Source organism: Mustela erminea, chromosome 19 (assembly GCF_009829155.1).
Source record: "Mustela erminea isolate mMusErm1 chromosome 19, mMusErm1.Pri, whole genome shotgun sequence".
NCBI classification, from domain to species: Eukaryota; Metazoa; Chordata; class Mammalia; order Carnivora; family Mustelidae; genus Mustela; species Mustela erminea.
This window is the reverse complement of record NC_045632.1, coordinates 39,822,188-39,966,366: the sequence shown is the minus strand read 5'-3', so window position 1 is coordinate 39,966,366 and position 144,179 is coordinate 39,822,188. Positions and strand designations below refer to the sequence as shown.

The 144,179-nt window shown below is 36.1% G+C and overlaps 1 long non-coding RNA gene across 1 annotated transcript; it reads left to right on the top strand.

The window, feature by feature from the left end:
- The first annotated feature begins 33,980 nt into the window (after window positions 1-33,980).
- Window positions 33,981-83,337, top strand: LOC116578772. The gene is made up of 3 exons (XR_004281046.1): window positions 33,981-34,480; window positions 35,124-35,172; window positions 83,237-83,337. It is a non-coding gene; the product is annotated as an uncharacterized LOC116578772 (long non-coding RNA).
- The last annotated feature ends 60,842 nt before the right edge of the window (window positions 83,338-144,179 follow it).

The following is a 144,179-nucleotide window of genomic DNA, read 5'->3' as shown; positions in this document are numbered from 1 at the left end:
GAATGTTGGCCATCATAGGTACTAAAGCAACAGAAGGCAAGGAGGGAAAAAGCATATGTTGGAAAACCTGAAAAGTGAAGTAAAATGACAAAAGTGAATGGAATAAGGGTGAAGGAAGCCAATTTTTTTTTTTTGGAAAGCCTAATTAATTCAAGAGAATCAAGTGAAAAAAGAAAATAGTAAGAATTTAAAGGAATTAACTCAGATGACTAGTTACAAAATTAGCATGCAAAAAAAATCAGTTTCTGAAATAGAAAAACTGAGGATAAAGACATCCTATGTAATCTCCCATGAAAATATAATACAGCTACAAGTAATCTTTAAAAAATGTGCAAGATTTATGTGATGACGAAAGGAATACTCAGATATATAAAAAGACAATCATTATTTGGGGGTAAAACTCTGTTTTAAAGAAACCAATTCTCCTTAAATCAATCTAAACCTTTAACACAATGGTAGAATAGGTTATCAGCGGGACTTAGTAATCAGAAATGAATGAGCTGATTCTAAATAATAAGCATATAGGAATAGTGAGATAAACTTAGAAATAATAACAGGGGAAAAACATAGGTACTAAAAGAGATTTAAAGGGTGCATGGGTGGCTCAGTGGGTTAATCCTCTGCCTTCGGCTCAGGTCATGATTGCAGGGTCCTGGGATTGAGTCCCGCAACGGCTCTTTGCTCAGCAGGCAGCCTGCTTCCCTCTCTCTCTCTGCCTGCCTCTCTGTCTACTATGATCTCTCTCTGTCAAATAAATAAACAAAATCTTTAAAAAAAAAGAGAGAGAGATTTATAATATACTATATGTGTATAGATACATATGCCAATGGCCATTGTGTTACATTTAATTAATCAGTAATTAACATTTAATCATTGACACTTAAAAGTAATTATCAGACTGTAAGATGATCAATTAATAATATATATTAAATATACTAACCCAGCCAATTTATATATTCAGCTTTATACCTAATAAATTCCAGATTCATCACAGATTTATTTTTAATTAAAATCAAAATATTAGGGGTGCCTGGGTGTCAGTTAAGTGTCTGCCTTTGGCTCAAGTCATGAACACAGGGTCCTGGGATCAAGTAGAGAGTGAGGCTCACTGCTCAGTGTGAGTCTGTTTCTCCCTTTTCTCCTCCTCTACATTGTGCACACAGTCTCTCTCTCAAATAAATAAAATCATTAAAAAAAAAATCAGAATATTAGTAAAGTAACTGCAAATTATGCTCTGCACTATAATTAAAGAATATTTTCCTAAATAAGAAACAAATCTCTAAAATCACTTGATAAAGATTGATATTGGCTAACAAAAAAATTCAGTATTTGTTTTGAAAGACAAACATACCAACAGAAAAATAAAGTTGAAAACAACTAATAGAAAGTTAGTAAAGTATCCTGTGCTTTTTTGTTGGTTATATGGAAAGACATATACACCAACTCAAAAATAAAGGGATATAATCTAAACCAAGAAAGAAGAAGCCATTTTCCATATATTTATAAAGATGATCCTTTTGGTACAGGCTTTAATAAGCATCAACATTAATTTGCATGGAATCAGTAGTTCCTATATACCTAAAGTAAAGAGATATATATTGATACCTTATACAGATGGTTGATTTCTATATTTTTGTAAAGGCAAAAGACTGTAGTATTTTGCTAGGGCTGCCATAAGAAAATATCACAGAGTAGCTTGAACAATATAAATTCATTGTCTCAGTTCTGAAGGCCAGGGTCCAAGATAAAGATGCCACAGTTTGGGTTCTTATGAGGGCTCTCTCCTTGGCTAGCAGATGGCAACCTTTTCACTGTGTCCCCACATGGGGACACATGTGTCCTCTATGTGTGTCCTTTGTGTATCCCAAATCCCTCTTCTTATAAAAACAATAGTTGAATGGATAGGGGTCCACACTGCTGGCTTCATTTTAATTTAATTTCCTCTCTAAAGTCCCTTTCTCTAAATACAGTAACATTCTGAGGTCCTGGGTGTTAGGGCTTCAACACGTAAATTTGAGGAAGACAGAATTCAGCTCATAACAGACCATAAGTAACCTAACTGGCCATGAATAGGGTACTATTTAAATAAATCATGGTGAATCTGTACAGTACATACTATACAGCCATAGATAATCTATAGTTGAAGCACTTCCCAAGATGCAAAAGGAAATAAGAAAAGTAAATAATAAATAAGGAAAGTAAGGCACAGAAGAGTAAAATATCACAATGTACTGCAAAGCACAGAACTTGACAGACCAACAGTTTCTCTCTTCCCACCCAACCCTTCTCTCTCTCTCTCTCTCTCTCTCTCACACACACACACACACACACACACTCATGCACACACACACAATTTATACCCTTAGCTAATTGCAGGAAGGATAAAGGCCTGACTCAGTTGGAGAGAGGAAACATCCTGCAGCTTAGGTGTGGCGAGGAGACTACTGTGTACTGACTATTTTTTTAAAGTGCACACACTCTTCTAAAAAGAGAGAACAGGAAAAAAGTGTCTAAGAGATGGAATGATTTTATGACATAGGCTGTGCAAAAATTGATGGCGATGCTCTTAGCTCAGAAAATTAATGCAGACTTAAAAAAAATAAAATAAAATAAAATGAATGTGTGGAAGTCAGCAGCCATGACACTCAAGCTCTTCTTTCTAAAGACCTTTGCAATGATATTGTTATGGTGTCATCCTTCTGGTATTTCAAGTAATTAAATCTTCTTCAGTAAGGTCATACCCATGTAATATTGAACTCCATAGTAACGTCAGTCCTATTATACTGAGCCGCCAATGTGTTACTCTACTTGTGAGACCATATTCCGCTAGACTACACTACAGACACATTAAAATATGAGTGGAATATTAAATTGACCATCATTCTACTACAGAATATGTCATCTGTATCTATTATAATGCACTGGGGCTTTCTTTAGGGGCCTAGAAAACTTTTTGGTATTGTTAGTAAGTTTCTGCTGTCTCTTTGATATCAGTAGATATTTAATTTAATTATCAGGGTTGAATGGATTTGGTGCAGCTGAGTGATAGCTAACTACTCTGTGGAACTGGAGCAGTCCACAAACAAATTAGTTCTCCAGATGTGGAGGCTTATAAATAACCACACCAGTGCTGTCTAAGGATAAAGGAAGACAGGCACTGCGAGCAATAACTGAATATTTTCTGAAATGGTGGGAAGAGCATTGGGAGGCAGAGAACAATTTAAGTTTTGCATTTAGAGGAACATTCCTCAAATGACTGTCTATTTTAGCCTTGTGTCTAATCAGTCATTAACTTGATAATGTATCTGCCTTTAACTCTTAAATGCATTTTGTGTGCATTCTCCAACCCATGGCAAACACTTGCTCAGTTTCTTAACCATTTTCCCTCTTCCAGACTCATCCATTGAAATGCTGCTACTAGATTAAAATTTTATAATAAAATACAGCTAATCTTGTACTTCCTTTGCCCAAAATTACTTCAAGATTTCCTGTTGGCTAAAGAAAGAATCTCAACTCCTCTGATCACTTTACCAGACACTTCACAATCCGGTTCATGTTTTTCTATTATCATTCCCATGCATTTCCTCCTTTATATTTTATTCTTCTGCAATCCTAAAATATTCTCAGGGTCCTGTCTGCACCAAATATATTTTTAGTCTACCAAGATCTTGAAAAAACTGTTTCAATCTACATACCTAACAAACTCTCTTCCACACAGACTAGATATATATTCATTTATTTTTTTCTCTTAAAGTTTTGTTGTTAAAATTCTCAGCTATTAATAACTTAAATAAGAAAACATTTGTAACATTTTACCAAAAGGATATCTTCTACAGAAGGAAAGGCACATATAATAGTAGACTAGGTCTAGTTTGGGTTAGCATCATCATACTGTTAGCAGCCTACCTAATGTCACCCTCTTGTCATACTGTCATACTGTCATAGTTGCTGACAGGGCTGACATTCAAGCCTTGGAATACAGGAAAACAAAGTGCGAAGACTGTTGCATTAATTTTGAGCACAGTGACTCTAGTTGTTTATTTGCTAGGATCTGAATAAATTTTCTGCAGATACAGAAAGTTGTTTTGTTTGGTTTTCCTTAAACTAAAAATGGCATTTATTTCCCATTTATTGACAATCCAAACATAGGATACCACAGTGATTCAGTTATTATTAAGCCCAGGTGGAGTGGAAGAGTCCACTATTGCCTAGAGGCAAGAGGAATTTCCTGCATGCAAATAGCTGTTGCTATTTGCTCCATCGTTTGGCATTACAAGTGGCCATGGGAATAAGCAAGGGAATAAGACCACTAAAAGTTAGGTGATGAATATATATATTTCTGTTCTCTAGGGTTTGCTGAAAAGGGTCCCAAATTGTATTTGGACAAAGAAAAGAGTTTCTCTGGTTACAAGGCTAGGGTGTCTAAGTGTCATAGAGACATTTAGAGTGACAGATGTCAAGCACATTTGCACACTCTTTAGTGAGACAGATTTGAAACAGGAATTTATAAAATACCAGGTGGGCTTCAGAACTCCCCATTTCTTCTTGATTATCTGTCTGCTCTCTCACTTAATCTGGAGTAGCTACTCCTATTTTGATCCCTGGCACATTCCTAGTATGCGTGTGAACATGGGCTGAACATTATAACCTTCCATTTACTCCCCTACAAAGACACTGTTTTATCCTCTACTATGTCATTACTGTGTTAAGAGATCAATCATTTATTGCTCATCTTTATATGTGGAGGGCCTTACATATTTCCTAGCATGTAGCAGCTTCTCAATCCACACACTGAACAAATTCTAGAAATAATCACTAAGGGCACACTAAGTGAGTTAATGAATGAATTAGTGAAGATGAGTGAAAACAATTTCTCCCGCTCTAGTGCAGTGAGGAAGAGAAGGCCATTAGCATAAATACATAAAAATATTGAATAAGTTTCTCAGAGGTAACTAGGGATCTCACTAATCAATTGTTAACCATTCAGAAATAAATAACTGAAAGCTTAAAATAAATAAAAGAAGCAGAAGAGAAGCACACAGAGACTAATCAATACAATCTGCCATTGTCAGTCTTTGAGCAGTCCTGAAAAAAAGTTTCTGAGCCTACCTCAGGTTATGTTGTAGGCTATCGGCTGTGTGCAAGGATAGTATGTGAGCAAAACACAGAGTGTGTAGGGTTTCTGTACTGAAGACATAGGTGTTAAGGTTTAGATCTAATTAAGAAAAAGAGGAAAGAATTTAGGTGTTAAGTCAAGGTTCACTCATGTAGGTCTTTCTGGAATGTTGCCACCAACCAAGAAGTGCAGACCCTTGAATTAAAGTAGTAAGATTAGAGAGAGATGAAAAGAAGGTACCTGGAAATGAGAGCCTGACAATTAACCTAGGAGCCAAGCAGCTTATTTCTGGCATATAGAGTTTTGTTAACTTCTTATTTAAGGCACTCAATAAGCACCTCTCTCCTTTCTCTGTAGGGTATCCCACAGAAGCTCCTGTGTTTAAAAATAATGGATTTGTTAACAGTTTTAGTTTCAAAATCAGGCAAAGCAGATGGACTCAATGGCAGAAGAGTTTTAATATTGATTATACCACTTACAAAATTTTCTCTTTTGAAAAAGTAATTTCATCCACTAAAACCCATTAACCTCATCTGAAAAAAAACAGGGCACACGTGATCAGATAAGGTTATAGCAATAATTACTGACAGTAATAACAGCTAGTATTTCTCTGGTATTTTCTAGGTGACAAGGACTAAACTAAGAGTCCCACAATAATTACTTCAAGTACTCCTTAGCATAACTCTTTGAATCTGGAGCTGTTTTAGTATGCTCATTTTACAGATGAAGAAATTGATGTTATGGGTAATAACAAATAGCTAAGGAATTTTAACTTCAGAGCCCTTATCCTCAGGATCTACTTTGAGAATACTAACCATATATTTTGTGTTCATTTATTCTGTTCAATTATTATGATTCATTATCCATATCAATATACTTTTCATTCCTTATCTTGATTTTTAACTTATTGTTTCATTTTTTTCTCAATTTTTTTTTTTTGAAAAAGAGGAAGGGCTGAGACAGAGGGACAAGTAGACTCCCCACTGAAAGGGGAGCTCAATGCAGGGCTCTATCCCAGGACCCTCACATCATGACCTAAGCCAAAATAAGATGCTTAACCAAGTGATCCACCCAGGCGCCCCTGTTGTTTTAAAAGGAGGGCCTCAGGGCACCTAGTGGATCACTTGGTTAAGCAGCTGCCTTCCACTCAGGTCATGATTCTAGGGTCCTGGCATCGAGTCCTGCACTGGGCTTCCTGCTCAGCAGAGAGCCTGCTTCTCTCTTTCCCTCTGCCTGCCGCTCTGCTTACTTGTGCTCTCTCTCTAAAAAATAAATAAAATCTTAAATAAATAAAAATAAAATAAGGGCCTCTTTATATATGTTTCTATATGTATACAAGTTATTAACTTCTCAGAAATAGCATTGAAAAATGCCTACTTGTGTAGGCACTATACAATACACTACTTGTGTAGTGTATTAATGACAAAGATATCACATTCTTGGTGTGTTTATAAATTTTGTTAATGTCTGTTTTTAGCTAAACAAACAAATTATTGATAAATACATTACTTACATAGTCTAATAAGTAGAAACATTTTAATTCAGGTATATTTTTGCCAATACAATGTAAAGATGTTTTTAAAGTCCTCAAAGATTATACATTATGCAAAAAAAGAATAATTTGCCATCAGTGGAGTACAGACTACTAAGTTTATTGTATTTAACACCAAAGCAAACAGGCAGCAGAAATTAGAGTCTTTATCAAAAGTCTTCCAAAAGGATGGTCCTAATCCAGACTCCTTCTGGTTCAGAAGCCTCAAATGTAGGTTTCCAGGAATGAATTAGAAAGAAAACTATTTTTTTTTAAGATTTTATTTATTTATTTGACAGACAGAGATCACAAGTAGGCAGAGAAACAGGCAGAGGGAGAGGAGGAAGCAGGCTCCCTGCTGAGCAGAGAACCCGATGCGGGGCTCGATCCCAGGACCCTGAGATCATGACCTGAGCCGAAGGCAGAGGCTTTAACCCACTGAGCCACCCAGGCGCCCCAGAAAGAAAACTATTTTAATGAGATGAATTTGGTCCATTCTCGATATCTGAACCAAACTCCCCTGGCATTCAGAAGACATGGGACTAGATAGTGATAGAGTTTAGAAAAACATGTCTTATGAGGAATTATTAGAGGAAGTAAAAGTTTTTACCTCCCAGGAGGAGTTAGATGTGTTGAAGCAGACACTAGAAAACCAGAGACAGAAAATAGTAAGGAAATCTGTGCACTGAATGTGAAGTATAACTGATTGTTGTTGTTTTGTTTGTTTGTTTGTTTTTTCAAACTCGGCATTAGTGATCTCTGGGGCATGAGACTTCTTTGCTGTGGGTGCTGTCCTATTAAGCAGTAATGTGACTTCTACCCACTAGATGCCAATAGTACTCTGTGCCCAGTTGTGGCAACATTGCCAAATTTCACTACAGAGCAAAATTTTTCACGGCGCCTGCCAATTTAGATGTTGAGTTTGTGACTCCTATCTAATTCCAAAGTAACATGTACCAATATGTTAAATTTGGTATGAAAAACAGGATTTGTTTCAAACTAATAAGTGCTTCCTGTGCTATCCTCTGTCCTTTTGTGTTTTTAAAAAACATCCCATAATAAAAACTGGCATTCATTTTAATCCGTTTATAAAACTGTCTCGACAACTGCAAAATAATCAATTCAGAACAGAATGTACTTTGTGTAATCCTTAACAAAGTAACACTAATATAATTAGCAATAAAAAAAGGGGATGTGGGTAAAAAGTTTCAGAGTGCTAATTATCTTATTTGCATAAAGGGGAGTCAATACATACTTCCTTAAACATGTAGGGAAAATAATTGAGTCTAACCTCTTAATGATTTTAATAATGTATTTTCTTAATTTCTTAGGGATTTTTTAATAAATTAGACCCCTTAATGTGAAAACAAAATCTTAAGTGTAGCAACCCTTTTCGCTTTTCATCAGATTTGTTGCTCTTAAATTTAAGTAGAACAAATGAAGTTCATTTATTTAAAATCCAAATAAGGGTAAATATCAGTTCAGTTATCTTTGTGTCCATCCATTCAACTATTTTTGTCTTCCTTTTTTCCTTCCAATCACCTATCCATCATTAATTCTTTTTATGCATGCATCCATCCATCCACCCATTCACCTTTCTATCTACAGAGGTCTAACTAATCACCCCCCTCTCCGCTATCATTCAATGTGAATACTAATAATTTCAGATTTACAGTGTTTAGTGCTATTGTTTTCCTCTTTCTGCTTTGTATAATATTTGAAATGTTAAATGAATATGTTTCATAGTATTAAAATGATTATGTTTTACATGGAAAAAGTTCTTGAAATGAGAGATACAGATGTTGCTCCTAAGTAGAATAGAAATTTCTAAAGAAAATAGGAATTTTAAACATTTAGAGGATATCCCAAAACATCCAACATAGTCCTGGATTTTGCATGGTGCCGACACAAATACATGAAAAACAACTTTATATACAATTTTAATTCTTCTCTTCTAGCCTATGCACTGAAATCCCATATTCCATATCATACCAAAAACCAGAAACACACTTAAATGCCTATGTCCTCCTTTACAGTTCCTCCCTCTATACAATTTTGGTTTTGCAACTTGACACACTCATCTTGCCCCATTTAAGTTTGGCTTTCTAGATGTATTTTATTTCTTGATTTTGAAGAAGTTTAGAAAATCCAAATAATCTTGAGATTATTTAAGTGCCAGACCATGACATTCCAGACCTAGCCTTTTAAATATAACAAGCTGGTGCCAATCCCTTGAGAGTGAACACTTTGCACTTAGGAGGTACAAATCTGAGTAAGAGAGTGTAAGAGTACATAAATGTGTGTGTGTGTGTGTGTGTGTGTGTGTGTGTATAATATGCATTTTTTATGTAGGTTCTGTCTCACAGCCAAAGTGATCTGATGCTGCCTCTATATCTGGTTGATAGGCATGGAATAAATAAACACTAATTTTAGACATTTCTTTTTTTAGGGATTACATCTAACATTGACCTGTATCAATTAAACTCTGGATGTGTAGGAAATTGTGAGAGAGAGTCCCTTAAGAAATTAATCACTCAGACAAAAAAAAAAAACTAGGGGGATTTTTTTAACGGGCATCAACATTGATAGTTAATTCATATTATTTTTCCAGATGGCAATACCATCTGAGGCATATTTAACAGGGAGACCTCAAGGTGTGTGGCATCTGATGGCATCTAAGAAACACAAGTTCCTTTCTTCATTTTAGTGTGTAACCAAGTTTACTCCTATTTCCATTTCCTTGGGCATTTCAGTTGGCTTTTATTGTGTGGGAACAATGTATGCCAGCTCTCCTGCTTCCTTATTTTACAAAGTTCATTCTCCTTGGGTATGAACAACAAAAGAAAAATAAACAAGGAATTTAGGTTTTATAGAAGTTAGGTCAACCTGATGTAAGCAAACCCTTCTTAAAAATCCATGTCCTGTCCAAAAGGAGAATTACTTCACTCAAAGCTTGATGGGTATGTCATCCACAGGGAATCACTGTGGTATTACAGTAGCAAATATGGCATTAGGATTCCTGCTTTAATCCAAACTCCCTTGTTAGAGCAATTTACACTTGATGATGGAGTATTCTGGGCATAGGCTAAAACAACAACAACAATAACACAAAAGTAAAAAGCAAAAACACAAAACAAAGAAACAAAAAAATCTGCCTACATAAGAAAAGAGTTGAATTAGTTTCTTCTACATACAGGAGAAAAAAAGAATGAGAGGCATCTGAGAAGAGAGGAAGCAAGTGAGTATTTTGGAAGTCTGGAGCCAACAGACATAGACGACCAGTAAAAATTTTCCAAGGCTAGGTGGTCTCAAAATATTTGAAACAGGAATGTCTATTTTTTTTATTATTATTATTTTAGTCTTGTGATATAACTTGACTCTAAAGTTCCCAAAACTTCAAGAAAAGATCCTTACATACAAAGCACTCAATGGCAGAAGTATTTGGTGTGAAGAACAGTCACTATCCTGAAGGTCAAAGCAGTGCTAAAAATGGGATAGTTATATACAGAAAAATGAGAATTTCTCTCATTCAGTTAAAGAAAGAAATGAGAAGCAGGAATGTGAAGGAAAAATTCAATCAAATCCATAAATGGTCAGAGAGGGACAGAGACTTAAATTCCCCCCTAAACAGGAGGTAACACCTTAATCCTATTATGGTTCAATATCAAAGGACTGCTTGGTCTAATTGACCTCTGGATTATTCACTGAGTATTATACAGACATTTTACAAATGTAAATAAGAGAAAAACTATTCCAACACACTGAATCAGAAGCATCACTGGACAAGATTTAGAAAGCACAGATTTTAACGGAGTCCCTGCTATCAATTTTCTCATTGGTTTTGACAAAGTTATGTATCTTCCATGATCTCCAACTATAAAATGGGGCCATCTGCCTGGGTGTTCCTTCAAGACTTTTGAATTCCTAAAGCTGTTCTGGAAGGTGTCAAGTGTAGTTAACTTTTCATAAGACACAGTTTATCATTCACAGTTACTCCTTCTCTCAACATAATCTTCATAAATATTTTGTTTTATTTATAGTATTAATATTGATGATAACAGAGCAGTACATGAAACATGTATTGTGTAGAAATCATTTTTTTTTTCTCTTATGGTAGCAATGGGTCAGGCTACGAAAATGATCTCTAAATGAGTAAATCTGGCAAAACGGAATATAATTCTGTATGCTGCATTACCTCCTAGGCATCATATCTATGTGGGGGTGAGTAAGCTTCTTGGACAGTGGCCAAACTCAGAGTCTGTGAGCTGAACAGCTTGCCTCTCCTTTAAAGACATCTCACTAGGACACATGTCTGGATAATACCCTTTCCTCCTTTACAGTACAACTGTCTAATAATGTGGCACTTTTTGTAGGCTAGCTCAGCAAATTCTGCTCATTTAAAAAACATCAATCTCCTGGCTGGATTTACCTTTCTTTCAAAGACTGTAATTTGATTGTTTTCATGCTGTGAACTGATAGATGGAGCATTCAGAGGGGCACTGTGATTCTGAGTACAAGTGGAAGACTCTAATGGTCCTGTCTTTGCTGATGGGAGAAAACTATTAATTAGCTTGCTTTCTTTTCCACTGTGGTTTCTTTTCCTGTATTCAGGAGAAGCTTAAAAATGGTAAACAGATACAATGTCTGTATCTTGGCTATGTCTTAGAGCTCCATTGCTTGGTAGAAAGTGGTATTGTGGGATGGTCAAAGCAAAGGACCAAAAATTTCATATAAAATAACTATAGGTTACATCTGGTTCTGCTACCAGCTGTGTGATCTTCTGCAAAACACTTAGCCTCTTAAACCCAGTTTACGTAGCATCAAATCAGACACAATTATGGCACTTGCTTCACATTATAGTTTAGAAGATCAGATTAGATAATATACATACAGTGTTCAGAACAGTGCCTGCCACAGAATAATCCTCAATTAACACTAGTGAACTATCCCCCCTCCACCCCGGCTTTATGTAAATGACACCATCCTACCCAGTGAATTATGGGAGGGAATCAAAATGTTTGATATATAGACACCCTTCAATATATTCTACTTTCCCTTAGCATAACTTTCTTACTTCTTGTCCCCTGGTCAGCTAGCTGCCCCAAGGTGAGTCAGGAATTTACCACTTAGAGTCACTTACATGCTTGATGTTAAATCCTAGGTTGTCTGGTTTTCCAATATGCAGGTCTTACAGAAGCATTTTTTCACGTACATGAACTCTAGTCATATAATTTCATACAACATGATCCCTCCAAATACTTTTCTGATCTATACAAATCCAACTGATATCCACTGTATTATCATCTGAATGTCTCCCCTTAAATAAAATACTTCATATGCCTAAATACTGTATTAAAACTTCTCAGTTCCCAAAACAAACTAATTAGTCCTCTCAGGTAATGTTTCTCTATTGCATTAATTATACTTAATGCATTTTAATGCAATTATATCTCTACAAGGCTGTCTGACCTTGATGTTCTTCATATCATGAGTTAATGCCCTATTATCCTTGAATCACCTACGCTAGTGTCTGGTTTATCAGAGGTAATAAATAAATGGCCGCTTAATGTAGGTTTCCCCAGCTATCTGAAAGTAGAACATTCCTATGAAAACTTTTGTAAACTGAAATGCTATCAAGGGAAGAAGGAGTTACCATTAATTTATAGGGAAACTTTTTGAGTGTTCCCAGACCCAAAAAACAACCTCTCTTAGGTTTTTCTGAGACTTTTGGACACATCTTGCTAATGGATGCACAAAATAAGTTGAGATAAAGCACAGATGCTCACAGACACAGTTAAAAGCTATGGCAGCTTGATGCAGAGATGCTGAGCATAGTTCTCAGGGAAGGGGCTTGGCAGTGCAGCTCTCCCTGCTCACAGGGCCTCTGTAACAGCTTGTTGCAAAACCAGACACTGAACACTACTTTTGCTTTTTGCAAAAAATAAAAGTAAACATCCTCTTCAGATTTTTTTTAACAAAAACATATATTAATACAGGTCTTTCATAAAAGTGAAGTGGTATAACAAAAACTTTTGAAAAGCAGATACCTGTATACCAGAGTAGAAATAAACCTAGCTATAAAAATCTTAACTCAGAAATCACGAGTCTTAAGGTTCTCATTCAGTTCACTACTTACACGACTTACTTCTAGAACTTTTATATTTTTCATAGTGTGACTGGAGATAAAACAATGTCAATGTATTTTGCTTGAAGAAGAAATCAATGTGACTATGTGTGTGATTGGTCATGTCTGAAAAATTCTGTGTATGTGATTCATCATGGCCGGTAAAGATACTCTTGCCATGGGAAGCAAAATAAGCTTATTGACCCATAGAATGCTTGAGGTCCTCTAGGAAGGTACCTTAAACCTTAAACATTGTCTTTTCAATATTTCTCATGCTAGTATTTTCAGGATCAAGTACTACCGGGTCAGAGTTTATTTGTCTGGGGCCCAAGAATTTGCATTTTAACACCTTCCCTCAGTGATTCCTTATGCAAAATAAATTAGAGAACTACTTATCTTCAATATACTCATGACAGAAAGACATGAGTGAGACCCAAGAATGAGAAGATATTTAGCTAAGATTACCTTCCCTAATCTCTTTATTCCAAGCAGTATTTGTTTTTCTTCCCTTTTTAAAATTTGAATTACAGTTGGCATACAATGTTCTATTCATTTCATGTGTACAACACAGTGATTTGACAATTCTGTACGTTATATAATGCTCACCACATAAGTGGAGTCACCATCTGTCACCATACAACAGTATACTACTACTTACTGACTATATTCTCTATGTTGTACTTTGCAACCCCATGACTTATTTTATAACTGGATGTTTGTTTCTACCTCTTAATCCTCTTCACCTAATTCAACCATCCCCTCATTGCCCTATTTCTGGCAACCACCAGTTTATTCTCAGTATTATATAGGCTGTGTGTATTGGGGAGGGTGCACTTTAGATCCCACAAATAAGTGAAACCATACGGCATTTGTCTTTCTCTGACTTAATTCACTCAGCATAATATCCTCTAGGTCTATCCATTTTGTCACAGATGGCAAGATCTCATTCTTGTTTTTGCTTGAATAAAATTCCTGTGTGTGTGTGTGTGTGTGTGAGTGTGTGTGTGCAAGTACACAAACCACATCTTTTTCCAACTGACTACAGATGGATACTTGGGTTGTTTCAATATCTTGGCTATTGTAAATAATGTTGCAATAAACATAGGAGTGCATATGTCTTTTTGAATATAGTGTTTTCATATTTAGGGTCAATACCCAGCTGTGGAACTACTGGACCATATAGTATTTTTATTTTTTGCTTTTTGAGGAAACTCCATGCTGTTTATCATAATGGCTGCACCACTTTATATTCCTGGCACTATTTGGACAGGACTTGGCCAATAGGAATCACAAAACCATTCCAACCTGTCACGTCAATCGCTTAGTGTGAGCTGATCTATCAGATCATATGGCCTGTACCCCAAACATCAGGAAAGACTTTTCATTTATTCTTTCCTAAGATGACAAGTCAGTCACAGAATTCAGCATTTTATAATTACTTGGTTAGGCATGCGCTCACATGTGCACACACGCAAAAACACACTTTAACGTTTGGGAATCAAAATCAAAATTTTGTTATTGGACTATGTCCTGTCTTTATCAGTCAGACCAATTTGTTCATAAATCTTTGGATAATTGGCTCTGCTGTGTCCTAACTCTGTGAAGCCCAGCTCTCTGCAGAGATGTTTTATACAATGTGACCTCCCTGAGGATATTTCTCTGAGTTTGCTCTTAGATTTTCTCTAAAACTTTTCGGCCTAAAAATAATTATAAGACCTGATGGCTAGTTAGAAAATGTGGACTTGAAATGCTCATCCCAAAATCATCTTTAAAGGAACAGCTCTTTTGATTACAAGGTTTAAACAGTGCACCCAAATACACTTTTCAGATTTAGACTTCTTCCCAGACCTGTCTCCAGGAAATCTCAACCTCGATGCACAAAAGACATTGCCTCCCCTCCAGGGATTTATTCTTTTTATTTATTTACTTATTTATTTTTTGGCAGAGTCATCTTTCAGAAACACACGTGTGATCTGCCATGTGTTTCTTCTTTCTTTCCTCTTTCCTCACTCACCTCCTTCCTCTCTTCTTCACCATCCATTTTTTTAAATTCTTTCTCCCTTTCAGTGCTCCCTATAACTTTAATCATGAAGCTTAAACTTCTCAGGTTTATTGTTATTGAGCGGAAATTTACAAAATATAAAATTAATCACTTAAAGTGAACAACTTAGTGGCATTTAGTACATTCACAATATTGTGCAAACGCTACCTCTATCTAGTTCCAAAATCTTTGTCACTCAAAAAGGAAACCCTATTTTTGGCCATTAAACAATTATTCCCTATTTTTCCTCTCACTCCAGCCCTTGGCAAATAGCAATCTCTTTTCTCTTTCTATGGATTTACCTATTCTGTATCTTTCATATAAATGGAATCATATTCTATATGACCTTAAGTGTCTGGCTTCTAACTCAGCACAATACTTTTGAGGTTTTATCTATATTGTAGCAAGTATATGTACTATGTTCCCTTTTTATGGATGAATAATATTCCTCCATAAGTACAGGCTTCAATTTGTTTACTTATTCAACTGTTGATGGACATGGAGTTGTTCCCATATTTTGACTATTATGAATAGCATGTGCATGCAATTATTTGTTTGAATATCTGTTTTCAATTATGTTGAGTATACATCTAGGACTGAAATTGCTGGATTATGTGGTAATTTTATGTTCATCTTTCTGACGGCCTGCCAAACTGTTTTCCAGAGCAGATGAACCATTTTCTATTCCCACAGCAAAGTAGAAATGTTCTCATTTCTCCACATCCTTCCCAACACTTGTTATTTTGTTTTCCCTCTTCTTCCTTCCTTTCTTTCTTTTTCTTTCTCTCTCTCCCTCTCCCTCTTCCTCCCTTTTCCCCTTCTTCCTTCCTTACCATCCTAAATTGTTTCCTCTGCCTGGGACATATTTAATTTTTTTTTCCCTCTGACAGCTACTAATTCTTTACACTCATCTCAGATATCAATTCATGTTCCATCTTCCCCTTTAGGTTTAGACTGGTTCTCTTTTTATAAATCATGAGGGCCCCTTTTACTTACTCATATCATGTTGCTTATGCCATTCTGCAATATTTTTGTGATAGCTTGTTCCACTTTTTCCTCTCTCCATTAGATTTTAAACTCTTTTTAAGGACTTTATTTATTTATGTATTTTAGAGAGTGAGGGAGAGAGTGTACAAGCAGGGAGCCCATTGAGGGACTCAATCTCAGAACTCTGAGACCATGACCTGAGCTGAAACCAAGAGTCAAATGTTCAGTAGACTGAGCCAACCAGGCGCCTCTAGATTTTAAACTTCTAAAAGGAAAAATCATCCTCTTTCCTTTATGAAACCATAGGTTCCAAATTTGATCATGGCATGGTCATCTTGAGCACTCCAAATTCTTTCTCAATGTAGGATGTCCGCAATTTGAGTGTGGCTTAAAATGCTCTGACTGTTCTAGCCCCAAGTCCTTAGCCCTTTCCTACATACCCAATCCTCATTTTCTTTCCTTGCCTTCTTTCTTTTTCTTTCTCATAATTTTCCATGCTTCCCCTTTCCTCTCATCTCTTATCTCTCAGCCTGCCATTTCTCACTCTTCCCATCTCACTCAGTGGTTCTCTTTGTCCTTATGTCTCTCTCTCTCTCTCTCTCATGATTTCCTCAACATACACTACCGTTCTTTGAGTTCCACTACTGACCCTGGTTCCTCTAGTCTCCGCTGCTGCTATTTCCTAAACCAAGAAAGGCTTCCTCATCCCACTTCCTACACAGCTGACTGTTTAGCATCCTGCACATTTCACTATGTGCTACCTTAGGGATGCCTCTCCTGAAACCTTAGACTAAATTAATTCCCTTCCAATATTCTCTTTCATAGTTCTGCATCAATTCAATTTATTTTTAAGATCCTCTCTTGAGAAAACTCTGCAAGTTAGGCTGCAGCCAAATTATAAAGAACTACAGTTTTCTCCCCTATAACGCAAATGGGTTGTGGGATCCAGAGCACAACACTTGACATATCAAAATAAAACAATAACCAAATGATAAAAGGTGCCTCAAATGTGCTTTGCAAAGGAGTGAGGCAAAGTACAAATGCCAGGTTTTACAATCATTATCTCCTGACTCTGTTCATCCAATTACTCTTCCCAAGTACATAATAAAGGTAGTGTCTCTCCAATGGCAGTATTGGGGATACACCATTAATTCAATAATAAGGTTAAAATCCTAATTTCTATTCATTTGACCTCTATTAAACCTATCACCAACTATTTACAGAGGCTTCTAAAGAGAAATGAGAAGAAATGTGTAGTTATTGAAAATAGAGTTAAAGGTTTAGTGTATCAGTGATACTGTTCAAATAGCTTTTGAAAAACACTTAGTTTTGTCTAAGAAGTCATTCATTTAGCTTATGGGATCCTTACAATACATACAATAAGAAACACAGAAACTATAAAGCAAATAATAAAAGCCTTATACCAAGGGCCTGGGAAACAATCTGAAAACAGACAAAGACAACCCAAGTGGTACATTCAGTTCACCATCCCTCCCTTCCTTACGTGCTGCCTTAAGTCTCCATCAGCAGCAACAGGGAATGGGGTCAAAGTCACTCTCAGACAGAAAACTGCATCAAGCTGTTCTACAGACCTGGTGGCATTTCAAAAATCATTTGCCTCTGTATTGGCTATTCCTGTCCCAGCTATCACACAGTGCATTAGAAGGTTACAGAAAAGAAACTAAATTCATGTGTTTTTGCCCTTTATGCAGCTTATTCCAGGTTTATTGTTATTTTTTTAATGATCATTTATTTCTAGTCTATTTGTTTACCCCCAAACAAACAGTGCTACCCCTCAGTGACAATGAATGAAGAAAATTACAGGAACTCATGCAGGCCAAACCCTTCTCCTGGGTTATGCTAAAACTGTCTAAAGAAGGAAGCAGCTTTGAATTTTTCACTTGCTGTATGCAGATATCAACGTTCCCTTCAAACTTCACAATAAGCATCTATGGTACAAATCACGTGATTTTTTTATTATTTATATTATCCTCCATATTATTTATGGACTCACCATTAGGTATGTCTCTTTGGAATAAATTCCAGACAATTTTTACTTTCCCATAACACTCAGAGGCACCACTGAGAAGAGGGACTTGTTTTTGAATTTAATGTTTAGGGACATTTTCTAAGGTTTAGTTTTACTTCAGAAAGATAACTTGCCAACAATTCACCAAAATACTTGAGTCACTGCCTTTTGTATGTGGGCATGCAATGCTCATTTGTGTGGGGGAACCCAACTTCATGGCAGTGTATTTGGATCCATTATAAAGTAAACAGATATAAAACTGGGTGTCTGTGGATACCTTTTTATTGGATTAAAACAATGCAAACTGCACACTGTGTCTAAATGTTTAATATAAACATTTACACTGAATATATTTGCAGATCAACAGCTGCTCAAACAAAAGCAGCAAATCTAATGGATTTCATAGTTGAAACCCCCAGTCAGAATGGAGTTCACATTCACCACTCATGGCTTATTCAGTTGTGCTTTTGTACTGGCCTTTGTGACAAAATGATTATCTACTTTTAATCATCTTCCAAGGAGCAATCAAAACAAAGTTACTTGCTCATGTTTCCAGACCAAATGAAGTGCAGGGCAATTAATTTTATTCCCTAAACAAAATCCAGTTATTACCCTTGCTATGAAATAATGCTTTACTATCATAATGCAATTTATGCCACATGTTCCCATATCAACTGAACATATACAAAAACATTTCAATTGCATCTGAATTCTCTATTCATGTTCTATAGACAATTTAAAGCATTTCAATTAAGGATACTTGCAAACCCTTGGGGATCATGAATTGAACATCTTCCTTTGTGAGCAACCAAGAACTCCATGAACTAAATTGACTTATAATTTTACAGGAATTCTAATCTCAGACAAGGAAGCTGGTGTGTGGAGTCAGTCACTTGGTAAGTATAGATAGCATATGTATCCCAGCTCAGTTGTACTATGTTTTACTATTCACTGTGTATGTAATAACTTTGGGGAAGTCGTGGCGCTCAAGTTTCTTTGTAACAAAGTGACTGCCAACTTTTAATGCCAGTAATAAATGTCAAGAGAAAATAGAATCATCTCCATAAGTAATGATACTCCACTAAGAAACAGTAAGACCTTTCCCCTCATCAACCCACCCCACCCCACTACAACAGGGGCAATTATAAACTATTGTGGTAATAGTTAGGTTAGTGATTTGTAAAGGCAGCAGAGAATATTCCTCACAAAAGATGAGGTCATAATAAGTGTGATTAAATGAAGGTAAGATTATTTAGTTTCATATAACATCCCTTTGGTGATGACTTTTGGATCTGGCTATTCTTATGGCATAGTCAAAGGAAAAGGGTATTAAGTTGGACTCTTATAGAAGGTACAGTGCATTAACTCTTTTGGGTCTTCTTAATATTTTTAAGTTGTAAGACTTAGCATGTTAGAAGTGACTAACTTTATTCACTTGGGTTTACCCCGCATTCTATCTATTCTGAATGTAGTTGGTGCATGTACCCCAAAATAAAATATTTTGTCTCCTTCTCCTTTATTTGATCTAAGGACAAAGTACTTTCTTTCTTGGAATAAATACTAATGGAAACAGTCGAAGTAATAAACATGTACAACTTTATGATGCCTTTCTTCTTATCCTGGAAATTAAGAAATTCCAAATTTTATAACCTTGTATTTTTTTTATATTCTTACAAATACTTCTACAACTGCTATATCTTCATGTCCAATTCCCTTGTCCAATTCCAATCAACCTTTTAATGCTGACCTTACTGCTGACAAAATATTTCTCCCAGAGTATAATTTTTTATCATGGAATTTCCCAGCTCACAAATTTTAATGGCCCTATAATGTTGACTCTCAAAGATTCAAGCAGTTTATTGTTGTTATTTGCTTTGTTTTAAATAAAAATCAATTTCTTTAAATTATTTAAGCTAAATGTCATCAACTCTAAGAGGGAGGGTCAGAAACTATAACCCTTTATATACTTCCCTGCTCCTTGGAATTGTGCTAGATGCTTCTTGGAGACCACATCACCTAATCTCAGTAACCCTGGGATATGGGCAAAGGGAAATAAGATATAGCTAATTTACCTGGGCCAACATTTAGGTTTGAACTAGTCCCTCAGACTCTCAAAGTGGAGTGTTTATGTGAATGATAATAAAGGGGAAAATGTGGTATGGAGATCATGGATAAGGTAAGTTGCTAGGGATGTAAGGCCTAAATGTTTTACTCTTCCATACTAATACAGTGGAGGCCTTGTGGTTGCCACTGTTTGAAGACAACTGACATAGTACTATGCCTACACATGCAAACGATTTTGAATATTATTTTCAGCTTAAGCCAAGCCCAGTTCTACCTTGTCTCTTGGAGCGTGGGTTTCAGGTTGCTGGCTATCTCTCAGTTGACAATATCTAGAGACTTGGGCTCTGCACAATCACATGCTATTGAGAGCAACTAATATTACTTCAGAGGTCATTGCATATTGGTATTTTAAACAAATATCTGCTATCAACTTTTTTATTATGTTTACCCAGATTCTTGTCTAGACATAGCAACCAGAAAAAAAGCAATTTTATAGTATGTATTTATAGATATTAGTCATTCATTATTTTATTTTTTCACAACTATTTGAGTTGATACCACTTAGCAGAAATTTTTCAACAGCCTGGAGCTTTAAAGGTGAGACACAACACAATCCCTATACCCAAATAATCCATCACCATAATTGAAATCAGTGATTTTGGAGCTATTCTCCTTGGAGGATTAGAGGATCAATAAAATGCCTCAACATTTGTCCATTTTTTAAAATTTATAAATATTAAACAATTTTAAAATATACCAAATAGAAATATGGGATGGAAAATTATGCAGTCATGAATAACACTCAAAGAATTCTAATATGAGAATTTGTAAGCGTCAAGTTAATATTATGAAAAATATAGAATTACATTTATAGATAATGTTGTATTATCACAAATGAGCATATGCATAAAAAGGAATTAAATTATAAAAAATTATTTACAATGGTTCTCTCTGGCAGACTGTGAATGAATTACTTGTGGTTATTTTTTTGAATTTTTAAAATTCCAGAAAAAATTATATATTTTATAAAAACCAATTATATAAATAAAAAAACATTAATAAAAGTAGACTGTATTCTGTCTTCTGTATATGCCACTTCTCACTATTCTTGATAGGTACCATATATATCACTATGTATGTTTTTATTTTACTGAGATATTAACAAATATAGTTCCATATATTTAAGGCATGCAACACTATATGTGTGTGTGTGTGTATGTAATTACCATAATCAAGTTAGCTAACACATCCATCACCTCACATAGATAAGTGTGTGGTGAGAACACTTACAATCTTCTTTCTTATCACATTTCAAGTACAGAAGAGAGTAAAATTACCTAAATTCACAGTACTATACATTAGATCCACAGAACTTACCCATATTCTAAATGAAACTCTGTATCTTTTGACCAATAGCTCTTCGTTTCTCTTATCCTTCAGCCCCTGGTAACCACCATTCTAACTATTTCAACTTTTTTTTAGATCTCAAATACAGCTGAGATCATACAGTGTTTTTCTTTCTCTGTCTTATTTCACTTAGTACAATGCCTTCAAGATCCATCCATGCTATTGCAAACTTTTTCTCATGGCTAAATAATACGCCATTGCTTATAAACATCACGTCTTTATCCATTCATCCATCAATGGGCAGTTGTTTCTGTACCTCCACTATCGTGAATAACACCATAATAAACATGAGAGTGCACATATGTCTTTGAGATTCTATTTCCAATTCCTAGGTCATATTGTGACTCATTGATGGTTTCCTTTATAGTACTGAAGCTTTTTACTTTGATATAGTCCCACTTGTTTTTGCTTTTGTTGCCTGTGCTTTTGGTGTCATAACCTAAAAATAATATCCAAGACAAATGCCAAGCTTTCTCCCAATGTTTCTTCAAGGAGTTTTATGGTTTCACATCTTACATTTAAGGATTTAATTTATTTTGAGATAGTTTTTGTGAGTTGTGTAAGAAAACATTCATCTTCATTCTGTTCCTTGTGGTTATAGTTTTCCCAACACCATCTATTGAAAAGACTATCCTTTCCCCATTGGAGATTCTTGATACCTGTTGAAGATCAGTTGATCATATTTTAGAGGGTTTATTTCTGAGTTCTCTATTCTGTTCCACCTAATCTTTGAATCTATTTTATGCCAGTACCAGGAAGTGTGATGCCTCCAGGTTTGTTCCTTTTTCTCAAGATTGCTTTGGCTATTTAGGGTGTTTATGGTTCCATACCCACGCCCCCCCCCCCTTTTTTTTTTAAAGACTTGTTTATTTGAGTGAGACAGAGATAGAGAAAATGAGTGCAGGGTGGGGAACAGAAGAAGAAAAAGAGACAGAATCCCAAGCAGACTCGCCACTGAGCATGGAACCCAAAATGGGGCTCAATCTCACAACGCAGAGGTCATGACTCCAGCCAAACTCAAGAGTCGGGCACTTAACTGCTTAACTGACTGAATCACCCAGGTGGTCCCAAACTTTTGAATTTTTTTTTCCTAGTTCTTTGAAAACTGCCATTGGGATTTTGATGGGAGATAGCATGAAATGTGTAGATCACTTTGGATAGTATGGGCATCTTCATAATATGAATTCTTCAAATCCATAAATACAGTGTATCTTTAAATTTTTTGTGTTTTCTTCAATTTGTTTCATCAATGTTTTACATATTATTATATATTTTTTTCACTTCCTTGGTTAAGTGTATTCCTTAGTATTTTATTCCTTTCAATGCCCTTGTAATTAGGGCTGTTTCCACAATTTCTTTTTCAATATTTTCTTGTCAATGTATACAAATAAAACTTACTTCTGTATGTTGATCTTCTAGCCTGTAACTTTACTGAATTCATTGTTTAGTTCCCCTAGTAGGTTAATAGCACTGATTGGACTCTGCAATTGAGTGGCCCCATAATATTGGATTCCACAATCACTCCTGGTCAAGTGGGGCCCCAGATTACACTTTGCAGCTTTGCTGCTACAGGCTGGACTCTGCCTTCAGGCAAGGCTGCAGGTGGTGGTCTCTGCAACTGATCAGGGCCACAGGCTGTAGGGTGGTCTCTGCAATTGATCAGGGCCACAGGCTGTGCGCTAAGTTAAGAAGTATCACTGGCTGGGGTTTCCTCCCAGCAGTGTTGCTGACTGTTCTCCCTGCTAGGCTGGGGTTGCTACCACGTTGTCCATTCTGGCAGGCCAGTTGGGCAGGGCTGTTGATAGATTCCCCAACCGACTAAGGTCAGAAGCTGTATCTTTCAGCTGGGTGGCAGTGGGAGCTGGGCTTCATGCTCAATCACTGTGACTGGGGTCACTGTCTGAGCTCTCTGGTCCCTCAATGCTTCAGAATTTGCTCCTCAGTTTTGTGGGATCACTAGCTTAGCTCTTTGCCTTGGTGAAGTTTCAGGCTGAACTCTGTAGTAGGGCAGGGTTGCTGTCTGGACAGGCAGAGTCACAGGCTATGTGTTCTGCAGCTGGGCAGGGTCTATACCTTGGCTCCCTATCTGGGTGGGCCAACAGCTGTGCTCTGTTGCTGGGCTAGACTGCCAGCTGGAAACCTGAGCCTGGCAGAACTGCTAACTGTGCTCTTTAGCAAAAGAGGGATACCAGCTCTGCTCCATGGGTGGGCCAAATGGCTGCTTGTGCTACTGGTCAGATGATATTGCCAGCAGGGATGCAGTGCCATCGCTGGTCACTGTGAGCCTTGACCCTTTCTTTGTTCCTAGCTCATTTCTGTTCCTAGCTCACACCAAGTAATCTAGCCTTGCTACTTTCCCCCATGAAAAAGAATTGGACAGACATCTTAGGATGTAGTTTGGAATGCTATGGAAGCTGGATATCTACTTAGGGCTCTCTGTTCTCCCCTGGAGAAAGTGTCAGTGCAGGGACTCCCTCTCAGTGTGGAATTGTGTGAGCCTGGGGGAAGGCTGCTGAGGTCAAAGTGAAACTACTTCTTGCAACCTTCCTATGTGGCTTTTCTTGCATTTGTGGCCCAAGCAGGTCCTTTACCCTTACTCTGGGTTCTGGGATTTTCACAAAATCATTATCTGTGGATAACTGATTGTTGCACTTTCTGTGACTGGGAGCTATAGTCAGGGACCTCTTATTCTTATTCGCTAACATTCCAGTCAATATTTATAATTTATTTGGACACATAGCCAATTAGACATTATCATTATACTGGAAATGCAGAAATGTACTTCTAGTCAAACAAGAGAAGGCAGCATTGCCAGAAACATTATAGATAAGCATCTCTTTTGGGGGGAAATATATAAAATTCATTATTTTCAAGTGACTTAGAGGTCCTCAAGGAAGAGACAACGAACATTTAGGCCAGTTCTTCAAAAACAGGTCAGAAATAATGAAGCTTACCAACCTATTAAGAAAGCTGGAGGAAGATACTTTCTTGCATGGTGAACTTGGCAGAACTCATCAACTCATGACATATTCAACAATAAATTAGATACAACCAGAGGATGCCAGATTTGTAGAAAGCCCTTACTCATGCACAGGTTTCATAGCAGTTACTAAGAGTAAGTTATTGGGAGCAGGAGACCATTCCCTTCTGCTTCTCAGCCCTAATAGTTTAACAGTGAATTGACATGATTTTAAAGATTTCTTTAAGACAGTGAAAGAATGACCTTGTGCTAAGTAGTAAAGAAGATGGTCATGGGCCAAATGAGAAAATATGCTGAAGCAAACTTAAAGAGGACTTACAGTTCTGGCAAAGGTGAAGCTCCTCTTTCTTGTAGTTTAGAAACATAGGTCCTGAGACAGGAGACAAAGCACCAGCCACTATTTATTTCTTCAGGCTCTGCTCTTACTGTATACACCGAGGGATAGAACAGTGATTTTCTACTGCATCACAGATGATAGCCATTTGGAAGTACTGCAAGGAGAAGAAAGGGGTATGACTGATAAAGTATTTCAAATGTCCTCAGAGTTTTATGCTTGTAAGACATTGCTCTAGGTAAACTATGCAAAGTCATTATTTCTCATTCTTTTTCTAGCAATTTTAGATGTGATTTAATCACTCTAGATTTGAGGAAATATTCCATTATAACATCTTGAAATAATTCTTTTCTTCCTTCCTGTCAAAAGTAATGGTAATAACATTGATTGAAAATGTGTCAGAGTTTTATATGAGTTTGCTCTTTCAAGCTCCACAGCCTTTCTTTGGGATTCACATTATTTTAAACAAAAATGGTATCTAGGGAGAGGATCTGAGAATCAGAAACATCAAGAACTTGTAGGTCTTAGAGGTGAGGGAGGTATGAAACCAGTTGCCTCTAACACTAAATTGAATAGACTTTCAACCATATCATACTGTCAGACTCAGGTTTAAATGTGTGCTGCAAGAATAATTAATTGATTTAAAAATAAACTCTCACATTAATTATATGACTTTTCACAATCAAAACATGCTTTTTATATTGGCATTTTAATGTGAACTTTCTAAATTCATCAAATAATTAACACTTTATAGACACAAGCCAATTGTAGACCAAAATTAAGCCAATCTTTTCTGTTGAGGTAATTTATGGGATTTATCTTAAACATCATACACCATAAAACTGTATTTAAATTCAAGTGCTCCGTGACTACAGAAATCCATATCCAACGAAAAGTATGTTATTGCTTTATTTCTAAAGTAACCAAAATGGAGTAAATGTGATCAGAGGAGATGATGTAGGAGACATTAGGTTATCATAGTAATGTTCTGAACTTAGAACCAGTCACACAATTTGAAATTCATCTTTACTACTTACTGGGTATCCTCACAAGACTTGATGAAACTTGCTAAGCTTCAGTTTCCTTACATCAAAAGTGGGAGTAATGATGGCTAATTTGCAAGGTTGTTATAGTCGAGGGGAAAAAGCAGAATAAATGATTCACAGCAGGTGCAGAACTTGCGTAAATAAAATAATCAAAGCAAAGTTCAAGTAAAAATCCATGAAAATCTTCCTTGACTATGCCTTTTTGTGTTTCACTCATTTAACACATTTTGTTGACTGTCTACATTTAACAAGTGTATTAGTCTACTAGAGCTGCCAGCACAAAATACCACAGACTGAGTGGCTTAAATAACCCAAACTTATATAGTTCTAGAGGCTAGAATATCAAAATTAAGATTTTTGCTGATTTGGTTTCTCCTGGGACCTCTTTCCTTGGTTTGCAAATGTCCACTTTCTTGTTGTATCCTCCCATGGTTTTTCTCTGTGCACACATATCTGGCATCTCCTCCTCTTCTTATAAGGATACCAGTTGATTGGATTAAGGCTCATTTATATAAACTTACTTAATCTTAATTACCAGTTTATAGTCCCTATCTCCACATGCTGTCAGATTTTGAGATATTGAAGGTTAGGACTTCAGCCTACAAGTTTTGCAGGGACACAATTCAATCCATAACAACAAGCGTTAGGGTAGAAAAGTGACTAAAATTATGTACAAAGTGGATGCATTATTTTCCCTCATGGAATTTTAGTCTGATGGAAGTACAGTTGAATTAAAACAACATTATAACACGATGTGATAAATTTCTGTAGACTTGACTCACAAGTCTAGTGAAAGCAGTGAGCTGGACCAGTTTACTGAGATTTGTGGGTCAGGAGAAGATAGCTATGGAATTTCTTCTACAGTAACAACTGATATAGAAATAAAAGTCAGCTTTGCAAAGGTAAAACAGGTAAAGGGTAATTCAGGCATAGATAACAATGAGGACAAAGCCCCAGAATTGAGAATATGCATTCAAGGAAGTGTAGAGAGGCAGAAGGTTAAGGGAAGTGGGTGCAGAGATAAAAAAGCACGGCACAGTCATAATAGCCCTTTTAAGCTAAATCAGGGCTTTGACTTCATCCAAAGGGCACTGAGAACCTTTATAAATATATTACATGAGAGGGACACGTTAGCAGGTTTATATTTTAGAAAAGGTTTCTGATGTATAAAAAAAATGGACAGAGAGACAAAAATGAAATCCAGAGGCCAGTTATGGAATTATTCCAGGACACCAACCACAATGACCTAGCAGATGGGAATATCAAAAGGTATGAAAAAAACTGATAAATTTTGAGTTACTTGTGAGAATTCATACTTGGGTTGGGTTGGTGGTAGTGGTGAGAGAGAGACTGAGTAAGAATCGAAGATATGTTAAGCTTGGGATCTGAGCACATCAGTGGGTAGTAGTAATATCACCTGGAAGGGAGAACTAAACTGAATGTCAGGTTTTGGAGGGGAGTAAAACATTGTTTTAGATGCACCACTTTTCGAATGATATCTAATTGGAGATGACAAAGACATATTGGGTTCTCTGGGGTCTGGTTGCTGCTGCTTGCAGTTTACTAGGCCACTTTCAACCAAATTCAGCTCTTCTATTTTGCAGGTAGAATTCACTCATACCAACTCTTAATTTTTATAAGACACAGCTAGTAACTACTAGCTTTCTTTTACCTTCTTTAGAGAAATTTTAAATTTTAAGATGCAACCAGTTTGGCCTTTTTGACCATTAGTTCATTGTTTTATGAATTAATCTTCAGATAATCTTCAGTTCAGCTTAAAATATGCCACAGGCCAAAGCAGTTTGTAAAATGTATACATTCATGATGAAAGAGACAAAGAGACAATCCATGAAAATTTACACAGGGAAACGTCATTTGTTGTTGTTAGAACACATGAATAAAGTCCAAAGCCATGAATTTAAAAACATTAAAATGGGTGAAAAGTTCATTTAAGAACATTACTTACTCAGCAAGAATAAAACCTGATTAGAAATTGGGCAAATAATTTGAATAGACATTTTCTTATATATAGGAAATATCTAGACATAGAAGATAGACAAATGGCCAATAGCATTACCAATTAGTGATGCCAATCACTAATAGATACTATTATCTAGATATCTAGATACTATTGGTATCTAGAAGATACCAATATCTTCTAGACATAGAAGATAGACAAATGGCCAATAACATTACCAATTAGTGATGCTCCACATCACTAATCATTAGGGAAATGCAAATTAAAACCTCAGTGAGGAACACTTCACATTAAGACAGTTACTATTTAAAACATAGTCTACTTGTGATTTCTGTCTATCAAATAAAAAAAAAAAATCTTAAAAAAAAAAACAAAAAAAAACATAGACACAAAGAAAAAAACCAGTGTTGGTGAGGATGTGAAGAAATTGGAATACTTGTACATTGTTAGTAGGAAGGAGTAGCAGTTGCACAAAATTGGTAGTTCCTCAAAAAAATTAAACACTGGATTACCATATGTTCTTTTTCTGAATATATAACCAAAAGAACTGAAAGCGGGAACTTGAAAAGATCTTTGTACACCCATATTCATAGAAGCATTATTCTCTTAGTCAAAAGATGGAAATAATCTAAGTATTTATCAGAGGATGAATGGATAAACAAAATGTGTCATATACCTATCATGGAATAGTATTCAGCCTTAAAAAGGAATGCAATTTTGATACATGCTATAATTGGGATGAACTTTGAAGACATTGTACTAGTTGAAATAATCTAGTCACAGAAGGACCAATACTGCCTAACATTCCACTAAAAGAGGTATCTGGTTCATTCGAATTCATAGATATTGAAACTACAATGACTGTTGTGAAAAGCAGAGGAGAGAGCGAATAATGGAGCATTATTCTTTAATGGTTATAGGATTTCCTATAGGATTTCTCATTTGTAAGATGAGAAAAATTCAGGAGATGGAATAGCAGTAAGAGTATGTTTAAAAAGTCAGTGAACTATATACTTAAACAGGGTTAAAATGATCAATTTTAAGTTATGTATATTTTTCCACAATTAAAAACTGTAAAAAATAATTACATAGTATTTCCTTTACTTATGGATTAAGTTAAAAAGCAAAATTCTCAGTTAGGAATAGGTGAAGTATATGGTATCAACACTCCACAATACAGTCAGCAATAGTGAATGCTATCAGTATATAAAAAGGTCACACTATCCTGCATACACACTTTGCAGTTTTTCATTTTTTGACAAAAACAATATTATGCAACAAATGTCAACTTTCCAGCACAGATGGAGAGTTACAAACTCAGATCTTCTCCCTGTCCCCACTAACAGAAGCACAATTATGTGCTGAGATTAGAGCTTACTAAGGCTTGGGTGGAGGAAAAAAAAAAAAAAAAGAATAAAATAAAGTCAATTTATAAACAATATTGTTATGTCTGTAATTTATATAAATATTTCAGAGGATATTTAGAAAAAGCCCTTTGGTAATGAGTTTCAATACATCAAAGCAGAAATAAACACATATGTTCACAGTGTCTCAGAGAATAATACAAATAAATTATTACAAAATGAGAAAAAGATTGATTGGGCTGATACTCTTTGGAGCTGCTGTTTCTTTTTGGTTAATTCCATTTATTACATGAAGTTGCTTGAAACTTCTTAAAAGTCTGCTTAATATTAGCTCGTTAAATATTGTCATAAATGTTTTAGAGTTTGGTTATTGCTTTCTTCAGATCCATAACCTTGCTTTAATAACCCACATATATTCACATCCACTTAGCAGACACATTACATTGTGTCATTAACTTACACAATGAGTATAATTGCTTTACTTCCTACTGATTCTCTCCTAGGTCTAAGTCATCAGAAAAGAACACTCTCTCACTCAGCCTTACAGTCTGAAAGCCCCTGGCATCTGAAGGGATCAAGCAGGTGAGAGCCACCATATCTCTCCTAACACCTTAATTATTTATCACCTAGCTCTAGGCAGGTCAGGGTTTTTCTGGAGACACTCTGTCAATCTAACTTGAATTAGAAAAAAAAACTTCAGCGCTCACTCTCAGTTAGAGGCCAAAGCCCAATGGCAGATGAGAACTCCTAGGAGCTTCACACCCTCATTAGGGTATAAATGGGATTTCCTGATCCAAATTTGCATATAAAAAGTCAATTCAACGCTCTTAAAAAAATATTCATCTCCTGATTAGATGCTTCAAATCCTTTAAATTCTTCCCTGTTCTCTATTTCGTGCTCCTTCTGGACATCTGGCTGTGCCCATTTTCTCAAATTCTTAGTATGTCGTTGAGAGACCAAAGGGAAAAGATAATGTGTAACTCAAATGATTGTTTTGGTCTTCAGTGGCAGTCAAAGATTAAATGTAAGCAAAACTTGAAACTGGTGGCAAAATGATAATTTCTGAGTATTAGTAATTTCAGTTGCTCTGACATCACCCATACACTCTACCCCTGAGTGTTTTTCCAGAACAGCCAATTGAATTGAAACATCTGCATTCACTATTTGTTACTTGTTAAAAGTGATCTTTTCTTTGAGATATAAATCATCTCCATGAGAGACAGGAAATGTCCACTTGGGAATGCAGGCAGGGGCTGTGTTGAAGGCAGGGGATGGGGTGTGATAAAAATATTAGTGAACCCCCTTGGTTATTGCATCAAGTAACTTAGTTTAATTCTCAGAAGACCTGTAAAAGACTACATGGCTTTGGACAAGCTTTATAAACTCTCTCATCTCATTTCTCCGACCTCTATCATTTAAAGCTTCAAGAATTTCCCCATTTTTTTCCTCCATTCAGTGCTGTAAGAGATGTGCCCAGAGTTCGAATGTGTAAGACTGAGTGGGAGCTCTTATGCAGCCTAGATGCAGAGATCATCAAACATTTATACGCATAAATATCCCTGGGGAACTTGCTCTACACCGATATTCTTGCAGAACACTGTAATAGAACCTCTGATCTAGGGATATTTGAAATAACTGATTTCTTGCCTAATAAAAAATTTGAAGTTTTTCATTCATTAAATAACTTGTTTTGGTCAATGTCTACTGCTAAAGTACATGGCTGACAATGGCTTTAGGGCAGCCCTGCGTTGTACAGCTATGATAAAAGCAGTAGGAAAACTTCCCCTAAACATTTCATACCTGACCTAAAAATGAAAGATGGCTTGATTTGCCATAGCCACATGCCCACCACATTTGGCAATGGTATATAGTGTGATTACTTGAATCAAAGACAGCGCTTTTGATTTTTACCTTCTTCAGAGATTTCCTTTTCTGTGAATACAGACTGGAGAGAAGAACGTTTATCTCTCCAAATTTTAAATGTCTTACAATGTCTTTTTGGAAAGCCCCTTAGTCTGATCTTTGTCTTTTCCTCCCTTCCACTAACTCTGTGCTTAGTTTATTCTTCTTTTTCTAGTTCCTTGAGGTGTAAAGTAGGACTGCTTATTTAATTTATGTTTCTTGACATAGATATTTATTACTATAATCTTCCCTCTTAGATTTGATTTGCTCCATCACATGAGTTTTGGTGTGTTGCATTTCCATCTTTATTCGTCTCAAGTTACATTAAACAACAAAAGAAAAAGATTTTATTTATTTATTTGTCAGAGAGAGCAAGTGAAAGAGAGAGAAAGAGAGAGAGAGAGAGTGGGAGAGCACACGCACAAGGAGGGGGAGACACAAGAAGAGGGAGAAGCAGGCTTCCTGCTGAGCAAGAAACCTGATTCTGGGCTCTATCCCAGGACCTTGGGCCCTGACCTGAGCCCAAAGCAGAAGTTTAGCCCACTTGAGCCACTAAGGCATCCCTCAAATTACTTTTTGATTTACATTTTCCTTTTGACCTATTAGTTAAGAGCAAGCTGTTCAATCCTCAAATATTTGTGAATTTCCCAAATCTCTTCCTATTCCTATTTCTAGATTCATACCATTTTGGAGGGGAAAATACATGATATGATTTCAATCTTCTTAAATTTGTTAAGACTTATTTTTTTGCCTAACATATGATCTTTGCTGGAGGATGTTCCATGATGACTTGAGAAGAATATTATTCTGCTGCTATTGGATGTAATATTCCATATATGTCTATTATGTCCATTTGGTCACAAGTGTATTTTTTATTTTCATGGTAAAATAATTATTTGCAAAGTTCAATAAGCTTTTGTTCTCTTTTTAAAAGGAAACAATTAGAAACATTGATTCTATTACCAAAGATTTGACTGGAATGTCATATTTAAAACTGTGCATAGAATGAGATGTGACCAGACAGTGTAAGGAACAACATATTGTCATAAGAACATCATTTTGAGGAATGGATGATCCTGAATAAGACCTTGTGGATCAGGATTAAGTGGAAGGATATCTGTGTTCTCTTGCAAGAGCTTGAGGCAGTTCTCACTTTTTTCCATGTCCTGTCTCACAGGGCGCTGACACCACTTGAGCATCAGGAAGCTGGTGTCCTTGACCAAATATGAACCCTTGCAACCAACCTTTCAGTAGATATAACAGATTGGATACATGGGGAGAATGGCCACCAGAGCACCTAGATGGGATAGCATATTGCTAAGGATGCTAAATTGACCTGGAAATACAGTGACTTGGTTAATGCAACAATAACATGTCGTATGTATTCTAAACAACACCTGAGGCAACTGCCAAAGGAATCTGGGATCATCCACCAGAATTCCCAGCAAATAAAGAATTGGTAAATTGATTACATTTAACTTTTCCCTCTGAATGAGGGTTCTGAGTATGCCTTGGTATGTTTGAACAGAGTCTGCCCTAACTCAAGATTTACTCTTTGCTCTGCAAACAAGGTTACCACCACTACAAAATTAGGGAAGTTAAGTACCATGTACAGATACCCTTGTGAAATGACAGTGATCAGGAGTCCTATTTTAAATGTCACGGTACACAAGACAGAGCAAAAGAATATGACATTTAATATTGGTTCCATCTCCCTAACAAGCTGTAAGCAACAGGGTTCATAGAAAGAAAGGAATATTAAAGCAGCAGATTAAATTACTATAAGTAAAACCACCTTGGCCAGGTGGACTAAAGTACTATCCCAGGCTTTAATATATTTAAATAATCAACCAATAAGGCTTGTTACCCATATGCCAGACTGGGAACCCCTGCCAAGACACCCAACATTGTAAAGGTAAGGAAATCACAGGAGAGAGTCATTGCCCCAAGTTTCGCCATGGATCAATGTACTATACTGGAATTTGTAATGGGATGTGCCATCAGCGTGGTGCAGCCAGACTGTTACAAACACACCACCTCCATGCTAGTGAACTCCTTGCTGACCTCTCAGGATATACTGTGGAAAATGAGGCGGTGGGCAATATGAAATTTTAAGAGCCAACCATAAGGGATAAAGTGTTAGAAGAGGTCATCAAGAGGATGTAACCAGGTAAGGAGCCTCCTTACCCACTCCCCAGCCCTATACCTTCAGCCTACTCCCCACAGCTGGGGCCATCCCATGGCAAGAGCCCTTAAAGGGTAATGGGTTGGGCGCCTGGGTGGCTCAGTGTGCTAAGCTTCTGCCTTTGGCTCGGGTCATGATCTCAGGGTCCTGGGATGGAGGCCCGCATCGGGCTCTCTGCTCATTGAGGAGCCTGCTTCCCTTCTTCTCTCTCTGCCTGCCTCTCTGCCTACTTGGGATCTCTCTCTGTCCAATAAATAAATAAAATCTTAAAAAAAAAAAAAAAGAGAGAGAGAGAGAGAGAGAATTGGGCTTTTTAGATCACCTGCACTGAATACACAACTGAACCCCATTAAAACTTCTATATAAACTTTTAAGATTCTGGCCGACGGTGTACAGATTTACTTGCTTGCGGGTGCCCAAGACAAGCACCCACTCTTGAATACGTTCCCTTATTAAAATTGCCACCTACCCGTCTGAAGTGCTCTCTTTCTTCTGTCTATCCTTGTCCTCCACGTACAGGGACCAGCTAGGAGCCAACAAGGACTGGTGACCAGATCCAGGCACACCAGTAGCAGCTTGGCTTTGGCTGTTGCTGTGCACTCCTGAGGCTGCAGGCCTTTACGGTGTGTGCACAGCGGCCCGAGGCCAGTTAACCGAGGGGAGGCCCTGTCGTACGCAGATGCAGAGCTACAGGTGCTATCTGTGGGCACCCACGAGAGCGCAGGCCAGTGACAGGACTCAGGGCCAAATCCGGGCGCAGGGACACCCGTGGGGATGTTAGCTGTTGGCACGCGCTTGTATGACCGCACTCGTTAGTTGTGCGCATGCTCCTGGCGAGGGGCACCAGGAAGTGGGGGAGGAAATCCTGCCACATCCGGGTACTGAGCGCTGAGGGAGCTTAAGCAGCTCGTGCGACAGCGCCCAATCTAGCTGTGAGGATCGCTGATGAGGTGGATCGTGGCCCCTGGGCGTCCGTGATGGCTTTGGCTGGGACAGCTGGAGAGAAGAGGAGACGGAGGGGAAGGACAGGAGTAGGTAGAGACTCAGGCAGCTAATATCTGTAAACAAGTGAAAACCTGTGGAGCCCTCAGCCGCCGAATCCACCAGCCTCTGTGGTGGTGTCTGAGGGGGTTGTGCTGGGCATTGACTTCCTCAGTGGCACCCTCCGCTGCGGTTCTCTGCGGAGAAATCCCCGCCTTCCAGGGCGAGGTCCTTAAGGATGAAAGCTGCCTCAGGTGTCCGAGCACGCGTCAGGGCTGTTGAGGTCTTCAGCGGAAACAGCTGAAGTCCTTGGCAGAGCCGAGCCCTGGGACCTGGGGTGGCTCCCGCTCTGTGGCTGGCACCGGAGCGGCCCCTTTCTTCCTCATTCCTCGCTGTCCCGGAGCAGCTCAGGTATGCCGGTCTCTCTCTGGGGTGGGGGGAAACCGAAGCGGGTTCTGACGCTGTACCCTGTAGCCGGCGTTCTCCTTCTGCCCAGAGAAGGGAACTCTCTGGGGTCTGGGCATTCGTGCCCCTTGTTCCCCTTGTGGCCAAGCATTGCCACCCAAATGAAACTGTGCTTCTCAATTTTCTGTGAAGATTTTTTTTTTTAAGATTTTATTTATTTATTTGACAGACAAGAGATCACAAGTAGGCAGAGAGGCAGGCAGAGAGAGAGAGAGCCCGATGCGGGCCTCGATCCCAGGACCCTGGGATCATGACCTGAGCCGAAGGCAGAGGCTTTAACCCACGGAGCCACCCAGGTGCCCCAACATCTTCATTTTTTTAAGGTTGTCTTTATTTATCACTGTGTTTAAGTTTTGAGAATTCAGTTCCTTTATGTCTTACGTATTTGTACACCAGTATTTCATTTTGAAACTTTTAAACATTGTAGTGTTGAAATATTTACAATGTTTCTTTTGAATTTCAGAGTACAATTGTATATTACTTTGCTGGTACATAGAACATAATAGATTTTTGTGTGTTGATCTTGTATCTTACAGTTTTGCTAAATTCACTTATTCTGGGAGGTTTTATTCTTTTGTTTTCTTTTTAGTCTCTTTGGGATTTTCTACTTATGCCCTGGCTGATCAAGTCATCTACAAGTAAGGACAGTTTTATTTTATTCTCTTACCATCTTGAGCCAGCTCGAGTTGCCTATTTTATAGGAATAGTATGTATAATAAGATTGGTGTGAATTGTCACCCTTGCTTTGTTCATGAACTTGGGGGAAAAGCATTTAGTCTTTCACCATTTGAGATTGGCAGTAGTTTTTTTTTTTTTTTCTTTTTCTTTGTTGTTGCTGATGCCCTTTAGCCAGCTGGATTAAGTGGTCTTCATTTGCAATTTGCTGAGATTTTATATATATTTTATAGAATATATGATAAGTTTAATTTTTCAAATGCTTTTTTGCCATAAATTGATATGAGTATGTGGACTTTCTTCTTTAGACTATGCCTTTCCTAGGATATGTTTGTTTTTAAATATTAAATAAGACTTGCATTCTTATGATAAACCACACATGGTTGTGGTGTACTATTCTTTATACATATGGGGAATCATATTTGGTAATATTTTGTGGAGGGCTTTTGAGTCTATGTATATTACAAAGGGAAATGTGTTTTTTATGAATGAAACTTTGAAGGCAAGATTTGATGCAAAGTCTCCAACCAGGTAAGTGACTATTGCTGGTTTCCAGTTGAATTTTATTGAGATCAGAGATTAAAACTTCTATAACTTCTGGTATTTTAAATGTATTAAGATTTTATGTTCCATGTACACGTGAATGCATATTCTGTTCAGAGGAGTGCTCTATGAATCAGTCAGATCCAATTTATTGATGGTGGTCAGTTTTTTACGTCCTTGTTGATTTTAAGAGTATTGATTCATCTTAATCCTGGTTTTTACTGGATAAGGATGTTGAAGTCTGCAGTATTATTGTGGTTTGCCCGTTTCTCCTTTCATTTCTGTCAGTTTTGCTGAGTATATTCCAAAGCTCTGTAGTAAGTTACATGCACATTTGAGATTGTTTTCTGGGCGACTTGACCCTTATATCATTTTGTAATGCCCGTATCTCTAGTAGCTTTGTTTAACTGGAGATCTTCTTTATTTGATATTAAGATTTCCACTCTTTCTTTTGTTTAGTATTTGTGTGGTGTGTCTTTTTTCCAGGCTTTTACTTTTAGCCTATTTGTGGCCTTTCATTTGAAGTGAATTTCTTAATGGCAACATATGTTTGGGTCACATTTTTTAATGCATTCTCATAATCTCTGTCTTTTAATTGACATAGTTAAGTACTTTACATTGAATGCAATCATTGGTATGTTTGCATTAAGTCTATAATTTCTTTTCTGTTTTGACCCTTTTCTTGTTTTTACTTTTTGGCACATGTTAACATTTTAGTATTCCTATTTAACTATTGTATATTTGACTATAACATTTTATTGTTATTTTTATGGATTACTCTAGAGATCACAATATAATTCTTAATGCTTTTGCAGTACAATTTGTAGCAACATTTTATTATTTCAAGTGGGATATTGAAATCTCACTACCATATAGTTCCTTTAGTTTCTTTGCTTTATGTTATAGTTTCTTATAAATTAAGGCTTATATACATTAAAAACACTGTCAGATAATATCATCATTTCTATTTTTGCTTTCAACTGCAAACATTTTAAGATCTTAAAGAAGAATTATCATAATTACCCAAAGATTAACTATTCCTGTTGCTTTTATTTTACTCATAGTATCTCAGTTTTCTTTTGGTCAGAAGAATTTCCTTTAGTGATTATTTTAAAACAAAATGACAACAAATTATATGCTTTTATTCAGCTGAGAATACCTTTATTCAGTTTCATGCTTGAAGTATAATTTTGCTGGATATAGAATTCTGAGTTGATTTCCTTTTTTTTTTTTTTTTCCTTTTAGTACTCTAAAAGTGTTGCACCACTTTATTCCATCCTTTAAATTTTTTGATGAGAAAGCATTAGTTAGGGCTTTGGTTCTCTGGTAGTGTTATTTTTATGTTTTTAGGATTTTTTTTTTCATTGTCTCTAGTTTTCAGCTGTTTGAATATTATTTAAAAGCATAACTGGGTGAGAGGGAAGACTCATCCTGTTTAAATCTCACTAACTTCCATGAATCTATAGGTTTATTTCTCTTTATTTTTTTTACACCAAACTCTTCTTCTCTGCCCCCCACCCTGCCCCCAACCACAAGGACTTGGATCACACAAATATTTTGTTGTTTGGTACTAATCTAATCGTTTCTGAGGAGCTGTTTGGGGATATAAAGGGGATATATTTATAGATATGGGTATAGATATAGATAGATAGATAGATAGATAGATGTTTTGTTTTCTGAATATGTTAACATGGTGAGGTTACTGGATTGAAAAAATCAAATAACATTAAGTAGAAACCAGAGAAGAAATATTGACATGTGGAATTAAAGAACAGTGTGTATGTTTCTTGGAATAAGGATAGAAATACATAAAAAATAAGCAATAGCCATCTGATGATTTAATCTTCCTTGTAGCTGTTGCCACGTAATAGTAAATGTTCATGATGTTATTTGTTTCTGCCAAAGGTGAGTCATTCATGCAGAAATACTAAATATTAATAAGTTGAGACATATGGCACATTTTAAACAAATCCTTTGGGTGGTGTTCCAAGAAATAGCAACTTTTTGGAGGCAAATAAGTGTTTAAATGGATAATTACAGTGCATAATTATGTGAAGGGCTGTTAGTTTTGCTAGATGTTCTGCATGTTACATTATTTAAAAACAACTCAATAATGTTCACTGGGGCTTTCCAGTGAACATTTCACTATATACTATTGATCTTGGAAAGAAGAAATGCAAAGAGAACATATGAATGTTCATGTGGAATACTCTAACATGAAATCAGAAACTGATCTAACGTGAAGTAAAAAAAGAAATGCAGCATTTACTAGCAAAATAAGAATTAGGACAAGTAGACAAAATATGTTTGTTATTAAAAAAGGAAATGAAGAGCTTATGTGAAATCTAATACAACATCAACTTGTGAATTTTGGATGAGCTCATAATAGTACACCCAACATCATTGAAAAATAAAAGAAATTTTTCAATATCTGGGAAAATTGTGAAACAATAAGACTACAGAATAGAACAATTAACCTTTTTGTTTTTTAAACTTTCATTTTTAAGGATGCTAACTTTTAAATATTAAATGCCTCTGCTATTATAATTTTAAATTATTTTAATTGGCATTCATTACTCATTGTGTTCCCTTATATATAATATTTCTATTAGCAAATATATCCTTATCAGGCAGATATTTATTTTGTATGCTATTTATAGGTGCAATTTTGTCATAACATTTGTTTACAACAATAGCATTTACATGTTTTTTATCATTTTTTTTATAAAATCTTCCCTGAAATATTTAACATAATCCTGTCACAAAAAAGATTCACTGTTTATTTTGTAACTTTTCAGTATGTTTAAAACACTTTAAAAATGCTATAAAAATATGGAATAATTTTATAATAATAATTTATAATTCCAGAAACCTCCAAGAATTCTTGGGAATCCTAGTTTCTCATTATCCAATTCCAAAGTTTAGTATCTCTTAGCAATTTGGAATAATTAGGTAGCTCTTAGGGTTCGCTAGATTCCTAAGGACTTCAAGGAATATAAAAACGTCTGAGCCAGGTGTTCCTAAAGACTTCGCATATTTCAGATTTGTAGTGTTTTTTTGTTTTGTGTGTGTGTGGATTTTTTTGTTTGTTTGTGTTTGATTTGTAGTCTTAATTATAATTTCATCTGCATGATATATGAGGAAGTACTCCTCATCTAAACATGATTTTATTTGTATGTTGGAAGACCTCATCATTAATTCAAGGCAGCTTTTCTTTTTGTGGCTTTTAAAGTTTGTTTCTGCTGAGTGTTAGAATTTCAAAGGTGAAAGTCTATTTATTTACATTATAACCAATTTGTTTAATGGGAGTCTGACAGTTGTAATGTCTGTTGAGCCTTTAGAAATTTTAAAAAGGAAAAAAAAAAAAAGAGACTCATTCTTATAGGTGAGCAGTGGGAAATCTTACCTTAATTTCTGCTTTTCTGAACATACTTTCTTATTCTTTGAGTTTTTATGTACTATAAAGAAAACTTACTTTCTGTGAAAAGAGATTTAAGAGCATGAGTTCATACAGAAGTTTCAAGGTAGGCATGAGAATCAAGGAAACAGAAGTGAAGTAAAGTGTGCTTATGATTTTGGCAAAACATTTGGTTCTATTTAATAGCTTAATGAATGGATCTCCTCTCCTAATTTGGTCTGGCATCTGGTATGGTTTCTGAGTGTGAACTCCCTGAAGAGAAACACTACCTACAGTGCAGTAAATTGGGAGAGAAGTGGAATCTGATTTTTGTCTTTAACAGTTCAACTTCTTCCTTTTTCTGCACACTCAATTTCTTGTTTCCCAACCTCTAAGAAGAAGGACATCATACAAAGAGAGAGCAATTCGAAAGAGAAAGAAAGCAGCCAATTCTCTGCTCATTTGTGTATGAAAAATCTCTAAAGAGAGATGATATCTATCTAATGATAAGGTAGTAAGAAAGAAGGGAACTTGTGTATTTGAGATCCTGATTTCAGTTCTTTCAGATGAATATCCAGAAGTGGGATTGCTGCCCCATATGGTAGTTTTTAATCTTTTGGGGATGCTTCATACTGATTTCCGTAGCAGCTACATCATTTTACATTACTGTCAACAGTATACAAGGGTTCTAATTTTTTCACATCCTTGGCAGCTCTGTTGTCTTTATTTTTTTTCTTAAAGCTATCCTAACAGTTATGAGATGATAGCTCTTTGTGCGTTTGCTTTGCATTCCCCTAAAGATTCGTGATCTTGAGTATCTTTTTATATTCCTTTTGATCATTTATATATAGTTTTTAGACTCCCATATTCATTGAAGTATTATTCAAAATAGCCAAGAAATAGAAACAATGTCAATATCCATCTACAGATGACTGGAGAAAGGAAATGTGAGATACATATCTGTATCTATATATATGCATATATACATACATACCCAATGGAATATTATTCAGCCTTAAAACATAAGAAATTATATAATATGCAACAACAGTATTGCATACAATATACGATATGCAACTTGAGGACATAATGTTAAGTGAAATAAGCCAGTCAAAGAAGGACAAGTACTGTATGATCCCATGCATATGATGCATCTGAAATGGGCAAATTCACAGAAGTGAAGAGTAGAACGGTAATTGTAATAGGCTTTGGGGAGAGGAGACATAGAGTTGTTCAGTTTTAGTTACCCAAGACGGATAATCTATAGGCACTTGAAGTACAACACTGTATCTATAGTTAACGGTATTTTATTTCACACTTCAACTTTTGTCCAGGGTAGATTTCATGTTAAATATTCTTATCACAATAAAAAAAAAAAAGGAGGAGACTTAAAAGAGACCTCCTTGCATGTCAAGATGCACTATTTGAATATCTTGCAAGTAGGAGTACCTGAAGTATTTGGAGGGAATAATGAAAGAAGAAAGAATAAATACAATTTTACCAAATAACATTGTGGCATGTCAAATAGTTAATACTTTAATACACTTTGAGATACTTAATAACATTTAAGTGAAAAACTTCTGATTATTATTTAGTGCAATTGCATTAGACTGGTATAGACTAGGACACAGAAAATCTGCCTGCTTTTATAAGGATTACCTGAATTTGATATCACACCCGAATGCCTCCTCTTCTCCAGAAAAATACAAATTGATCTAAATTCCCTTTTTTGGTATTTTCACCAATGCAGTCTCCACTAATGCTTTGAGACTTACGTTATTATCACTTCTAGGAAGGCATTTTCTCCTGTCATCCTCATGTACCCTTTTATTTAAGTTTTTATTTAAGTCTTAACCTTTATCAAAACATTCACTGTACAATTTCAAAATCAGTGATTTCTGTTGTTTCATACTTTCTTCTGATTCTCAGAGTTAGATCCTGACAGGGCCAGAATGTATAAAATCCACCTCCCAGCCCAAGAATATTTTTAAAAAATAGAGTAATAGATAAACTATGTAAGGTAGTTTAGAGACCTGGCATGGAAAGCTATAGCTCAGTATCCATTTTTAGGAAGAAGAGTGTAATGTGGAAGAAATAATACCATATTGAGACTTGAAGTGGAGAAGATACTGAGGCAAGTGAGGAAATTGTGTCTTCCAATTTGACTTTCAGCCTCAATGAATTTAAGAGTCTCAAGAAATACTTGAGAACTGGTCCACTGAGTTAAAGTTTAGAAACTGGTTTGGGATAAGAGAAGTCCTTAGCAATAAAGGGTCTTAAGCAGCAGATTATTTAGTAGAGGCCTGGCCATGATTATATGCTCTTGAAGGCACAACTGGCCATATTTTTTCATACAGTTGTAGTGTGACCTATATCCATCAAGACCTTTTTTTTTTTTTTAAGATTTTATTTATTTGTTTGACAGACAGAGATCACAAGTAGGCAGAGAGGCAGGCAGAGAGAGAGATGGGGGAAACAGACTCCCTGCTGAACAGAGAGCTTGTTTCGGGACTCAATCCCAGGATCCTGAGATCATGACCTGAGCTGAAGGCAGAGGCTTAACCCACTGAGCTACCCAGGTGCCCCAAGACCTTTTTTTACATTCTTGAGCATCCACGCTCTTTCTCCTGCTGTGAATATTATCTCACACTTCACAAACACCCTTTTTAAATAATGTGTAGTAAGCATTTCTTCTCCCCTCCCTATTGGTATATTCACTGTTAAATACTACATTTTACATTTATTCTTTTTACTTGTCCTTCATACCTTACCTCAATTATTTTTCACACACAGAGCTAAAGCACCATTTACTAAAATAGAACTTCACTGTTGTACATATAATTTCCTACCTTGATCATAATTGCCAATACACTTAAGTAATTTCTATAAAAACTTACTTTTGAAAGTATCAAATTAGATAAAAATTTATTTTAAATCTACTGATTACAGGTAAACCTATATATTTTTTAAAGATTTTATTTATTTGACAGGGATCACAAGTAGGCAGAGAGGCAGGCAGAGAGAGAGGAGGAAGCAGGCTCCCTGCAGAGCGGAGAGGCTGATGTGGGGCTTGACCCTGGGACCATGACCTGAGCTGAAGGCAGAGGCTTTAACCCACTGAGCCACCCAGGCACCCCTAAACCTATATTTTAAGTGGTAAAGTATGGATATAATAAAATCTGTTTACTTACTGGTTTATATAAAACAAACTGTTTTCTCTTAAAAAGAAAAAGTGAGGAAAAGAAAGTGTGTGTTCTTGTTTCTCACTGGTTTTATTTACTTACTTTCATGCACTTAATATATTTCATCCTCGGTGATTACTATAACTGAACAAGATACTTGAAATAATGCATTTTAATAAAACAATTGTATAAGACAACTTCCTAAAATTAATTGACAGCCTATTGTAACTTTTCTCAAACTATGTGGTTGGATATTTTAATAAAAATACCTTATGATTTAAAACACTTAACATTTGGAAAATATTGATTATACAAAATTAAATGGACATTCAGTGGTGATTTTTTTCTGAAAATATTGGCATACAAGAATCCTAAATAAAGATAGACTAGGTACTATTTATGAAACCATTTTTACTATGTATGCTCTCTCTCTATTTTGTTTTTAATTTCTAATGTTATATATTTATAGGTACCACGTATAAGTTATTTAATTTTTCTCAAGTTAATTTAAAAGTGAGAAATACTATGTAAATTATATGTTCCAATTAAATGACAACAAGCTGACATCTTTGTATTCTCTCAGAGTGAAGACTTCTCTGTAGTTTGAACATAAAACAATAGCATAAAGCCTGACTATTACATGATATACATAGCTTAATCATACAAAATTCAAAAGAAACTGTCCACTCTCATATTCTCTCTGAAACGATAGATCACCTGCTGCACACAGCCTCATCTCTCATATTAGTGTTTTTTTCTTTTATCATTGTATTTTTAATGTGTAATTCTATTTCGGTTTTAACATTTTATAGTGAGTATAAGGGGTTTATATCTGAAATAATGTTTGCATGTACTTAAGTAATTTTACAGTGTTTTAAATCAATTTACAATATGTGTGATTTTTTTTCCCTTCATAAAGAATAGTCTTATTATTCAAGTCTTAGAAAACTTGCCATGTGATGGACATCATCTAACACTGCATTTGTTCAGTGATGTTTAGGTTTCATAACTATTGGCTTGGTGTTAAAAAATCACTTGTATTATTTATTGAAACTCATGTCAGGAATAAACATAAAAGTTAATAACTACAATCCCCAAGTGAACTAGCCCCTTGGAAACTTTTATACATCAGAAGAAAAGTCTCCCTTGATATCATGGAGTTTCTTAGGAAGAGAAGTGTGATTTTACCATGGAACAAGTATAGATTTTAACACTTTCTGGTTGAGTATTACTGTTGCTTGAAATTAATGCTCTGTGAATTTCTAAACTGTAATAGCATATATTTCATATATTCTTTTAAAATATTGTTATGGACTTTTGTACGTCCAGAGACCTGCAAGCTGCATTCGAGTGGGAATATATTATATACACTTTAAGAACAGATGAAGTAAAAATATCTACCTTGTCACTTATTTATTTTGTGGTACTGGGCAGTCAGTATGTCAGAATGTCTTCAAAAGACTTCTGAGATTTAATAAAATTATATAGTTACTAAATGTTATTTTACTTCTTTCAGTACTCCCTATACAAATTTAATGGTTGAAAGAAGAAAATAGACCATCTTGTATATTCATTTTAGGGACTTCAATCCCAAATTTCTGAGAAGAACATTTACTAATACACATCAGGGAAGAAATGTACAAGGTATAAGTTTTACCTAAGGATAATAAGAGGAAAAAAAAATTGTATGAGACTCTATCCCCTTGTACTTTCATGACATAAATACAGTTTTCCAGTCCAAATGTCTTATTGATGAATTGGGTATTCAAATAAATATTAACATAATTCACATACAATGCCATTGAGCAGGTTGTAGGTGAAAATTCAAGAGAAAACTTCTTTCAGGGTAGTGCTAAAGTGAATTCATTGTCATAGAATATATTTGCCTTCTTGTTTGGATCCTACTTTTCCCAAAACTAAGAACAATCTTCATGTAACTTTTCTAAGATTTCTTATTCATTGTAACATAGTGTTTGTAAAAGTTACAAAATAGGGGAAAAAATGAGAACTACCAATCAGCTCTTTAGTCTCTTACACATTTTATGTTTCTACACCTTTTTCTTTGTTTTCATTAGAATTAATTCATGCATTCATCTAGCATTCCAACCAACATTCTAGAGATGAAAGAATATAAACTTTTGTATGTGTTCACTTTTTTGATGTGTTTGCCTGGCTATTGAAGCAAATCAATATATTTTCAGTTGTTTATGAAAGTTTTACCATTCTTGATTTTTTTTTTTTTTAAGAGAGAGAGACAGAGAACAAGGAAGGGGGAGGGGCAAAGGAAGAGGGAGAAGAGGGCTCCAGTGCAGAGTCTGATGTAGGGTTCAATTTCCGGACCCTAAGACCTTGATCTGAGCCAAAATAAAGAGTCTGATGCTTGACCAACTGAACCACCCAGATGCTTCCTTGATTTCTTTCTTCTAGGTAAGGGAGAAGAGATAGCATGAGCATGTGCTAGTAGCTTGTCATTTTAAGTCCAATATTATTTTGTCACCAGAAGAAATACAAGAGAAAGGTATTGTCATGCTCATTTTACAGTTGTGATAACAGATGCTTAGAAAATTTAAGGGAAAATTACTGATTCTTCAGTAATTAAGTTGTGGCTTCAGATATATTTGCCACCCACAGCCTTGGTCCTTTTAAAAGCCAGGCTGCTGTCTACTATGACCTTAATACAAAGGCCATCTCTCTCAGTTTCTTCTCTGTTCTGGAAATTCAAATGTAAAACCACTTTATTGACAGTCATCTTGCTTTGTGTTAAAAAAAAAAAAACTTTTAATTGATACTTATTATAATTCTTTTCTCTTTTTGATTTAACACAAAGCCTTCCAATTGCAGGCAAACCTTGTAAATGTGACCGTGTCCTTGTTGGTTGATACTTGCTTGTGAATGATATTGTCAATGATTCAGAAATTTAGGACCTAAATAAATGTCACCCTTTCAAACTTGTTCTCCTAAGGACACAAGTTTCTTTGTAGAGCTTCTGAGCTCCTGAGGAGACTCTGCCAGAGGCTGGGCTGTACAGAAAGGTAGCATGCAGTGAGTGGCACATCTGAAGGCAGAGAGAGAACAGACATAAACTAGGAGGAATATAGGTAATGGTGGTAGCAAGGAAACATTTCAAGCACACAGTTAGAAATTTGCAAACTTGGGAGATTTGCCATTCTATTCACTATTCTATTCACTAAACATGCCTTGAACTTTCAACACATGTAAAGCAATGTATAAGAGAAAGAAAGATTAGAAATCAGGGAATGAAACTACCAATTCTGGGGTGCCTCGGTGTCTCAGTTAGGTGTTTGCCTTTGGCTCAGGATGATCCCAGGCTCCTGGGACTGAGACCTGCATCAGGCTCCCACTCAGCAGACAGTCTTTTTCTCCCCCTCCCTCTGCCTGCTGCTTCCCCTATTTGTGCGCGCTCTCTCTGTCAAATAAATAAATGAAATCTAAAAAAAAAAAAAAAAAAAAGGAAACTACCAATTCTTAGGTACTAAGCCTGTGATAAGCATTGTAGGGGATAGAACCTATAATTTACATTCTATCAGTATATTGAATGAATATTTATTGTGATGGTTAATTTTTTTATATCAGCTTGACTGGGTCATGTAGTGCCCAGACATGTGGTCAGTTATCTGTTAGCCAAGGTTGTTGTAAGGGTATTTCTGGATTGGATTACCATTTGAATTGGTAAACTGAATAAAGCAGGATATTGTCTCTGAAGTAGGTGGGCCTTATCCAACTAGTTGAAGGCCTGAACAGAATAAACAGGCTGACCTTCACAGATGCATATAGAGAACTCTCTTAGCCTTGTCTTCAAGATGGGAAATTTTTTCCTGCTTTCAAGTCAGACTGAAACATCAGCTCTTTGTGGGTCTGGAGTCTGCTGGTCTTTGGACTTGACCTTACATCATCAGCTCTCCCTGGGTCTGCAACTTGATGATTGCAAATCTGAGACTTGTCAGATTTCCTAATCACATAAGCCAATTCCTTAAACTGAATGAATGAATGAATGAATGCATATTCTGTTAGTTCTGATTCTCTGGGTAATACTAATATGTTGCTGTGCTACAGACAGGGATTTCACTGGGTCTAAGATAACCCATTTTCTCATTCATTCTTCCCTAATTTTCTCCATCAACTTGCCCCAACAGTTCTGAAATAAATCTCAAACAGATATTTTTCTCAAGAAATATGATACTGCTTAAATTTTTTTCACTTGCCTATTTTCCCTCCACTCCTAATCAATCAGAAATGTATTTCTAGAATTGATAGAATTAATATGTTCTATAATATATTAATATATTTCATTCACGTGCCATACTAAAGATGTTTGAATATATTGGTATTTACATGGAACTAGTAGTATCATTTGCCATAAATACAAGTGAAAATAAACCTGAGGAAATAGAAGAACACTATTAAATTCTAATAAGACCTCATTGGTCCCAAGGCTGTGAACCTGAGACAGTTTTGTTTTCATTGTTTCAAGTGGAAATTAGCAAATATTAGAGAATTGAAACTTTCTCCTTGATGCAAGGACAGTTCAAAAAGAAGAAAGTTTTCTTACTTGAATCAATATTTAAAAAGTACAGTTTTTACTACCCCTACATTACCTCTAGTAATACTAGGATATGTGCAATACATTTTGAGTAATGTTATTGAACATTTCCATCTTTTCTGGTATATTATAACTTCTGACCATTATATTCCTGGGCTCATGCCTCCCTTGCTCATATCAGCATTTCTGCATAGAGGTGTTTCCTGGCTATGAATCAATGCCTCCTGCTGCTCAAGAAGTTAACTAAACTATTGAAACATTATCACTTGGAAAAATTTTGAAATGTCACTACTTGAACTCTTTCCTAATATAATGGAATCATCTCCAAAGTTAGAATCTACAAAATTGTATTTTTAAAAGCAGGTTTCATCCTCAAGTCAGGAACAGATCTGGACTGAAGTAAGCAACTTAAATTCGATAACCTAGGATTTGTTGCTCCCAGAATCTATCAGTGAGAAAGCAGTGTTGACCAAGTGGAACTAATCGTAAGAAGAGGAGTTCAAAGAGATCATGAAAATGTGCCATTAAAGAACCACAAGGAGTATCAGAAGCCAAACAGAATTCTTGACAGCTGCAGTCAGTAATCTAAAGAGAGAGCAACCTATTGCTTTGTGTTTTCAGAGTAAGACATGATTCTGAGTGAAGTAGGTAGAATGGAATATTACACATACAATATAGGCAGAATAAAACTTTTGGTTTATTAGAATGCTTCAATATTGTATTCACTCATTCTACCATTTCTTGATTTTCACTATTTCCCGAGGTAGGGCTTTAGGTCATAGAGATAAAATAGACATAGGGCTTCCCTAGAGAAACTTGTAGTCAGGTAGGAATGACCTAATACTGAACACTCATAGTAATATAGCAGTAGCTGAAAGATCACATGATCTGGTGGGACTGAGCCTAATGCACAGGTAGAAGTTCAGACCTGATGACGTCTCTGCTTTTTTGTCTCTATAATCTCATGTCCTACTACCAAGTTGTCGCACAGATGTACTACAGAAAAGGGAGAATGTGTGTACACGTAGATATACCTTTGTATTTATTTGGAAGAAATCACATGTATTCTTCACATAGCTTTCAACAAGGCCTCATTTACACCTCCTTTTACAGCAAAGAGAAGAATGCATTCGGACATGGAAAAGGAAATGCCTTTTCCCTGATATTCTGTTTCTGTTACTATCATAACTATTGGTTACTTTATTTCTAGGAAAAGGAAGTAACTTAACTTTGGTTTGGCTCTGGCAGTTCTTTCTTATTATTTGCAGTGAATGGAGTAATTTTCAGTTAGTGTATTAGAGATCGATAGCAATTTCAGGGTCCTGTCTCTACCATTCATGTTAGGGTTGAGCCTAAGGTAAAATTGTGAAGACGGTAAAAGTGTTAGTGCCCTCTCTCCTTTTCTTTCTGGGTCTCTGCATCCCCATTTTCTTGAGTCAGACACTTATTCTTGCTCCCTGGCACATTTCCAAAGGACCACATTTCAATTATGAAACTTGATTGTACCTTTTTAAATGAATATTCATTGATACTGTATTACCAGCTATGTGCAAAACAGAAAACACAGAGAAAGCTAGCCTTTTGCCCTCCAAAAGTTTTTTGTTACACAGCGGTCCAGTGGACCATAGATAAGTAGGTAGGAGAACATGAAAGCCATCCAAAATCCATTCCTCAGATACAGTAATTATATAACTCATACATTTCCTCCCAGTTAAATTAATGTATAATTGAAAAAAGTTAGCTTGGTAAAGTGTCCTAGGATGCCACAAGAGGGTGGTGATCTCTAACTGATGAGAACCTCTGAATTACTGCTTTCCACAAGTGCTTTCAGATGGAGAGAACAAGTGAAACCAAGGTAGAAGAAAATCACAGGGGATATGTAGAAGTCTTATGGTTAATGGATCACATGGTCTGGAATATATGATGGAGAGAAGGAGTTTATGTGCAGACATTGACAGATAAAAAGAAATCACTAGATTATTCTAAGATAAGCTTTTCCCTTATATGAAGCAAAAAATTAAACCTTTTGATAAGGAGATGGGCAGACCAAGTCATATAGAGAAAAAGAGAGTCTCTCTGAGGCAATACTGAATATAAGTTGTCTGACTATAAAAACAATGTAAAGTTGCTTTTCTTTTTTTGTGTGTGTGTAAGTTTACAGTGCCCTGGCTAAAGGCTTTTGACTAAAACGAGAACTTGGTTTGGCATGTTTTTAAAAGAATAATGAAGATAAGATTGAAATGACAATTAGAATAAAAATATGGAAAGCCTTGCAAGTTGAATAGAAATAGAACATTTAGAAGTAGCCCATGAGGAACTTTCTACATGGTACTCTATTTTATCTATTTATTTTTAAATCTTTATTACATTTTATTACAAAGAAAAAATGTGGCAACTGTGGGAAATTTAAAACCATAGATAAGTAGGTAAGAGAACATGAAAGCCATCAAAATCCATTCCTCAGATACAGTAATTATATAACTCATACATTTCCTCCCAGTTAAATATGAATATATACCTCCCTTACACACATACACATTTTGACATGGATAGAGTCAGAATCCTACTGAATATATTACTGTGTACTTATTTTTCCTGTGACTTAGTTCTATTTATTTATTTATTTATTAAAGATTTTATTTATTTCTTTGACAGAGAGAGATCACAAGTAGGCAGAGAGGCAGGCAGAGAGAGAGAGAGGAGGAAGCAGGCTCCCTGCCAAGCAGAGAGCCCGATGCAGGACTCGATCCCAGGACCCTGAGATCATGACCTGAGCCAAATGCAGAGACTTAACCCATTGAGCCACCCAGGCACCCTGTGACTTAGTGTTAAATCCTACTGAATGTATTATTGTTTACCTGTTTTTACTGTGACTTCATATCTTGTTGTATTAACTGCTCCATAAAAAAACTTCCTGAGCAACGTTAAGTTATAAGGCGACTAGCAGTTATCCCTCCGTGTCTAAATGATACACCTTTCCATTACTCTACAATGTGTTTGTATTGAAATGTAAAGATAGACAGATAGATTTATTTTACTTTCATTTTGCTTTTATACCTGAGTAAGGGAGGCCGACTAGCTGGAGTTTGCCAACCATCCTGTTACATGGAATGCCCACGGATTTCTGTAGCTGATAATAGGTAGTAGAGAGCTATGAGCCCAATTCCTGTACAGCTCCTGTTTAAATCTACTTTAGACCTGTTAACCTTACTCTGAATGTCAGGTTTTCAGACAGTCTGATAGGTGGAATGTCTGACAACAACAGTCCTCGTGCATGTATGCCTACCAGAAGCCTTCTTGTCTTCTCTCTATACACTCTCTTGTGGCTTCTGCTTAATAGCCATTGGTTTTCTGCATCTTCTAGTCTGAGGGTAGAAATGACAATTGCAATCCTGATATGGATGAGAAAGGAAGAACCTTCAGGCTGTCTTGGCTGAAAAATCATACACAGTGGCAGAAGGTGATTGAAGAGTTGATAAATATGGCATCCCTAAACTGAGATAAGAAACATCAGTAAAAAGATAGAGGGATCCCCTAACTTATCAGGTTGGCAGATTTCTGTGATTTGTTTCATAGCAAATATGAGCTCCAATTTCTCAGTCTGGTTCCACTTCTTGTCATTTTCAGTCCTAATATTTTCTGGCAACAAGTAAACCTAATGTTCAATATAGTAAGGGTTTTTTTCCTTGCAGAATTGGTTTAGCATCTATAATATGTAACCATGACCCTCTTTAATGAGGTCGGCTTTTGCATATGGGTATTTTAGGACTCTTTCTGATCTGAACATCTCTCTCTCCTTTTTTTTTTTTTTTTTTTCCTCTGTCCCATCACCTCTACCATGAAACCTGTCCTATATTTCTAGGCTGAAGACTATTTCCTTGTATCTGGTGCTCCTGCTGATTTAAATCACTTTGACACTGATGTTTTATAAGAGAATCTCTTTGGTTTTCTTATATTAAACCGTGTACACTGTGAGGCCTAGTTTACATCTACATTTACTCAGTTTCCAGAACCATTTATCAGAGTTCTTTGGTTGTCTTAAAGAGAGCTTTAGGTTTCTAATTATTTCAGTGGGAAATCGGGAGAGGCTGAACCAGCAACTCTTGGTTGCTCAGATGACGTTTAAAAGCTGGAGGTAATTCCAATGAAGTTTTCTTAGGAGAAGAATGAGTTATTGGTACTGTACTTAAAGATAATAAAAATTTACCTTCAGTGTATGGAAGGCTTTAATAAGGAACCGAGTTTGAGAAAATCATTTAAAAAATAACTATAAAACTTTAAGCCAGATGAATAAAAGCCTGAAATAAGGTAGTGTTTGTGAAAACAGAAAAAACTGACATTATTTGGCTCTTGACTCAAAGTTAGGCCAAAAAGAAAAAAAAAATTCTGTGGTGTTTGGATGACTGAAAAAGACAAGGGTGGGCAATTTAGTTAAATATGCTGAACTTCACTTTATTTTTAACTTTGTTTTTGGAAAAGAAAGATTGAAAATAATATTGCCTACACCAAGAAAATTATGATTATTAAATCAAATAATATATTGGAAGATTCTGACACACCGTGAGTATGAGATAAATATTAGCCCTCTTGTCATTATTTTAGAATTATTAATCTATATTCCACTGGTTCTTTTTGGCTGTTTTTTGGTTTATCTACCCACTGAGTTAAAACAAATCTTTCTGTTGTCTTAATTTTATGATACTGGATAAATAGTATTATAATTTTGCTTTGTTACCTTGTCCCTGCATTCAAAATAAATGATGAACATCACTATCTCTGGGACCCCTGGGCATTATCTCTGGTTTTCAGAATTGTACACCTTCCTCATGTATGTTTTCAAGCTGATATGTTTCACTAAGATAACTCAATGTGAGCAGCAGAATTTGTATCATTGTATCACTGAGGCTTCCTATCATTTGCCATGGCTGAAACAACCTGACATGAAATATAACACTATAACATGTCAGGTGGAAAATTTAAACATTGCTTTTTCCCAAAGAAGAATAGAATCTTTATATTTTAAACCACACTATTTCAACAGGGGGGGAAAGTTATGATACAGTATTGATTCTTCCGGGAGCTGAGTTAGCGAAAATCCCTTTCTACTTAAGAATTGTTCACTTCCCTCTTTTGACACCAGTACAATTCTAAACAAGCTGTTTCATGGCTAACTAAAATCCTTTTTAAAATGTCCCAGGAAAAAATTCCAATAAGTAGTGAGCCAATAAGACTATTGTTTACAAGTGTCTGGTTAATTTCTGCTCACATTTTTCCAGTGAAGTCTAAGTTATCAAGGGGATGCAGTCATTTACAACTTACAAGTCTCTCTCCTTCCTATTTGAATTAGAGAAAAGCAGAGTTAAAAGTAGAGCGTTATAAAGCAAGTAAGAGCTAATTATGCAAGAAAGCTGAGTTGTAGAAGGTATATCAATTTCCCTGAAGTGATCAGTCTCCAGTAATTAGCATGAGCACAATCTAAAGAAGGGATGTAGTAGAAACTACCATCTTTTCTGTCTTTATTTCTTTCTCCTTTTTTCTCTTTGTTTCTTTATTACTTCTTTTTCTCTCTCTCCCTCTCTCTCTCTCTCTTTCAATAACATCCTGAAAGTATCTTATTAGCTAAATAATCTTCTAAACTTAACCAGATAACAGACTTTGGTTCCTTTTAATAAAAGTAATTTATAAATGCATACTTAAGGTTTCTGAGAGCTTTTTTTTTTTTTTAAGATTTTACTTATTTATTTGACAGACAGAAATCACAAGTCGGCAGAGGCATGCAGAGAGAGGGGGGAAGCAGGCTCCCTGCTGAGCGGAGAGCCAGAGGCAAAGAGGCAGAGCCTGATTGGGATCTAGATCGCAGGACTGGATGCTGAGCTCAATCCCAGGACCCTGGGATCATGACCTGAGCCAAAGACAGGCTTCAACCCACTAAGCCACCCAGGTGCCCCATGAGAGCTGACTTTTCTTGTACATGTTATCCCTCTTTTTTTTTTTTTTTTTAATATTGATGATCTTTTCTTGATCACAGGAGACACTGGAGGTGAATAAATCAAGAGATAATCATAAAACGATGAGGATAATGATGGCAAATGCAATGATGTACAAACAGTTACCATATAATTATTTATTATGGAATACATTAGAAACTAAAATTGTTTCTGAACTGTGAGTGGTAGGCGGATGGGAAACACAATAATTCTATGTGATAGGTACATTTAGTATTCCTATTTCCTCATAAGGGGATTGAGGATAATACAAATAAAATCATTCCCCTGAATTACTCAGTTTATTAGTAACAGAACTAAAATGCAGACCTTTTTTAAATTTTGGTTTGTGCCTATTCCACATACTGTACTGGCTAGAAAATGGATTTACACTAATAACATAAGATTTGGAGTATTAGCCAAATTCCGATTTTTAGGGATAGATCCAGGGGGTTTCTAAACATACGTACCACTGTTTCCTAGTGATCCTGCTTTTATAAAGGAATGCATAGTCTAATAACTATTTGGATTATTGAATGTTTGGATTTTGGGAAGCTTGAATTCAAAAGGCAGAGCCTGCCAAACTAAAATGCCAATTAATTGGCATAGGTAAGTTAATATGTAACTTAGAACAATTATAATAGCATCATAGAAGAGTGGACAAAGAGATGAATTTTCAGTAGTATGCAATTAACACCCTTTATGTGACTTTGACCAGTTTGTTTTTCCTTATTTTCTTTCCTTACATGTTTGTACTATCATTCTCACAGAACTGTTGTGAAGCTATAAGATAATGCCTATAAAGTGATCTCTGTGGTACTTATTTAAAAAATAAACATTCCACAGATGTTATTTACCTGTTTTCCTTTATCTGTGGAGAATTGGTCTTAGTCACTCTGGGGAAAGTGACAAACAGTACATCATCAACAACAAAAAGTAGCACAATCCATGCTACTACTGATACTTCATCCTAGATTCAGAGATTTCTTCTTCTAAATTTAAGGATATCAAAGGCATATCCAAGGTGACAGAAATTGTTATCCTTCCTGCTATCTCTTAGGAACTTGGAACAAGATCACATTGGAGGGCTCTTCTTGAGAATCCGCTTTGCACTTAAGACTGTACATGTTTGTGTATAATGCCTTATTTGGAGTGATTAGATTTTTACACCCTAGTAGGATGTTCTAAAAGCATCTTCTGGGTTCTAATTATTGCTTTGAAATTTCCTAATTCATGAAATTATAGAATGTAGTTTTGGGTGGTGCCCAACAGTAAGTCAATCACAGAAGAGATAAGATTTAAACATAGCTTTGTGCTGATGCTTTTCCTACTCCCTGGAGTGTCTTATCAACTTGGGACATATTACATTATCCTCCAAAAGGCAGTTCAAAATGCACACCCTCCCAGGACACTCCATGACCCTTTCCATCAATATAAAACTATGTGGTACCTTGTCTCTGTAACTGGAAATAACACTAGATATTGATAAATATTTTTGAACACTTTATGTTTAAGACATTTTGCCATCTCTTTAATATACTTCATTCCATTAATCCTTATATGAATCTAATATTAAAGTCATTACTGCTATCTCTGTTTCACTGATGAGGAAATGAAGGCTTAAAGATGTCATATGGCTTCCCCAAGGTTATAGAGCTAGTCTTGGGTTCTCTGCAGAGAAGATGAATGTGCTCGGCCCAGTTGATGCATAAACTAGGCTCATTCGGAATATTAATGGAGTCAATTAATCGTTTTATTATAACCTCCCCAATTCTCTGGAAGTGTTTGTCAAAGACAGAATATTAATAAATAATTAAAATGCAATATACTGAATAATTAAACCCACAAAACCCTGATTTATCTTTAATGCTTTTAATGATATTTTTAAAAAGGGAAAGTTTTGATAACATATGTTTAGGGCAGCATATGAAGAGATGAACAAGCTGTTCCTTCTTATTGTTTATTCTTAGAGGCTGCTGGTGGGGAAGCAAAATGCCAAGGACAGTGATACTGCTGGTATGATTGCTGAGTGCATGTGTTTTGTAGTATATTATTTTTTCTTTCTCTGCTAAGTTTCATTTTTGTCCCCTGTTCAAAAGTCATTTTCTTAGTTGTACATTTTTTAAAGAAAACATTTTTAATTTTGAGGGGTTTTTTGTGTGTGTGTGTATCCATCAAAGTACTAGATTAGTACTTTCAAAGTCCTCCGTCACCAGTTTCAAAGAAAGTGAATTCATGGCACCCTTACTGTATAGCATGAATCCCTCCTTAAAGAATTACCATGTAAAACTAACAAGAACATAAAACTAAAAGAAATGAGCTATCAAGCCATGAAAAGACATGAGGGAAACTTAAAGGCAAGAAGCCAATCTGTATGATTCTAACTATATGATATGCTGGAAAAGACAAAATTTGGGGAAGAGTAAGATCAGGGTTTGCCAGGGATAGGAAGGTGAGGAGAGACAAATAGGCAGAGCACATAGTATTTTTAAGGTAGTGGAACTACTCTCTACACTATAATGGTGGTTTTTCTCATTACATATTTGTCCAAAGTAGAGAACATATGAAATAAAGAGTGGGCTCTAATGTAAACTATGGACCTGAGATGATTGTGATGTGTTGAGGTAGGTTGATCACTTGTAACAAACTTACTACTTTGATGGAAGATGTTGACAATGAGGGAAGGTTTGCATGAGGGAGGGTAGGAATAATATGGAAAATCTCTGTACCTTCCTCTCACTTTTGTTGTGAATCTAAAAGTGCTCTTAAAAAATAAAACACTGGGGGATGCCTGGGTGGCTCAGTCATTTAATTGTCTGCCTTTGGCTCAGGTCATGATTCCAGGGTCCTGGAATCAAGTCCCATATCTGGCTCTTTTCTCAGCGGGGAGCTTGCTTCTCCCTCTGTCTGCTACTCCTGCTTGTGCACTCTCTCTCTCTGATAAATAAATAAATGAAGAATAAATAAAATCTTAAAAAAAAATATTGGGACACCTGGATGTCTAGGTTAGTTAAGCATCTACCTCTGGCTTAAGTCCTGGGATTGAACCCTACATCAGGCTCCCTGCTCAATGGGGAGTCTGCTTTTTCCTTTTCCTCTGCCCTTCACCATACTCATGCTTGCTCTATCTCTCTCAAATAAAAAAAGAACTTAAAAAAAAGAAAAATCTTAATAGTAAAAGTGTATTAGTCACTTAGTGACAAAGCCAAGGAGGAAGGTAGGAGCTGGGTTGAGAAGAGTATGGTATATTATGGTTAGAAGGTTGGGCTTTTTCCTGTCAGGACCCAGATAAGGAAACTGAGAAGGATAATGACAGATAGGGTTTTCATTTTCTTTTAAAATCTATTTATGTGGTGTTTTAAAAGGAAAAATCACTCCAGGGGCCTGGGTGACTTGGTTAAGCATTTGCCTTCGGTGTAGGTCATGATCCCAGGGCCCTGGATTGAGTCCTGTGGTGGGCTCCCTGCTCAGCAGGGAGTCTCCTTCACCCTCTCCCTCTGCTCTTTCCCATGCTCATGCTCATTCTTTCTAACTCTCACAAATAAATAAATAATATCTAAAAAAGAAAAGAAAAGGAAAGGAAAATCACTGAAATAGCGACATAATGAAATACATAGGAAATGAGGATCCTCAAGTGACCTGGAAAGCAGTCTATTAAGATAGAAAGTAATTGAAGAGTAATACAGTATGGACTAGAACTAAGACATAGACAGTAAACATGGGATAAAAATTGTGTATTTAGAGATTTTTATGAAAGAATCAGTTGGACATGGTCAGAGGGGGTGACTCCATGTCTGTAATATGACTTATAGACTGGAAATAGAAGAATTTAGAAGGAAATGAGGTGCTTTGTGGTAGGAGATGAGTGGAGGTTTAGAAACACAGAGTTGAGGGTACTATCAGGCAGCTAGGTGAATAGGAAACAGGGAGAAATTGTAATTATCATTAGACAATTAGCTTTTACTTTCAAATCTAAAGATTTATGCTTAGGGAGGAAAAAAGATTTATTGAATTAAAAAGCTAGTAACTCTCAGAGGTGAATGAACCTGGCTGTGTTTAATTCCTAAGTTTTTCTGCACCACTTTGCTTTCAAGGTATTACATCTAAGAACAAACCTGATTATGAATTGGCTAATTGCATTTGGGTGAAGGTGGATTGTTTAAGGGCCTGTCCCCTAACTAGAGTCTTATATAGTGAGAATCATGCAAATGTCAGATTTTTAATGTTTTCTCATCAGGCATACACATATTATACAAGATATGTGGATGGTACAATGACAGACATTAGGGAAGTACATCCTTGGAAATATATTGCCATTTGAGACTTAACATAGTGGTAAAGCTGTTTCCTGGAAGGTGGAGAAAAGAATTAGAATATCCCAGGGCAGATACAACCAGAAATACAGGCTAGTTCTTGACATCAATGATATTTTCAAGAGGGAGGAGTACTCATGTCATTTCTGTCATGCTACTAGGCAGTTCTCTTTGTTTGCATAGGGCTTGAGTGTCAATCATGGGGATAGACGTGGTTAGAGGTAGTTCAAAGCTCTTGTCTTACTCCTTTCCTATCTCCCTCCCTTCCTGCCTCGGTTTCCTCCTTCCTTACCTTCCTTACTTTCTTTGCTTCCTATTTTCATTTTTCCTTCTACAAATACCATAATCTACAAATACTGTAATTCTTCTACAAATACCATAATTTAGTGTGTGATGCCCTTGGAATATGATAAAGAACAAGGGGGTCATGGCGTTGCTACCTTGGAGCTTACAATTTTATGCAGAAAGTTTAAAAATTAATTCACTTAGTGGTAAATGCTATAAAAATCAAAAGTATAGGATCAAGTCAGATTTCTTTTTCATAGGAGTTCAAGGCAAAGGTTTTTGAGGATTGATATTTAAACCCTCTTAAAGAGTGAAAATTAGCAATTGCACACTCACGCAAGATTTCAAATTTTTTTAAGAGGAACCTCAAGGCACCTACTTGTTCAGGCCTGAAATGATGGCTCCCCTATCCCTCTCTTCTTTCACAAAACCCATAGGGAGTTGCTATCAGTCTAGGATCTAAGCAGGAAAATAATAACCATTATGTTTACCTAGAGGAAAGGGAGTTTCACCAGGAATTGATGACATTGCTGGTAGATAAACAGAAAGCCAAAGAAAACACTCCATTGGCAACCTGGGAAAACAGAAAGCTACTACCATACTTAGGGTGGTAGGAGAAAGCTGGGATCATTCTGCAGGGGTGAAGCCCTGGAAGAGATACACAGCAGCCTCTGAGGATGGAGCTGGGAGGCTGAGAGGTATCACATAAAACACCACCTGCCCTGTTTCATTCCTTTCAGATCTCTCACTTGTGCCTCTCATTGGTTGAGAATCCAGATGACAATGAAGTTTGCTGAGATAACCTCTCAATATAAAGCAGAACAGTGCAAGTTTGAGGAGTGACTCTGAGGACAAAGTTCTTGTCTCTCACAGTTTTATCTCAAAATAATACGCCAAGCTATTCCACTTCTCTCCCATTTCTAAACCCTGATCATCATCATCATCATCACAACAGCTTCCTAACTCCTCTCCTTCATTGAGTCTGATGCTCTGATAATGAAGTCTCCACAGAGCAATAAGGATGGATGGTTGGATGAATGGATGGATGGATGAATGGATGGTTGGACAGATAGATGACATCATTGAAAGGTGAGGGAGGGTGGTAAAATTCAATATTCTGTATGGTCCGCCTACTTACCAGCTTTCCTCTGACAAAATCACAGATTTCTCTGGACCTCTACTTTGTATTGATAAAATTCCCGCAGCAACTATCTCACAGGAATGATAGAATTACAATCTTAGGTAGATAAAAGTGTTTCCAAACTGAACACACAAGGAGGCACTTTGAAAAACTCACAACTATTGGCCCTGGGAGAATCTATGGGTTTGAATCCTCATTTTGGATAATTGTTACCCTGAATTCCCTTTCTGACATACTGTTTATGTCCATATCCAATAGCTCTGATGGAGAGGGCACAGTCTCTCAATTTTTCCTCTGTTGGGCATTCTTCCTCCTAGTCATTTTGGTGGGAGGCGGTAGCTGAATATAACAACTGTGGTCCAGGCCTCATTCTGACATTTACTATTTACTTTCTTAACCTTTCTGAGCCTCAGCTTTTTCATGTTTACTATGTATCATTCACTACCTTTTGAATACAGCTTGACTTCAGAACTTGCTCTGAGAAATAGAAAATGATGGAGGAGAAATTAGGTTTGCCTCTGAGGCTGAGCCTTAAGAAGATGTAGAACTTCTGTACCCTCCTGGAGCCCTGCCCTGAGCTTGCCATGTGAGAAAGCTGGTCTAGCCAACTGGAGGGTGAGAGACCACATGGAGGAGAATGGAAATGCCTCAGCAGCACCACCATCCCTTACTAGACATGAGAAAGAAGATCTAGAATCTTCTAGAATAGCCAGTCATTCAGATACACACAATATAAGAATGAATCCAGGTGAAACCAGTGGAAGACCTAGCCATCCTACATAGTCAGGGTAAATAAGAAATTGCTATTTGTAGCCACTAAGTCTTGGGAGTGATTCATTATAAACAATAGTTAAAACAGTGTGCATATGTATCAAATGGTTGAAGTTATTATTAAAAAAGCACTATTAAAAACGCTGTTATTATTACTGCTACTATTGACATAATAATAGCATTATCGTATCATAAACTTCAAAGTAAAGGTATCATTATGTCTTAAGATCTATTTCAAATGCATATGGCTTCAATTATGACTTTAACATTATGTTGAAGGCATGGTGCCATTGCAGTTCTTAGCCTCTCTTCCCTTCCAGTCTGTAGCATGTTATCTCATTCATAGTGGGTACACACACATATTATTTGACTTAAAGGAATATAAAAAAAGCGTACTTCTCAGCAACTAAAATCTATTTTCTTTCCAACATTGGCAAACATTTCATGGACCATCCTTTGATTTAAGCTATTAAGAAAGAATTCAGGTGGTATAAGCCCCCTTGCTTATGTTTAGACCAAAGAATGGAATAGTCAATTGAATGCTATTTTAAAGGACAAAGTTTGACCCTGCTTGCTCTGTGACCATCTCTTGCTCTTCTATGGTGGAACGCTTTTTGAAAGTCTTCTGTAGAGCCAAACTTAGAGCACTCTTATCTGAAAGGAGCTGCTTGTCTCCATCTATGACTCAGATTATTTCTTTGCATATTAAATTACAAGAGACAGTTCCAGCTGGATCCATCAATGTATTTATAACTCAGCCACACAATTTTCCTCCAGGCGGAAAACTTGGCAAACACACTCCCAGCCTGGCTGCGACTTTCAAAGATGAGAACAGGAAAATAATCGTGGCAGTTTTTATATCAAACTTCTTGTCTAAATTCTGAATATAAAGGGAGAATTTCAATCCCTCAGCACACTACAAGTCACCATTTCCACCAAAGGAATCAGTGAGTAGGGCAGCTGAGGAATTCATGAAGAGTCAATATAATTTCTTCTGCCTGTTTATGATCTTGTTCTCAAGAAATGATCTTAGGGTAACAATAGTGAGAATGCCCCCTGAATTTTGTGAAAGAAAGGAGCATTGTCATTCACTGATGATCTGACACAGTATCTCCTACATCATCTAGACTCTGGTGCTCAGTGCTTTGGATACTCTCTTATTAATCAGTAATCTATCTATCAGTAATCTATCTATCAATTTGATTTTCCTCATAAAAGAAAACTTAGGGTGTGCCTGCATGGCTCAGTCTGTTAAGCGTCTGCCTTCAGCTTCAGATCTCAGGGTCCTGGGACTGAGCCCCACATCAGGCTCCCTGCCCATCTAGGAGCCTGCTTCTCCCTCTCCCTCTGCTCCCTCCTACCCACTTATGCTCTCTTATTCTCTCTCTCTCTCTCTCTCTCTCTCTTCTCTCAAACAAATAGTTGCCTTTAAGAAAAGAAGGGGGCACCTGGGTGGGTCAGTTAGATTAAACATCTGCCTTCCTCTCAAGCCATGATCCCAGGGTCCTGGGATCAAGCCCCACTTCGGACTTCTTGCTTAATAGGGAGTCTGCTTTTCCCTCTCTCTGCCTGTCAGTCCCACTGCTCGTGCTCTCCCCCGAACTCTATTTCCCTGTCAAATAAAGAAATAAAATCTTTAAAAAAGAGAAAGAGAACGAGAAAACTTAGGTTGTGGCAAGTTATCATACTCAGGATCCAGATTCATCTCCTATAATTTATGTAGAGCTTTGTTTCCAAGGGCAACATATGTACATATGACTTAATGTACTCTTATCTGAAATAAGTCATTTGTACATATTTATCAGTCACATATATCTGTATTTTTTTATTTAGCAAGTGGCAGAAAATCAAATTCTTAGTAGTCTAAGTAAAAAGGTGATTTGTTTAGTCCTATAACTAAGAATTCAGGGATAGATCTTTGTCGGTCACTGCTGTAATATGCTAATATCATTGAGTCTCTCTATATTGGCCACCTAAGTCACTCAGCTGGTTAAGTGACTGCCTTCTGCTCAGGTAATGATCCTGGAGTCCCAGGATTGAGTCCTGCATCAGGCTCCCTGCTCACTCCCCGCTCGCATACTCTCCCTCTCTCATTTTCTCTCTTAAATAAATATGGTATTTTTAAAAAAAATAATCTTCCTATATTTCTTGAGCCATCTTCTTCTCTAGTAGTTCCAATTGTCATTCTATATCTAGAAATTCTAGCACAAAAGAATCTATTTCCCAATAAATTTTGTCAAAACACCTGATTAGAGGAGGGATTAGACTGAGAAGATGAACACGGATCATGTGTCCTATGGCAAAATAGTAAGATCTATATATTCATATAACTGTATCAACGCTCACCTTCTGATTTTGATAATTATGCTATGACTAATTAAGATGTTTATTATTAGGGTGAACTAGATGAGGATAATGTGGGAACCTACATTTTTAAAAATTCGTTTAGAATTATTTCAAAAATTTAGAAATATGAGTTGAACATAGTGGATTATATGACAGTAAAGACTTTTAAAGTATAAATATTTGTGAAAGACTTCATTTAGCAATGTCTTTCCATCATTAGAATTAGAACTGATTCGGGGTTCCTGGGTGGCTCAGTGGGTTAAAGCCTCTGCCTTCGGCTCAGGTCATGATCTGAGGGTCTTGGGATTGAGTCCTGCATCGGGCTCTCTGCTCAGCATGGAACCTGCTTCCCTTCCTCTCTCTCTGCCTGCCTCTGTGCCTACTTGTAATCTTTGTCTGTCAAATAAATAAATAAAATCTTAAAAAAAAAAAAGAATTAGAACTGATACATCAGTTGAATTGAAATTGGTCTCTATGCATGGCCTTTCCAGTATCCTATTGCTTTTTTTTTTTTTTTGAAACTATTTTTTTTCTTCAGATTCACAGACCACATCTTTGTTATAGATACTACTGATTACATAAATATGTATTATAATTCATATGTTTAAATATTTATCTTCCAAGCTAAATTATAAGCATCTTGTGGGCCAGGTCTGTAAGTTGTTTTTAAAATCTGAGAGTCAAGCAGAGAGCCCAGTACAGAACAGAAGTTCATTATATGTTACTGGAATACATGAGCAGGTATACTAATTTGTTCATTCATATCAGCAGCTAGGATCACACACTATTATTTTAACTAGCTAATGGTTTGGCTTTTAAATATTTATTTTTTTAAGGTTTTATTTATTTATTTGAGAGAGAGAGAGAATGCACACCCAAGAGCAGGGGGAGGGGCAGAGAGAGAGAGAAGATGACTCCCCTGCTAAGTAGGGAGCCCTGACATAGACTGAATCCTAGGAACCTATGATCATGACCTGAGCTAAAGACATGCTTAACTGACTGAGCCACCCCGGCAACCCTTAAATAAATATTTAAATAGAATTTTAGTTTATAGTGTTCATTTAACTCTTCCCTTTCTTAGACACCAATGCCCAATACCATGTTATAGCTCAAGAAAATATATCCTGTATCTGTTTCTGAGGAAAAAAAAAAAATTGAAAAAATGCTAATAGTACTGCTATTGTTACTTCTTTTTACATGTGGGGTAGGGGTTAAGGGGAAGGCACTGAGATTTCATTTATGCATTTATTCTACCAACATTTATTAAGTATATTGATACATCCATTTATTCTACTGCTATTTATTAAGTGTATCAATGCTGTTTTAGGTTATGGTCTACACCAGCCTATTTTAAAAGATTAGTGAATTCATTTGAAGAAGCAGGCAATTCAGTGAGGAAGAAAATCACCTTAAAGTGTAGCATATCGAAAGTGAACTCATAGTTCCTACACCTCACCTCCTGCTATTGTCCCCTGCTGTCTTTGGAATGAGCCAGTTTTCAATCAGCTCTGGTGTTGTCATATGATATACATCCATCAGCAAACATGCACTGAGCTCCTGCTGAGGACAAGTGTCATGGGATAAAATGATCTTGAAAATGCTCACCTATCTGAATATGTTTAGTGCTGATATTTCTTATACCTTATATTTCATATTTTTTTTTACTAATTATAGTTAAGATGGAATAAATGTAAGTATTAGGCAATGGAAATGTACCTTTTAGCAAATAATATATAATCAATTCTATTTCAGTGAAATGTGTTTACATGTCTTACTATAGTAAGTATAATTGAAGCCCAGAGGTCTTGTATCTGGTGAAATTCAGGAAGAAGGAATCAGATATCCATTTATTGACCAAATATTACAGGCTGGAGATTCTTGTTCACCAAATGTTACAGGCTAGAGATATGGTATACTGACAATTTTCAGTACATCAACATAAAGGAAGTCCAAAGTAGTTTCTGAAAACACATGATAACATTATAGGAATAAAGTTCCAAGGAGTTTTTCTAGTAATAAAGTAGTTCCCCAAAGATTATAATTATTCAATTTACTGAAAATGGGAACTGACCTAATCCCTACCTGTGATGGACTGAATTGCATCCCGCAAAATCCTGCGTTGAAGTCCTAACTCCCCACGTAATGGTATTTGGATATCAGGCCTTGGGGAAAGACAACAATGGACTTGCTCCCCTCCTCTTTCCCTGCCATTTAAGGATCCAGCAAGAAGATTGCTATCTACAGGCTAGATAGTTCTCTTCTAGAGAGAGCTCTCACTAGAAACTGACAATGCTGACACCTTAATCTTTGCCTTCTACCCTTCCTAACTGTGAGAAAATACATTTCTGCTGCTTAAGCTGCCTAGTCTATGGCATTTTGTTATGGCAGCCTGAGCTATGATTCTACCTTTCCTTCTCACCATATTTAATGATAGTTAGCAGTGTTGTGAACACATATTTAAGTGTGCTCACAAATATTTTTACCCTGAATATCCTTTGACTCTGAAGGATGCAAAATTGGGCTTGGTGGGGCTTCAATAAGATATTGAGAGAATTGAAAGTAATCAGGATTACTTCAGAGAAAGCTTCTGCTAATACCGAAATAGGTTATACTTCAGAAAACACATAATCCAAGAATAGTGTCACCTGTTAGAAATATCCTGATCTATGTCTAAAACATGGAGAAAGAAATGGAGTATTATACCTTCTTTTCTGATTTGTTCACCGAAGTCCAAATATAAGTAGATTCTGCCTAAGCTTCTGCATGTAAAAATTACTTTGTTAAAATAGTCCATGTGGTTGGTTTAAGATGATGGAATGAGTAGTGTCTGTAAGTGGTATGTTTATTCCCCTCCCATGAAATCTCTCAAAGCCTATGTTGAATCTCTTGTTCAGTGCTCTAGGAAGCACTGCATCTTGACCAAGCACAACCAAGAACTAAAGCTTATATGGCTAGGAAAGCTTATAATCCTCAGAGATTATGATTTTTTTAAAGATTTTATTTATTTATTTGACAGACAGAGAACACAGGTAGGCAGAGAGGCAGGCTCCCCACTGAGCAGAGAGCCTTATGTGGGGCTCCATCCCGGGACCCTGAGATCATAACCTGAGCCAAAGGCAGAAGCTTAACCCACTGAGCCACCCAGGTATCCCAAAGATTATGATTTTTAATGTATTAGTATTAATAACTGAGTTGGGAATAGATTTCTGAAAACATATCATATGGAGAATTTTAAGTGTCTCATTTACCAGGTCCATAATCTCTTAGTGATGTATACTTGATCAATTTTCATGTCTTAGGGAAGGGACCTCTTTAATTCCCCCAGTTTTAGCTATCTTGCTCATTTCCAAACAGCAAAAAATGTGAGACAAGGTACTGTGGCCAATTAAAAAAAAAAAAAAAAAAAGAAATATATGACCCTTGTATTTGAAAAACTTGTATTTAATGGGAACAAAATAGTATGAATATAAAATGAAATACTTAAGCCATTTGGAAGAATGACCAATGACTTTTTGCTATTATTCCTGAAGGGGTAGGGATTGTGTTGTGCCATAGTAACCTAGAAACTGAAATGAGAATTAAGAATACATACAGGGTTGTGAGCTAAGATCCATGGGTCAGAAGCAAATGGAATATTTTAGGGAAAGGAAGGCAGCTATTTCAAGCAAAGTTCCCCTATCCCTACCTAACAAGAGAATAATGAAGGTCAGTTGGGACCAAACTGGAAATAATTTAGCATCACTATAAGAATATAAGCAGCATTCATTCATCCAGAAAACAGAAAAAAATGTTTTAGGAATACTGAGCCAGCAGCAATTTATTGTAGAGTGGAGGTACTGGGTGGGGGAGAGAATTAGAGAGACAGAGGTAAATAATATAGGAAGATTTGTGTGATCTTAGGAAATACCCTCTTCTCCCATCAACATTCTCTTGCTTACAGAATTTAACATCATAAACTGATAACCTAATAGGAAGTAAAGTGTCATTTTTGCTAGCCTAGATTAGAGAAGGCAAGTCAGGCTCCTTGCTTCAACCTTGACCTCTGTGATGGTAAATTCCATAGATGCAATTTTGGTTCTCTTTCACTGACATTTTACATCCTAAAACAGACCATGCTCCTTCCAGCAACTGTGCCTTTACGCATTTATACATCCATCTCTTCTCCCTGGAGTACTTTCTCTTTCTTGTTGTGAATTTATACTCAGTTTTCAGATTTCTATGCAAATATAACTTCTTTAGAGGTATCTTTCTTATGATCCTTATACTTGGTCAAACTTCGTTACTGCATTCATAGTTCATCTTCTTTCTGTCCCTTAGCTTATCTAATTTTATACTCACACAGTTGTTTGTGACCATATTGATTCGTGTTTATCCCCATTGAAATGTAGGCTCTTTAAAAGAATGGGAAATATCTGTAAGTGCTGGGGATGCAGTGATGCTCAGAAACAAAGTATTTGACCCATATTTAGCATTGAGTAAATATTTTTGAATTTATAAATCAGTAAGTCCTAAAATAACCAGTTCATAGCCAGAACTGCATAGTCTAGACCTACAAGTGTGTCTCTCTGAAGAGATGAAAAATGCTAAGATATTTCTCAAACAGAGTGTAAATACTGATGAGTCTTGCCAAAACAGAGAAACAAACAAACAAACAAAAACACACCAGGATTAAACCTACTTTGGTATCACTGAGAGGAAATACCCTGTGCCAAGATTTGAAATATTTTACCCTTAAAGAAACATGACACACCAAAAGTAACATTTTACTCTTTGTGCAGACAATGTCAACTTTCTGACATACAAATTTGAAATAGAGATGCACAAAGACACCAGGGAAATGCTTGGAAGCCCTGAAGTGCTGAGAATTCTTTGGGCAGACTCCTCTATGCACAGATGAACACCATGAGCTTGCTGGAAGGGGTTCAAAGAACAGCCCACAGCAGCACTCAAGTTTGCTAAAGTGACTGACGTTGGCTTCAGTCTGCATTCCAAAGGCGACAGCTGACAAGGAAAAGAGGAAGGGAAAGCAGAGGCAAGATTTGAATTGTTGCAAAAGCCTGAGGCAGCAGAAGGCAAACATCTTCTGGGGTTATCATGTGTTCCTAGTCAGTTGCACCAGAGATCTTTCTAACAGAGTAACAGCTGGTTGATTGGAGCAGCCAGCTCTAAAGAAATGCCCCTCTCCCCCTGCATTGTAGGATCTGAAACAATAGCAGTGACAAGAAGGGGTTGTTTGTCTTTTGATATCTCATTTATTCAACTCTGATGGGAGGATTGTTATATGGACAGGCATTAAATAACAATGTTTACTATCTGTCAGATATTATTCTAAGTGCTTTACTTACGTTAACTAATCTAATAAGCTCAGCAATCCTGTCAAATAGGTACTATTATCAATCCCTCTTTTCAGATGGGGAATGGAGATAGAAGCATTAAAATAATTTGTACAAAGTTACACAGCTAGTATCAACAGTATAGCTCCTAAGAACATGTGCTTGCTTAACTCTGGTGCTACACTGCCCCTATATTACAGTATTGCACATAGTGGTCAACATTTATTGAATTTTTGCCATGAGTGCTTCACACACCTGAGAGATAACCATATGAAATCTGAAGTTCAAGCTCAGGAAGAATGTTTTCCATCATGACTTGACAAATGAGAGAACTGAGGCAGAGAAAATGTTATGTTGAGAGGCAGCATATTACAATGTAAATGATAAGGTGTAAAGTGATGAGCTCACACATAGAGGTGAATGCCCTGCCCATAAGAAGCTCATAGTTTAAGGGACCAAGGGTAGAAGAGTAATTCTAAATGATGGGAGGAAACATGTATTAGCCATCTACCCTGTTCCAGGTACTGTGCAGGACAATTTACATATATTGTGCCATATGATGCTTTTATCATATAATGCTTTTATCATGTGAAAAGTCCAATTCTAACCCAGTCTTTAATAACTATTCAGTTTTTACTATGTACATGGTTATAAACATCAGTGAAGGAGCTACAGAGTCTGCCTTAGCAAAGGTGTGTTTAGCTGAGAAGGCTTTGCATCTGTTATAGCCTACGTTCTCAGGTCAATTCCATGCCACCTGGCTAGAGTTTCTGCAGGTCTCAGACTCTAGCCAGATCCACTTCTTTAATGCTTATCTTTTCATAGTAAGCATGCATGAGGAGCACAGTATTGATAAACAGTATAACTGTGAACTCTTTAGAAAACAATCCATTCTGAGTATTATTCTGAATGTTACTGATTAATTGATATAAATGACCACATGCTTCTTCCTCCTCCCTCCCCTTTTATTTTATTTTATTTTTGCAGAGTATTCTTAAAAAGGACAGATGGGAACAGATTGAGAAAAGAAAGAAAAATACATTTGCATAAAATACCAAAAAATCCCACAGACTTTTGCACTGTTTCAGATGCCTTTGTAGGCAGAAATAGTTATTTTTAAGGATAATTATGCATATTGTAGCAATGCATGGTATGGATTTAACCTTGGCAATGAAATCATTAACTCATTGCATGGCCTTGAGTATATTCCATTACCTCTTTTGACCACAGTCTCCTTGATTTCCATTTCTTTATATAGGCCACAATGGCAAGATTCGAAAGAAATCCAATTGACCTGAGCTGAAAGAAAGTAACTCCCAGGGTTCTAGAGGTTCCCCTTGCCTTGTAGGATAGATTCAAACTCTGCCACCTGAATTCCAGAACTCTGTATTGGCCCCCACTTTCTGTTTACCTGGCTCACTTCTTTCCTTATCACCACCACCACTGCTGCCACACAGCCCTAACTTTAGGCATTATGACCTATCTGGTTTTATTTTAGAAAATGTCATTTTTTTTTTCAAAATTCAGTCCCTTTTCCAGATGCTGTTTCCTCTCTGTGGTATATATTTACATACCTTTACCTCTTAAGAGGTAGCTACTGATCCTTAAGAGCTGGAATTCCTGCTTGTGAGAACAATGGCTTCTAGAAGGCACAATTACGGTCTTTAAAATGTATGTATTTGCCCATGTGCTAGGTGTAAAATATCTTATTTTGCAATTTGCTAATTTCTAATGAAGTTCAACTTTTTATTGTTTGGCAAATTACTGTTTTTTAAGTTAAGTCTCTCTTTGTAAGTAGAACATTGTTTCTGTGTGTTTAACTTGAACAGTTGTTTGTTCACTGAGTTAAGGGTATGTTTCTCCCTCTTATGTCTCACTTTTAAACATCTGGGTCTTTAGAATGTGTTTGTCAGATGTTCAGTTATAGGGTATCTTGTGTTAGATTTCCATGGCAAAGACATGTGAAGTTCTGTTGGGCTTCAGGGCAGCAAGAATTTGTTCTGGTCCTTGTAACTAGTGATGTGTGGGGAGCAATAGCCTTGTGAGTCTCTTGACATCTCTACCTGTTAGAATTTATGAATGAATGGAGGACTTTAGGTTTTGTTTTTCCTTTATAAGTGAAAATCATTCATGGCTCTTTTCTATCTAGAAGAATGTATAAGGAAAGAAAATACCCACATCTCCTCCACTACCTGTTTCTCCCTATTTGCAAAATCTATCAGATGTCAGTAGCACCGAACCTTTACTCCTCTTCCACCCCCAGAGCTTAGTTTAGTAATTTCCATAATGAAGCAGAAGGAAACGAGTAGTGTGTATGTGCGTGCATGCGTGTGTGTGTGTGTGTGCGCATGCACGCGCACGTGTGTGTGTGTGTGTGTCTGTTGGCTGGGTGGAAGTTTATTGATGGGTTTTCTGATTGGTGTGCCATGGATCAGTTCAATCTCTGACTTCTCATCTGTATCTCTCCACACTAAAACTCAGGGTGGTTCCTTCAAATATATTTGAACAATTTGCGATCTCTCAGTGTTATTGTAAATTCGAGTCGCTCTTCCTTTCATGGGCATTTTATTGGAAAGCTTTTATGCAGTGAGAGTGAATGAGCCTTAGCTTACTGATCAGTGAGTCACATGAGTCATATTTAGCACTTAATTCTTTTAATTTATTGACACTTCCTTGAGAGCCTTAAGTCTAGCCTGCTACCTGATTATATAATAGGTGCTCAATAAAATGTTGATCAATAAATTTATTATTCCAATGTGCATTTGGGTAATATGGAATATGCTAAATTAAAGCCTTTCTTACTTAACCCAGCTACAAGTTCAAATATAATTCTGTCCCTATGGCAATTTCTCAAAAGAGAAAGGCCATTAACTCTGATGACATGTGTAATCTCTAACTTGACTTAGTATCCCAACCCCACATTTCTCAAATGGGCTTAGTTGATTAAATGAAACTATGTGGGGCTATTTGTCTCTCTGTCTGGTAGAATTCATGACTGAGTGGCCTCCTCATATTTCAGTTCAGGCTTCAGTGGGTTTCTGAGGAAAATTGCCTTTTTTTTTTTTTTTGGAGGAAAGAGGCTTAAATACTTTATTCTAAAAAAGTAAGAAGATGATTGAATGTACAACTTAATTGCAGTAGTTTGTATTCACTGAATATTTGAATTTCTTATTTTAAATTATCTAGTGTACTATAACTTTTCATTCACTTCCTCATACTTACTAAGCCTTAGAGAAAATACCCATACCAGGAATGACCTCAAATATTATGTCAGAGTAGGATTAATATTATGATCTTTGCTTTCTTATTAATTTTCAGCTTCTAAACATAGAAAAATTAAATTTCTTTTTTTAAGCTTATTTTATCTCATCAGTACTTAAAATATACTGTGAGTTCCTCTGGCAGATGCACAAAGTTTAGAGCAAATGAAGGTTGTTTGAAATTGCCTGATTATCATTATCATGGTCATCATTTTAAGAGGTGAAGAGAAGAAACAAAATTTCTGTCCCTCAGCTAGTTTTTCCACTAGAAGAAAAGGTATTGATTTTGAGGTCTGGAAATATATTATGTAAGTGCATACTGGGTCATTACTTGTGTTGAGATACTGAAGCATAACTGTCAGATTCCTCTTCAAGAAAAGGCTTATTGTCCATCTGCATGGAGTGTGGAAGCTGACAGTCTTTACCTAATAGCATTGTCAGGGTCTGTTTCAGTATTTTCTTCCCTAGATCTCACTCCCTATGCATATTGAACAAGGCAGTGGTAAAAAGTCTGATCATTTCCATTCAATATGGGATTCCTCTGATGGTAATCTTTGGTCCAAATTTTTTCTTTGTGTTACAAGAGGCTTTGCCAGTTCTGCCTTGCAATTTGATGGTATCTCTTTCCCAATCATGCTTCTTCCCATTTCCTTTCTCAGGGTGACTCCCCAGTAAACCCTTTGGACTCCTGCTTTGTCTCAGCATTTGCTTCTGAGAGAATTCAACCTTTGGTCCATATGTTAAGAGGATCAATAAGTAGGTAAACCAAGTGAGTGACACATCAAGAAGAGTTAGCTTTGCTTTACTTCTACACTATTTTTTTTTAAAGATTTCATTTAGTTGAAAGAAAGTCATAAGTTGGAAGAGGGAGAGGTGGGGAAGGTGCAGACAGAGAGGGAGAAGCTCCCCACTGAGCAGGGAGCCCAACACAGAGCTTAATACCAAGATGCTGAGATCATGACCTGAGCCAAAGGCAGATACTTGACTGACTGAGCCACTCAGGTGTCCCTTTGCCTCTACTTCTATATTCATAGGTACAGTGATAGTTTATGAGATCCTAAGCAGCTATTTGCCAGTAGGATTTGGAAGTAGTAGGGAGGATAACTTTATGTTTAGGGTTACAGTTAGGCCGGCTGCTCACTTCCAGAGAAGAGTCATGCTGGAGTGTGGAGAACAAAACTGTCTCTATCTAATAATGGTAATAAAAGAGTTCCATATTTTTGTTTTGATTTTGTCCTGTGTGTTTGTATTTCCCTTTTCATGGTAACAAAGTGTTGATATGCCAAGATAGAAATGAAGCCTTCCTGGCCCACTGGCTTCGTTAACAAAACCAGAAATAAGCCCGAGTACTGTTCCTAAGAATTTCATCATCCTGCATATGCACATTATGCCTCAAAATGAGTTCATCATCATTTAGGGTCCTCCCTATAATCATTTCATTATGCAAAACATATTCGCCTAAGGACATTGTAGCTCACAGAGTTAAGACCTGACTTAGGTGTCATTATGATCATTATCATCATGTCTAACTGAGTATTTAGTATGTGGCAGTTACTGGAATGGATGTTTTATATGATCTAATTTACAACTTATAAAATTTCTATGACCTTGATATCATGATGTCCAATTTTCAGATGTGGAAACTAAGCCTGGAGAGTTTAAGTAAAAAGGCTAAGGTCACACTCTTAAAAATACCAGTTACACTGTGTTCATCAGAGCTGACAAATCGATTCATTTTGCCTGGATCCAAGACTATTGCTCTTTTTCTTTCATCTACGAATTCTATTAATAGGAGCACAAGAAAGACTTTATAACACTTCGGATGGATTATTTTTTTTTTCCTGAAATGTCTTTCTGGCATGTATAAAGAACACAGATTTCATTTCACAGAATGTATTTTCATTTCTCTGATCAATCAGAAATGTTTAGTTTCTTTCTTTTGCTTTTTCTCATCAAGAATGCAGAAGTAACTCTGATTTTGTCAGGTATATATTGTTTTTTGGTGTAACTCTTTTCAGCAATAGCCATTTTCTCTTTTCTGAGGTTATATTTTAATTAAAGTATTATAATGTTGCTGAGTGACAAGAGTGTGGACTGGAAGTATGATAGATATAACTTTGAATCCAGAAGCTGATGCTGATACTGTGTATTTGACAATTCATCGTGTGTAAGATTCAAAAGATAACACCTACTTACAGGTTTTCTGTGATGATTAAAATGGGACCATTTGTCCAACCTGTTTTTGTTTAGCCATCATTCATTGGTGACTGTAAAGACAGACACAATCAAGTAAGTGCAAGAAAACAGACCCACAGGTTATTAACACAACATAAAGATACATAGTATAGGACATCGGACATGGGAAGGACATTGGACAGGCAAGATTTTCTGGGAGATGTGATACCTGGGTCCAAATTTTAAGTATCAGGAAATATGGCTGAGTAAGAATAAAATATAAAGACAGAGAATATCAGTCAATGTAGAGAGGAACAATAAAAGCAATTTTAAAAAGTTGTAGAGGAGCACCTGGGTGGCTCAGATGATTAAGTGTCTGCCTTTGGCTCAGGTCACGATCTCTGGGTCCTGGGATTGAGCCCTTCATTGGGCTCCCCACTCAGCAGGGTGTCTACTTCTCCTTCTGCCTATTCCCCCCTCTTGTGCGCTGTCTCTCTCTCTCTCTCTCTCTTAAATGAATAAATAGAATCCTTAATAAATAAATAAATAAATAAGTAAAAAGTTGTAGGGAAAACATACCAATGTTGTTTCAGTTGGAGTAATTACCTGTTGTGGGACATAAATTATGAGGCAGTGGGTAGATGGAATTGTGCTGTTTAGATGTTCATTTGTGTGTATTCCATATCCAAATGTGCATGGTGCCTCATACACAGTAAGAAAATAAGAAGTTACACTTCTCTATTTTCTTCCTCAGACTCTTGTTTTTTGCATGTTTATTTCTTCCTTTTCTCTTCTTAGTTCTTCTTAAGGACCTACCTAATTTCCTACCAGTCATCAAAGTTCACTATTTGAACTGCCATCATTAGTTTGATTACAATTAGACATTTACTCTGTTTCTCCCCCTCCTATCCCCTGCTTTGGCCCCCAGGATGGTTTCCACAGACCCTCCCTCCCATTTCTTTTAAGTCACATTGGCTGCCTCCTTATTTCCTATTGGGTGTGGGTCAGGTCTTAGGAAGTGATATTATGGGTTTCTCAAAAGGATTATCTAGAAGTTCTGAGGAGAGTGGAAACAGAGTAGCAAACTTCTTTATTTTAAAATAATAAAAAGTGGACAAGAGTTAAAACTTTTAAAAACAAAGTAACTGAATAATATATGCATATATAAAGTAGAAAAACAATTTAGGAAACATATCTATTCTTTTAAAAATGTATTTTAATTGCTGTTTTATTTACTTGTTCATATTTATTTTTTACTTGTTTGAAAGTTATTTATTCAAGTATAATTAACATGCAGTATTATGTTAGTTTTAGATATACAAGATAATGATTCAACAATTCCATACATTTCTCAATGCTTATCTGATAAATGCACTCTTAATCCCTTCACCTATTGCACTATTTCTGTTTTCTTGACATTTGTTTGTTTGTTTGTTTGTTTCGGCTGGATTTGTTTGGGTTGATTGGAAACAAATTGGAAAATTTGTTTGGGTTGGCTTGAGGGCAGGGAATCATGTCAACCATCATTCAAATCATTTTAAAGTGATCTATAATATGCAAATGAGAATTATATTTCTCATTTACCAGTTGTTTCCCTGGCAAAGGTAACTGCAAAATAATGTCAGGGAACATTCATTTATTTTCTTGTTCCTTCACTCACTTATTCTTTCATTAATTTTACACTTTGGATTACTTAAACAGCTATTGCTGATTGAGGTCTGTGCTAGCTGTTGAGCTTATGAAAAAGACTAAAGGTTATCTTTTCAGGAGCTTAGCATTTTCAGTGGGAAGGCAGATTCTACACAGATAATTATAGTTCAGTGTAACATATAGTACTTAAGCAGAAGTAACAATTGGTTGCCCTGGGAGCATAGAAATGTGAGCCACAATCTTCATGGAAAACATCAGGATAAATAAAAATTTTTTGAGTGGATTACAGAGGAGGAGCTTGGTGCAGAACCTCAGAAGTGTATTACATAAGTTATTACATAAAGTTATATACTGGGATATTGGATTATGGAGTGAGCAGAATGATGCAAACCCCCCCCTTATTATTTATCTCTAGTATCTTACCCCACTGAGCACTTAATACGTTCTAGGCATTCAGTAAGATATCAATCAGCTCACCTTGTCCACTGCTCATGGCAACCCTGTGGTTTCCCACCATTTACCAGGTGATGCACCTGGCATAAATAGTTTGTGGCAGGCTCCAGGTCACACAAGTATTAGCAGGGGTTCTGACTCACATAGTTTGAGTCTAAAGGCAAACTGGGCTTCCAGGAAAGCTAACATTATCCAATCTCTTTGTTTTATCTAAGCTTTGAATATTAAGGCCTTTATGTAAATGGAATCATTATTGACCTTAAGCCACATACATTTCAGGTTCTGTGTTAGGTACTTCATAACACTAACAATAATAATAATAATAACAATAGCAATAACAGTAAAAATGGCTACCAGTATTCAAAATATTTTAAACAAAATAATGCTTTAATCAATACTAAAATTTAGAGTGGCTATTTTTATTTGGCAGATTAAGAAGCCTGGATTTAGCTAGATACGTAATTGCCCATCTACACAGCTTGATGGTGATAAAACAAATATGGGATCTAGGGACGCCTGGGTGGCTCAGTGGGTTTAGTCTCTGCCTTCAGCTCAGGTCATGATCTCAGGGTCCTGGGATTGAGCCCTGCATAGGGCTCTCTGCTCAGCGGGTAGCCTGCTTCCCCCTCCCCCTCTGCCTGCCTCTCTGCCTATTTGTGATCTATCTCTCTCTGTCAAATAAATAAATAAAATCTTTAAAAAAACAAAAACAAATACGGGATCCAGGTTTGTTTCTAGAGACCATACCTATCCAGCCAGCCTCATCACAGGTCTCCCTCCTGCATACAATGGGCAGATCCACCTCTTCACTAGTCTGCTCCCTATGGTTCCAGCACTACTGCATGAAAATCTAGAATATAACTATTCTGACAGTGAAGAAATTCTGCAGTTATTCAGAGACAAGTAATAGTATAAGGTTCTGGAAAAATAATCTGAAATTGCTTACCTAGGCCCTTAGGGGGAGGCACCCATTAGGCAGCAGCATCCAACAGCACTGCCATCTCCTATTGATTTGGTTACCACCATTATTCAGATAAAAAATGGCTCTAATAAAGCTCTCTCTAAGATGCATTGTATGTGTACACCTGCTCAGAAAACTCCACACATCTCCTTATAAGCCTGCCTGTCATTACTTTGTTGGGCTAGGATGCTATTTTCTCTCTCAAATATATTTTGAAGCATTGGAGTCAGGTGTGTTGGGTCCCTGTTATTCAACTGTAAAATATTATACTCATGATTAGGGTTTTTTTTTTTCAGTCTCATGCACTTTATTGGAAGTAAAATAAATTTATATTAGGAAGAATTAAGTAATGATACTTGACATATGATAAATGAGGTAAATAATTATTATAGTATTATAATATTTAATATTTATATTAATATTATTATAGTATTAATAATATGTAATATTTATTGCACCTTTAATATATCAGCATTATACTGGCTTTGTATCATTAAATTCCTATGATAGACCTAAAGGTATGAGTTATTACTTTGTTACTTTACAAATTGACAATGTAATATAACATTGTCTTAGTTTATTTTGGCTGCTGCTACTGCAGTAGCATAGACTGAGTGATTTACAGACCATAGAACTTGATCTCTCATGGTTCAGAGGATGGGATGATGGTGAGATCTTACTTCCTGGTGTATAGATGACAGTCTTCTTGTGTCTTAACATGGTGGAAGGACAAGGGAACTTTCTGGTATCTCATTTGTAAGGGACTGATCCCATTCATGAGGGTAAAGCCCTCCCCAGGACACAAACACTAAATATCGTAACTGGGGATTAGATGTCACCTTTTGACAATTTTGTAGAACACAAGCATTCTGTTTGTAGCAAGCAAACGTACTTTAAGGTGACCTCCCCACCCCAATGAATCACAACTTTGTATAACCTTCTGTCCTTGAGTATAAGCAGAACCTGTGACTTGCCAAAGGTGAAGGGACTTTTCAGATACAATTAAGGTCCCAAAGCATTTGATTTTAAGTTAATCAAAAGGGAAATCATTCTGGGAGGTCTCTTCTAATTAGGTTTGTCCTATAAAAGAGTGCCATCTGTTCAGCATACGAAGAAGTCATGTTATCTCCTTGATAAGAAGTTAACATTTCATATGGGAAGGCAGGTTCTAGACAAATAATTATAATTTATTATGATGTGTAATGCTTAAGCAAATATAGTGATTGATTGTCCTGGGGACACGAATATATGAGCCACAACCTGCATGGAGATTATCAATATTGAAAGATGAATACAAATGTCTGGATAGACAACAGAGGGGGATCTTGAGTCACAGGGCAGAACCTCAGAAGTGTAATGCAAACACTCTGGCCAGACCACTAGTGCTTCTTTTCTTTCTGTCACTGAATAGTATCCTGTTGTATAGCTATGTATTTTATTTATCCATTCATCCATCAATGGCCATTTGAGGTGTCTGCATTTTTCTGGCTACTGTGAATAGTGCTACTATATGTGTGTGTACATGTATTTGATTGAATATCTGTTTTCAATTCTTTTGAATATGTAACTAAGACTGGAATTGCTGGGTCTTTTGGAAGTTCTTTCAGTGCTTACCTTTTCCAGTAGGAACTGCCACACAGTAATACATGTGTTTAAAGCCACTAAATTTGTGAAATTTAGAAATTTCATAGAAAACAAATGCTCTGAGGAGCAACAACAACAAAATTCACATAAAGTGCCCATGTATAGATTAGTACATAGAAGATCTGAGATTTTGCCTCAGATCTATCTTACATTAGGTACAAGATTGATAAACATATCCATATCTTTTCATATTTTCAGCAAAAGTTTGCTGAGTTCCTAATATATATCAGAGGTTTTCCCAGTTAAACCTGCTAAAACCTGTGTTTTAACAAGCTTCTGGGAGCTTCTGATGAACAGTAAAATTTGAGATCTGCTACTGTCTAAGAATAATCTAGGAATATAAGCTAAGGAAATAATGGAAATGAACATTCCCTCCTTGGAGGCACAGTTTACTGTGTGAACGGATGGATTTAAGTAGGCAGTTCCAACATCGTATAATTGGCAGCTAAGGAGACGGTACAAATTATGTTCTGTTAGACTCATAGAAGAATTACACCTTCTTTGGAAACTTGTTTTTTCACAGAGAAGGTGACATGTGAGAAGGGACTTAAGTAGAATTTCTGTAGTTGATGGAAAATGATAGCATTTAAGGGGATGTACATATTCTGTTTAAGTGATGGAAGCACAATGGCAGATTGGGAAATGGAGGTATACAAGAGAATGGCGGGGAGGGTAGCAGAAGCTGAAACTAAACATCTGAGCACCAAGAAGTTTGTGCCTTATCTATTGCACTTAATGAACCATGAAAGAACCATGAAAGAAGGAATGGCATCTAATTGGATTTCATTTCAAAAGACTGAATTTGGTGAAAGATATAGAATATAATTAGGAAGACTTCATTGTATAATTTGCTGTTTTAATAAATAGGTAACATCACTAGGCCTCAGTATTCTCTTGCTAAAATATTAGTAGGTATTAATCCTTTCAACTCCATTAATGGAGTCTGGTTAAGGATCACTTATTTGATGACCTTTTTTTTTGTTTTGAGGGGAACAGCTTTAATTATAATACTGTAAGACATCACTCTCTATATTCAAAATATTCAACTCTACTTTGACCTTCTGAACTATGATTGGTTAATATTTGCTAAGTTAATAAGCATAATAACATTTATTGAGTTCTTATTATTAGGAACCATTGTAAGTTCATTGTGTTACTAGATACAATTATATAAACTAATAATTCTCTAATCAGAAGATTTTGGATTAAGTCAGCAATTCTGTATTTCTAACAAGTTCAGGTGTGATAATGATGCTATTGGACTGAAGACCATACTTTGAGTGGCAAGCATATAAACAACTTTGTTTTGTCAATAAGAAAATAGGATCAAGAAGATAAATAATTTATTGAGGTCCTGGAGTTCGACTACATGGAAGTGGTTGAGGCAGGTTCTGAATTTGGGTGTGTATTGTCAACCATGGAGGAGGCTACCAGGATGCTGGAAGTTACAGATATTACAGCCAGCAGAGTTACTTTTGAGGAGGGGGCTCGCCTATCTTAAATAGGAGAATTTACCTGGAAATAGAGGGAGATGCCATTGGGTAACTTGAATACAACCTCTTAATGGATTTTTTTTAAGCCCCTGCATAATTTTGAATAAAGCTAGATCTTAAAATTTATCTTTAATAAAAGTTAATTAATAGACTGTCATGATAAACTTTCAAGACTAAAAATGAGTCACCTGAGAAATACATACACCTTAATTATTATTTTATGGATAGGAAAACAGGCCTAGATAAGAGCCCAAGTCAAAAATATAAATCTAAGGTCAAGCTGGGCCTTAATTCATGGTGCTCCATCCATTATTGTCAGGACTCAATAAGAGATTAAATGTAAAGATTTAAAATTGTTAGTATAAAATACAGAACTAGGGTCCTTTCTACAGAAAGTCTAAAGTCACAGGACATTTGTACATACCCTGCATTTTTTTGTGTTTCTATATGTCTAATGTTCGTGTTTTTATGTATATGCCTTGTTTTAAAATTATGATTTCTTCTTAAAGTTAATGAAACTGTCTATAAACAGCTTGATAAAAAAAGTACTAAATATTAAAAATTTTCTGGTTTAATTTTGGTGCATGCTAAGGAGAATATTATGCCACAATATGAGTCTATGTCGGAGTTAGGAAAGGGATTGATATTCATTCTTTCACATGAAAATACTCAATTGGGTGATGGTGATATTGGCATATTACTACATTGTATTACACTATTATATTATAACATATTTATACATTTATAAAATAAATAATAAATATATTTGTTTATATATATATTTTTTATGAAGAATTGGCTTATGTGGAGGCTGTGAAATTCCATGATCTTTTGTCTGCAGCTAGAGATCCAGGAAAACTGGTGGTTTAGTTCCAGTGTGAGAGCAAATACCTGAGCACTTACTAGCAGATGGTGCAAGTTCTAGTCCATTGACAGAAGACCAGTACCCTGGCTCAAGTGTCAGGTAGAATGAGTGAATTTTTCCTTCCTTTGTCATCTTGTCCTATTCAGGCCCTCAGTGAATAGATGGGATGATGCCCACTAACACTTAGTCTCCCAGTTCAAATGCTGATCTCAATATTTAAATTGTTTCTAGAGGTACAGGAATTGTATATGAAAAATGATTCTTAAAGTTCATATGCCACTAGGAATCACCTAGGAGATTTGTTTAAAAATACAAACGCCTGGTGGCTCATTCGGTTAGTTAAGCACCCGACTCTTGATTTAGACTCAGGTCATGATCTCAAGGTTGTGAGATGGAGCCCTGAGTTGGGTGTGGAGCCTGCCTAAGATTCTCTCCCCCTCCCTCTCTCTGCCCCTTCTCCCCTTCTTGCTCACTCACACTCTCAAAATAAGTAAATAAATAAAATAAAAAATAAAAATGCAAACACCCTAGCCAAACCACTAGAGACTCAGATGTTAGCTTGTGGTAGGCAAATGTTGGCTGCTTTGTCATTTTTTAGTTTCCTCTTCCTTTAGCAATGCCCCCTATAGTTAATTTTAAGGGACCAACCTTACCCTCAGCCATGCAGCTTGTTTGTAATTGACCTCATAGTTATTTCTACACTGGTTCATGGATGGATACACATCTCTAATATGGAGCAATGCTCACACTGGAAAATAACTTTACTTGCTTTTTCACTGAAACCCTCTGCTCTTTGAATGATGAGATCTGGAATTCTTGCAGATGAAATCTGGATCTCTTATAGCCACTTGTGAGGAGTTGACCTGAGGATAAAACCGTGTGCATGAACTTACTATGTGCACTTAGAATGAAAAATAATATATAGGATACATTTATGTTGAACATTTTAAGAATACATACATTTTACAATGAGCAGTATACCCCAATTCCCTTAATTTATTCTAAAGTGGATCTTACACTGCTAGCATTTGATGTTAGAGTAGAAGGAAAGAAAAAAAAAGTACATATGTGCTGTGACTAAAACCCTCAAAATAGTTTATATTATGTTAGTACTTGACACTGTGCTTATGCTTATGTTGAAAAAATATGTTTGTGCCTATCAAATGTGTTTTATTTTTTAACACATTTTCATATACATCAAAGTAGGATTTTGAACTAATGTTCATTACTGGGATTGAATCCCTGAGTTCATTCCACTTTATATCTCAATCTGAAGAAATATTGAGCTTAAACAAGTCAGGATTCAGAGGTCAATTATTCTCTTAAAATGAAAAGTATAAAATAATCTCTTCTGTGCATGATCCAATGATATTAAACTAGTATTGGTATAATTGACCTTTTGGTACAATTTTAAACATCTTTTATCGCTGATAGGCAAATATTACAATAAACTGAGAGCACCTTATTTAAACATATTATCAAAATTGTAAAGACATTTGTGACTTCAATTCAACCAGTACTAAATCAACCAATTCTAAATAAACCAGTTCTCTTTCACATTTGGTAATTTTAATTATTAAATCTGGTAATTTCTAGATATCCCTATGAATTTATTTGAAAATAGATCCATTAATAAAATAAGATTTTATTGTACTACAGATATTCTATAAAATGCAGGCATATTCTGTGCTGTGCTGTGGAGACAAAAAAAGAGAGAGAGAGGTAGAGAGGGAGAGAGAAGTAACCTGTAATGGGGACTACAATTAAGAAGAATTATCATTTTTGACTGTCTGATATATCCAAGTTGCTAGTAAGATGTATAGCCACCATATGCATTACAGTTTGTTTATAAGACACAATTGATTCCAAGTTTTAAAGGACCAAGTTATAAACAAACTTTTCTCACATGATGTGTAATTCAAGGACAGCTTTACTGAGAAAGATTTGGCATACGGTAGTCTCAAGAAAGGCTGAATAATCTATCCCTCATGGTTTTTTGCTTCCTTGACAAATCTTCACAAAATCTGCAAAGGGTCAGTGAACTGGGAGTCATTTTCATGACCATTAATATTAGGTCTCCCACCTCAACTTCCTTGCCAAGATTTCCCAGAGATGTTTCTGAATATTCATTCCCTCAAGCAATAACTCCTGTTTGTTTGCATTTATTTACTATTTGTTTATTTTACCCTTGGAAGCTGGGCAATGCAGCAAAAAGCTATTCTTCACTGTCACGCACATCACATAGACGAGACTCTACTGGCAGTCCAAGATAAGTAATATCTGTTGGAAGAGAGTCAAAGATGTAAATCTCTCTGTGCTTATGTGCTGTAGACTGCTTTAGCACGAGAGTGTATGGATGCTAGAGAAGTTGATTTTCTCCAACTGACTTAGAAACTTCAAAACCACAGTGTTGGCGAGGATGTAGGGAGGTGATATCAGGGGTGGGGGGGGTTGCTGCAGAGGAGACAAGAAGACTGTTTCCTTCATAGAATCAATGTGATATAGGGACTCTAGCAGCAAACTTGATTCAGAAGTTATCAATTCTTTTTTGATCCTTCTATTTGGTTATATGACTTTAGATAAATCACTGAAGTAAGTGTGTAGTCCTTGGTGTCCTCATTTGTAAGGTAGAAATCATTACCTATGGAACCTGCTTCAGAGGGGTGTACATTCTAAAGGTTCAATTTTATAGATACAGCTTGCATTGCTGCAGCTCTGCCTCTGGCCATGATTCCTCTCCAAATGGTGTGTTTCTTTTCTTCTTATATGAGGATGTACATGGAAGGCAACTCTCAGAGCTATCCCTCTTGCAGTATAAAAAGACAAAATATAAGAGGAAAGAATAGTATTGGTGCTGTGAAGATTAGTTTTTATTATCTTTACCCAGGAGTTAAGAGCAAGTGGCAGCCAGAGTGGTTTGTGGTGAAATACTTGGACTCTGTAATCAGATAGACCTAGATTTGACATTGAATAACTTACCACCTTGTTAAGCTTCATTGGAATTCCTCTGTAGAACAAGTGTGGTGATAGCATCTATATCCTAGTGGTAGTGTATTAAATGAGATTATTTTTGACCCCAGGTCTGATATAGAAATGCTATCAAAGTTTTGTCGTTGTTGATCTTCTGTTGTTTTTGTTGTTATGCTTATCTGTTATTACCAGGAGTATTGTTAACTTATATTGAATAAGTACTGTGTAGACTTCCCAGAAGAGCTCTATAGAGTTGTCCAGGTGAGAAGCAAACCAACAACATGTTGACATCAACAATTAGATATTCTTATCTTTTGGTTTGGGGCTTATGTTTGGAAGCTCTTTTTGTTTTGTCTGTTCATGATGGTCTAATTCATAGGGACTACCTTTTCCAATGGAGAGTCACATGAGTACTTCATGCCTTACTTTCAGCTATTTTGGAGGATAATTAAAAGTTTCTTTGAAGCATCTTATTCACCCAGGCTTTACAAAGTGAAATCTTACGTGTGCCACCTTGCATTTTAAGTCAGGTAATCAACCCCAAATATACATTTAATGTGCGGTGATGTAGTATGGGCATGAAGGTAGAAATGTGCCATTACTTATTTAGTTCAGGGCTCTAATTTATCTATTTATAAATATATAAATTAATAAAATCTATAAATAGATATAAATATACCTATTTAATTATTTATTTCAGGGTTCAGCCCGATAGAAGATTCTGCGCAATAGAAGATTCCCCTTTTTATGCTCCATGACTGTGGACGATCCTATTATGTAGTTCCTAGAGCTAAGAGGTGAGAGTACTGCCTTGGAAGGGGCTAAGGAGCTCTGGAATATTTCATAGTAAAAGTTTGATGATTGGACTCTGTTCATACTCTACGTTTAATTTATTTTTTTTTAGAAGACCACCCCAAGAGGACAAAATTTGGCTCTTAGGGTCAAAACATCTTAGATATTAGGAGGTCCTATGGTCCTCCCTAGGGCCAAAGAAGGAACTCTTACTTAGATAATGAAAATAGGGTTGATAAATACTGTCTTAAGACTACTAAAGTCTTCAAAATGTTTCATCTGTACTATCTTATCCAAACATACTATTTGAAAACAGCTGAGAGAAAAGTGCATGGTAATCTGTTAGGGACTGAATTGTGTCCCTGCAAAATTCTTATGTGGAAGCCTTAAACTTCAGTGCTTTAGAATGTGACTGTATTTGGAGATAGGGCCTTTAAAGCACTGTTTAAAGTTAAATTTCTTCTTAAGAGTAGGGCCCTAACTCAAAAGAATAGGTGTCCTTTTAAGAAGAGAAAGAGATACGAGGAATATGCTTTGACAGAGAAAAGGCCATGTGAGGGCGGAGGGATAAGGTGGCTATATGTAGGCCAAGGAGAGAGGGCCCAAGAAAAGCCGAACCTTCCAACACCTTAATCTTTGACTTGCAGTCTCCAGAATTGTGAGAAAATAAAATTTAGTTTTCTAAGTCACCCAATGTGGCATTTTGTTAGGGCAGCCATCTCAAACTAATACAGAGCCAAAATACCAATTTTATATTAAACATTGCCAGGAAGTCAACTTTCCAATATTGAAACTCAGAAGCAACAAGGCCAGCCCACCTAGTCCCACGAAGTGATGTAAAACTGCCTACTTCCCTGTGTGAAGGCCTCATTGTAGAAATTTTAGTAGGGCACAGAAGGAAAAAGGGTATGCTGTGTGTTGTAAGGACTGAAATAACTTTCAGGAGGTATGTGGCTAAAGTGACTAGGTTGTGTATGTCCCATTTCCTCTTCTATACGCATCAGTCAGATTAAGTAAATTCTCTACTTATGCAAAGTAGTGAATGAGGAATAGAAAGAGGTCAGACACTACAGGAGCTCCCTTCACAAGAAAGAAACAGTGACCATCTCTGTCACCAGTCTAGTAACTATCTCAGAGGTAAGGCTCATTAGCATTCTCTACATAAATCTGAAACAACTGGGGTGCCTGGGTGGCTCAGTTGGTTAGGTGACTGCCTTTGGCTCAGGTCGTGATCCTGGAGTCCAGGATCGAGTCCCGCATTGGGCTCAGTGGGGAGTCTGCTTCTTCCTCTGACTCTCTCTCTCTCAAGTACATAAATAAATAAATAAAATCTTAAAAAATAAAAATAAAAAAAAAAATCTGAAACAACTAAACCCAAGCACTGGGGGATCAGGAGGAATTAGCTTTTTTACTATTTTACCTGTGTTGCTGAAAATAAGAAGCCATGTAAAAGACTGAGTCATAGACTAAAACTCAGCTAGGTTAAAATGAATAATGAGTGAGATAATAATGCTGCTGCTGCTACTACTACTAATAATAATACTGGCAGTTAAAGTATATTGCTTATTTGCACTAAGTCAGATGCTATCTCAACTACTACATACTTACATAAATTCTTTAATATAGTTTATACCATAAGTCTATTGTAGGTGGTATTATTATTTATATTTTAGACATGAGGAAACTGAGACTCAAAGAGATTAATTAACTTTCCTATGATCACTCAACTAGTATGTAAGGAAGCCTGAATGAACATACCTAGGAACAGGGAAATAAAAGACAACATTCTGCCTCCCTTATTTTTGACTGGCTGAAGCTTGACTTTTCCTGGATGGACTTCTATAGAGTCTGTAGCTAGAATATAACTGTTATTGTCAAAGGGAACAAAGACCTCAGAGTCAGGGAAGCAAAACTAGAAAAATAATCAAGAGACTGGGAGAAATCAATCTGTGAAATTATTGAATTGAAGGCATCTGAGGTAGGTAAGGCATAGAAGTGTAGAGACAAGGATTTTGAATCTGGAAGGTAAGAGAAATTATCCTATGAGGACAAGAGTAGATAGCTTATCAATGGTGATTTCTTAAAATTGGGGCTGCTGATCATTACTTTTCTGACATTCACAGATAGAAGATGGAGGAGACTCATCAGAGAGTCAGAGGCTAGTTAGAAAGAGAAGGACCCAGTGGAAACCTAAAGTCACATAAAAGCAAAAGAGTATAGTGAGATTATGGGCATAATGGGATTGCTTAAACATAGAAGGGCCCTCATCATAGCCAGGATAGTTCTGAACACCTGGTAGTTTGACCTGCAAGAATGAAAATGTCAGTTTCAGCACTAATTTATTTTTATACCTTACTTTTATTTATCATCCTTATAACCATACCATGAAATATAAAAATAATCATTAATGTATTTTATAAGAAAATAAGCTGAGGGGCACCTGGGTGGCTCAGTGGATTAAGCCGCTGCCTTCGGCTCGGATCATGATCTCAGTGTCCTGGGATCAAGCCCCGCATGGGGCTCTTTGCTCAGCAGGGAGCCTGCTTCTCTCTCTCTCTCTCTCTCTGCCTGACTCTCTGCCTACTTGTGATCTCTCTGTCAAATAAATAAATAAAATCTTTAAAAAAAAAAAAAAAAGAATATAAGCTGAGAAGTGACTCATCTGAGGTTATACACTAAGTAAGTAAAGCCATGTCTCTGATCTAAGAAATAAATATATAACAAAAACAAAATAAAAAAAACTGGGGTGCTCCTGTGTTAGGTACCTGCCAGTCACTGTTGCTTCCCATTTTCCTATAAAATAGTGGGCCTGAGGCTGATCTATGGCTATACCTGAGTGATTAGGTTAACATGACTCATTGCTCTAAAGGACAAAATCCGGCAAGGACCCTTCTTCTTCTTTGATTTCATTTTTCTCTCGAGGAAAAAGACAGCATCAACTTGTAAGATGTTAATTAAAGCAAAATGAAATAATGAACTTACATGTGTCTTTCCCAAAAGAGAAACATCATACTTTTGACTGGACAATAGTATGAAAGGCTTTATCAGTGACTTTGAAGCTTATCTGTGCCATTTTGAATTGAGAGTCCTGACAAAAACAATTGGACCAACAGCCACAAACATTCCAAGGAAGAGTGTTACATATTCTGTGACCTGAGATTCCATTCTCTAATGGGATATGCAATGAGTTAGCCAAGGACTTGATTCTCAAGCAGTTCATAATCCAGGGATATTTATGTAAAAACATCTGGGTCATGTTGCAGACATGATGTATCATTCCCAGATATTTGCAGAATATCATTGGGAGCATCTTTTGCACTATTGATAAAGAAGTAGCCTGGTTCTTTTATTTTTTTAAAGATCCTTATTTATGTGTTAGAGAGCATGAGTGGGGGGGAGGGCAAAAGAGAGGGACAAGCAGTATCCCCACTGAGGCAGGAGCCTAACTGAGCCACCCAGGGGCCCCAGAGCTAGTCCTTTTCTGATTCTGTTCTTACTGCACTTTAATTTGTGGGAAAGGCAGAATGCCTCCCATACCAAGAAGACTGTTGTAATGTATATATGTATGACATTTGATTTTCAAACCTCCACCACTGTTCTCCATTGTAACTGTACTGAGTCTTCCTGCCTCAGAGTTGCTTAAGGATCAAGAACAAAAAGGCAAAAAAAAAAAAAAAAAAAAAAAAAAAAAAAAAAAAAAAAAAAAAAAAAAAAAAAACAAAAAAAAAAAAAAAAAGGAAGTTGACTTCTTGAAAAGTATGTTCTTAACCATTAGCCTACCTGCCGCTTCCTACTGCCCCTAATAACTCTTGCCCCAATCTACCCAACAAGACATTCTTCATTTTAATTAAGGTGGGGAGGGAGGTGAAAGGAAGAAGAGGAAAGAGAGGAAGAGGGAAAGAGAAAAGGGGAACAAGAAAGCTTGTGTTAGAATTCTAGCAGATCATTAAGGTTTATATGCATATAGTGGTCAAATAGGAGTGCTCCATAAGAAATCTGAAGGGGAGAATGTCTGAGAAGCATCTTTTTTTTTTTTTTCTTTGACTGTCTTTTTAACTTCTTGATTTAGGTATAGGATAACATGCACTGTTGACCATTTGCTTGGACTTCTACCTAAAGAAACATCCCTTATACTGTATAGTCCTGGCTTCCCATTTACCTGACTTCTGTTTATTGTGAAATATCTTCCACAGTGGTTATTGGATAAATCACTGGACTTTTCTTGGCTCACCACATTTACAGATTTTATTTACTATTTCAGCTACTTTTTTACCATGTATTTTGTGCCCCAGTCTATGTTATGCAACTATTTGCCTAATATTTTGGTTCATACAGTTCTCTTCTGTCACATTAGAAAGTTCACATTTATTTTCTAGATATAAATGTATACATATATTTCCCTCATATAATTGTCACTGATATGCATCAAATTCTCCTCTGTCAAGAAAAAAATGCAATGTTTTAAAAAACATCTTGAACTAGTAGCAGAGAATTAAAATATTGTTTTAAGATGAGATTGAGATTCTCCCCACCCCTCCCAACAAAACCTCTCCATTTCATCAATTGACCCAGCAAGAGAGAACATCTTTATTTTCTTGGATAAGATAAAATTTTTAGACTTTCCTAGTATGTGGTTTTTTTTTCAAACAATTCAAGGAGGGAGTAGATTTATGTTCAGTATCCTTCTATTGTCCTTCTGTTTTTCTATTTATATGGGTAACTTAGTTTGGTTTGTTTTTGGTTTTGTTTTGTTTTGTTTTCCTTTTCCCCTACCTCTTCTTCAGTTAAATTTCCTTTGGATGTAATAACCTTTTCTCTCCTCACTACCTCAACAGTCCTTACCAAATACTCTCTATGCATAGCTGTTCATTTTCAATGCCCCTCTGAAAGTTTAAATGTCACATTTGCATTTCATTCAATGTTTAAAATACAAGAAGCTGAAAATGAAAAGAAACCATAGGAGAGGGCCTTTCAGTGAATGGAAAATAGTAATAAATCCAGTGTTCTGACCTCAGTTATGGGTGTTCAACCTTGAAGGCCCCTTTCATTCATCCTGCTCAGTGGGAAAAGCTGACACAGTCCCCTCAGTGGACCCTACACTCATCTCTCTCTGTTCCCAGCAGAGTTTCCGGTGTGGAATGATCACAGTGTTGAGTCATTTGCTCTCAGTTTATCTTTGTATTCCCTAAGATGAAGACTTGTAGCAAATCAAAACCTAAATCTTTCTGTGACTGCACTGGACTTTAAAATTGTAAGGATAATAAGGGCATTGGTAGTAGACTTGATTCAGGGAGAACCATTTCTGCATTTCAAAAGCAGATACATTGCAATGGATAGTGTAGCGGTTTTCTTAGCCTTCTCATGGAATTAGAAAAATCATTTGTCATTGAAAAATAACAAGCCAGCATTGAGAAGAAAGCAGGTTGCTTCACAGACAAGACTTTACAAAGAATGTGTCTTTAGAGGCTGGTAAACCTGGATTCAAATATTGTTTCTATCACTTGGTGGCAGAGTGACTTTGGGATGCAGCTTTTCTGAGCCACAGAAAAGCTGTAGAACAGTCATATTTGTCTGTAGAACAGTGGTGGAAATACCTGCTTCCAGCTTTGTTGTAAGGATCAAATGATAGGGCATATGTAAGTTATCCTAAACCACATTGGGTAATTGTTAAAAGTAAGCGAATTGTCGCTATTGCTATTTTTACAAATAGTACTGTTTACTAGTATTAGTAAGACAATATCTTTTTTGTCACTGCTTCTGTCTCTGAGAGTCAGTCAAATGAAATCTTGTTCCATGGAAGTATCAACTTTGCAGGATATATATATATTTAATATATATAATTTATATATATTCTTAAGTATATTTATATGCATTTATATAGGCATATATTATATATGTGTATGTATATATATATGTATATATATTCCTAATTGGACTCTTAGGCTCAGAAAAGCTTCAGGGAGTAAAGTTAATTGAGTATTTCAAAAAGTATTGATTGGAGGCCTAGTCCATATCTCATATTGTTCTATAAATTGCGTATTCAATAACAAACAAGGTAGATGAACTTTCTAGAACTTATATTCTAGGGGAGAAAGACAGAAAAAAAAGTACACAATCAAATCAGATAATCTCACAGAGTGGTATGTGTTATATAGGAAGTAAAATAGAAGCATCGGACTCTTGGGAGAGATAATCTGGATTATCTGTGGTCAGGGACAGGAGCAGTTTCACACTTGAGATGATTATGAGTTTATTTCTCAATTGCAAGTAATATCCAGTCATGGGAAGACCTGGGATATAAGAAAATAGTATTTGGACTAACAAGGAAAGCCATTAATTTGGCACTAGAAAGAAGACCATGAGTCTGAGGACTACTGGCTTGGGCAAAAGGGATAAGGTATTGAGGTGAAGAGGAGTAATAGAGTAACACTGTGTCTACTTTGTATGCCACAATAAGGGATTTGTATTGTTTTACTTGGAGAAGTGGGTAAAGGGCACCAGTGTGAGACTGTGAGTTGACTCTTGCTGATGACCAGTTGTGACGTGATAATGGCTTGGAGCAGGTGGTGTCTAGTAGTGTAGATGGGAAATCGTGCATAGATCAGAATAAATTTTGGAACTAGAGCTGATACATTTTATTTTATGGAAGTGAGCAAGAGGGAAAGAGAAAAAAGAATTATTTTTTCCTAAATTATTTCTAGTTATAGCAATAAATGAGACAGATGTGTAATCTCCAGGAAAAAAATAATAAATTCCAGTAATTATAAAATTACATCTGGATATGGAATTAGAATATTGGGAGTTGAATACCAACTATCAATTTACTATGTGGCCAAAAGCAAATAATATAATCTGCTAACTTCCATCTTCTGAAAAATGATGATAATAAAACTATATTTATATGTCTGAAAGAGGTGTTTTGAAAGCCAAATAAAATAAAATCACTGTAATTTTATGGTAAAATATTACTGAGTGTTCAGTATATGCAATGCATTGCACTGAATGCTTTCATTTTATTCCTTAAACATTCATTACTAGTCCCACTTTACAGGTGATGAACTTTAGGAACAAAGAGATTTAAAAATGTATCCATAGTCCAAATGACAGAGTACAGAGTTAGGTCCCATGCATCCTTGAATCCAGGGTTTGTATCATTAAGTGTTGCCTAAAAGGCTGCCTATTAAGTCCCATAAAGGCTACTGATGCCTCATAAATCCTATAAAGGTTACTGAAGTTTACTGATGTAAACCATCTTTAATATTATTAGGAATGATAAAAGGGGGAAAACGTGTTTTTATGGGGATAATTTTAAAAATAAGAAGATAAACTGAGTAAAAGTTCAACTTCTGCTGAAACAGGGATACTTTGTAATGGGAAAGAAAACTGGCAAGAAATTATGTGATAAGTTATCTTAATCCTTTCAATAAGAAAAAGAGATTTAGTCTGACAGCAGTGACAGTATCTGATGCTTATTTGCTATCTCTTACAGCAACTAGCATCTGGTAATAGGTCCCTAAATAGGTGTTTAGTAAACTCCTACGGAATACCTAAATAGATCTTTGGGGCAATAGTCTGTGTATTTCTCTAGTATGAATTTATGAAGCTGAGCCCTTGTCTTTTTTTTTTTTTTTTTTTCTTGTCTTATTTTGCTTTCTCTCACAGTGTTTAGAATACTAGAGGTTCATTGAATTTATTTTTTATCAAATAAAATAAGCTCTTGCTGCTAGGCACTAATGAGAAAAAACACGAGCACAGATGGTACACAAGTACCAATAAGTCAATGACTATTTTCGTCACTATCCTGAGGCAAAGCAATCATCAAATTGTTGAAGCCTGGGGTCCAACTTTGGTCTGGGAGAAAAAAAAAAAAAAGGTTTATTCTTATCTTTCTGTTGTTAGTTTGTTTTCATTTCCTAATTGGTTAAACTTTTGCTTAAAAACCTAAGATTCCAGGGGCACCTGGGTGGCTCAGTGGGTTAAAGCCTCTGCCTTCGGCTCAGGTCATGATCTCAGGGTCCTGGGATAAAGCCCTGCCTTGGGCTCTCTGCTCAGTAGGGAACCTGCTTCCTCCTCTCTCTCTGCCTGCCTCTCTGACTACTTGTAATCTCTCTGTCTCTGTCAAGTAAATAAATAAAATCTTTAAAAAACAAAACAAAAACAAAACAAACAAAAAAACACCTAAGATTCCAGAGCACATGGGACCTTGGAGATTTCACAATTTATATAATGGATTTTATGTCTAGCCACATCTCATGTTCTATCCTGTGGCTGAGCTTTGAAAATAGTCAGAAATATCCCAGAGATGTCAGGATATTACCTTGGACATTTAGGGAATAAAGTTACCATCCTCCCTGCCCACAACCAGACAGACCTATTTGTCCTATTTCCCTAGTATATGATCTTATTACATATTTTATTTTATCTGCGTTAGTATTTTTCACTTTTGTGTCTTTCTTATTTTATTTGCACCTACACGTGTATCCCTCCTGTGCTCTATCTATTCCAGAAGTGTAGAACTATGTGTGTTATACTACAAATCACCCTTTAGAAAAGTGTCTGTGGTAACAAATGCTTATTAATTAAATGAGAGGTACCTATGCTGCTGGGCAATTATACACATTTCCTGTCAGAGAAGAGTCTGATTCTCAAAAAACGAGAAGTTGCAAGTTGATGCATTGGGGGATGAATCAACCATTTATTTCTATACAAATTACCTCTAAACTCATTGTTTTATAACAATATGACCATCTTTCAATTCTTGAGGAATTTGGGGACCATTGGCTGGTGGTTCCAGTTGGGGGCTGCTAATATGCTATATAGTCAGATGGGGGCTGAAGGTGGAAGAGTAAGCAATTAGAGCAGATAGGGGCCAGCTGGCTGGTTTGTCTCTTTTTATGAAGTCTCAGGTATTCTCCACGTGAATCTCAGCATGGGCTAGTTTGAGCTTCCTCACAGTACAGTGACTCAGAACAGTCATAATGATTCCATGGAGATTTCCTTCTCTTTCTGAGTCTTCTAGAAAATCAGGCAGGAACTGCATCACCTTTATGACCTACACTTAGAAGTTACATAATACCATGCCTACCATACTCCTCAGCTGACTGTTGACTAAGGTCAGTCAGAATCAAAGGGAAGGTTTAAAAGCCCACCTTTGATGGGAGGAGTGTCAAAGAATTTATAGGCATGTTTTAAAGTTACTACAGTGGGTTATATAAAGTATATATTTTTCTTTTGGAGATTTTTCTGAAATCTCTATGACTGTATTCTCCTCTCTTCTGTTCACATGGCAGTATCTGTGCTGTTAGGGAAACACAATTCATCAAACAAAAATTACCCTTTTTTGTAGTAGGAAGGAAGCCAGTTTCCATGGGTTTCTCCATGAAGAGGAGAGGGAATTTGGAAATATGTCTGATGTCTTACTTGTTTTCCTCTTCTTTTGCCCACAAACCCTTAGGCTGGAGACTCCATCAGGCTGATTATTTCAGGGGAGGCTCAAATTCACAGAACTATATGAGCTGGTTGGTAGAATGGGAAAGCCTTTCTGGGAATCCCATTGTGAGTGGGAGAAGACAGATGTGTTAGCAGCTGTTCTGGTAGATAATGAGTCAGCTCCCAGTGCACGTGGATAATCTGCAAGACAGCTAATCCATTCACAGATAATCAAGAATTGACCATATGCCACAGCTGGACTGTGTGTGAAGGCAGCACATAAAGAAAGAGGAAAAACAGGAATTTGACTATTTATATATATATATATATATATATATATATATATATATATATATATAATATGGATAATAATTCTGGCCCATTCACATTTGTAACATTTGTATTTATCAAAGCATTAACACAATCTCCCTTTAATTTTTTTTTTTTTTTTCTTGGTGAAATAGGCAAGGTAGTTCTATTTCCTTTTTTTTTTTTTTTTTTGATAAAATGCTTAACAAAGAAGGGAAGGAAAAAGAGAAGAAGGCTAACGTGTACCGCTCACTAACCCCATGTTAGGCATAAGATATGCCCAGAACAACAAAAATAATTAGTGATGTTACAAAGAGAATATTGGTATTTTAACGAGCAGTCTATTTTCATGGACCAAAATGTTATCTATTGCAAATCCAATAAAACATGCCTTTTAGTTGTAAGCATTTTTCACTTTGTGTATCTGCAAGTCAGAAAAATATATGCTGATCTCATAGAATCACTATCTTTACTCTGTCTCAGGACTGAGTTTCATTTTGTGGTTATCTTATGGGGCATTTGCATATAAAACTTATAATTCCTCAGTCTCATCCAGTGTGCTTGTGAAAAATTCATATTCCCAGAACATCCTCCCTAGGGATCTTGATTCAATTAGCTGTGAGAGCGACCAGAGACCTTCATCTTTAAACAAATACTTTCAGTCAGTGGGACTCTGAGAAAACATTTTGAGAAATACTGTTCTAGAGCATGTTTCTCAGCCTGAGGTGATTTTCCCCACAGGGTTATTTGGCAATGTCTGGAAATTTTTTTAGTTAGTTATCATTTTCAGGGAATAGGGTGCAACTAATACCTAGTAGGTAGAGGTTAGGGGTGATGGTAAATTCCTAGTATAATTAGGGCAGCTTCCATAACAAATCTGGCCCCAAGTATCATTAGTGCTTTGGTTGAGAAATCTTGCTGTAGAGGAAGTGCAAAAGTCAGTCACATGGAAACACAGTGGTTTAATCACTAATGTGTGTGTGTACACATACACACACACACACACACGTATTTATACACATACATATATGCATATATATTTATATATACACATATATTTATTAAACATATATATTCATACATATACATATATAAAATATTTAATATTAAAGATAATTTGCCTCTGTAAACTTCTTTAACCTTTTAGGACTTATTAAGAGACATTTAAGGGAATGATTCATGGCATAAACTGTTTTCAAGAATGCATGGAAACTATATGTGGAGAGAAAGAATTTTTTCCTAGAGCATATACAAACAAAGATTTTTTCTGAACAAAATAAGGTGAGATTAATTTCCTTTTTTTTTTAGCCAAAGCATGTATGATATGTCAAGAATTTTATCTGCTTCTATTCATGCTTTATTTGTTGGGTATTTTTAACTATAGGACAGAAAATGAAATATGCTTTTTATATGAAAGATAATTTTGAATTTTGTAAGTTTGGACAACTGATTCCAAGTTCAGTTCCTCAATCTACAGCCATAAACTGGATAATATTATAAGACTGAGAAAGTGTAAAATGTGTCTTCAATAAAGAAACAATCACATATTTAGAAAAAAATCATTTTGAAGTATTCCCATATACATGTGACTGATTTGAAATTCTACTACCTGGGGCTGTACCCTAATAGACATAAACTTTTCTGACATGTTCTCATTCCTTTTTAATTTTATTAAAATGGTAGAGATTCTACCATTCTACTGGGAAGAATGTGAGATTTTAAAAAATGGGACTTCCTAAGAAATCTAATGAAAATAGTTATTTATAAGAGGGAGAAGAAAAGGAACTGTATTATCTCAGTGCTCATTTTTTTTTTTCAACTATTACCGATCCTTGCTACCCAGACTTTATTCTTTTTCTTGGAGTACTACATGTATCCACTGGCTATCTCCTTTGGATATCTCACAGTAAAGAATGACAGTCCATCATTCTCCTACCTCCTGCCTTATATGCCTTTTTGCTAAGCACTAGGCTGATATAGAGACGTTCATATTAGAGCTATTCTAGTTACACTAACATTCAATCCCTGTGAGGTTTATACAAATGAGGAACTTGTGGGTCACTTCTGAAGTGTGTTTATCTCAATAGTCCATTTAACCATTTATTCTATTATTATTTATTGAGTGAATAGTATGTGTGGACTTTATTCTGTATGCTATGAATGAAGAATGAACAACAGGACAACATTCTGACCTTCCTCTGGCTTATTTGTGAGAAAGAAATTTAGTAGATAAATAAAGATGTATGTATTTTATGCAAATGTAACAGGATAATGGGAAGGAGAGATTCAGGGAGGTGGTTTTCCTGTGTAAAATGGTCAGGGAGGCCAAAACTGAGGTTATTTTTCTGTGAAGAACTATAGTTCTTCTATGATTCTGTATTACTCCACTATTTTACCCATCCAGTCTGACTCTCTTTCCATATTACAAAGCACCTTAAACACAAATATAGAAGAACTTCCAAAGCTAAGCCTTTAAAATTGCTGTAACAATTTTAGACTGGTCAAGAGAAGGTGGCCCATTTAAGGCAGGTTAGACTTAGGTGTCCACTTACCTTACAGAGATCACTCTATGGTTATTTTATTCTGTCTACACAGAGTTAAGTTCAATTACCTTATATTACTATCCAAGTCAACATGATATTATGATGTAGTAAAGTGAAAATTTACAGTTAAAAAAAAAAGTGCCTTGATTTGAAATTTTGACCCTATTACTATGCATAATTTTTGACATGTTATTTACCCTTCCTGAATCCCCTGTTATTTATTTATAAAATGAAGATAGTACTGATGGTACCTATTCCCATCCCTGGTTCCATTTCACACAGCTGAATTACCTTTTACTAAAACTTGCTCTCTTTGGTTTCCATATTACAATATGTCCATGGATTTCCTTCCACCCTTTGCCTGTAAGTTATCAGCCCTCTTTGCTATAAATATTATTTATCAGCTGTTGATTCTCAAATATTATCTCCAGCATGGATCCCTCAACATCAGCTGCAGGCCCGTGTGTGACTTTATCTATGTGGGTATATAAATATAAAAATGCCTAGTTGGCAACTGCCCTTGGATTTCTGACAGCAATGCCAAACCTAGCACATTCAAAACAGAACAATTAATCCTCCTTTCAGTTTTTATTTCCTTAAAGCTGTCATCTCTACAAAGCATCTACATATGAGTCAAGTATTTGTAGGCATTTGAGACCTTCAGCTGGTCTTTAAACCCTCAAAGCTCATGTTACCATCACATGGGCTGTTGGTAGAACCTTATATCTGATAGCCTCACTGCCATCAATTGCCCCTTTTAGGTTCAGTACTGCATACAGAAAATAGAATCATCTGAAACTAAAAACAGTAATAGTTAATCCTTTGGTATTTGTTTTACAACTAAATTCAGAATTTTCACATGACCTCAGAAGCCCCATTTATCTACCTTCTCATCTCCTGCTACTTTTCTTACAGCTCCTCATTCCTTACATGGGCCATCTCCCAGGCATTTCATACCTGCTATTTCCTCTGTCCGGAATATTTTTCTTAACTATTCATTGTGACAAACTGATTCTTCATATCAAATGCTCCTTCCACAGAAAGATCTCCCCATTAATTCCCCCCACCCCCATTTAGGTTAGGCTCCCTTGTTATAAAACTATTTTTTTCACATAGTTTAACTTAGATATAAATATTTTGTTACATATGTTATTTTTCAGGTTAAAGTCTATTTCTTCTATGAGCACATGTAATTGCTAAAGAGAGAGGGTGAATTGGTTTGTTCACGGCTCTTTTTCACACCAGATACACTGGTTGGCACATTATATGATTTTATAAATATTTTTGATAAAATCAGTGTATAATAAATCCTCACTAAATCTCATTATTACTTTGAGCAAAATTGATGTCATAATACAAAATCATTTAGTTTATTTTAAAAGTAGCTTCAGTACATGGTAATGATTTCAAATTCTCCTCAGTTTTGTAAATAATCAGTCATATAATTCATTGCTTGTTTCATTTACCAAGTTTATTTTGAGTCTTACTAAGCCTCAAGCATTGTGTTCAGCACAGAAAGAATCAAATATTGAAGAATATTGCTATTGCCCTGGCTTGAAGTATATTAAATTTGTTTGTGGTGTTAATCTTTATCAATCAAAGACATCAACTAAAATATCCAGTCATAATAAAAAGAAAAGATGTTTACAGGAAAAGATATTTTTAGAGGAAATAAAAGGAGTTTCTCAGTGCAATATTCTTAACTATCCAAGGGCAAATCTGAGGCTTGGAGAAAATTCTAGCCGAGAGAGCAAGACAAAGGTCACTAAGTTATTTTAATTAAAGTGATTCATTTGAGGACAAAGGGGCAAATTCTGTGGAAGACAGAGCCCCGGATTTCAACTCCTGCTGTCAGTGGTAGATTCCACCTCAGAATGAGAAGGGGCAATTCATATTCTAAGCTAAAAGCAAATAACTTTAATTAAGCCTGGCTCATGGGTCCAAGCTTGGGAGACCTTTTTAATAAAAGAGATCACATGAATGAAGAAAGTTTTATTCGCAACCTCACCAGGCTATTTCCCCCCTCCTTTTGAACTGCCTTTGACAGTTTCTTCAACATATTTGAGGATGAGAAGAGATGAAAGAAAAGCAGTTCTGACCTGTGGCTTCAAATTTATGAAATGGGAATTGGTGGTGGTGCTACAGACACTTCATCAGCAATATTCAAGATTCAGAATAAGGCAATTTAAAAGTCTTACCATCTATAATACTTCTCAATGCAAGAATAATGTTTTGTCCTTTTGTGCAACAAATCACCTCAGCAAATAGTTACAAGCTTGTATTGTGTAACTGGCACTGTTCTAGATTTGGAGTGGAAACAGAATACAAAACAGGGCAAAAAAATATGGAGTTACATTATAATGGATAAATATGCCATATTTAAGTATGTAGCATTTCAGATAACTTAAAGTAAAATACAAAGTAAAAACAAGTATTTAAAATAAAAGGTGAAGGGAAAAGTCATGCTGGGCATGAGTGGATAGTTGAGAGGGAACCTGCACTAAAACCCTATTAGTGATGGGCTTCTCTGGACTGGTGTAATCAGAAATCAGTAAAGATTGTGACTTCCTTTCTTCTATTGAGCTTCACCCTTAGGTTGACCTGTTAGAAAATCCCTCTGCTTGTATTTTTACAAGACCTATAATTCTAAGAGTTTTAATATGTGTTAAGGACAGAGTCTACTGTTGCATCTGGAGCAGAATAAAACAAATTTGGTCCAACATTCAGTGCTTGTCTGAAACATTATTTTCAATGATTAAGCTGACCAGCCACAGAATCAACAAAAAAGTCCTACTGGAAAGGTGGGGAGGGGGGGGTCATGCTGAATATATTGAACCATTGAATATAAATATTGAGCTATAATGTTCCCTTCATTATTAAAATGCAGACACGTACTTATCTAGCAACATTATATTTCCATTATTCAAGGTTCATGTGATTCAAAGATACATGTGCAGGTCCACTAGAGTTCCCTGGAAATACACACACACACACACACACACACACACACACACACACATAGACACTCTGCAATGAACTGAATGGTCATGTCCCCTCCAAATTTATATGTTGAAAGCTAATTGCCAATATAATGGTATTTGGATGGGGTGGGTCTTTGGGAGGTTATTAGGTCGTGAGAGTAGAGACCTCAGGGGTTAGATTAGTACTTTTATAAAAGAGGTCCCAGGGAGTGCCTTCATCCCTTTTGCCATGTGAGGTCACAGTGAGAAGTGACTATCAACTAGGAAGCAGATTCTCATGAACTGAAGCTTCTGGCAGCTTGAACTTGGAATTTCCATCCTCTAGAACTGTGAGAAATAAATCTCTTTTTTTAAGCCCCCCAGACTGTGGTATTTTTGTGATAGCAGCCCAAACAAAGATACCCCCTTATTATTAAAAGGAGCATGATTGTATATAGTGGGAAAGCACTGTACTTGGAGATAAAGAATCTAAGATCAAACACTGATCCACTATAGATGAGCTGGTGACTTTTACAAGCATAAATTTCTCCTCTATCAAATGGGAATAATGATACCAGCCTCAGTTACTTGTGAAATAACAAAATTACTTTGAAACTTACCCCATAAATGCTACTGAAATTGTAGTGTTGCTGGTGAGTATAATTTTTAAAATATCATGGCCAGTTATGAGTAAAGTGTTAGAAATCACATCCCTGACTCCAAGAATGGAATATAATATGGTGTCAGGAGCAGAAAATATGTGGTTAAATTATATGCTGTGGTACATCTTTTTAATTAAAAAACAATTGATTTGTTTTCAATTTCACTAATCATCTGTGTCAACAATTGATAAAACATAAATTATAATTTTCATGTGTCAACATTAAACCTATGAAATCTCGTTAACAGCTGGCACAGTTGTCTCAAAATGTTAGCCTGATGGATAAATATGTACTTAAGGAGAAAGAGCATGTGTCCTTCCCAGAGCCAGGCTTCTAAATGTTATAGCAGTTCTAACATACTTTCAATTAAATAAAAATTAAAACTCAGAAAATGTCACAAAAGGGTAACTTAATATTTAATCATTAATGTGCTCATGCAAAGGGATATTTACAACAGTGCATTCAGAAATGATCAACTTCCCTTTCCAAGTTCCACGAAACCAAGATTTAAGATAATGTTTAGATAAACTTTAGAGCAGGGTTTCTAGGTAGTCTTTGCCCTGTAGACAGTCTCTGCTGATTTTGATTATAATAAAGTGCTGAGAGGTGTTAACATTGTGGTTTCCTTTTTTGCTGAACAATCAAAAGTATCTTATGATTAGAGCCAGCTAAATTCTTGTCTAAGATCATAATAGACTTTCTTGTGCAAGATCACTGTATCCAAGTTATGGAAGACATTCACTGCTGAACTCTTCACTTCCAAATAGAAATATCTGAACCACCTGTGTCTAGACATTTTAAAGAAATATAGAAACATTAGAATCACCATTAGACCCTAAATGTTAATAATTCCCTCTTTACTTAAAACATAATAGCCCAGTCCCTTAACCTTCCTCTGGTGATATTAGTGCTTTTTTTCATGCTCACTCATAGGAAGAATGGTGAACAGGGATTACTGTCTTCATTCTATGTTACAAACTAACATGTTCCTGTAGACAGCTCTTCTGTTACCAAGCAGTATTCACCACTTAAGAGCTTCATACTCCTAATTCCTTCTGCCTTCTCTCATTGCTCTTATTTGCCAATACTGTAATGACTGTGAATAAAATATTGCTGTTTCCAGTACATCTATTTCCATAGAGCCAAGTGTCATCTCTAGAACTAAAATGAACTCTTCTTTTTGGGGTCTGTAAGTAAGAATAAGAAGTAAAATATCCTATGAGGAAATATTTGATTTTAAAAGGAAATAGAAAAATGTCTTTTGACATTATATAGCTTTCTAGGTTTGTGTGATACCAAGTGCCTACATGCCACATCCCTCTGGGAAGTTCCTCTTTGGTTCTTTGTTAAGTTGGTGCAGTCCCATTAATGTTTTCCCCCTATTTTTGTACTTAGAAATAAGAATTCAAATGATAATATAAAGTGTTTAGAATATTGATTGATAGTGCCCTTTTAAGAAGACATATATTTTTAAATAACAGATGATATATATATATATATGTATATATATATATATATAAATGAAGATGTTATAAATTGTATATAATCACAAAAAATTTTACCCTACTTCTGAATCTTTATTAGTTTATGTATATAAATAGTGAAACACTGACCACAGAGTAAAGACAAAATAATTGCACATGTGTGTGTATATATGTACCATAACAAGAATATATTTAAGGTTTTTTTTTTTCATTATAGGTTACATTGGCAGCAACTGCCATTTCTCCAATAGAAAGCTAATTATTTGTTCCTCGGATTTTATTTATATCATATATGTTTTTAAGCCCTATTTTAAGATGATGGTGAAAAGTGATAAACAATGCAAAATCTTTTCTCTCATGGAGATCATGATTGAGATCTCAATTCAGTATCTCCTAGATCTGTAAAAATAATGAAGGTTAGCACCTGATATCATTTCTTGGAGGGGAAAAATCAGGTTGACAGTCAAAATTGGTACAAGGGACCCATCTTTTGGCTTAAGATGTGGAATTATCTCTGGATTAATGAAGCTAATGTTTTAGAAAATATGTATTTTTTTAAAATTCAGAAACAGAGATATTTTCATAGGAAGATCAGATTTTCTAAAACTTATACTCATAGATAATTTTTCATCTTTTCTTAGCTTTAAGTAATTTTTTTGAAAAAGATGAAAAGCTTGTGGGAGTCACAATTAGAGTCAATTATAGTTTGATTGACTTACATTGGCATTAAAACACCTAGAGGAGGTTATTCTTCTGTGAAGAAAAAAATAAAATTCCCTGTCCTTTGTCCTTCAAATTTAGAGTTTTGCTTTTTTCATAGAAAGTAACCGTGATGCTTGACTGGACATAAGAATTAAATATATACCACTGAAATGAGACCTGAACAATTCTGAGTGAAAACTGAGAATGACAAAAGGGAGGTGGGAAGAGAGAAAGGGAAAATAAACAGAATATATAGAAAATGGCAATTTAATAAAAATGTCTAATATATAGCCAGAATATTTACTCTCCCAATGTAGTTCTTTATTTTCCCCACACTTTATTATAGTTGCTATAGCATATTCTGATTATCAGGTATGTATACCTTCACTGCTCATTTTCATTGTTTCCTTGGCTATTTTTGGATTTTTGCTTTCTTTATAAACTTAAGATAAATGTACCCAAAACCCCTTTACCATTTTGGTCTTTTTGTAATTTTAACAGGAACTACAATAATTTTTTTTATTTTTTTTGGAAGAATTTACATTTTTATGATATTAGGTTTTTCTGTTCAAATTGCCTTTCCATGTGTTATATTGCTTTTTTTCAAATTCATTTTATGGTTTTCTTCTATTAAGCATATCCCTACATATTTTTATTGCTATTGGGAATGGATTTTTAAATTTCCATTTTGCATATATTTTTCTGGAGGAGAGAAAAATCTACTCATTATTGTATACTTGTATTACAATCTAGTTTTTATCACACTCTTTTATTAAACTTTAGTTAATATACTTAAAACCATAGTCATCACCATGTATGGATAGTTTGATATGTTTTTTAACATGTATGCCAGTTATTTCATTTTTAATTTATTATTTCAATTGCTAAAACCTTACAGTATCCCTGTTTCTGGTTTGAACTGATAAGGTTTTAGTGTTTTGCTATTTAGTATAATGGTTGATGTAGCATTCACTAATCTAGCCTTATTATAGTTAGGTTATTTCTTTCTCTTTTTATTTTACTTTAAAATGTTAAAATTAAGAATGGTTGCTAATTTTTCCCAGTTTTACTAAGATTTAATGGGCATATAACATTGTACTAATCCAAAGTATACAACAGAATCATTTGATATATTTGCAATCTACTCTCTTAGCAAATCTGAAATGTACAACCAGTATTGCTAACTTTTAGCACCAGTGCTATAAATTGCATGTAGTTCTTAAAGACAATTTTTACATTGCGGTGGTACCATCAAGTTTTTACTTTGTCTAAAAATGATGTTCTGTGGGCTTTTTCTCCTTATATACTTTTCAATTAACATGTTTACTTTTATTGTTTTTCAATATATGCATGTGGAATTGGGGAGCATGAATTAATACAAGGGAGTTTTCTCAGAGAAGATTGAAAAAAAAAGAACAAAATAGAAGATAAATTATTAAAAAAAAACATTTAAGGAGCCAACAGAGATAAAATTTAGAATTGAGGTACCTCAAACAGACTGTGACTTGTCTGACATGTAGAGAAGAATATGGAGCTGATCATTTTCCTTTTAGAAAACTGCGAACTTCACCATATCCACAACCCCACCATCCTCACATTAAAACAGTAAGAACAAAGTGCAACCATATTTATGTGTTAGGTCATATGGTTCATATAACTTTTGACAGAGAGAAGTACTCCAAGACCTCTCATATCTGTGACATAGAAGTGATAATTCTAGTACTAAGAGTTGTGTCTTAATCATAGCATATTCCCTTTCCATGCTAAATGTTTTCTCGCCATTTTTTATTGCCTCTTAACATCTCCTCTCACTCCTACACACAGTTTATGAGGACAGGGATTTTCTGCCTGTATTCATCACTGTGACTCAGCACGTAGAATAATGCTGATTATATCGCACTCAAAAATATTTCCAGAATTAATTAATTAATTGCAGCAAATATATCAATTGGGTGGTACAGTGCAATTAAAGACAAATAATATTTTCAAAAAATAATTATAGTTGAATTAAGTATTGGATGAAACCACCTCAAGTAATAGTGAATTCCAGTTGGTAGAAGTCTCCTAACAAAGGTTATTGGTAATAATTCACATCAGATTCAAGAACTAGAATGTGGCGCTAGGATCCAGGTACCAAGGAACTGGTTGGAACAAGTGATATTTTAAAAGACCTAGCTATGCTTATTTTCTATTATTCATTTATTTTTCCAAACTTTCATATTTGTCAAACAACATAACATACATACATGTGTGGATATATGCACATCTACATATGCACACACATCATTTTTTTTTCTTTTGCCCACCAATAATTTGTTCGCATTAAAATGACTTCATGGTTTTACAGAGTTTTCCAAGATTCATTTTATGTGCCACACAACTGTTTGAAACTTGGAATATGATGCCTTTGGCTTAATTATTTTAAATCATTCTGTAACTTTTATGTAACATAATAAATGTGAACTTTATTTGCTTCTAGGGAAAAAGTTAAATTTGCATGCATTCATAACTAACGAAAGTACAAAGTAATTAACACTTTTCAATGCTTTCTGATAAGTGCAGCCATAACATAGCAATTAAGCCCTCAAAATCCACAAAGAAGATACAGGAAATTATAGTCTTTAAATTCTATATTAAAATTTGGAAATCTGTTTTAGGTGTCTGTAGAGTATATATGTATGGGTATTAGGTAGAGAAGAAAGTTCAATTTAGTTTAAAGTTTTAATTAGGGAACCTACAATCAGGAAGTACTGAAACAATTGTTTAAAATGTGCAATTTTGATTTGAGTGATTTTTACCAGTAAGATATGTTAGCATTCTTAATTAAATATGGAAGAACTAAAACCCTGAAAGCAATTTAACATGTATAAAATGTCCCCTCCAAAACCCATCCCACTTCTCTGATTTAATGTGTAATCAAGAGTCAGGAAGTTTTATAAGTACAGTAAGTTATAAATTGCATCTAATTAGGTATTACAAATATTTAGTCTTACTAAACAAAAAAAAAAATGGTGTTAAGATTTTTATTGTGTTTAGTATAATTTTAAGTTATCATTTATCTAAAATGTTACATGTGGTCTAATTGGTAAATTAATAGCACAACAATAACCCGGGGCTCTGAATTTGATTGCAGTGGGTGAGTGGATCCTATGGCAAACACTGATGATTTACTACTCACTCATGGATTTTATTATTTACCCCCTGATCATGAGGTTAAAGTGCTATCTATTCAATTTCTCTTCATCTCTCTTATTACAGACGGTAGTATGACCAAGTTGTATCATGGTAGTATGTTAAAATTATAGCATTATAAAATAATAACAAAATTTTTATCAATATGATAAATTTATAACTTGAAATGCAGTTTTTTTTAAGGAAATGAAATAAGCCTATGATTTTAATGGTGCTATCATAGTAAATATAGGATTTTTTTCTTTTTAAAGTTAATTTATTTCTGGCATTATAATTTTAATTGTGTGGCCTTGAACAGTGGATAAATTTCTCTGTGCCTCAATTTCTCACCTATATACTGCAGATATTGATGATACCTTGAGTTGTAAAGAGAATAGGATATTTTAATAAAAGTACATTGTTTAGGCTGCCTGGCACTTAGAAAGTTCTGAGTAAATTTTATATAATACTGGGGTTTTTTCTTCATTATGTTACTCATTTTAGTAAATTCAAATAGAATTATTTCTCTCAATTATTTCTATTTCTCTAAATTATTATAATTAATCTACTAAAACTTAATCCCAGCCTTAGTCTATTTCATATATGGGAATAAGAAGAAATTTCCCCTAATGTGACAATGTGGAATGTTATTTTTTGGATGGGTTCCAAACTTTAGAATGGGGGCACCTGGGTAGCTCAGTCATTAAGCATCTGCCTTAATGGGTCATAATCCCAGTGTTTGGGGATGGAGCCCTGCATTGGGGTCCCTGCTCTACCACAAACCTGCTTCTCTCTCTCACGCTCCCCCTGCATGTGTTCCTTCTTTGTCTTTCTCTCTGCCAAATAAATAAATAAAATCTTTCAAAACAAACAAACGAACAAACTTTAGAATGTTATTGTTAAAGATGGCAATATATTTAAATTATAAAAAGTGTACATATACTCGATATTATATATGTGATTATGTATATATGTATGCATAAATGTGTATGTGTTTATAAACACATGTATATACACAGACATTATAACCTTTTCAGGACTTGTATCTGCTGATTGGACAATTTCTTCTGCTCTCCTCCCCAGTTAAGTGGGAGGAGAAGTTGCTATGCAGGGAGAGCAGGAGAGGTACCAACACATCTTCTCAAAGGCGGTTTCTAGTAATCCATTTATGTGGAATATTGAAAAGGTCAATGTAATACAGCATGCTCTCTAATTCTTTGAAAATATGAGGCATTAAAATTCTGATGCCTCATTCAAGGTTGTAATGAGAACATAACACAAATTGAACCTATTATTTTGACAGTGATAGTAATGAGAATGGGAAATGAAATAAACTTAATGATATTGCAAGTGACTTTTTTATTTCAAAATATCCTAACTTCCTTGCTATCTGTTTTGCAAAGGGAAACCGTAATATACATACACATACTAAGTTCTTTAAAATAAATGTACCCCATGAAAGAGTAGAACAGTGAGATAATTTAAACACTAAAAAAATGTTTATTGCTTGTGTAAAATCAAACTCATGGGAGACCTCTATTTTCCTTTAATGCTGATTCTCATCTTAGGGCAAATTTTTAGTTTTCAAAATAAAAGCAACAAGGGCTTATATAAAATTATAGAACTTTGAGCTGTAAGAGTGAAAAATATGTTAAGTCTGTGTAAGTCAGATGAAGAAATAAGTTGAGAGAAATCCTTCAATCTATGGTGATGGCAGAGATGAGAACTCCATTGTAGTTCCAATCTTGTTCCTCATTCATCTCCATTTCCAAGTAATTGTTGGCTGTCTACCATGGCTGTCAGCAACCACCCTGTCTTCTTTCCATTCATAAAATTAAAAATGAATAAATCAATAAAATAGAAATGCTGCTGCTTCTAAAAAAGAAAAAAAGGAATTTTGTGAGAATTTTGCAGCTTTGGAAAGGCAAAGACAATCTATTCTTCCCTTATAATGTCCTTAAGAATTATGAACTATTTGGTTTTTCCAGAAGTGTTAGCTGAATACAGATAAGGATATCTGCTGATGAGTTTGATCAATGCTGAAAACAAAATTGGATTTATTTATGCCCAAAATATACTTTAGGTTTAGGCTGATGGATGTCACTAATCAAAATCAGCTGGCCTCTGCACATAGCTAAGATGCGAAGAATGTCCCTAGGTATGTCTTCTGTACACCTACTTTTGTGCTTTGTAACTTTCCATTTCAGCTTAAGCCAAGGTTAAATAAGTAAACTTTTTTACTCATGAATGAGGAGGGACAGTACTTCTTACTTGTTCAAATCAAAGATCCTTTTTATTCTTTTACTTTTGTCATATAAAGTCATAATTTTATTTATTGTCTTATTCTATGTATACTGGGTACCAAACTGCTGTGAACATTGATTCAAAAAGTGAGCAAAAGCAGCCATAAAGTACTACATTAAGAGAAGTTAAATTATTACAATGATAAGTGTTATACAGGAGAGTTACAAGGAATGATGAAACTGTATCTTAGGGCAATTCATATACTGCTGTAAGGCTAGGACAGTGGCTGGCAAATAGTGGGCCCTTCGTGAAGTTTTGTTGAATGAATTTGACCTGATCAGGAATGGCCTACATAAGGAATTCCTCCTTCAATTCTGCTCTGGGGTTGAGGGAAGTTAATGAGTGGAGAGTTCAGGGCAGGGGTTCTGTGGGTCAAGAATGGTGCTGAGTTCCAGGAAGGAAGAGAAGGCCAGTGTTTCTAAGATCTAAGGAAATTACGTGATAACATAAATTATACACATGTGTGTATGTACATATGTACATATACACATAACACATACACATATTATATATACATATATATGCATATACATATTGAATGAAATATATTGAATATATTCATATTCAATATAATTTTATATATAATTTAATATTCATATATTCTATATAGAGAGAGAGATCTAACAAAAGATAAACTGAAGTGGGGAACTAGATAGGGATAAGATTGTATAAGGCACTGTGGGCCTATAAAAGGAGAATATCCCAAAGATAATGGGTAGCCTTTAAAATATTCTAAATGGGGACAGGAAACGAGTGACCTCATCAGTTTTATCTCTCTGCTTTTAGATATTAATCCATGGGAATACTTTCAATCCAAACTTCTAACTCACTTAAAGTTACCACCGTTCAGTGCTAAATTGAAAAATTCTGTACCATTAGTTTGGACATTTAGGATAGGATCTAAAGGATTAAAAGGAACCTGGGATCTCTATATAAATTTTGCCCCAAATACATTGAATATAAGAAAGAGTGAAGAACTTTGGGAAGTAGGAAGTGGGGCTAGAAGAACCTAGAAGGTAAAAGTGATCTTGAATCCTGGATAGAATGATATAACCTAAGACTTGGAGATTGAGAAGCTGGTACTGGATGAATATGCTCAAATGGCCACAGAAAGTGGAGAATCACAACCAAGAACATGTACCAGCCTTGCTTGTATTCAGTGTAGAATAGAGGCAATTTATAACTGAATTAAATCAGAAAACTCATGAAATTAAAACCATGAGGGGATGATACAAAGAAAAAAAAAATCTCTTATTCCATTATATTGGGTAGTAGATCAGAAGCAAGTATATACTTAATTATGCATAAGAATATTATCAAATGATACAATCGATTATTGATTAATGCATTCATTAATAATATTATCAAATGCTTAACAGGTTCTAAAAACACCAGTGAGCTAAACACATTTTGTGCTCCTAATTATCACACCCTGCTATAGTCTGTCATGTTTTGCCTCTTCAATTGAGAATAATCCCCTTAAGTAATTTAAATTAATAAGCCCTATTCTACTAGTACTCCCACAGTGTAATACAATCCTAGAAAATGAGAGGTTAAAATAGTCTTTTTGTTTAGGCTGAATCTGAACTCTGTACACATACAACTCTCCTACCCTCAAGTCTCTTCAGTCAGACTTGCTCTAAAGGGATTCCAAGCAGTGCTGATGGAGGACTATATTATAATCCAGAGTTGATTGTGTGATATTAGGCCAAAGATCTTTACATAACCTAAGCCTGTGACAAACGGTCCATTTCCAAAAAACAGGCCAGGGGAAAGCTGGGGATGCGTTCAGAACCTCTGCTAGATCCCTAAGTTTCAGCAAGGAACTCTATCCTGCAGAGCACTTCAGATCTCTCTTCAGTCAGACTTGCTTTGAAGTTTACCATGGTATTTTTAAGCCTGTCATCTAGTGCACCCTGGAGTTACCTATCAACACACGTGTTGAACTTGCCACAACTCAAAAAATTGTTCTATAATTTGTTGAGACCCCTGATTCTATTTATGGAAAAATTCCATACATAGGTTATGTAAGGATCTTTGGCCGAACATCACACAATCGACTCTGGATTATAATATAGCCTGCCATCAGCACTGCTTGGAATCCCTTTTGTGGGAGGAAGGGTTTTCAACATGTGTGATTCTTTTGGATATTCACATTGGCCAGAGTGGAATCCCAAGCAGAATGCTTCATTGGATATTGTTTATGACTGTGCTGGTTTCACTTCATTCTTAATATTCTCCCTTTCACTTGTGATCCACATCGTACTTCCAATGAGCTTTGTTACTGAACTTTTCAGATCTGCATGTAAATTGCCCTATTCTAGTTTCTGCCTCTCTCTCTGTGACTAACTTATTAGACTACTCTAATCCTGTACCATAGATAAATAAAAATTACTTATGTATACACATACATGTTTGTGTATGCATGTGTATATGCATATGTACAAACACATTCTCTCTCACACACACACAAAATAGGATGCAAAAGAAGTTATTTTAAATATTTTTCTTTTTTAAAAAAATATTTATTTATTTATTTATTTGACAGACAGAGATCACAAGTAGGCAGTGAGGCAGGCAGAGAGAAAGGGAAGCAGACTCCCTGCTGAGCAAGGGGCCAGATGCAGGGCTCAATCCCAGGACCCTGAGATCAGGATCTGAACCGAAGGCAGAGGCTTAACCCACTGAGCCACCCAGGCACCCTAAATATGTTTTTTGTAGGAATATATTTTTTTTTTAAAACTGTAACGTTTTGACTAAACTCTGAATGATATGAGAGTCTAAAATGACCCCTGTCCTGGAGGGGCCATCGAGCATCTTGGGGTTAAGTGTTGAACAGAGGGTTGGGTAGGATGATGATTGAAATGTTCTGGAGTGAGAGATGTACTGTCAGTTTGACAGTTCATTTCATGATCAGCTGAAACCTTTACTTTCTATTGATGAACTTGGTATTGGACAGCCCCAGACCTAGTGTCACGATAGTCCTCAGGTCACTTTTGTCAAAAGTGCAGCAGCGGGGCACCTGGGTGGCTTAGTGGGTTAAGCCTCTGCTTTCGGCTCCGGTCATGATCTCAGGGTCTTGGGATCAAGCCTTGCACTGGGCTCTCTGCTCAGCGGGGAGCCTGCTTCCCCCCTCCCCCCTTTGCCTGCCTCTCTGCCTACTTGTGATCTCCGTCTGTCATATAAATAAATAAAATCTTAAAAAAAAAAAAAGTGCAGCAGTCTACAAAGAGGGAGGCTTGTATTCTAACCCTAGTTCTGCAATTCTCTTTGAAAGATACTAGACAAACCTATTTCATTCAGTGTCCTTGGATTAAACTCTTCATTGAGTAGGTTGGATTTTCCTCCTTCTCAAATGTTGGTCTCTAATCAAAGAAGATAAAAAGAGATTTTCTGGACGTGCCCTATACCACTTGAATCAAAATATCTAGGAGTGGAGCCAGAAAGTCAGCATTTTTAGAGTAGGTCCTCCAGATTGTAACATAAAGCCCAGTCTAGGATTTACTATGCTGTAACAAGGCTGTGTCAATGTTGTCTGAGTCTCCATCACCAAGGACTTCTTGCATTTACTCTTTAGCCTTAATCTGTATTTACATCTGGCAGTTATCTAACATCATTTATTGTTTCTTTTTTTTTTTCCTTTTCTTCTTCTTCTTCTTCTCCTTCTTTTTTAATCTTGAATGCTATTAGCTCTGCTTGCGAAATACTCTGTTCACTTTTGCCTATCTAACTTGCACTATATTTTCATTTTTAACTTGGTATTTCTTCCTGTCTAAAGTCAAGACATGGTTAGAAACATCATGCATGTATCACACAGTACCCTCTATCTCACAGTCTTTCCATTTACTCTTTACTATCTGTGTACCTATTTATTACCCTATGTACATTTTAAAGATAATTGTTTATTTGTATCCCTCAATCTGAGAGCCAGGGCTATCTATATCTTATTTAACACTATATCCTAAACTCTTATTAGGAGGCCCAGAACAAATTTGTTAATGCTTTAATGGCTTGTTTGTGATATCATATATATACACATCATAAATATATATACATATATACATCTATATATACACATTTATATACATATGTATTATAATCAACTAAAGTTTTTGCTCAGTATGAAGATCCATGTAATTACTGATATAATTTAAGACAAGAGAAGAAAAAAATGTGATTTTTCAGTTTTGTCCCATAATGATATTTATTTTTTAAAGATTTATTTATTTATTTATTTATTTGACAAAGAGAGACAGTGAGAGAAGGAACACAAGCAGGGAAAGTGGGAGAGGGAGAAGAAGTCTTCCCATGGAACAGGGAGCCCGATGCAAAGCTTGATCCCAGAAGCTAGGGATCATGACATGACCCCCCCCCCATTAATATATTTAAAATGATATTTTTAAAAAAATCTTTAAAAATTATAAGATAGTTTTTAGAGCTGTAACTGCCTCTGTGGACCTCTGAGTTTCCAGAGAGGCACAGTATGGGAATCAGTGAATCACCCAAGTCTTAGTTCCCTTCTAGGGATAAAAATCTTGTGATTTTATCTTTCTATGAGGTAGTTATTGTTTTATTTTATTTTATTATGAGAGAGAGCATGAGCAGGGGCTCAGTCTCATGATGCCGACAACCAGATATCCCCTTACTCATTCTAGTTTTTGCCCTCTATTTTATATTGTCTTCATGTGTCTATCCCATAATAGGACCTGGACGTACATAACATCAAACAACAAAGAAAATTCAGTAACCTTCTAGTCCACATTCCTGGTTTCACAGATAAGTTAAACGAGGTTCTAAGATTATAAGTGACTGCCTTAAGATCATAGAATCAATTAATACCACTGAAATTAAACCAGGATTTCTTAATTTGGCACTACTGACATTTGGGGCTAGATTATTCTTCATTTGGGGGGCATCCTGTACATTGTATGAATACAAATATGTGTATTTATCAGCAACTTTGGCCTATACCCACTAGATGACAGTAGCACTCACTTGGTGACACATGCAAGTATCTCTTTACCAAATATACTCTGGGGAGCAAAATCACCCTTGGATGGGAATCACTGCTCTTGAGGGTCTAATAAATGAATTTCTCTTTCTTTTCATTTTGCCCCATCCCCTCACCCACTGCCACCAACCCAACTTAGAATTAGTATGCCTCCAACAGGAACAAATTACAACATGCTTTCCTTTCCACAGAAGTCAGAGTATGGTAGATTAAAGATGGCTGCAAATTGTGGGGGTGGGCTCAACAAATAATGTACCTCTGATGATGTTGCCTAAATGACAAGGTTAAGTCAGTCAGAGACCAGAGCTTCCTCTGCTTTTACATCCCTCCAGAACTCTCTGGTAGTGGCCCTGCCCCTTTAACAGTTTACTGAATAATCAATGAAATCTGATACTTCAGGGCCTATTTTTCAAATAGGTAAGGAATGGCAATTCCTGTTCTCATCAAAATGACTGGGAAAAAAAAAAAAAAATCCCCCACAAAATAGCCCTTTGAGCACAAAGCATTCTGCTTGTTGATTTCAGATACATTCATCTCAATTCAACTTGTTCTAATGATGACCTGATGTTTACGTGAGGTTGTAACTCCTGTTGTGGAGACGAATTTGTCATTCATTTTTAAAGTTTTCAGAATTGTGAAAGCATGTGGTTCCTATAAAACACTTTCATCCACTGACAACTCATGCACCCATTCACTGAAGAATGTACTCTGTACTGAGTGTCCTGCTATGTGTTCTGGTGATTAGAAGATATAATAATACAATAATGAAGGGGACATGACTGAACTCAAAGAGTCATGGCCAAGAAAGAAAAACAGACACAGTAAGTGTCCAGTGTGACAACTGTTACGATAGATGCCGCTTCTAAGTGCTGAATGTAACATATGACAACCGAGACCTGAAATATGACTGGCACACAAAGGAATAGGTTATATTTTGTGCTGGCCACATATCATGTGTAAAGGCAGAGAAGTATTAGCACATTCTTCTTTATTTGAATGGCTAGAAGATATCCAGCATAAAATAATGAACATAAGAATGTAATGATAAATTGTAGAGTAGAGGAATATTAGGGGGACAGCCAAGGAAAATGTCCTGGTTCCAGATAGATAAAGGTTTTCTATTTCAAGGAGAATGTGTGTTTTTTTTGTAACAATGAGAAATCACTAGTGTTTTAAGCAAGTATGTGACATGATAGATCCAGAGCTTATAAAATCATTCTGAGGATGTTAAAAGGAACACCACATTAAAAAAAACAAAAACAAAAAAAAACCTAGCATAATAGATAAGAATAAGATGACAAAAAGCTAAAGTAGAGAGGAAACAGCAGATGTGAAGAGACTAAGCAGAAAAGGACAATAGGGTGGGGAAGTGGGAAAAATATAGGGAAAAAAATCTAAGGATGAACTGATGGAATTTGGTTGCTACTCAGACATGAGGATAAAAGAACAGGGAGCATGGAACAGCAATAGAACAGGACGGTGGAGGACTGAAGGAGAGAATAAATAATTTAATTCTGGCCATGGTCATTTTGAGGAACCTGTGAAATATTTAGTTTGAGATGCTCAATGGAAACATCTAAAATTCATGGGAGAAATCTCAACTAGAGACAAAGATGTAGATACTGACAAAGATAGAAAGGGATGAAAAACATAACCTCCAGCAGGAAAAGAGCAACAAGAACAAAGGGCAATAGAATGGTGCAATAAAGCTCAACAGCTTCCATGTAAAAGAGTTTTTTTTTTTCCCCCATTGGATATGCAGAATTCCCACCACAGGGCTTTTTGGTCATTACGTTTCTCTGCCTGGAAACTCTGTTGTTCCCTTGAGAAAAATGTTATTCTTTTTTCCAGCTTCAAGTTTTTAATATTATCCATAAATAAGTAGATCCCTCTTATTCTGTCACTGAAACTTCTCGAATTCCACCATAGAATTATCTAAATGAGTAATTATATAGTGAATCATTTCTTTACTCAAGCATTGTCCATCTCTTCTAACAGATTGCAAGCTTCTTGAGACCATGGGCCACCAGGATTTTATTTATTGATACATCCCCATTGTGTGGCAGGGTGGCTAAGTAGAGTAGTCCCTCAAATATTGGGTGAAAGGGTTGGTGAATATTGGGCATATAGGCCATTAAATAGGCCTAACCCAGTTTGGAGCATGGTGTAAGGATTGGTCATTTCTTTGACACCAAGAGATATCCTGAGATTAAGTCTGCCAAATTTGATTTCTTAACTTCAGATTTGACATTCTTTATTTTCTCCCCTTTCTCTTCCAGGAATCCATAAGCAAAGCCTGTAGCCTTGGGAGAGACATTTGTTTTATTCTTATTGTTGCACCATAGATTCCCTTCTTAGCTGAGAAAAAGGTCCTAAGCACCAAATATTATCAACGAATAAGGAATACTTGTTGCGGAAGAGGAGTTGTACTTTTTAGTGAAATTATGCAGCTGCAATCTTGTGACATTAAACTCAGTTCCTAAATGTCACTACATGTGAGAAAGGTCAGACTTTGTAGAATAAAGTCAGTCAGTCCTGTCTTTCTAAAAGACATTAGATATATTAGATGGTCCAAAAAAAAAGTTGATCTTTTTCATCTAATCCATAGTTAGGAGAATTTAGATTCTTGCTGAAGACATCCTGGGCTATAAAACCCCATGATATGAATTTCTCACATCCTATGGACCCATCTCTTTCCCTCCATGGAATATCCTGATACACAGTGCTCCCTTTACTCTTCTCTGTCTTCATTATATCAACTACGTATTTTAACACTACTGTATCAATGACTTTATCTGCCTGTCCTACTAATGCTACTCTGATTTATTTAGAAACATAAAAACTGGCACAACTCATAAATAAAATTATTGTACATGAACTGATTTCTAAATACTGCTTCTAAATACTGCTCCTTTGTTTCCCTTAGGTGTTAAATGGAAACTATTTTTTAACCTTTGTTGGTAGTCACACGAGTTAAACAAAATGCTCCAAGAAAGGGCCTATCACAGTGGCTGATATTATAGATAACTGATAAATGCAAAAATCTCTTCCTCCTTAATGATGCATTAAGTTTGAGTTAGTGTGTAATCTGTCCCATTTGTAATGACATTTTAAACATTAATTCTAAGTGTAGCCTATAGTGTGCTCTTGGGTACTCATTAAATACCCAATAGTTATGAAATTCAATTAGCAACATTTAGGCAATGAGCTTATCTCTCATGAATCCAATTTATTGCCTCGTATCTTGGCCACTATTTGCTCTCCCTTATTTACCCAAGACATCAAGGACATGGATACTTAAGCCAAGCTCTCTAAGCCATATTTCAGATCGGCTGTCACAGACCTCCACATTTAACTTACTCTATAAGCCTCTAAACTATATCTATGTAATGAACATTTTCTCAAATCCTTTATGCTCTAGACCTGAGCTAAATGATTAGGTTAAAGGTAAATCAGATGTAATTCCTGTAGACCAGGTATAAACCAAAACTGCCATCTTTTCTTTACAATTCCCTTTTGTAAGGAAGTAAATTTATACCCATTTTATAAATAGGAAAACCGTGGCACAGAGAAGTTAAAAAGACTAACAACAACGTTTCACAGAGAAGATTCTAAGGTAGTCTTCTTAATCCCAAATGACATTTTTTTGTAACTCCATGGAGAACAATCCAGTCCTAGGTTCATGCTGAAGAAGGGGTAGGAGTTGAAGTTTTCCTAACAAAAAAGCAGTAAAGTAAAAGATTCTTCTTGATTACTCCAAGCTCAGAAAAACTCCAACTCTAAGTTCACCAGAAAAGGTGAAAAAAAGTTTATAGGAAATGGGTTTTTTTATTTATTCATATTTTAATTAGTCTATTAGCATGTAGAGGTAATGCACTTTAACGGGACCTTGGCAGGAAAAGTACATTTTAAACAATAAGAAACCAGGAAAAACATTGAACATAGCTATTACTTTTGGCAGGAGTCTTTTCTTACATTTTTTTTTTCTTTTTGTTTCGCCTCTCTGGTAACAAAAGGGGGAAAAAGTTTAAATGGGAGAAGATTGCATAGAGTTGGGGATTAACATATTTAATTTACATAATGTCAGTGTGTTAAAGACTATGGAGGTGCAGTAGTATAAAATATTCTTAGTTAAAAAGCAGCTCAAAATAGGAACCTCTTTATTGTGCACATTTCACCAAGTTCATTGTGCAGCTAAGTTAAAAAAGAACACCATTTTCTCTGCAAAGGCATCATGAGATATACATGGTGGTATAATTATTTAGGAAAAAGAGTAGTTCTTCATTTGATTCACTCCCCAGGTGATGTAATGAAAACATCATTGATGATATAATTTGACCCTCCTGGCCCGTCAAAATGGTAATGTCCACATAGAAACATAGCACCAGATTTTAAATTTTAATAATACATAGTCAGTGATGTGGGAAAGTCTTTTTTTTTTTTTTTTTTTTTTTTTTAAAGTAGAGTCATCAAAATCTCCCTCTGTGAAAGGCACAGCGGGCTGCATAGTTGCTCTCCCTCTTGGATGCCACTAATGCTGGCTGGCAGCTTTCACTCAGAAAGAGTTTCTATAGAAAGACCACAGTGCATTCTTCTTACCCAGCATGTTTAGCCTAATGCCTGCATTGGAACAGCATTCCAGGAGTCTTAATTCATAAGTGCAGCAACTTAAAAACTAGTCTCTTTCCAAAACTCAGCTCTCCTTCAGCCAGGTGACTTTGGCTTGCTTTTTATCACAAAGTTGTTGTTTGGAAGCGAGGGAGGGGGAGAATGAGGATCAATGACCCAGAGTTAAGATCAATGCAGCATAATGATAACAACATGGCATTGGAGTAACTGAGTTCAAAGACTCCCTGGAGTGGAGAAAATGCTTTGTCCCTTGCATCTCACTTTCTTTCAGGTATAGGGAACTTCAGTGTTGTGATATTCATGGGTGCTCTCCATTCCTACATATTCTTTATCTTGGAGAATCCTGAGTGACAATCATATGAGTAAATTTGAGAAAAATGGAGTCATCAGCTCTTAGTTGCATTTCTGCCTCTTGAGTTCAAGTCAACATGTGTCTAATACTCCTACAAGCCTTCTTACTTAGATAGACATGTTCTAAGTGATTAGGCCTGTGTCCCTGGCTCATACCCATTTGGGACCGGGTAACTCCATTTAAAATTCTGTGTAAATAGTAACAAGCTCATCCAGCTAATGGATCTAATGTTGCATCCTCTGATCTTATCCTTCTTTGAAAAAAACCAAAGGTATATTGTGGTTTCCATATGTATTCTTTGTTCTATTACCAGGTTGTTCCAAACCCATGTTTGAAAATGAGTGCTATCTATATTATAGATACCTATTCAGAGTTCAGTCCCCATCCCCCCAAAAATTATATTGTTGACCAGGACAAGTCTGGGTGCTAAGTCTGTCCTAGACAGGAATGTCCAGAATGATTGTTTTTTTATATGATTATATTCATAACCTGTCCTTCCTTAAAATGGTGCTCCTAAATGAAGAGAACAAATTTCAGTGTCTCTGGCTCCATACATACCTTTAATGATTTGGTCATTCTTTTCATTTCCCCACATTAGTATTTCCCCCAACTTCTGTATCCCTTCAGGCTTTCTATCTGGAATGATTACAACTTTCTTCTCCGGTGGATAATTTCACCTGGCTCATCTTTCAAAGCCAAACTCATATGTTTTCTCTTCTGAGAAATTTTATTAATTTGTTTTTATCTCTGTATTCTCAGGGCTCCTTATTCATATCTTTACAATTCATTCATCACATTGTAACATAATTAATTATGCGTGTGTTGTGTTTTTTTTCCCCCCTTCCTGAGGAAGTTATGACCCTTAGAGGATAGAGACGATGAATTTACCACTTCTCTCCTTATGGAGCTTGAAAAACACTAAGTATTAAATATATATGGAATACAATCCATAGCACTTGCAGAAAGTGTAATTTGGATTTATAAAGTGTGAAATAATTTTTTAAAAATCTCTATTATTTAAAAAGAAAAAAAAACTCCTTTAAGATACAGATCATCAAACCCTTTGTTTTACCTTAGTATCCTTATGTCCTTTGCATTTATGTTGTTAGTTTCTTCTCCCTTTAACTTAATAACTAGGTGTTGGTTACTTGTGCTTATAAACCAAATGTTGATCCTTATGTGATCAAATTATATACAACTGAATAATGAATGTGTTGTATGGTATTACAACTGCTTTGTGATATTAGAGAACAGTTTTTTGGAGAAACTCTAATTTAAGAAAAGAACTTTTTTCTATAAACATTATCTAGTGAAAGTTAATAATTTTATAGAGAGAATTCATCAATACAAAATATTTTAACATTAACAATAAAATGACAAATAATAATAATTATTACATGTCAAAGACTTTTTAAAGCAGTTCACCAATATTAAATCACTTAGTGTTCAGGACAACACTGTTCTATGTCTTCATTTCCCCCACTTTATAGCTGAGAAAAATGAGCTGTCCAGGTAGGAAATATCTCCATTAGTATCTGAATCAAGTAAACCAAATCCAAGTCTCATACCCCAACTTAATGTCACTATTGTGGAAATTTAAAAAAAAAAAATCCTCATATAATTTTAGCATAGTTCATGCGTTTTACTTATAGTTCTCAAATGCCATGAAAGGGCACAGGTCTGAAATAATATTTTTTTCTTGTTTCCCTTCTATTCTCACAATATCATAACTACTCTAGCATAGCATAGCTACTTTTTAAATTTCTTGTGTTTGTTCATGGGCTCTGTAAATTCTCCCCAAATCCCAGTCAATGCATGTCTTTTCCTACTCACTCTTCTCCCTTACCATCTCACAGTTCCTTTGACCAAAGTCCAAAGGAACAACCAAGAAAGAAGACTCCTCCTCACTTCAAATATTACTTTCTTAAGAAGGTTAGGCCCAGCTAGCCAAACTAAAGCATCTCCCTCTCATCCTCTAACCCATGACCTCCTTTAAACCTGTTAATCCCTGATTTTACTTTATTAAATGACCAGTTACATGAGTGCTGTCTGTTCCTCATTCCTTCTAATACATAAGTTCCTTAAATGAAAAACAGATCTTCATTACCACTCAGTCTAAAAACAGAGCAAAACAAAGACTAATGAAAAACACTAGTCTGACTAGCGTGTATAGAGGGTAAAGAAAGCTTGAGGACTTTGTAGTTAAGGTTGGTGGGAGAAAGAGCTTGAGGACATTCACATTAAATAATTTTATAATAAGTGTTAAATTTTAATAGTGATTTTTATATAATATTATATATTAATATGTGTAGACTATATATACCCACATAGACCTAACATTCATGTCTAGATATACTATACTGTCTATTAACTCACATACCATGAATGAGCAAAACAGGTAAGCCCTCACATAGTAAATAAGAAATTAATAAATAGGAAATAAGTATGTGGGATGCAGCTGAAAATCCAGACAAAACATAGTTTAACAACTGTTATCAAATTTTTGATTCCTTCTCCATGTCCTGGATAAAGAATATCTCTAGTTATTGTTGTAAATGTAGACAACACTTGACTCCAATATTAAGAATGAATCATTCATTACATATTAGGCATTGAGTATAATATTCTGTGTATATTGTTCTTTCTGTTTTTTGATTCATAACCATGCTAATGAGAAAGGCATTTTTATTGCTCAGATAAATTTGGGGAAACTGAGGCTTAGAAAGGTAATTGGATTGCTCTAGCTTAAGGAGCGGGGATTCCTGCCTAAGTTGGTGAATTCAAAAGTCTATAGTCTTAGCCATGATGCTGTATCTTATTGAATATCATAAAGTGTCCAGTACAAAATTGGGCAAATCTAGAAATTAACAACCCTCATCCATCCACACTCTGTCCTAGCCCTGTCCAGAACAGACAGTTAAAAGAAAGCATTTATCTCTTATTTGTCATTGTGATGAGTGAGACCGATATTGTAGGTGTTTATTTTTACTTTCTTGCCGCAAATCTGCCACACATATACTGAATGCTTTTTCCCATTCTCAGTCTTCCATGTCAAGAATAATTTTCATATCAACTAATAGTACATCGGGGACATTTTGTTTACAGTTATTTGCATCTGCCAGAAATAAGGGCTGTTCTTGTTTTACAGTACAGTCTTTGGGTTGGAGTGCTTACAATACTTGGCAGCTATATTCCCAGGAGCAAGGCAATGGATTCTAAAAGAAATTTAACATGAGAACAATACACCCCTGGCAACAGTAGTCAAGACAGCATATTGTGTTTATTTCTCCAAACTTGTAAGGCTTTAGATGGGAGTCTTCCCTTATTACTAGCACTTTGCTGTCATTTAAATCTGCTTACAGTATACAAATCTATGTGAAAAGTTGGAAGGGTAACAATTAGAGAAGAAATGGTGCCCTTTTAACCATCCATTTTCTGCACGAGATTTTACTCTCCTTCTGTATATTTATTTATGGTAACTGCTTTTAGAATAACAGTGAACTAAAGATGATACAAGGAACAATAGGTATTATTTATTGTGTGTAAGCTCTCTAAGAATCAGACAAAATCTGTATTTTCTTTATTGTATTCCAAAAACAGGTGGCACATTGTAGTATACACTGTAGCCTTAAAAATTGCCAAAGAATTACTGGCCTACTTCTGTTTCATCATCTCTCTGTATCTATCTTACTTCCAAAAAAATAGTAGTATCAACACCCTTTTGCTGATTAGAAAACACTGCCTTGTAAAGATATGTCCAAATTCATATAGTAATTTAATAGAAAGTATTTTCTTGGGGCGCTTGAGTGGCTCAGTGTGTTAAAGCCCCTGCCTTCGGCTCAGGTCATGATCCCAGGGTCCTGGAATCGAGCCCCGCATTGGGCGCTCTGCTCAGCAGGGAGTCCGCTTCCTCCTCTCTCTCTACCTGCCTCTCTGTCTACTTGTGATCTCTGAGTGTCAAATAAATAAATAAAATCTTTAAAAAAAAAAAGAAAGTATTTTCTTTTCTATCTTTTTCCAGAATGACCCTCAGACTTAAGGCTTCCATTTTCAAAGGCATTTTTCTTGTGATATTTTTTCAATTATTGAATGTTTTGAACATGGTAAGACAGTGGAAAGTCCCCATAAACCTTGGAATTACAAAAGCTAAGGCTGAATTCCAGTATTGTATATTAGATGCACAACTCCTTTCTAATTTTCCCATCTTGAAATCAGATGGTAAAGATATTATATAGATATTACACTTATGAGAAGCAAGTAAACAATATCAAAGTCCCGACACCTAACGGACTCTTAACACTTATTTATATTTTGTCCCTATTGGGTCATGTTTCTTTAAGTACTAATCACAGATTCTGGTTAATGAACAGTGCCTAATGAATTCTCAGTGAAGGCCAAATGAGGAACAATGTGTTTGTTAATATCTGACCAGGTTAAAAACAGATGGAAATATATCCCTCTATCTTTTCTTATGTCTGAATGCAACACAGTCAGGAATAAAGAATAAACTGGATTACTACATCTTCCACCACTAGTTACTAAAACGTTGGCCTTTTCAAGTTATGAGATTTCTTAACCTTATTTTTCTCACCTATAAGTTTAGCCTACTAATAGATACAATTAAATGAAAAAAACTCAGTGAGTCACCCAGGATAAGTGCATCATAAAAGAAACTTGATACAGGTTTGCCTTTATTTACACAGTTAGGTATATGGAGCTAACACAAACCCACAGAACTAAGTTTTCCTAAAATTCTGGCATGGTAGAACAGAGATGACTAGAGGGTTTTGCTTTTCTTCCTTGTCTTTATTCTTTATTTTCCAGTTTTTCTAAAAGAATACTTACCCTTTTTCTAAAATCCTGTACATTAGGATTTCTTTAATATTATTCTTTGTATCTTACTACAAAGTTTATAAGCCACTATTTGCATATTTCCTCATGTTTCATCAGACACATATGCTTTATAATTTTATTTAGTTTTTATAAGATTTAGGTTTTTGGTTTCTTTCTTTCTGAAATAGCATTAGGGTGAACATCTTGTTTTGGTTATTTGTAAGAAAATAAGTAGGGTGCCTGGATGGCTCAGTGGCCTTTGGCTCAGGTCATGATCTCAGGGTCCTGGGATCCAGCCCCCATTGGGCTCTCTGCTCAGTGGGGAGCCTGCTTCCCCTTCTCTCTCTGGCTGTTTGTGATCTGTCAAATAAATAAATAAAATCTTAAAAAAAAAAAGAAGAACATTATTTATTTACCTATTATATGTTAATCTGTACATGTTAAGAGATATCTTTAGGGCAATATCATCTAGTTACTTCCTCCAAAGTCTTTATCAAAAGGAAGATACTACTATAATTGCTATTCTGCTTTAGAACACAAAGCAAGGTCAACGTGAACAGGAAGACATTGTTTAAAGGCTAATAATCAGAGGGAGAAGACTTACTCTTAAGTGTTTGATTTAGGAAAGCATCTTTATAATGCTTAGTTAATGCATTAATTTTATACTTGGTAAGTAATGGACATCAAAAAAGAATTATGTGATCCCCAGTGACCACACATTAAAAAAAAAAAAATCTTAATGACTGCTAAGCTTTCAAATTAACTCATTGTTCTTTTGGCAACTCAGTGTGTGGATTTGACAGAGGAAAAAAAATGTAGGTCACTCTAAAAAGTAGATAAGCTAAAATTTGTGTTAAGTAGATCACATTACTATATGTCTATTGGAAGTAGACCGGTGAAAATTTAGAGCTGTAATTAGAAAAATCATGTAGATGTTTTTTTTAGTTGCTGTAGTGGAAATGTTGTCATTCTAGTTTCTTCTTTATAAATAATACCAGATGGATTGAAGTCAGATGATCTTTTTAAAAGAAAAATAAATAAATTCAACAAATATTAATGTTTTATTATTTTGTTTGACTATAAGAATTGAACAACATAAAACATACCCCACCCCCCCCCACACACACACATTGCAGTTTGCATTTAAAAATATTTAAAAGTGCTCAGGGCACCTGGGTGGCTCAGTTGGTTAAGACTCCAACTCTTGAGTTTTGGCTTAGGTCATGTTCTCAGGTTGCTGAGATCCAGTGGGGGTGTCAGGCTCTCCCTGCCTGAGATCCTCTCTCTCTTTCTCCCTATGCCCCTCCTACTCCCTGCTCCCCACCAGCCAAAAGAAAAAAGAAGAGGAAGAAGAAGAAGAAGGAGGAGGAGGGGGAAGAGGTGGGAGTGAGGGGGAGGGGGAAGAACACATGGCAAAGGCGAAAATATGCCTTTACTTGAATCATTTGCATTGAAACATGGTTGATATAAGATAGATCATGCAATAGCTTTTTGCAAATATCTGAAATATTTGGTGGCTGATCTTCAGCCACCCTTTGTATTAACCTTTGAGATTCTCATATGTGGAGAAAGACTGCAACAGAATTAAAGAGATAGACCTCATAGAATCTAAGGTTCTTTAGAGTTTCTCATTCTGCAGATTCAGAATTACCAAAGTCTCAGTGAAAGGCCATTTTACCTGAGACTATAACAGTGTGTACTACTGTGATAAGGACAGATTCAGGGATGTGCAGGTAGTTTGCTGAATGATTTAAAGGAGATATTTGTGTGGACAATTTATTTCGCTTTCAGTTTCAAATTTTAGTTCCATGCCCCCTTTCATCCTGCAGATAGTGTAATAACTGTGACCTCAATTCACAGCTAGACTCTCCCTATACTGACAGAAGTGCATCTGGGAATAAATGGCCTTGCATTGCCATGTCAAGAAGTGCGATGTAGGGAAAAGATAAGGAAAAGAGGACAGGAAAAAAGACCTGCTGGCAATTCCTCAATTCTTCAAACCCTAGAAGTGAGAAGAAACTGATTTCTGGTTATATATTGTGGAATAAAAAACTACACACACCTTTAGTTTATTTTAAATGGATCTCAATATATTATGGGCCAGGGCACATCAGGGACCACTTGTCTCTGTTCCTGATGTCTCTGATCTGGTGGAGTGACTTAAGTACTTTGTGGGGTGTTTGTTTGTCTGTCTGTCTCTCTTTCTTCCTTTCCCCATACCACTTTTCATGTGGCTAGTTTGGGCTTTCTGACAACATGGCTGCCTCAGAGTACTCAGACTTATTCCTCAATGGCTTGCTGTGCCACAAAACTAAGACAGAGGTTGCCTGTCTTCAAAGGTGGGTACTGAGCTAGCATAGCATCACTTCTGTGATACAGTATTTGTCAATGTGGTTAAAGGCCTTCTCAGATTCAAAGGAAGGTGATATATATCCCATCTGTCAATGGGAGAAGTGTCAAGATTCTTATGACCATTTTAAATCTGTCACAATGTAACTTCAAATTATTCCTTCCATAAAAACTCCAAAAATGTGTTCTAAATGTTCTGTTGGAAGCATCAGTATTTCACAGGGTTGGATAGATAAGGGGAAAGAGATGAAGAGAAATAGAAAAAAAAATAGATGGCAATTTTTTAAAATATTTTATTCATTTGAGAGAGAGTGAAAAAGAGCAAGAAAGAACACAAGTGGTGGGAAGGGGCAGAGGGAGAAGTAGACTCCCTGCTGACCGTGGAGCCAGACATGGGAAGTGGGGCTCTGATCCCAGTACCCAGAGATTGTGACCTGAGCCAAAGGCAGGCATTTAACGGACTGACCCACCCATGTGCCTGAAGATGGCAAATAAAATTAAAGCTATCCATTTGAGACCTAACCTCATTGCAATTTTTTTTTAATTTATATTAAAATCAACATCTATGATTTGGGTTCTTCTAGCTGAATTTTTGGGACCTCATTTCTGCTCTTACATCATCATTTTTATAAGCATCACTGTTGCAATTTTTTGTCTTCATTTCCAGATTGTTTAAAGGGAGACTATGCCTCACTCGAAATCCTACTCAGTCACTTATTAATAACCTTAGGAAATACATCAATCACTCTGAGCTTCAATTTTGTTATCTGTATAATGGTGGTAATAAAAGTATTTGCCTCACTGGGTGGTTGTGTAGAAGACATATGTTAAGTTATATGCAATGACTACTGTTGGGCACAAAGCAGAAATTTCATGGGATTTTGCTGAAATAATTTGCAGCTTCTCAAAGTAGGGACCTCACTGGAAATATCCAAGTGTTTTGGGAGAGCAGGGTGATTAAATATGTGTGAATGAAATAAACATTTTGATGATTTGAATGCTTTAGTAGGGAAAGGTATCATCTCTTCTATATTTTACCTGGTTGGTAGTTGATACTATCTGTTCCCTTGGTATAGATGATCTTTTTTTTATGCTGTGGCTACAAAGTTTCTCTATTTGGCACAGACTTAGCTTTTTTTTTTTTTAAGATTTTATTTATTTATTTGTCAGAGAGAGATTACAAGTAGGCAGAGAGGCAGGCAGAGAGAGAGAGGAGGAAGCAGGCTCCCTGCTGAGCAGAGAGCCCGATGCGGGACTCGATCCCAGGACCCTGAGATCATGACCTGAGCCGAAGGCAGCGGCTTAACCCACTGAGCCACCCAGGCGCCCCCAGACTTAGCTTTTTAACTCCAGACTGGTATATAATTGATTGTACAGAAGTTCTTTGAACCCTTCATGTCTCATATTCAACTTACATCATGAGGATTTTTTTTAGCCTTCAGTTTGATCATGCAATTCAAGAAATAGAGCAATAAGTAAATCAGAAAATGAAAGCCCCTTTAACTTTATCTGCAAATTAAAAAAAAAAAGCCACTAATAAAGATTTTGGCATCTATACTTTCAGATGTATTTCTTTTCATGTATAGCTAGGGAAATAAAGATAGACGGGTAAAAATATGGAGGAGTTGAATAGGTTTATTTGGCCAAGAAAGTAAATTTATTCCTATCCCATATGATTTGAAGATCAAATCAATAAACTATGTGAAAGTGGTACATAGTATTTTCTGATCTGTTCTATAAAATTATACATTATGGCATCCTTCATATTGAGTTCTTATCCCTCCACTATGATTCTGGATTTTCATCACTTCAACGAACAATATTCTTATTTACTGAAAAACATAATTATTTATTCAATGTGTATACTATGTATCCTTCTTTATGTGCTAGATATGTGAAAATGAAGTATACTTCCTTAGAAGATTATAGGAAAGAGGACAATTGATGAAATCATGTACTGTTGGGAGTCATGCGCAAGCCTTCAAGGCAAAATAGAACAAGGTGCTTAATCACTAATATGGTGATGCTTTATATTATTTAATGTTTTGATCGGTAATCCTTTATTGTTGAAGCTTAGTCTAACTGTACTGCAAAATCCTCAAGAGCACAGGCTATGGAAGCAGAATTTCTGAGATCCAATTCTATCTTTGACAGTTATTATGACATTAGCCAAATTGCTGCATCTGTAAGTCTCAGTGTATGCATCTGCAAACTCTTATGTTGTGAGAATTAAATGACAAAATACATGTAAAGGACATGGAAGAGTGCCATGCATACTGAATACTTAGATGCCAGTCAAAATTAAAAGGGGAACATAAGGAAATGGGGAAAAGGAGGGTAGTTCAGTGAAGGTCTTTTAGACCACCATAAAATATGGACTGTAGCATTCCAAGTGATGGTTTCTGTTGAGAGATTTTGGCACAGAGTGCTGTGGTCAGGATTTAGATGAAAGAGAAGGTAGGAAGAATGTAAACTCCCACAGAAGCAGAGCTCATTAACCAGACACCACCTCCTGAGCAAGGGACCTCTAGTGGTACTTGGTGTGACTGAATGAATGCCTAGCAGTTTTCCTTTCCATTGTATAAAACTTTCCATAGCCATGGGTTTTCAAATATCTGTTATGTGATTCAAAGACTAAAAAGACTTCCCACACCTTGCCATTCTCCAGGTGAGTGTAACAGCCCCAAAATATGTTTTGGATTTCAAGCTCAGGATTAAATTTGGGAATAATTTCTAATCATTAGTGTATGATCCAGGTTCTGCTTTTTTTTTTTTTTTTTAATCTCAACTTTCATGCAAGCTCCTGACTATGCCGTACCACAATAATTTTAAAAAGGACAGTTTCCTTACTTTTTTATGGGTAGCCTCCAAGTATTTGTAAGAATATTATTTAGAGAATCAAACAGGCAATTATCTAAATCAAAGAGGTTTAACTTAGTGAATGTTCTACATACTGAAGTTATTTTGACTTTGATGTTCAAGTGAGCCTAAATGCGAATGTCCATGTGTCATGTATAAATAGAGTTTATACATTGTCAGTGAATCTATGTTGTCGATCCCACAATAATTTTTTATAAGTGATTCCCAAAGTCCATCTCTGAGTTTGACCCGGGTGAAGCCAGTGCCGTCTGTTCATGGGCAACAGAGAGCTGAGATTGAGGAGGCAGAATGCAAAGGTTCAATATTCAGTTACTGAAAGAAATTTCAGATTTAATGAGACACAAATAAAAACAGATAATTGTGGCTGTGGATCCGAACGGTAAGGTGTGGAGTCCATGCATGACTGAACAGGAAAAGTGCTGCTTCCTGTAGCACATTAGAAGACTGCCAGACAAGTGTGATTAAGGCAATTTAAACATGAAATTTGATTATGAATAAGAGGATTCCCCTTCTTTCCATTCACGTTACGTGAGGGAAATTTGTGAGTGGTCTTAATTAAAAATAACTGGAACCTGATTGGCAGTTGGGCATTAGGTTGGAAACTGGCAGCTGCTAACAGGAGAGGAGATGGAGAATTAATCACAAGTGAAAGCTTTGTCAGAAAAAAGGACTGGGTGCGTGCAGTCAGTCATCCATCCTGCGCCTCCACAATCGGCAATTCTCCTGAGGATGCAGCCTGCTAGGCTGGCTTCCGCAGTATGGCAATCAATATCACACTTCTCAAACATAGAGTCTAAAGTGATGCAGAATGTTGGCAACGGTATGCAGGTGTGGATAAGGCAAAATTCTGACTTGCCCTATCACCAAACAACTCTATCTTCTCTGCATTTATGATTTCCTTTAGAAGTCAAACTGTAAAAATTAATATTACACTCTCACTATGATAATGAAGAGGGAGGAGGAGGAGGAGGGGAAGGATAAAGGCAGGGAAAACTTTCTGGAACATTTTAAAGGTCACATAACTCTTCTAATAGTTTTCTTTTTTTAAATAAAAACTCAGTGTGATAACAGATGGGTTTAGCATAAAAATGAAATAGGATAAACATAGATAACCTGAACAATCTATCACTATCATTAAACTATAAGAATGAGAATAAAGTAAACTTTCAGTATTTAATAATACAAACCTTTTATGTTCTTGCATTGCACACACATGGTATCATCCAAGGTAAATACAATGAGATAGGTGTTATTACTGCCATTTTATGAATTTAAAAAATGGCACCCTGATAATCAGTAGGGTTTAAATCATAATTTGTAATCATAATGAGTGTATGGTCTAGATTATGTCAATTTTCTTTCTCATTTAAAACATTCTCTGTTTCTCTCTCCTATCTCTTTCTGCAGTTATCTCTGCTTTTTCTGCTTGTGCTAGCAAATGGCCAGCTATGGCTTTCCCAGACCTGCCTTCATATCACCTCAGGTTTAAATGATTTAAGATCTTGTTAATGAATTTCGGAATTAGGATATGCACCCAGACTTGGATTCTTAATTCAGAACAATTCAAAATTTTATATAAATAAAGAAGTTGAAGGTTAAGTTACTTTCCCCCGGTAGAAGGAATAGAAAAATAAATTAAAAGGGAGAAGCTGGGATGATATTGCAATGTAATAATGGGACTGAAGATAAGTCACAGAGGAGTGTCTGTATTACATTAATACATAACTTCTCCGCTGAGATTTTTGGCTCCTAATGTAACCTTGAGATTTGTGTTATATGAAAACACATATTTATGTAAGGAATAAGATAAAATCTGGAATTTCTATGATCTTCTATTACCTAGAAAAGCTATAGGAAAGACATTAAATAATAAATGGAATTGTAAACCTGTTGTAGGTATTTAATAAATTTGAATGACCGAATGACTGAATTAATGCAGTCTCTCCAGAACATAACAGTAAATGAGATATTTTATGTGTTTGAAATACAACTCAGAGTATTCAAAACATTTAAATAGGTTCAGTGAGGCTTGACAAGCCATGAGTATGAATGATCTCTTTCTGTAACACTGATGGTAAATTAAAACAAAATGAAACAAAACAAAACCCAACAACAAACACAACAAACTCCAAAAAACCCATGAATCATAATAAAAAAATAAAACATCTAGTAAGGGAATGAAAATAGTACTTCTAAAGAACTATGTAAAGAATGGTGACATTTATGAATCATATCTACTACTTGAAGCTTTATGGATTAAATGCCTTTGTGTGTACACATCAGTCTGTAAGTGCTTCAGAGAGAGCTGACACACGAACAATGTAGGTGGAACTTTTTCATTTCTTTCTTGCACCTCACCCTTTTCCCCTTGTGTGATATTTTTTTCCCTTCTTCTTTCTGCTTCCTCTTTTATTTATTTTCTTTCATAATCCCCACCTGAAATATAATTATTGTTCTCTTGGCTTTACAGAAAAGAAAACTGTGACTTAGTACCATTAAACAACTTGTCCAGAATCTTAATTAGTAACTGTTGGAACTGAAACTTATACCTAGCTTGGTCGGTGTCCAAATCAAAAATGTGTCCACATTCAAAAATATTTCCTCCCCTCTCAAATTCTAGTCCATTTTCCCAATTTTGTCATTTATGGATGGAGATCTCGAACTCTGGTTACTGAATTACTGAGGAGTCCAATTTAGTTTTAGTTTGAGAATTGCTGACATATGAGTCTAAATATTTCACCAAGCCTACTGCCATTGCATCAAAGCAGCCTTTGATAAAATAGCATCATATTTTTCTAACATGATTCTTCAAGGATAGATCATGTGAACCAAATCTATAGGTTTATGTGAACCAAATCTATGGTTTGTCATCTCCATGTCTTATGCCATTTTTTATTTCCAGAAATTGCCTAGCTGGGATATAACCTGTACAGTGCAACTTAAAGAGACTTTTTATGGAACCCAATTGTAAGAAAGTCATTTGGGTCTCCTGTGAGCCTGGAATCAAGGAGTGAAATGCTATTGGATTGATGGTGACTGTGGTCTTCTGAGGACACCATAATCTCTTATCTCTAATTCTCTTTCTCTTTTTCTCTTCTCTTTCCACAATCACTTTTGTCTGCTTTTTCTGTTTCTTCAAGCACGTGACCAAATATCCCACAGGCCTGATTACACATTGCCTCTGATTTCAAAGCAGAGCCTGACTGAACAGGATAATGTTGGATTTCAAACACCTAGGATAAAGAATATGATAGAGCCTTCATGGGAGGGTGGGAGGTTTGCCTCCGATCCAATCAGCAGTGGACTGGAGTAGGGTCATAATACCCTCTGACATCTTGGATGAGGTTGTGATGGTCAACTGAGAAAGCAATGTAGGCCTTGAAAATGAAAATGAAGGACTGGGGAAGAAATGATTAGCCTCTCTGGATCCAGGGTTGTCAGATTTAGAAGTTTAGTTAAGAAATGTCCTCAAAAGCTCATAAAATGAAGGGCATGAGACAAAAGTTAAAATAACTGAAATATACATCTTGACAAGCATAATATGTAATTTCTCATTTTCATTCCTTAACACATCTATTTAAGACAAGATAGCCATTGCATCCATGGTTGGCCTTAGTCCTTCCTCTATCTGCTAGAAGAATTTCTGAGGAAGTGAATGAGAAAGAATAAGAGAATGAAGAAAAGGAAGTAGGTTGTTTAGAGGATGGAGAAAAAAGGAAAGCTACCCTGAAGGACATAATACATCAGGGAATGGGAGAATGAGAAAGAGATACAGGACATTAGAAGGGGATGAAAGACCTCAACTAGCATGGATACAAAGAAGAAATATATACAGTATTGTTGTGTTTTATGAGTTTAATCCTCCTTAATAGTTCTCAGCTTAGTAATGAAAGACTGGATTGTTTTTTATGAACTGTGCCATAATTGAAACTAACATTTCTTGATCCAGGATTTATGGAATAAGGATTTGACTAAAGGAAATTGCTATGAGTATTTTCAAATTTGAAGATGGAATGTCTGTGTGAGGAACATTAAATGCTCCAAGGACTTTACAGTTTTTTATTTGACCTTTGAAGGGGTTTGAGAAAATAGGTTCTAGAGTTACTGGCTGTGGTAGTGAAGGGTGAAGAGAGAAGATGTGGGTGAAGTAGCACTGATTCCCTTCTCCATGCCAAAGTACTAAATAGAACTTTTATGTAGTTATTTATTCCCAAATCCCTCTGAACCCCTTAACCCTATTTTTAGGCAAGATACTGAAACTAAGTAATGTTATGTCCCGCAGCTCAGTAATGGCCAGGTGTTAACTGACATCCTTCCTAATTCCAAAAGCCACAGTTATCCTTGTTCGTTAGACTTTCTCTCAGAATACAAAAACAGATTTTTCTGTTGTATTGTTTCATTTATTTTCTAAACATATAATTGGTCAAAATTTGATCTCCTTACACCATTTGTTTTCTAGCAATGCCATGAGTCAGGAACTCTGATTTACATATTCACAGTATCTTGGTAGGATTTCAAAATGAATGACATACGTTGGCACATTCATGAGTTCTCCTTTTGAAGTAAGAACAAGCTTAACAATAAGGGTAAGATCTTTTTTTTTTTTTCTGGAACATTTTGGAGAGCTTTCAAGAAAATCTAAAGAATTTAGCAGAAAACAAAACAAAACAAAAACAAACAAACAAACAAAAACAAAAAAAAGAAAAAAAAACTGTAGAGAGGAATTCACCAAGGAAAAAATTTTTTAATTCACCAAATTCAGAAGAAAAATTTTAAAAGTCTGAGGTCTTGAGTAACTGGTTCCACACCCTGGCTTTTTACAAATTTCCAGCTAGTAACCTTAGGCAAAAGAAAATTTCTCTCAATTTTCACTTCCCATCTATGATACTGATTATACTATCATTATTGCATAAAGTTGTAGTGAGCTTTAAAAGAGTCAAAATACAGTAAGCACTTGACCCAAAATCTAGCACATAATAAAGGCTCTATAATTTTATCAATCGTCATCTTTGTGTCTGAGAGTTTTTCTTTCCCACATCTCCACTCTATTTCTTTAAAGAAAATCTTGGGAAAGCAGAGACTATGAAGTAGAAATGGAGGTGGTGACCTAATTTGCAACCAAACACTGGAGGAAGAAACTGAGAAAAGCACGTGGAGATGGTGGGATAACAAAAATACCAAAGCCAAACTAGGTGGATGCCAGGGGATTCTGGGAAGAAAGAGGAAGGAAGGATGGAAGGGGAAGGATTAAAAGGGGAAAAAAGGGAGAGAAGGAAGAAGGAAGTTATATGATAAACAACAGTGAAGTGTAAATTCCTTGAGAGGTTACCTGCTGTGTCATTATGTTTTCCTGATGTTTCATTATAGTAATTTAGAAGTGAAACAGATCATCTTGGTTTTTCTGGGTTTTTTTTGTTTGTTTGTTTGGTTGGTTTTTTGTTTGTTTGTTTGTTTTACTTTATTTTAGGCAGGGGGTAGTATTGCTTAGGATCATGCAAAATTCATTTATGCAAAAAACAGGGGAAATTCACATAATTCAGTTATAGTATAGGTCATAGTCAAATGACTCAGAGTTTGCTGAACACCAATAGAGTGGGTAAGAAGAAGCCTTTGCCATCATTGAGTCTTGAGTTGAATCCCTGTTCCACTCCTCACTAGCTATATAAATCTGTACATGTTACTATCCCTCCTGAAGCCTGAGCTCTCCTATATAAAATGATTATATAAAATAAAATAGTACATTTAAACTGTGTATAATTATATAATAGGTAGCTATGAGGGTTAAATGAGATCATATAAAGCACATGGCAAGTGTCCCCTTTATATGTTCCTTCTCCCTTGGGAGCCCCCGATCCACACTGTCCTCACCAAATCATTTTAAGGCAATTTTGTGGCATTCTCTCTGTTAAAATAGCTTTTTCCTTGGCTCAGAGCTACTTTTTGAGAACTTTCCAGGACTGCTGTGAAACTCTAGCCCCCAGCTGGATAGGAAAGGCAACTTTTGCTCTACACAAATCAGGTCAGGCCACCTGCTTGGCCCAGCATCCCTGCTTGGCAGGGATAATCTATTACCTTTCTGACACTGGCATTGAGCCTATGTGATCATGGAGGATTCGCTCCCAATGACAAGTTCACCCTAACTTGTAGTAGATTTAATTCCAACATTGCTTGACTTGCATATGAGCTGGAGCCACTACTTGTGCCCTCTACTAGAAACAGGACTAATGCATAACACGTGGAACATCCCTGCATCTTTCTCTGTAATATAAGATTCCAGAAGTCTTATTTCTACCAAACTCAAATGAGGATAATATTGACTTCTTTGCTTAAAGCACAAGTGGGCCTGAAGTTCACGTTAGAATACTTTCTCTCTATTTCCCAGTTTTTGTTGAAATCCTCAACAAAAGAATGAGTTCTCTGATATCTTGTAAATTGCATCCTTTCATGGTTGTTAACATTGCAGCTAAGGATTGATTTTTTTAAGATTTTATTTATTCATTTAGGAACGATACAGAGACAGAAAGAGCACAAGAAGGTGGAGAGGGAGAAGCAGGCTCCCTGCTGATCTGGGAGCTGGATATGGAGCTGGATCCCAGGACCTGGAGATCATGAGCTGAAGGCAGACACTTAACTATCTGAACCACCCAGATGCCCCAATGATGAATTTTTTTTTTTTAAGAATCATTTTATTTCATGTTTCACAAACAAAATATTCCCCATTTCTAGGATATGATATACCATAAACAAGTATGATATTAAATATTTTGTGTCAGAAAATATTAAAAACATGTATTTAACACATGAATAAAGAGCAACACTATTGATATGCCATCTGGATAAATAATAGCAAACTTAGGTATGTCTTAGACCCTACATGAGATGGGCGTGTAATCATTGAAAAATTAAAATATATATGTTATCATCAGTGCACACTCATGTACGTGAAAGATCTGGGGTTTGCATCCAAGCCTGTTTGATTCCAGAGATCTGCTTTTTTCTACCCATGACAAGAAAATGCCATTAAAACTCAGAGCATTTTCTAAAAGAGTACCATTTGGTGGTATCATTAAATAATAAAAAGGTCAGGAAAATTAAAACAGAAAAAAAAAAAAAACTAATTGCAAGTGTGACTGGTACTCCCAATGGAATACCATTATTGGTATTCTTCTGAGAACTTTACCAAGTAGAAAAAGTGTGGAAGGACACAGGAATCATTTGGGAATATAGCCAGGATGTGCTGAAATTAAACCAAATTTGAGAACCACCAAAAAGCCCCAGAGAAGCAATGCTGCTCAAAGTTAGTCTCTAAGCAGCAGCAGCAGATGGCAACATTTTGGGAAAGAAACTTTCTCAGACAACACATAACTTCCAGGGTGGAATGCAACAGCCTGGGTTTCCTCAAGCCCTCTAGATTATTCTTCAGGTAGTTAAGGTTTGAGAACCACTAGGAGTGTAAAGAACAATAGGAATAGAGAGAGGTTCAATGATCTCAATGAAATACTCTGGTGGCAACAAGGTAAGAAAGAGAAGGCAAACATCTTACTGCTTCTTTCTCTTCTAAACTCTGTAATACCGTAGGGTTTGTTTGCCCTGTTCAGAGTCTACTCTCTCCCTTACCTCAATATTTCATTTTGTGCACACCTGAAGGAAGAGTTTTCAGACAAAAAAGGAGAAATACTGTAGTTAACAAAGCTACTTGCCTCAGAAGAAAATGATGGTAAGAAAAAAAATTTAGGGGTGCCTGGGTGGCTCAGTGGCTCTGTCTTGCGCTCAGGTCATGATCCCAGGGTCCTGGGATCGAGCCACGCATGAGGGGGGGGTTCTCTGCTCAGCAGGGAGCCTGCTTCCCTTCCTCCCTCTCTGCCTGCCTCTCTTCCTACTTATGATCTCTGTCTGTCAAATAAATAAATAAAATCTAAAAAAGAAAGAAAGAAAGAAAGAAAAGAAAAAAGAAAGAAAAATAAATTCTGGTGCGGTCTTTTTTTCCTCTAAGAAAGTTTATAGTGTGGGAGTGCCTGATTGGCTCAGTAGATTAAGCATTGGCCTTTGGCTAAGTCATGAACTCCAGTCCTGGGATCATGCCCCATACCACCTGTCAGGCTCCCTGTTCATTGAGATGTCTCCTTCTCTTTCCTCCACCTGCTCTTGATCTGTTGCTCTCTTTCTCCCTCTCAAATAAATAAATAAATAAAATCTTGAAAGAAGGAAAGAAAGAAAGAAAGAAAGAAAGAAAGAAAGAAAGAAAGAAGTAAGTTAGTTTACAGTGTGGTCTTCAAAAGATATCAGAGTTTGGGCTGACTTGGGTTTTACTCCTGGCTCAGCCACTGTGCAAACTGGCTGACTACCTTGAGCCTTTTTAGATGGGGAGCCAATCTAACTGGTGGCAATATATAGCACTGGTGTGCTTTTCAGGGAGGACCAGTGAAAGAGGCCTTGCAACTCTTGTTTCACCTTGACATCCATAGGTAGGAAGGAAGAGACAGGGCCATAGTCATTGACCAGGAAGTTCATCAGGAGCACTTTCATAAATTTTCCTGTTTGGTGTAGGGACACTAAATATGCCTTGTTCTCAAATAGAGATGTACATGTTCTTCTACTCAGAGTACATGTAACATACCAAAACCCGTAAAATAAAGTGGGTGGAAGAAGGAGCTTCTGGGAGCTCTTGAATCTAACTCATCTCTTGTGTCACTCAAAATGGGAGGAGGCCAGAGTACATATTTCATGTTTTAAAAATTCTGAAGGTTATCCATATGGACCCTCTCCTATCCTCTAATTCCCTCTAAGTCCCAACCCTCTCCTGTCATTTCCTCCATATACTCTTATCTGTGACTGTTTTTCTCCTCTTCCTCAAGGAAACCTAAGAAAGAAAAAGAAAGAAAAAGTTCCAACCCTCCACCCTTCCTTATCCACCTTAGCCCTACTATCTCTAGCCTTCTCTAAAAAGCAAACAAACAAACAAAAAAACCCCAAAACAAACAAAAAATGGTAATGGAAAGTATACTCTGCTCAGACTCCTTAGGTTTTGAAGAGGGTATTCCCACATGGGTGGAAATAATTCAGAGACTTTCAGCCAAGGCTCTTCCCATTCATGGCAGTGGTCAGGTTCTTCTTGAAATTTGTGGGAAGAGACCACTGTGGACAGAACAACTATTTATTTGTTCTGAAGACAATACATATTCTACTTCTAAATGAGGATGAGTGCTCCTGCTATTAATATGATAATGACCGCCACCATTTTTTATACAGAAATAACTCTACTATTATCAAGTTACTCTGGCCCTCTAATAAGGGAGATTTTTGAATAATACAAATGTCCCCTCTCCACTGAGACCAGTCAAATGATAATACCTGGGGGCAATGTGGTGTTAGCATTAGAGCTATTTTAGAAGGTTGTCTAGCTGACTCTAACATGTACCAGTGGGAACCTGTGTTTCAAGAAGGCTGAGAAGTGTCCTAATTGGCTCAGTCATCTTTGAATACATTCTTTCTAATCCCCCAAATTCATGAGATAGAAAGATGGGGTAGGACAGTCAACATTTTACATCATTTGAAGTTATTGTGGTAGACTAAATAAATGATACATATTAGGGAAACTAGTACTGATAGCTTGCTTATAGTTGGTGCTTAATAAATCATAAATATATCCATCTTTCCCTTTAGCTCTTCTTAGGAAAAAGAAAATAAAATGAATTGACATTGACAAACTCCAGGTGTAAGGACTTCAGAACTATTTCAGGATTAGGATCAAATTCTTCCTGTATATATATAGGGCCCCAACAGTCAAGTTTTTTTGACATGCACAATGCTTTAATCTACTTCAAAGAATTAAATGAGTTAACCCACTTGACAGTGCCAGGCATACCAGAGGAGCTCAGGAAATACTGGTGACTGCCCTAGGGGCCCCATTTTTAGGACTGAGGTTACTAAACTGCCTTAAACACTCAGTGTTAAGAATTCCATTTTCAATGGATTTAACATCTCCCAGAATACTAACAAAAATCAGTTCCCTCTGGTTATTTGTGGTGGCTCTAATTCTTGTTTATCTAAGCTGCCAACCAGTGCTTTTAACACTTCCTAATAATCACAGCCTCTGTGTCCCCATTATGGTCTCTGAAATGGCTACTTCTTTTTATCAGGCTTCTCTGTTCTGGCTGGTAAATCTGTCTTCATTGTGCTGAGACTAGGCTTAAGGGAGGGGTTTCATATTCAGATTTTCCAAGTGACTCTTCAAATAACAGTCTGTGTTCCTAGTTACAGTCTTTTCTTTTAACTAGCTTTTATTTCCCTTCAGCCAAGGACATTCATTTAGTTAGGCATATTCTGCACATTCACCCCACATTCACATTATTTTATTCTTATTTCCCTTCTGACAGTTGACTCTGAATCTTGAATGTTTGCAGTGGTACTTGTAATAGCCAGGAGGAAGTCTTAGTAGCTGAATGTTGCTTCAATACTTTTTAGGTTTCATTTTTCTTACCCATTAGGCTATTCATCATACTCTGTCCAAGTTAGGACCAAATATTTTTGCAGGACTTTCAGGACCTAGTGCTGGATTTATTTTCAGCTTTCAACTCAAATCCACCTGTATCCATGTGCCCCATAAATTAGAGGAGTTCTGTGCTTTCCTCTCAACCTGATGAAATCATGGTCGTTCTTCAAGACCTGCATCATTTGTACCCAGAAGATCTTCCTCTGAGTTCCAGTGGAATTGTCCCTCCATTGTTCCATCACACTCTTATCTGAAGAGTTATCCTATTCCCAAGCTAACTATACTGGTTTCAGTGCTAATTTATCTTCTTGGCTGAAATAGAAAATCTTAGAGATGATGCTTGTTCGTCTCTATATGTCTCAGACGTTGGTACAGATACAGAATGTGCCCTGGAAAGCTTGTTAAATCACATTTCTCCAAATAATCCCATTGTTTTTTCTCAATGGCATCATCACTATGGATTTTAAGCAAAATATCAGTTGAGACCGCACAGCATTCTACCCTCTGTAAACTTACTGGTTCTTTGCCCTAATAATTAGTTCAGTATCCTACTTCCAGATTTGTATTAGCTCTCCCTTTGTTCTCATCCTGCAAATATTACTGTTCCTTCTCATTTTCTTTCAGAGACTCCTCTTTCCCCTGTCTTCAACAGTTTCATAGTATCTACAGTTTTGAATTGCAATTTATCCTCCTTATTTTCTATTCACTCCTCTTGGGTACTGTGAGTCATCACCATGATTTTAATTATATAAGGTGATGAGTCTGAAATCAACATCTCCAGGCTACAGTTCTCTGAACTTCAGAAATGTTCCCAAGGTCTGGAGTGGAGAAGATGCTCATATAAACATTTTATGACTAAATGAATGAATGATAGGATAATTGCGTACCTAGTTTTAGACAACTTAAAAAAGTCAAATGAAAGTTCAGACTTGATGCTTTATAGCAATACCATACAATAAAAATAAAATGCAAGCCACATATTTAATGTTTAAATTTCTAGTAGCCATATTTAGAAGGCAAAAGAAATAAGTAAAAATCATTTTGTTTTCCTTAAGTCAGTATATCCAATATATTGTCATTTCACCTTGTGATCTATATAAAACATTATTAGTATGATGTTTATATTCTTTGTCATACTAAATCTGACATCTGGTATGCATTTTACACTTGCCATTCCTCTGGATTCAGATGCTAAACTCAGTTCCTGTTCTAACATTTCTGGTGCTCATTAAGGACACCTGGCTTGTGACTACGGTATTGGACGGCACAGCCATTGTGAATTGAGATCATTGCAGGGCTTAGAGCAGGACAAAATGTAAGAAAATGAAGTTTTTGAAGTAAAATAAAAATGTGTTTATCCTTACTTAAGTGTTATCACTGATCTTTTCTGTTTGTTTAAACAGACATTCAGCTATCTTTTGCAACATAGCAAAAATACATTACCAACAGGAAAAAATGACCACTAATTAAACAACCTGAAAATTTAAATGCCATAAAAAACTCTGCCAATTTGAGGATGATTTCTGTCCTCTCTCCTTTTCTGCCCACTGGAATCTTACATTTTATTACTATCCATTGTCATGTGCAGGATTTAATACATCAAGAATTTTCTGTACTATTTCTTTCACTTCTTATTTTGCTCCTTCCCACAGTCATTGTCAATCACATCCTAGATGAGTTTGGATAGGACATTGAGAACTAATATAAATTGATCTGACCTGATCGTGGAGAGTCATATTGCAGTCTAACATGACAAAAGACCATGTCATATAAAGAGAGTATGTTTCTTGCTAGATGTGTTGCCATACAACCTTGACAAAAATAGCACTTTCTTTTGCTAAATAGTATTGGGATTGAGTCAGTGACTCAGAAACATCTGAGAATCTTTCTGAGGTTTGGGCCTCCGAATCACGGGGATACAAAATGCCTCTGGCCTGCAGCTTACCTTGTGGTTTTTGACCTTGGCTTTGTCCTCAGTCCCACAAGTCAGATCAAGAAAACCAGACAACAGTTTGAACGAAGCAAGGTGTATAATATAAATACAATGAAATCTCTTCCCAGATAACTCCTATCGATCCTCCAGGGCTTTGAGCCATACCACATTGAATTTTTTTTTTTTTTTCCTAGATGAGCTGACTGCACACAGATTTCACTGGATTTATATGACTTTTTCAAGCCACTAGGATACCAATTAACAAAGCACTAACACAGTACAAGACTTAGTGGCCTCAGATAACTAATGCAGCTCTGCAAAGGCCTAAATCCTGGGGAACATTTTATCCTCTAGAAAAAGCCAGCTGGTTAGAGGATCTGGGGCCATTGACCCTCTCTGTGAGGATGAAATAGAAGGTGCATTTGGGTTGGCTCCTTTTCTTCTCTCCCCGCTGCTCCCTTGGCATCCCTTTGAATGTCAGCCACCTCTTGCCCATTTCTGATATACTCTGGAAAGAGGAAATGGAATGAAAAATAAGCCCTGATCCTTATAGATCAGTGCGGGTTTTAGAGAAGGTGGCTGGCACTGTTGTAAATGAAAGAGGCATTCTTGTCTTTTAAATTTCAGTTAATGAAAGAAAGAATTCTACAGTTTATTCAAGTTAATCATCATTATTTTAACCTACATTAGTGTCTTTAGTTATAGTTACTACTTCACTGAGAGGAATTCTTACTCATAAATAGTATTTTCATGTCTGTATAAAGCTATGAATAATCTGATCACCATCTTGCGTATAAAGGAAATACATAGGAAAAGAGATGAACAGGATTTGGGATGAGGACACTTATTCGTCATTATTCGAAGAACAGTGATATGGGTAGTATTCTTAGATGCCAGACATAGTAGTAAAATGGAAGTTAAAAGGAACCAGATTTTGTCTTGGTATACAAAAAAGAAAGCTCTATGACAATGCAGTGCCTTCACTCTTACACCACTCTTCTGCCAAATAAATAAATAAACAAACAAACAGCCTTAAAAGAGGGAGATTATTAATAAAGTCATTTAAGAAGAGATTGGACACCTATATTTGGGAAATGTTAAACCTCATAAGGTGTTGCGGTGGGTGGGGGGAGTCCTTTTCCCCTTTTAATCCTGGAATTATGCGATTCTGTAGTTTGGCAGATCTCTTGCCCGAGACACCTTGTTTGGTGGTTGGAGAATATTTTGAAGAAGAAATTCCTTTGGTGACCCAGTAATAACATGTATGCAACAATCCTCATTAGGAAAAGGTATGGGGAATACAGGATGGTATGACATAGAGCTGAGGACATCAGTTTTATGGCTTCAGTATATCTGAACCAGTGATGTGTTAAAGAAGAGTTATCAGGTGACTCAGTAATTTCCCTCTACTTTAAGATTCCGTAATAGAGAAATAATTATGTGGTCTGAAATGGCATGTTAAGCCACAGAAATAGCACTATTGATGAGACCTGCCTGTACCTTAAACTGAACAAATTAAGGTTGGCAGGGGGAATACTCCTCTTCTAGAATTATCAGCATCTGCTCAATCAGATGACCTAATAAAAGCAACACACAGATGCATTTTATGGCCTCAGGGTGTTTTCTGGGGGAGTGGATTAGATGTAGCTAATGAAGGCCAAACACTCCGCTTAATGCCTAGGCTGGCCCTGGGTGACATGCCTGGCCAAGAAAAGCTCAATGACTAAATGGCAAAGAGAACAGATGAGTCCTGTTATTGGCAAAAGGAAAATGTATATGGGCAGCAGTAAGGTTGGCTGAGTTGGGATAATACAAATTTCACTGTGATAGTTCTTACATACTCCTTGCTGCTAAGATCCAGTGAGGGTGATTCTAGGTTGCACTCAAGTAAAATTTTAGTGTTGGGCACCATATAGCCCAAATAGTACCCCCTGTACTGCTCAATTAATTTCTAAGGTATCTTTGATAGATTAGTTCAGTTTATGTTCAAGTTTGTGTATATATTCAATTTTAAATTCTACAACCATTGATTGAATGTCTATTATTAGCCAGAGATCACTAAAGAATAAGGGATATAATTAAGAACTTTTCTAGTTTCACATCTAGCTTACAGTGATACAAAAAGACAAAAATAAAACAAAACAAATAAAGCAACCAATTCCTAGCCAAGTAAGCAAATATATTAGTTTTTTTTTTTTAAAGATTTTATTTATTTATTTGACAGAGAGAAATCACAAGTAGATGGAGAGGTAGGCAGAGAGAGAGAGAGGGAAGCAGGCTCCCTGCTGAGCAGAGAGCCCGATGCGGGCCTCGATCCCAGGACCCTGAGATCATGACCTGAGCCGAAGGCAGCGGCTTAACCCACTGAGCCACCCAGGCGCCCGCAAATATATTAGTTTTAAGAAATCTAAGTATTCTGAAGAAACTGTTATGAAATGGAGACAAATAAAATATGATAAATTACCTTGATGGGTGGTCTAGATAGACTGAGGAGACATTTGACTTTAGACTGAATGATGATAAGGTGTCAGGGACTCATTGTGAGGAATCTATTCAAATGAGGTAAACATCCATTTGTGAAAGAGTTTATTTTTATTTTTCCCAGTAGGAGGTTTTGTTTTGTTTTAAGATTTTATTTAATTATTTGACACAGAGAGAGAGATCACAAGTAGGCAGAGAGTCAGGCAGAAAGAGAGAGGGAAGCAGGCTCCCTGCCGAGCGGGAGAGCCCAATGCGGGGCTCAGTCCCAGGACCCTGAGACCATGACCTGAGCTGAAGGCAGAGGCTTAGCCCACTGAGCCATCCAGGTGCCCCTCCCCTTATGGAGTTTTTATTAGCATTTAGCAGTATTTGGGTCAGACACTGCTAGGTAACAGGAAAATTGTCCTTTTATTATTATTTTTTAAAGATTTTATTTATTTATTTGACAGAAAGAGAGATCATAAGTAGGCAGAGAGGCAGGCAGAGAGAGAGGGTAAGCAGTCTCCCCGCTGAGCAGGGAGCCCGATGTGGGGCTCGATCCCAGGACCCTGAGATCATGACCTGAGCCGAAGGCAGCGGCTTAACCCACTGAGCCACCCAAGCGCCCCCATTGTCCTTTTTTTTAAGGCATGTAAAAGCACCTAGTAATTTCGTTGGCACATAGTAGGTATTCAATGAAAAAGTTTTTTACAATTTTCCCCTGATAATGATAACAGAAGAAAGATTCAGTAGGAAGTATATTGCTTCTGTCTGGTTCTCTGCCAACACTGCCAACACTAAGCCCTTATCTTTGAGTTCTTTTAATTAAAATATAAAATTAACCAAATTAATTGTCTCTTTGGGCATGCATGAAGTTTTAGGAACTGTGTTCATTGCTGAGGGTCAGATATAAAACAAATAAACAAAAAACACAAGGCCTTAAAGAGCTCTCCATAAAGATTGGATTTCTCCCTTGCTGCCCACATACTTCCAGTATCTAGGATTCACAGGATACGCCCATATCATGAGATAATATCTGTCAGTATTTTTGTGCACTGTTATCACATGGTCATATAATTATTCAAAATTTTTAAAATGAAAATATTTTGACCATGAATGATTGAAACTGTGTTTTTGGATTTTTTTGTTTTTTGTTTTGTTTTGTTTTTCTATTCTGACTTGTCCTGCATCACACTTGATCTCAGGTCAGGTAGTATTAGAATAGCTGTTGGCACTGTCATCATCCAGCTAAGGGGAAATTAAATAGAGAATATGTTTAGTTTATATTTAAATAGAAAGTAGTTATATGATTTACCATCATGTCTGAATATTATTTGATTAGTTCTGGCCTTTCATTATAGAAAGAGCTTCCAGGAATACTTCTAAAACAAACTTTGCTGATTTGTCTGACATCACAGCACAAAAGTACAGGTATAGATATCATATCTTAATACAAATGTCTTATGAATCATAGTGCTCAAAATATGTGGGTGTTGGGGGAGAAAGATGATTTAAATTTGTGCACCTAGAAACTAGTCTATAGAATATTAAATTATTCAAAACATTATAATGCAAAATACACATGCAAAATTCAGTTTTCATCAATACATGGCTAAACAGTTCTTGTCAATACATTCCTTATCAGGAATATTCCAATTAACCATCATATAAAGTAAATATATAGAAAAGAAGGAAGGAAGGAAGAAAGAGAAAATTTGATATAAATCACATTGGATATAATCTATTAATACCTGAACTTGTAGAATACAAACTTATGGCAGTATTATATGCAACAAAAGGTTTATGTTCGAAGTTTCATGTTTTATCCAACCTAAATATCAATAAACATTTAAAAACAGATAAAAACACTAGAGGAGAGAATTGGTGATTTCTATTCTACATAAAAGAATATTGACGGGGCGCCTGGTGGCTCAGTGGGTTAAAACCTCTGCCTTCGGCTCAGGTCATGATCCCAGGATCCTGGGATCGAGCCCCATGTCGGGCTCTCTGCTCCGCAGGGAGCTTGTTTCCTCCACTCTCGTTCTGCCTGCCTCTCTGCCTACTTGTGGTTTCTCTCTCTGTGTCAAATAAATAAAATCTTTAAAAAAAAAAAAAAAGAATATTGAAAATGTTTTGTCTGAATAGACGTATTTCCAAAAGAGATACACAAAAGGGTAATAAGCACATGAAAAGATGGCCAATATTATTGGTCTTTAGAAAAATATAAACCAAACCCATGATTTTGGTTCGGTGTGATCTATTTGGTACAATTGATGAACCAATATTGATACATAATTTTAACTAAATTCCATAGTTTACACTATGATTCACTTTGTGTTGTATAGCCC